The following is a 144,179-nucleotide window of genomic DNA, read 5'->3' as shown; positions in this document are numbered from 1 at the left end:
GCGATCGTCATGTAAAAACACAAACTTGACTACCATTGATGGATCCTTTCATGCACAATAATGAATGGAAAGATTGGGGAATATTTGGATGGTTAATTGATTCTTGATTATAAAATCATGAAGAGTATCCTCGGTCCAATCTAGAGCAATGTCACAATCGGCCTCACAAGCTTCTTCTTCCATGTAGTGGATTGCAGTAGTTGGTTTTTTTGGAGGTGGTAACTTGGAGTAGCAATTCACCACGATGTGGCTCGGTTTTAAACAACGGTAACAAATAACACCAGGTCTAGGGGATTTTGGTGAAGCATTGACAAGAAATGATTAGGCTTGAACTTTGCAAGGTGGGGAAAAAAAGGTTAAATGGCCAGCTAGGTGAGCAAAAGGAATTATGGGTGCACGTGAATTTTGAAAATTACTAGTGCAATTTGACGTGAAATAATTGGGTTGAAAAGATCGCCTGAATGGATTATTATTATCCACAAAAGATAATTGATGATTGTATGGGAGAGGGTCTTGCATAGGTTGAATAAATTTACCGATAGAGCGAAGCTTTTTCTCTGCGTTGTGAGCTAGAGAAATAGCTTCATAGAGAGAAGGAGGTTGAACATACTCACCTCTACTTGTATACCTTCTTCGAGACCATCTTCGTAATTTTTTCATGGACATCCTCAAGTGTGCAAAGATGCAGTAAAGTCTACCAAAAACGCTATGTATATTGAGATACAATGTCACTTGAAGAAGGATTCATTGTGAATTTTGTTGATAAAGTTGGAGATTTGTTACCTCGTTTACACTATGCAAATCACGATCGGGTTAATCAAAATGATGCTATATGTTGAATGCAGGTAGAGATTCACCTTGCTTTATATAAGCAAAAGAAGAAAGATAATACCACCACAACTAAGTTGCTTTGGTGTGTTGTTTGACCCATAAAATAAAGATTTGTAGACGTTGTAGAGGATGCAGAAGGGTTCACAGGATGCAGAAATTGATACGGAGAGGTCAACACTCACACAAGAACACTGATGTGAGCCTTACAAATAAATGTGCACATGAACTGAGCAGCTTTTGATATGTCTGAGCAGATTTGAAGCCTCCTCAGCTTGAAAAACACATCTATGGTGCGTAAGAAGAGGATTAGTGTAGAGAAAGATGGTTTTGAATTTTTGAGTGGATTTATGAAACTATAAATGGTTTTCCATTTCCTATGGACCTTTGGACAATAACCAATGTATGAAATTACCTCTAGCTTTCAAGGTTTGATTAAAATCTTTGATTTGGCCTTTCTCCCTCCAATTTCTTCACCTCCTTATCCAATAGTTCTTCATCGCTTCAAGATTTGGACTTGTCCTTGGCTTTGATGTCATTGTCCCATTCTCTCAATTGCGTTTAAGTCTTCTTGATCTTGTGATTGAATTTGCTCATATACTTTTTCTTCTTCTTGGTTGCATGTATGTGTAGGGATTGTGTGGGTGAGTGATGATGTTGATGTATGTTCTCTTCTCCCTCTCTCCTCTTGTCTATTGTCTTATGCTCTCACTCACCGTGGCATCAAAGTAGAGGTTGAGTTTTTCATAGTTGTCTCTCTCCACCCATTTGCAAAGCTCGTTTGTGGTAACGAAGGAGGCAAGGTTAAGGATCCTAGCTCTCTATAAGAGAGCTAGGGTACCTAACCCGTTTGAAAAACTCCTTTGTGGTGTGACAACAAAGGAGGTAAGGACCCTAACTCTCCACAAGAGAGATTTATTCTACTAGGAGTGGCTTGAGGTGCAAACTGGTAAGACCCTTGTATTCTCCTCACCTTGTCTCTATCTTGCAAGGATCAAGTGTTCTCAATTATGGAAATAGTGTGGACCCTTTAATATGAGGGAGTTTTATTAATTGCAGAATGGGTAGTAGGACAACCATGGAATGATTTGCATGGGTAGATGGCAGTTTGAATCTTCATGGCATGATATGAGATTATGTCTTAATTGCATGGTATGATGCTAAAAGATGAGACTTCGTTGTGGTAATACGTTGTGTGATGGCCTCTACTACACCACCAATAGACACACAAGAAGAAAAGTATAAGGGATCAAAAATTGGGGACACTAAAATCCCAACTCTAAGGGCACCAATCATCACTCCACCTACCCTCAGCCCTCCAGCTAGCTTAATCGGACACCTCAACACACTCCAAACCCCCCATTCTGACCTAGCTGACACCTCTAGTTGTCCTCCTAGGTCAATTCTCACCTCCAACACCTCTGATCTTCAACCTAAATAGCCCAGTTGACCTTAGTTGACATCCAACTGACCAAAATAGCTCCCTACTGAAACTAAACTGATCATATTCTGACTGTTATCTAATTCGAAATACTGATTCCAGTCAGAAACCTATCCACCACTAGACTCCCAAAATGTCCTCCAATATCAGCAAACTTCACAACCTTGCTTTAGAGCTTCACTAAACCCAACAACACTTCTTTGCTAACTCCCTAGCGACCTTCTGAATCAGTTGGACACCTTATCCACCACAAGCTGACTCAACTGATTCCTCTAAATATCCTCCCAAGTGAGACTAGGTCTCCTACCACCCTGATCTTTACTTCTCACAACACAGTTGACCTTCCTCTGATCATCAACTGACTTGAATAGCTCAAGCTGACCTTCAACTAACTGAAGTTTGAGTCAGAATGCTAATGTTGATCCCCATAGAGATAAATGTCCTCCATGCTCTCCAACCTTCCTCCAACATCATCTAACCTCAAGGTCTAACTCTAGCATCTCAGCTAACACTGAGTAACTCAGTTCTGACATAGCAGCTTATAGACTTTCTCTCACGTGTTCCTCTCCCATAATCTCAATCAAAACAACACAAGTAAGACACCATAGCACAAAAGCTCATCAAATCACATAGAACTCAAGCTCCACACACTTTATTCTTCATTGAAACATAAACACATAGTCTCAACATCCCTAAGACTTGGGACTTAAAGAGAAAAGAAGAAAAATACAAAAAACTTTCAAAGGTCCTTCACTGATAGACCTCGATGACAACTCTTCATGGCAACATCTTCATCTACAACTTAAAATTTCATTGAAAATAGCATTCAGTTGACACTCAGCAGCTATAGTTGAGGAGTTTTGGTTTGAACCAAGTCTCTAACAAAGGTGTGGCTCAGAGAACCCAGGGACATACCTCCTAGCCAATTCTCCCATCTTTAGCTTAACCTTTTCTCTAATCCAACCAAACCTGTCACACTAAGCTGTTCCCTATGACCTTCAACATCTACAAGGTCTCCAGCCTACAACCTTCGACGAAAACAAATTGACGTACAGGAGTCCACTCTATTGTAGTCTCTCTTGTGATCTCTCTAGCCACCGCTCTTACATCTCTCTTAAAAAAACACAAAATTGTTCTTCTTGAACTTGCATCGTCGCCTTTTTTTCTTCTAAAACGTTGCAAGCCCACTTCCTTGATCACCCATGCTCTTTCTTTTCTCATCCTTGCACCTGCGCAAATTCTCTTGGCCACGCCATTTTTTGCCACCTAGGACCCGCTTCACACTACCATATACACATACCATCTTCCCATACACCATGTTTGGAGTGGGTTTGGGATTTCCCTCACAAAGTTACATTGGTTGAGACATGCTAGCAAACTTGCACATGGTTATGCTTACAGTAGTTGCAATGGACCTGGGTGGCTTCTGTGGCTCGAGGGTTTTTAGTGTTGTCGAGCATGTGGGATGGAGGTAGTGTGGAGTGGTGTGGTCAAAGATGAGGCAATATATTGTTCCTATTGATTGTAGCAAGATCTAGGCCATAGGTCATACCATCGTGAGCCAAGCTTGCACCCACCATGGTCTCCTCATCCAAAAATCTACCTGGATGGCTATGGATATGAGGCTCACTGTAGGTTGATGAAAGAAAAATGCCTATATGCCTTATTGCTTCATCAATCGATTTATGATCACTCTCAAGAGAAAGAGGCTTCCTGACCATCTCTGCAAGTCTAGACACTACATGAGTGTTACCTTATGTGAGGCAATAGACCCATTAGATAATCTCCCTAACACAAGGATGTAAAAAGAGATAGGAGATGTATCATATAAAGACTTAATGATGAAAAGGGTGCCCCATTAGCACCAACTAGAGTAGTCAAGGACATGAGGATGGATGAGATGGCAGAAAATCTCTTCAACCGCTTAGGCCTCCCCAGTGGTGGCAGGGCTAGCCCTAAGGGAAACCTTAAGCCCATCCCCCCCAGCCATTACCTCAAGCAGTACACCCACACCTATCCCCACAAAGAGATATGGTTTGGTGTCCCAAATCTTGCAAGCACAAAGTGTTCAATGCCGAGGCCTAGAAAAAATAATTTTATGCTTATTGTGCTAGTGCCACAGGAACCATGATACAACCCCTTGTTAGTACGAGGGAAATCTGGTAGCACCACAACCTATGTTCCTAGTGCCAAAAGCAAACACTAGCCCTATTGTGTTGACAATCATGGATCAAGCTCTCCTAAAGACAAAACATCTAGCTAATGATAAATTAATCCTACACTAATCAGAAAACTAATCTAAGGTGGATAGATTAATCCTACACTAATCTAAGGTGGTGGATAAGATGCACTCAAGTACAATTAGACACCAAGAAAACTCATATGAGTGTATGCTACTTAAGATGCACTCAAGTACAATTAGACACCAAGATGAATTAGCTTGGATACATAAAGAGACTTGAGATAAGTGTGTTTCATTGCTTGAAATGGCCCCCTTTAAAAGAGAAGGTACACCCTTGGGCTTGTACATCAATGTTAACCCATTTCTAGGGTTAACAAGAGCTATTGCCATTATCTCCCATTGGAACCAGCTAACCATGTGGGATTCAGGCATGCTTCCCATCGATACCCCCTTGGACGATCCTCGTCGGCCCACTAGGCTCAATCCTCATGCCTCACTTGCCTCTATATTTTCAGCAAACTGTGCATGATGAGCCAACATCGCGGAAAGAGGCAATCAAACAATCCGACTACTGGAAATAGGCTATGGAACAAAAACTCGTATGGCTCACTAACCCGACCTAACATTTCCTATTGCACATCCAGTATTTCAATGCTCCAAAGGAGTCACATAGGAGTATAGTGATGAGGGTTACATAAATCATAATGAAAAGGACATAACCCTACATGGCTTAACACGCACACATACATTTGGCACCATATTTTCAATAAGCATAGGAGGTTAATAATAGTAGTCCTAAATCAACATTGATCTAACAACCTATGGAAGCAAAACACACATCATAGAAGCTATCCCCAACACAATCTACTTCAAGAAACTAGCATTCAGCCCATTACTCCCACCATATATTCAAGTCTATTGTTTAATATATATAGCGGTTTACAACCCTCAAGAGATTTGGGGATTTCATAGATTGAATGAGAAATTAGCATTTTGCAACTTGAGAAATTTGGGGGTTTTCTCCAATATGGAAAAATTCATCAAATTCAAGATCTGGTGTGCCCGCAAGGATTTGGTGTTTTTTTTTTATATTAAGCCTCCACCATCAAATTGGAGCTTTTTCATCAATACAAAATTGGGGTTTTTCCTTCAGGGCTCCCGATTTGTGCATACACAAGGTTCTCTACCTTGGTCCTTAAGCCTAAAAAGAAAGTTTCCACATAACTTGGCAAAAACTGCGTCGAAAGAAGTTCTTCATCGACATTGCACCAGCATGGAGAGTTTTTCAAAACTTTTTCCATTGCACCAGCATGGAGATTTTTTCTAAACTTTTAAAAGTTCTTTTAATTCCTAGTATGTAATTAGTCATAGGATCTCTACCCAGGGTGTTTCTCAAAATCTGAATATTTTGGGTTTATTTTTGTAATGCTCCTTCATTCCTTCTTTACTCTCTTAGAGCAAGGGAAGCTGGTTATATAGGTTATTGGTATAGCTTTCTAGGGTTATTGGTATAGCTTGATACCATGCTTGACGGGTGCATGATGTTGAAGTGTAACCGAGTAGTGCTATCCCTTGACGACTATGTGGGGTCAAAGTGAAACCAGTGGACTATGCTAGACAACTGCACACAATTGAAGCGTAACAAGTGGTTTATGCAAATGATGTGCGATGCTAAATGATGTGTATAGTGATATGCTCATTGAAGTGTAACAAGTGGTAATACACACCATGCTAGATGCTGTGTAAAATGATACTCTCATCAAAGTGTAACAAGTGGTGAGTGTATGTTGTGTTTGTACCTATCACAACGTTCCATATTGGGATTAATTATAGAGATAGCTATATGAATTGGAACAACTAATGTGTTTATGTTTGTGAGATAGGTGATGAGAAGTGCACATATTGCACATGGAGGATCTTGTCAATATCATCTCGGATTATTATTATTTCGAGTTATTTTGTTGGCCATGTGCCAAATGATTATATAAATTATTTATGTGCGCTTGTACGTAGCATTACTATATTACTAGCACATATGTTAGAAGAGTTTTGGTTATTTCACACTTGGTGTGTGAACAAGCTCTAGTGCTTAAGTTATTTTTCTAAAAGTGGAAAAGTAAGCCCTATTTTGTACGCACAACTATTATTAGCTCCTTGGGCTATATTTTGAATACAATTCTCAAAATGCTCATGTCGTGAAAGGAGGAGTTGTACGCATGAGAGGGGAGATTGCACCCAATAGTGTGTTGATGGTGATGTTTACTTCATCTCTTGTTTTATTTTATACTCAATCTTGTCAATTTGATTCAAGTCTATGCTTTATTCCTTGATGTATAAGTGAGTTTGATTAATTCTTCAAGGAGTACATGAGGTCTCGTGGACAGTGGTATTAGAGCTATGGGTACTTACACTTTGAAGAAAAGGAAGAAGCTCACAAAAATCCAAAGGATAAAGAAGACAAAATCTTCAAGACTCTTAGACAAAGCCTGGAAGGTTTATGGGAATTTTTTGAGATGAAGAACTAGATCAAAGACTAGGAATTCATATCACCTTTAATCCTAAAACCACTTCTGAGAAGCCAAAAACCACCCTTCTTGATGAAAAATGGTTTTCCTCATCTCTTAGCCTCTTGTTGATTCGTCTATACGGATGAAATCAGCATACAAGAGAGGAATTAGCTCCATTGTCAAATTTCTAAACCCCTGCTCATGGAAAAAAACTATAATGGAAGGTTGATAGTTGCTCATAAATCAATTTGAAAAAAATCATTTTATTGGTTAGTTGCAGTATAATTAAACTTGGATTAAGAAAGCTTAATTAAATTTTATTATTAAATTTGGATTAAGAAAGCTTAACCAAGAGAGAAGCCCAAGAATTTAAAAGCACAATCAATTTAATTCTTTTTTTAAATCTTTCTCCATCCATTGACAATGGTGATGGCAGCAAAATTTGGAGCGTTGGTGGGTTTTATTTTTTCTCTCACATTAGCGTGCAATGTGGGTCTCTATAGCCATGAAGAAGCTTTATAAATAAAAAAAAGCTTACCTACTAAGCTTTATAAGCTCTAAAGCTTATAAGTATTATAAGTTTCAAAAGCTTATGTTTACCAAATATAAGCTTTTAAGCTTATATTTATTTAAGCTTCAAATTCCATTTTCTTTGCCTCGCCTTTAAGTCTCAGCAAGTGATAAAAAAAAACTTGATGGTGGATTCTTCTACAAAATTTTACGACTCTTCTGAAGACTTCTTCTCTTCATGTATTTATTTGGATTATTTGGGCATCAAGGAGTTATTTTGCTAAATACCTTCTACGTCAGACATGTCTCTTGCAATATTCTCAAGCTTTTGAAGACTTCCAAAACCATGGCTTTTTGTTAACTATTCAACATCATCAACAAAATTATTTCTACCACTTATCTTTCCAAATACAAATTCTACTTCGAATATTCTATCAAATTCTCAAATTCAACCACATCGATGACATTTTACTACTCAACCGTACATCAGATGAGCTAAGTATTTTCATTAATACACTTTAAATCCGCACCCTTTATTTTTCCCACATCTCTCTTTCATCATGAACCCTCTACCCCCAACCATTCAAGAGTAAATTTAGTCCCTTCAAAACTAGATTCTAGTTGAGAAAGAGTTAAGAATAGATTTAAAGGATAAGTTATCCCATAAGAAGAAGACATGCTAGTGATGCATCTTCAGACTCTAATGGTAACCAAATTCAGAGAACCGTGCAAGCTACTCTTAGAGCTCATGAGTTTAGGAAAGAAAATAAAATTAGTTGCAAAGATTTTACCTTTTAAAATTTTGATGGCACCAAAGATACTCGCACAATATTTGCTTGGCCTAGTCAACTTGATGATTACTTTTCAGGGGGGAAATTCTCTGAGAAGGACAAAATCAAGTGTGTTACCAATCATTTGGTGGACAATGCAACATTGTGGTGGAACATGATTAGAACCAACAAGCATAAATTGAAATTTTGGAAGAGAATTCAGAAGCTCATCAAGAAAGATTTCTTACCCTCACAATAATACAAAGCTAGGACCACACAACAATGAATCTTCAAACAGCTTGAGAAAGAGAATATATCTGCTTATGTGGATAGATTTTGGCAAACCTTGTTACAAATACAGGTAATTGAGAAAGTTTACAACAAAGATCAAAGAAGGAAGTTCATAGTATGTTTGAAACCCATAATTCGATCAGAAGTGAACATGTTTCAACGCACTCTCTTAGTTCGGCTATTTCCTTAGCCTTGAATTGTAAAAAGAAAAATGGCATTCCCAAGGAAGCAATGTCACCTCAAACCTCAACATCAAAATTCTTTAAGCTTAAAATGTTTTCAAAATCATTTGATAAACCCCTCAATGCCAAGAACACAAGTATTGATACCAAGGTTCATGATTCTCAACAAGCTAATAAAGATGATTCAAAGAAGTGTTATAGGTGCAACAAGATAGGACATATTGCATCGAATTGTGTACGTAAGTCAAAGTATATTTCACTTAGAATAAATATGATCGATGATGATAAAGAAGAATACCCCCACTATGACAAGTATTCCAACTTCGAAGGTAATGTACCTAGCTCATTTGATTATTTTACAATAAATTTTATTTAAGACTTTTTCTAAATTTCAAGGATATGCATCAAAAGTAGAACTTCGTGGAGCAACTGGCCCTTCCATCTTGAACTATGCTTTATGAAGTTTTCACTACGTATTGGTGTTGTGGCATGGAACACAAAGATTAATCCTGTGTGAAGGATTTTGATGCATACTTATCTCTAGATTTATATGGGATAATTTCTAGTTGTATGGAACACTAGAATTTATTACACATAGAATTTGATATAGTGTCTATCTGTCATAATTAAAGAAGATACTAGAAGTTGTATACTATAAGACATTGATCTCCTTTGCTCGTAATAAGCAAACACATAAGTGAGATAAGTTGCTTATTTAGAGGCAGGAGGGATGTTTCATAATGTCCACCCTTTAGCTGAACGGGGATGCCTAGATGTTAGTGTGCCATGCTAGTGAATTGGTATCGTGGGTGACCCCGCATTAAATACTAGTTATCTAGTGTTATTGGCATAGCTTAATACCATGCTTGACGGGTGTATGATGTTGAAGTGTAACAAGTAGTGTCATCCTTGATGACTGTGTGGGGTCGAAGTGAAACCAATGGACTATGCTAGACAACTGCACATGGTTCAAGCATAACAAGTGGTTTATGCAAATGATGTGCGATGCTAAATGATGTGTATAGCAATATGCTCATTGCAGTGGTAGTACACACCATGTTAGATGATGTGTAAAATGATACTCTCATCAAAGTGTAACAAGTGGTGAGTGTATGTTGTGTTTGTGCCTATCGCAACGTTTCATATTGGGACTAATTATAGAGATACCTATTAATTGGAATAACTAATGTGTTTATGTTTGTGAGATAGGTGATGAGCAGTGCACGTGTTGCACATGGAGGATCTTGTCAATATCATCTCGAATTATTATTATTTCAAGTTATTTTGTTGGCCATGTGCCAAATGATTATATAAATTATTTATGCACACTTGTGCGTGGCGTTGCTATATTATTAGCATATATGTTAGAAGAGTTTTGGTTATTTTACACTTAGTGTGTGAACAAGCTCTAGTGCTTAAGTTATTTTTCTAAAAGTGAAAAGTAAGACCTATTTTGTACGCACAATTATTATTAGCTTCTTGGGCTATATTTTGAATACAATTCTCAAAATGCTCATGTCGTGAAAGGAGGAGTTGTACGCATGAGGGGGGAGATTGCACCCAATAGTGTGTTGATGGTGATGTTTACTTCATCTCTTATTTTATTTTATGCTCAATCTTGTCAATTTGATTCAAGTCTATGCTTTATTCCTTGATGTATAAGTGAGTTTGATTAATTCTTCAAGAAATATATGAGGTCCTATGACACATTTCTTTACCATCTATCGTGGCCTCTCTTGCTCCCCCCGCCTCTAGAGTGCCCTCTTTATCTTGTTTGTACATTAGATTTCTATATCCATGGTTTCTATTTCCAAAACAACTTGCACCTCACCCTCTAGATGATAATCTACCTCTACCTCTTTATGTGTCCATATAGCAGGCATGCTCCTACATATTTCTAGAAGATGATTTACTCATGACGGTCATCTCCTCAGTCAGATAAGAAAGGCTCCAATCCTTCCTCCCCACATGGTTCACGATACTCAATCTACATTTGAGATTTGACTATACTAGATAAATTCTCACTTTTTGGGAGGCAACTACATTAGCCAAGATTTGACTTGCTAGTATTGTTGCTAGACTTTGAGAAAGCATACCATTGGGTGGATTGGGATTTCTTGGTGGACACTATGGTGTGCTTGGGTTGCTTTGCCTCATAGTGCTCATGGGCATGTGGCATGGGCAACTATACGGCCAACCAGTTAGGCTTCCATATAAGAAGCCATGGGCTTTGTGGAAAGTGTCTCACAATTGTATGTTTGCCAACTCACAAATTTTGGAGAAACTTTCCTATTTTGAATGAGATCCCTGGGCAAGCATGTGTGTAAACCTCTTGCACCCTATGACAACTGATTGCCTAATTTTATCGTGCTTGTGCTTAGAATTCTCAAGGTGAGCCCACGAGCGCGTAGGCGAGTTGGTAGAACGGTTGGGTTCCATTGCGAGGACTCGGGTTCGATGCAATCAAGCAGCGCGATGGGGGTACTGTGTTGTGAGCCGATGGATATACTCCACCTTCCGCAAACACAGAATTCTAAGGGTGAGTTTGTGTGAAAAATAAAAAGTTGATATGTGGACCTCTCATTCAAAGCCTTATTAGGATGTAATGATAAATACGATGAGTGTGTGTATATAATTGCTACATGATAAGCCTGATACCAAATAGACAAAATATCTGAAGGAGTGAGCAATGGTGGGGGTTGTGCAGGGCAGCAACAGCCGGATACTCATCCATGGAGCCTTTCGACCCCCTCTTCCTTCACTACAACAGCATGTACTCCACAGAACGCGAAGCCTGCGGAGAACCGTGGTGCTTGCGCTGAAGAGCCCAAAGGGCTTCGGGCCCCCTTCTCCGTCGCCATCTTCATCATCAAAAAGCAGCAGTGCGCCATCCAAGACCTTATCTGCAGAGCAGCAGAAGCAGAAGGACCCTAATGAAGAGGACGATGAGATACCGGAGCTCGTGACAGACCGGATGCTGAAGCGGATCGGCGTCGCGGTGGGCATCCCGCTGTCGCTGGGCGTGCTCTTCTTTCCTTTCTTCTGGTACTTGAAGGTGGTTCTCAAGGTGGATGTGCCGGAGTGGCTGCCGTTGCTCGTGTCCGGCCTCTTCTTCGGAACGTCCGGCCTCGGCATCACGTACGGCATCGTCTCCACTAGCTGGGATCCCCTCCGCGAAGGCTCCGTTTTGGGCTGGAAAGAGGCCCAGGCCAACTGGCCTGTCTTCTTCGAGAACCTGCAGGGCAAGCAACAAAGAAAATGAGAGCCTTTCCATTGCAAGCAGCATAGAAAGTGAAAGCATATCCATGGTCCCCTCCAGCTCGCATGGAGGCATCACCGAGCATGATTGTACGGACTAACGCCCCTTGTACGGACAACCAATCCTTGTATGGACTCACACCCTTCATTACTTGTATGTGTGATGAACTCTTCCATCCTTGTTATATCTGGCATTTTGTCTTCTTTTTTTCTTGTGTTGGATGCCATCACAGAGTCATCATTGAACCATCGAGCGTACTTGTAGAGACTCCGCCGCCCTTTCTTGGTTGACCAATTCATGTGTGGATTCTCTGGCCCTTGTATGGATGACCCATGTGCATGCAGACTCCCTATAATTGTACAGACTCCTTTGTCCTTGGTAAATCTGGCATATTGTTTCGCCCTCAAGTCCTTTCCCCCCCTCTTTCTGGGCTGGATGCCACCGACATGGGATACACCCAGAATTATCTTGGAATGGGTACCCCCAGGACAGCACCACCACTCAATACTTTTGCAGACTACCCCATCCTGGTATGGATGACCATTTCCTCTCGCCCTTGTACATACACTCCATGATTGTACAGACGGGTGATCTCGCACCTTGCTTTTCTTTATTGAGTCCATTTTATCCCTGCTTTCAGAACAGTGCTTGACCTAAATGCCATGTTCAAGACTTTGGCATCTCTAGAGCTGTGAGAATGGCCTCTTTGGCATCCCATTCTGACTTTTTGTCTTGATTATGGCTGTTATATAACCAGCGATTTTGTTAAAGTTGTCATAAAATGGTTTCATAAGAAAAGGTGGTGTGATAATATGCTATTTGATGTTTGATAGTGAATTTTTTTAATCAAAACAATGGAAGTTGCAATGTGAAGCTTGAAGTTATCTCAAAATGAAAATGTAAGTTTGTCATGAAAATTTCCAACATAGGACATTAGGACCTCTGCAACGTGGTGGGTGTTGGTGCTAGTGATGTTTTTTTGTGCACACATACAGACACTGGTACACGATTTTTTGAAGTGCTGTAGTTATGTGGGGGGGAATTGTGGGTTTGGGGTTTGGTTGTAGCTATTTTATGCTATTATTCTCATTGCACACTAGTGGTAGTCATGCTGAAGTGTTATGTTCATATTCTCATTGCACGCTAGTGGTAATTATGCCTACATTGAGCCTTCTTGTTGCTGCGTGAGCCTGCACCAGTTGATGGCATGGGAATCTGCAGGCATGCTAGTGGAAGTGTCTTGTGTATTCTGGTTGCACACTTCAGATAGTCGCTCTTATTTTGAGGCCCAATATCATTTGATGACGTTGATGTAGTTGTATTGGTCTTCTTATGCTTCCACTTGTGTGACGGTCGCGGCCCGGAGGGCACCTCAATGGGGAACGTTTCACCTTGCCAACGTGCCAAACGGCACGACACCCAGCGGGACCGGCTGATATCCCCTACGGCTCATAGAGAGCCAATGGCAACGAGGGACTCACGATAGCTTGCTGAGAAGAGGGACGATTGCATGCGAGAAAGACCCACGGCAGAGTTGTGATTTTATTAATTAGAATGAGATTACAAGAGAGCGCGTAGCGCTTTTGAGAGGGGACGTGAGCCGCGGTCGTCGGGGGGGTGGGGGAGCCCCAACTACGACTCGAGGGAGAGGGAGAAAGAGGGCGCTTGCTTGAGAGTTTGATTTCCTCCTCTATCCGAAGGGCTTTCACTTTGGACAAGGGTGTGTCGCTACTGTTGTAGCCGGCCTCTTGCCAAACTTGTTTTTGGACCTCGTCGCGCCTCTTAGGCATGGGACGTTTGCTCAGTTGTAGCTCTGATACCAAGTGTGACGGTCGCGGCCCGGAGGGCACCCAGATGAGGCGCGTTTCACCTTGTCGACGTGCCAAACGGGACTAGCCGATATCCCCCGCGGCTCGTGGAGAGCCAACGGCAATGGGGGACTCACGATAGCTTGTCGAGAAGTGTAACAAAGTGTCCTAGTGGTGCACATGCACATGGGGATGGGCCTAGGCACATGGGGTTAGAGTCCATTTACACATGTGGGGCACATGGGGCCCTAGGGGTATAAATAGGAGATTACTATCATGTACTAGGATCTTTTACTCACTTTATGATCTTCTCATGATCTTTTACTCACTTTATGACTTTTGGTCATCTATTCTCCTTGGAACATGTGTTCTCTTGGATATGGTGCAAACTCCCATGAGTGCTCTAGGTATTGCTTCCTATGATGAGCTTTCTCTAGGTGAGAGGTTAACACACCACACTTCCATAGTTGCTTGCATTGGTATCAGAGCTCTCTCAAGCTTTCATGGTGGCTTCTCCCTTGAGAATGCATGTGAGTCCTCCATTCTAAGTGCTAAACCCTAACAGTTGCTTGCATTGGTATCAGAGCAACACACCAGACTTCCTAGTTGCTTGCATTGGTATCAGAGTCCTTGGCTTAGGTCTTTGCTTAGGGAGTGATTAGTATTAATCATTTTCAGAATTGATTTTCACACAATTTTCAGATTTGTTAATTTCTTGTTTGACAAGATTAGTTAAGAAATTTCTGTTAATCATTTTCGAATTTGCATTATACACTGTTTTCAGAACCCTAATCTAGTTTATTGTTTGATTCTTGAACTTCTTGATCGTGATTTTCGAATTAGGGTTTACAGAGATTTTAGCAACTAAAATTGAGAGATTTTCTTGCATTATCTTGCTTAGAGAGCTTACATTTCTAATTATTAATCCATTAAGTCTCTATTTTTGTCCTATTTTTTAAAATCTTTGGAGTTCTTGGAGCAGATTTACAAGAAGCTTGGTTTCTTAAGCAATTTTGTAGAAATTTCATTGCAATTTCAAAGATTGGTGTAGATTGTGCAGAATATTCAAATTACAAAGTTTATGCAGAGTACAATTGTTGTGCAGACATCAAGGTTGATGTGCAGTTTTTAGATTTTTGTGCAAATTATTGTGCAGGGTGTGCAGAACAGAGTTCTAGTGCAAATTATTATAACAGTTGCAGATTCTGTCTAGAAAATTGAAGATTACTCCAATTCATTGAAGTCTGTGCAGTTTCTTGAAGTTTATGCAAAGTTTATTGTGTTGAAATCAAATCTTGACACAAAAACCAAACAATAAGTAATTCTTGATCAAATCTTTTTGATCTTGATACTTTCATGCAAAGAAGATAGACAGAGATTACAAATCTATTGGAATCTACACAGATTAGCATAAATCTTGATGTATTAGAAGTAAAGGAAGTAAGAAAAGTGTTGAGAAAACATTGTTTACAACATTTTAGCACATTGCCATCAAGAAGATGTACAATATGTTGTTCTATTACAGATCTGAGCATTACCTTAGGTGCTTCATTGACATCCAATTGCTGATTCCCATCATTTCCATCTTGCAAATCATTCATTGGAAAAGGACTTTGGAGAGATGTATATGCTTTCGTCTCAAGATGTTTGAAATGTCAAATGGATAAGGATCCAACTCATAAGATGGGTGGTTTTCTTCAACCCTTACCCATTCCAAAGGGAAAATGGACACACATAAGCAAGTTTGAAATGCCAAATGGATAAGGACCCAACTCATAAGATGGGTGGTTTGCTTCAACCCTTACTCATTCTAGAGGGAAAATGGACGCACATAAGATGGGTGGTTTACTTTAACCCTTACCCATTCCAGAGGGAAAATGGATGCACATAATCATGGATTTCATCACGGGACACTCCCTCATATAAAGAGGGGAAGGGATCGCATGTATACATGAAGTTTTTGGCTTCCATATAGCAGCATGAGAATTCATGGGATAATGTGTTCAAGTTGCATGGAATGCAAGGTCCTCCTCATCTACTTGATCTCAATCTATGCCTTAGTAGGCTGGAATACCTCTGCCACACGTGTGATGGGGAGAACTTCACTTTCTTGCCAGATGGCAATTTTATCATGCTCGATTTTTGTAACTTGGCTTGCTTCCTTATAGCATGAAGATTAAGTTGTAGTTCCTCCCAGGGAAACTAAATGAACTCTTTGAGACCCGCTTTCCGTAGGCCATTCTAGATGTTTTTTTGCTTCTTTGGGGAGAGCAGGGCACAAGTCTTTGAATTCCACTACCTTGCTAGGAAGGTTGATGGAGTTGATTGATGATAGAGAGCAAGGGTAGAGAGCACATTTTCAGAGAGCAATAGTGCTCAATAGACTTACGGTCACAATGAAGGGCACATGAAGTAGTGCCAGAAGCAAGTAGTCTGATTAAAGCAGTTATACACTATTTATAGCTCAAGTAGTGAGAGTTCTCACCTTCCCCAAGCTAACTTTTCACTTTACCCATGTAAAAAGTTTTGCCATATTTTTTATATACTTTTCTTTTGTCTATGCAAATATTCTACTATTCTTTATTTTTTACTAGCACCTGAGCTACTTTTTGCATTCCTAATATAAACATGAATTCTATCCATACAAACTTTTTTGCTTTCTCGATAAAAAATGCTTTTTTAACTTTACATTATAATGTTTTACCTACGCTTTTTAAAAATTATAAATTTGAAATGGTAGATTACATGTAATAGTTGTATACAAAGCTTATTTCATTTGAAAGTTTACTATAGATCACATGGTTTGATGGCTTTTTTATTCCAAAGTAAAGAAAATGAGAAATTTAAGAAAGATCAAAATAATTAGCATTAGTAAATTATTAATTACATAATCCACAATCTCTAAGTTGTGGGGTGTAATACACTGTACAAGTGAAGAAGTGCTCAAATGTGCTCCTCAACTTCTTACCATCTAACTTAAATAAAAATTAGTAGGAGGGTCACTCAACATCAAGGAAATCTCTTATATAAGAAAGGCTGATGGCCAATGGCCTTTCACCGTTCTATAATTATTTCAAGCTCTCCCCAAAGAATGTTTAGTTCCACCATTATAGAAACAACACATATATCTTGGTCGATGCTGAGCCATTCCCCTTTCAAAACCTCCAGCTCCTGTAGACAAATTGCATACATAATGTTTGTCGAGTAATAAAGTACCTATTCATCACAAAATAAAAAGTTAAAAAAATATGCTTACTCAAAATAGAGGTTATAATCACACTAACCAAGTTATTACCGGAATGTAATATAAGATTTGAAACTCGACAATCAATGATGTCATCGTGATTATAAGTTGTCTTTGTATCCCATTGCTCACTTAAGAGATGTTTCATCCAATCTTCAATTAGACTCTTACAACTATACGTAATCTTTGTTTTCTTCAATTCTTTACAAGTTATAAATAAGTAAACAAGATAGCTAAAGGGAATAAACCAACTAAGGTGAATGTCTTTTGAGGTTCTATTTGGTTTCATTGAAGTTTACGCATCATTTGCAAGTTTTACCTTGCAAGCTACAATCACATCTATAGTAGTAGGTTGTGGCCATTGGAGACTTGTTGGCAGTGATGGGAGTGACATTCATGGGCTATAAGGAACCATGCTTAATATTCCTTGATGGCACAATGTACAAGAAATCATAGAAAAATGTACGTTATGATGCTAAGAAGCTAGCATTCCCTCCCTCATATAACAAAGTTCTAATTTTAGCATGAAAATTTCCACTTAAGCACTTTACAGATTGCCATTATTCAACCGTTGTGATGGATATAATGTTGCAAGACATACCAGACATAGCATATCTTTATCTCAAAAATTCAAATATAAAAACAATGTACTAATTAATTAGAAAGTCAACAATTAGGCTTGTGTTTTGCAATTCAATTATTTGGAGGCGGGAGATTTCTTTGTGCATATACATATGTTGGATTAATACCTCCATTGTTGTACTCCCGCTAATATTTCTACTTCTAAAGTTTATTATTCTACCTTTCCAATGCCTTGTCTGATTCCCTTTGTCCTTTGTCTTGACTTTGAAAAAACCTTGGCTGCTACTAGGGTACATTAATACCCATTCAAACTTGTTTTATGTGTCATTTATCCATCTTTCCTCATCATCTCTTTTGTTTTGGACCTCAATACTATGTATAAAACTTATAACCTTTTGTCTTTTTGGCATCTGCACATACAAAAGGAAAATATTTTAGATCTTGTTTCCCATCTAAAAATGTTATGTATATAATGGACATTACAGTAAAATAAGACTAAGAATCAAAGAGAATAAGTAGAATGTAAAATGTGTTGGATTAAGAAAATCCTTAAACATGTAGCAACAACCATTAGAGTGGCTAGTCGGCCTAGTACCAGATAATCATGCATCTTGTGGTCTCTAACTCCTCTTCGGAAACAAGACAATATGCAAAGACATAAAAAAGTACAACTTGTAGAGACAAAAAAAAAACCTAAAGACTACTTTATTACAAACATCATGGAAGATTAACCTCCAAATTGAAATTCTAAACTTAATTAAAATAAAGAGTGATTTATTATCTTCTCTTTTTTTTTTAAATCCTACAAACATCATGAAAGTTTAATCTCCAAATCTAAAGTCTAAACTTAATTAAAAACTTAAAGAATGAGTATTACCTACTTCAAAAAAATTTAAGTTCAAAAACTTTTGAGCACCAAGGCTTCAAAATAGAAAGCTTAAACCTACAACATAAAAAGCATTATCAGTAACTTGGATCCTAAAAAACTAATCAAATAATGACATAAACATCAACTAAGTAAATAAAAATTTAGAATCATAAAGACTTGAAGGCTAGTAGACTAAGCAACATATCTGTAAATGTTTTCTTGATAAAAGAAGGAGAAAAGAAAAAGCTTTGGTAGAGTTGAATTAGGAGTAGGAAATAAGGAGGGGGAAGGAAAAAAGAGGAAATGTGGAAAGGGGGGAAACAAAAAGTAGGAAGGCATATATTTTCTGAATTACGATCAAATCACCTTGTTGAGAGAGTACAAGGTACATCTGCCACTTCCAATATTTTAATATAAACCTCTCAATATTTCGCCTTGTTGTTAAGAGTACAAGGTACATCTGCCACTTCCAATATTTTAATATAAACCTCTCAATATTTTATTTGAGAAACTTTATGTTATTAGAGTTGGTGGGCAGAAGATTCAAAAAGATTCATGTTACATGGATCTTGAATCCTAGCTCTGTCATTGTCTGGACCATTATTTTTTAAAATACTTTCTTATACAGCTCTTTTTGAGTCCAAATTTCACCTAATGAATGAATCTCAATGTGTTTCGTGGGGGTGAGCATAAAATAGAGGATTTTGAGCAATGGCCATACAACTCTGATTGTCACATTGCAATGTTTTTAAGCTACTTTTGTACCACTTCCATATCCTATAGAATCCTCCTAAGCCACAATACCTCACATGATGCAAAGCTGCGGCTTTGTACTTAGCCTATGGTACCATGCTCATGGGGCCTATTTCAACCTAGTTCCTTCGATAACTTGTAAACTTTGCTGTCAAAATCAGGAACCACGAACCCAAGTGATTGCTCCACGTATACCTCCTCCTTAAGGTTCGTGTTGTGGAAAGTAGATTTTACATCCATTTAGAGAACATGCCATCCCCCTTGCATTGCCAAATGAAAGAATAGTGCGGATGTCGTTAACTTGGCTGTAAGAGCAAAAACTTTCGGAAAGTCAAAACCTTAAACTTCTGCAATGCCTTGTACTTTTCCAAAGTACCATCAAATCTATATTTTGCTTTGTAAACCTACTTATTAGTGCCAATTACCGTACACCTTGGAGGACGATCTATAAGGTCCCATTGTGATTTTTTAGGATGGAGTCATATTCTACTTACATGGTTGCCATCCACTATGGATCCCCTTTTGCTTCAAAAAAGGTGGTTGGCTCTTGAACCTTGAGTACCCTTGTCACATAAGAGCGAAATTCACAAGATTCTACTAAGCCCTATTTTTCTCCTCTAACCTTTTGGATATGCGAGCATCTTGAGGCGCATTCTCGATGTGACAGGAGGTTTTGCTCCATCCTCGATGTGGGAAGAGACTCTGCTCCATACAAAAGTTATCTGTACCACGTACGTGTTAAGAAGTGTGGTGCCATAAAGGACGTAGAGGCAGGGAGTGAGTAGGTGATCATGAAGCCATATGGCAAAACTAGATTATCCCACATGCATAGAATAAGCAAAGATGTACTCTACCCATATAAAAGGGGTCATTTTCAAGCAATGGAAGTACAAGCACATATCTCAAGTCTCTCTATGTGAGTCCAAGCTAATCTATCTTGGAATCTAATTGATTTGAGTCTATTGCACATACACATCATCATGGGTGTAATTAGACACACCATCCACCTTAGCTTAGTGTAATCACTCATCATTAACATGTGATTAGCTTAATCCACTTGCATTAGTGAAGGTACCATGGATTTTAATATGGTATTAGAGCTTCCCCTCACCCCATGAGCTTCTCTAACCTTCCATTGCATTAATCTCACATAATACCCCATTGGCTCCATTAGTCCCATCTTATCCTCGTCTCACCTCTTGTGGCCCAAAATTTCAAAGTTGATTTCTCTCTATTCTCTCTACCATTTGCCAAACCCTTTTAGGAGCAAATTGTTCATGCTATTGCTGAGCCACACCTCCAAGGATTCAACCCGAATCGATAACAATCAAGCGTAGCAATCAAAAATGGCAATTTTCTTCTCCTTGTCCATTCTCCCTCTCTACTCACAATTGGTCTAATTCCTCTTAGGGGATGTTTAGCACTACTATGAGCTATCCACAGCCAAAGCCTCATGTTAAATGATCCACCGATTGAGCCGCAGCCAAGCACATTATCAGTCAAGGCCTTTCTGCTAAATCTCAGTGATTTTTGCATGTTTTGAGCTGATTCTTGGGATTTATCCCTTGCTCCTCAAATAGAGAAATAAGGCTATACAAAAATCCCCATAAAATTTCACTTCAATTAGCTCAATTGAAGACTCCAAGTTTTTAGTTCTCTAATCATTATATTATGTACTAATCATGTAATTAGCAAGTAATTAGCATTAATTGGGTGTAATTGGGAGATACGGTTGAGAAATTAGAGTTGTATTTAGTGTTTTTATACATAAAAAGCCCTAACTTTGCATTGGGGCTATCCTCATGAAGCTCTAGAAACAAAAATAAATAAAAATTGGAAGCACACGCACTACTTGCATTTCATCTTGTTTAAATCACCCACATTTGCCAAGTTGTACGAGAATAGACACTACCAATTGAAGCATCATAAGCTCATGGTAAGACCTTATTATGGCAACATCACCAAGCATCACTTCACATCATGGAGAGAAGTTCAATGGGAAGGGTTCCACACCTAGGCTACACAAATGAAATACTTTCTAATGCATAAGAAATTGTGGAAAAATATTAAGGAAAATGTGGTGAGACAGATGAACCAAGTGAAGAGTGGGTTAAAAAAGATGAGCAATCATTGTCACTTATTGGTTTACACTTGGGCACTAGTCTTATTTATCACATTGACTCAAGGAACATGCAAAGGATGCATAAAGAGATCCCTAGTGATCAGCTCTTTTACAAAGCAAACACCACCACTACCCTAGCCATTTGTTATAAAAGAGGGGTCACCATATGAGTAGACACCTATCTTATCATTTTATCTTGTTTGTTGTGTGTATCCACCTGACCACTTGAGGGTAGCCAGTTGAGCACCCAGGGGGGTAATGTTTGTTGTGTGTATACACCTAACCACCTAAGGGTAGCCAGTTGAGCACCTAGGGAGGTAATGTTTATTGTAGCTCACATCCAACCACCTTGATTAGCCTAGAGATACGGCACCAAGGGGGGGGTGTTTAGAAGTGTGGTGCCATAGAGCATATATAGAGGTAGGGAGTGAGCAGGTGAGAGCATGAAGCCATATGGCAAAAATGGATTATCCCACATGCATGAAACAAGCAAAGATGTACTCTACCCATATAAAAGGGGTCATTTTCAAGCAATGAAAGTACAAGAACTTGCACACATCTCAAGTCTAATCTATCTTGGAATCTAATTGATTTGAATCTATTGCACATACACATCATCATGGGTGTAATTAGACACCATCCACCTTAGCTTGGTGTAATCACTTATCATTAGTATGTGATTAGCTTAATCCACTTGCATTAATGAAGGTATCATGGATTTTAATATTAGGGAATGGCTCACCTTTTTGTGTCACATCATGCTTTTATTCTTCATCTTCAAAATCCATGTCCATAGAAAATGGAGCGCGCTGCTCTCCATCATAATGTGAGAAATCGTGTGCTACATGTAGAGGGTGTGTTGCTTTGGTGATTTCCTTGTTGTATAAGGAAGCTTCTTCTCTATCCAATGTGGTTGTTCTTGGGATACCACATCACAGCGGCTCAACATGATCTTCTTTACTAGAGGTGTGCGCTTTTGCCGCACGTGTCGGAGCTAGGGACTTGCTAAGCACCATGTGCGAGCCACGGATGGCTGCAAGCACACAACCAGGAAACCAGCAAGCTCAAACAGGGAGCAATGGTGTGTCACTCACCGCTTAGACCGCCGTCGTAAAGGATTCTCACACCGTGAAGAAGGAGCCGTCGCCGCCACTCTACTGCCTCGTCGTCGCCGTGCCGCCACATAATGCTCGATTGCTACACTCTCTCTCTCTCTCTCTCTCTCTCTCTCTCTCTCTCACACACACACACACACACGCGCGCGCGCGCGCGCGCTGGAGAAGGAGATGGAGAAGATGAAGCAAGAGCACTCCTTGTATTCAACACTCAGAGAATGAGAGGTTTTAGGTTACATTTGACTTTTATGTGACCTGGCCGTTCACACATGGGCGCCCACACATGGCCGACCGATCCTAACCCTTATCTTGATGAAATTCGAGGTGCACCTCTCATCGGTGATCACCCAATCCCCTTACCCTTTACATGTGGGCCGACAAGCCTGGCCCATGACTCAGAATACGTAAAATAATTATATGACGTAAAAAGTAATACGTCTCAATGTTCGCCATAGGTTTCCGTCCTCGGAAGCTATGGTATGGTAAGCTCGACAGGGTTTGTTGTGGTAGAGTGTATCTGCAAAACAGGGAAGTAGAGTGAAAGCATGCTTGGTATTCTAAAGATATAGAGTGTATCAAAAATAAAATCAAGCATGTTAGACCACAATGGAAGTATGACATGAGAACCTAGTTTAAGAGGTCACGTGAAGGAGCTAGCGTAGCAAATTAACAGGAGTTTAAAATTATTGAAAGTTATTCAAGAGTTAGCAAGGTGTCGAAGGTTAATCAAGGTCTACAGCTGGCCTGAGTCAAGGAAAATTACCAAGCTTAATAAATAAACAGATGACCACAATGTTTCTATTCTAAGAACAAGCTAATCCCAAGAGCCTAAGGACACAAGAAATATCAGTCATAGGAGTCTTTTGCCTTTATTTCTTTTATGCTGTGATAATTTTTATAAACAATGGCGACCTCCCTAAAGCAAATCTAGCAAGAGCCTAAGGACACAAGAAATATCAGAGTCATAGGAGTCTTTTGCCTTTATTTCTTTTATGCTGTGATAATTTTTACAAACAATGGCGACCTCCCTAAAGCGACCCTGGTGCCATGTTTACCACAAGGCCTTCTCCAGGAATCTACTAGCTCACCTTAGGCAAGGCTACCCCCTACCAACCCATGGCATCGGTCTCTGGGGAGTGGAATACTCCTCGCCTACCAAGTGTCAATAGGGCGATAGGCCAACATGAAAGCACATAACAGACATACATTGCCATTTTTTGTAGGCCTTTCTTTTTTATTTTTTATTTATCTCTTTGGATTTTTGCTCATGCGTTCTTACATCCTTTCGACAAAGGGGTAGAAGCTATGTCTTAGAGGTCAACACACACGGCCAGGTTGTTCAAGCATTAAGATGGTTTTAACCCTAGACCTAAGACAACCATATTCCAAGGTTAACTAAAGACATCATGCATTCCCAAGAATTTCAAAAATAAGCTTAAACTCAATTAATGATTTACACTAACTCCTTAGACAACTTCAAAAACTAAGTAGTGCTTGACAAATTCCATGTGGTCATGCATTAAAGTTCATGCAATTAATTGAATAGTAAAAATGAAAGAGAGTGGGCATGGAAGAATTACACCTGTATTTTGGAGATCTCCTTGATTCGATGAGAAATGCCCATAATTTGATGTAGATATTCATGTATGAACATTGCGGCGGCAGTCCCAGGACTATGAAAGCGAACCCACCTCAAACTTTTCAACCTGTACAATTAACTAACAAGAACTATACCTCGAGAGGCACATCAGTGGGAAAAAATAAGGACTCGTTTAAGGACGCAAAACTAGAAACAACTTGAAAACACTAACCTACCTACCAGTTCACCACACTAATACTGAGGATCAAGGTAAGAGGATGTTGTAGAGTCCTGGCTGTAGCCCTAAGGCTAAGCCTCTATCCACATCATCCAAATAAATAAAATCAGCCTCGGTAGTGCCATGAGTCTCATCCGTCCATTCATCGTCAGATATATCTTCTTCGTCCTCCCATCCACATAGACTCGTCAAGAATGTAACTATGCGAGGATAGTCATCCTATGGAAAAGTAAAGACTTGGGCTATCGGGGATACGTCCTCTACGGAGTAGGGGTCAGTCATGTGGTCAATAGGCGAATTAGCCATTCTAATTCCTCAACATTTCCCTCGCTAGCTAGTACATCTATATGACCCAATTCGGTTTTAATTACAGGATAGCACATGTGAAATATCTAAGAAAGGTACAGATGATACCTCTCACCAAAGGTGGGAGTGGATGAAGTGTGTGATGCTCGTGCATCTGCCATATCTACTGCAAACACAGATATAGCATCAGTAGGTTCATGAGAAGATAGGTCAATCTTGTTTCTAATTGTGTGCAGATAACTCTCCTCTTAATGTGCTCTTGCTCTTTTTACTTTTTACTTTTTTTTTGATGAAGCTATATATATACATTCCCTCGAATTTGGAAGTTACATGGTCAGGGGAGAAGGTTAGGGAGGAAGCAATAGAATGTCGAACGACGTGAGTACATGCTCCCCCTTCCTTGGGTAGATCATATTTTTTTGCAATGATGTTGTAGCCCCTTGGAACCAATTTGTCCAATGGGTTATAGGTGGTGATGTGGGAAGATAGCTTTTTATGACCCTTGTGGCACATCAAGTTGCAGAGATGGTAGTGTACACTCCCATGAACGAACGGAGGATATGGCTTCTGACGATACATTTACAAGGGGAGACGTAGACTCATTGGTTTCTTGGTGGGTATTGACAAGGGTAGGTGTAGAGCGTGCAGAAACTTCTATATCAATGTGTGAATGGCATGAGGAGCTAGAAGCTTCCTGTGACTCCCCCCTTCCTGAGCAGGTGATATCGATCGATATCGTTTGGGAATCCAAACTAGCTCTGGAAGAAGTGGTGTGGAGTACTCCGTTACCTTTCCCTTACCACGATCTTGAATTGTCGTTGGGGTGGCAACACTTGGCTTACAAGATTTTATGGGCGATGCAGAGGAATTCAGCTTATGTTTAGGGATCCAAATCTGGTCATTCCCTTCGTAGTAGTACCCTTGGTCTGCTAATAATATTTTAGGAATCCAACGTGATGTTACCTTACCCTTTCTAGGGCGGGTAGCTGCTTTCCTACTACGAGGCTTCTTGTCTTAACGAGATTGAGCAGTAGAGGTAGCTGTTAACGAAGCTTTTGGGACCCATTTGTATGTACTCTTTGGTAAAGTAAGCGGAGCCTTGGGGACCACACTGCCTATCTCCACTCTTGGTGTTGAAGCGTTAGAGGGGTGGCAAACAATCAAAGATGGTGTAGCCACTTGACTTTGTGATTTTTCCTTATCTAGCGTTTTGTCCAGAGTTGATGGCTTACGTGTGCGGGACCCTGAGTGGTCAGGCTGAGAGCTGGTTCTTGCGTTGTAACTCGCCTGGTTGCCCAATCAATATTGCACTTAGAAGCTAACATCCATTTGCACCCTAAGTTTACGGTTTCCTTCATGGTACCAACAGGCATAACCAAAAAGCTTTGAACCACAATCCCCTTGTCATAGGCAACAGGAGTGTGCCGAATTTGCGAGATAGTGGTTTTCTTCTTATTGATATCCTTAACTTGTATGGTACTCTTGGATAAGGGTGGTTTTCCAAGTTGACACCACACTCCATATGTCAGCAAATTATGTTGAGCTCCCGTATCCAATAATGCATTATATAGCACCTTCCCATAAGGACTCTGTAGTAGCTCAATTGGGTATCATAGAGGCGGGTCAGATTCTAGTGAATCCTCCTCTGCCTCCTCAAAAAATTCTTGCATAATCCCCAAGTTGGCCTCTCGTTGCGCGCCTAACACGCTGCTGTGCTGGCGTTCTTAGCTTCAACTCTCGTTGTATCTTCTTAAGCTCAGCCTGTTCTTTAGCTACCTTCTTCTGATGGATTGCATGTAATTCCTCTTGGCTTAGGGGGTCATAGTATCTTTTGAATTTACTCCCATTAAGGAATCCAACGGTTTCAACTCCGTCGAGAGTCTCCACTCCGATGGTACCTTGCGGGGTAATTTTACATACTCTGTATGGTCCCTTACCAGCATATTTTAGCTTTTTCTTCTTTTTGTTATGCACTCCATACATCAGGACTTTATCCCCAACTTTGATGTCCTTGTTTTTCAGGTGGCGATCAAACCATTTCTTCCTTCTATCCTTCTCTACAAGGGCATTGTACACCGCCAATTGTCTTTCTTCGTCTAACCGCTCAAGGATATACAAACGCTCTACTAAGGAATTACCATCCCAACCCTCTTGAGTAGCAACACGAAGACTAGGAATGATAAATTCCCACGGCATGACTGCTTCTTGGCCATATACCATCTTGAATGGTGTGCAATTAATAGCCACTTTGTACGCACTATGATAGGCCCATAAAGCTGACATAAGCTTTAGATCCCAATCCGTGCGATGAACCTCAACTGTCTTTGTCAGAATAGAGATTAAGGTCTTGTTGGTACTCTCGCCTTGGCCATTCGCTTGCGGATAATAAGGAGTAGATTTATAATGGGATATCATGAAATTTGTTGTGAGCTCCTTAATCACTTCATTTATAAAATGCATACCATTGTCGCTCACAAGTTCAAAAGGACAACCAAAGCATGTGATTATATTTTCAAAGGGGAACTTGGCTGTTGTCCTCGCATCTACCTTACGTGTCGCTTTCGCTTCAGCCCATTTGGTCACATAGTCAGTGGCCACAATAATATAGCGAGATTGTGTGTTACGGGCCGCTAGGCTAATTGGACCTACAAAGTCTAAACCCCACTTTTCAAATGGTTGGTTTACTTTAATTGGATGTAGGGGCATCTGATCTTTTCGCTGGGGTTTCTTGTAGCATTGGCATTCATCATAACCCTTCACAAAAAGTGATGCATCTTGGAACATGGTGGGCCACCAATACCCTGATTGCAATATCTTTCACGCAGTTAAGTCTCCTCAAAAGTGACCACCGGATACGGCCATATGTGCCTCTTGCAAAATATATAGATACTCATCCTCTCGGGCACAATGCCTAAGAACGTCATCCTTTCCTCTTTTATAAAGAGTCCCGGCCATTAGGCAATAGGGTTCGCATTCCTTGATCAGCTTTCGAGCTAGATCTTTATGAAGCTCTTTGGGTGGAAAACCATTAACCAAGAAGTTAACAATCTTCTCACTCCATTTAGGCATTGTCTCCACCATGAACAAGGAAGTGTCAGGTAAGTTATCTCATCAACTCCCGTAGGATCTTCAACATTAGGTATGCGAGACAAATGATCAGCCATGACATGTTTTTTGCCAAGTCTCACAACAATAGTGAAATCAAACGCAAGAAAAATCAACAACCATCATGTGATTCTTCCTGTGGTGGAGCATGATTTGTTCACCAGATACAACAATGCTTGATGATCCACATAAAAAACAAACTTGGTGGCAAGAAGGTAATAACAAAATTTCTTTACTGCATATATCACTGCCAACCCTTCTCGCTCCGTAGTGGTGTAGTTCATTTCAGCATCGTTCAACTGGCGACTGGCAAAGCTAATGGGGTAGTCTAGTTTATGTTCTCCAGGTTGAGTTAGTACACACCCAATAGCAAAGTTTGATGCATCAATATGCACATGGAAGATTAAATCCCAGTTAGGCATTCGCAAGATTGGAGCACTCGCCAGGGCCTTCTTTAATAACTCATATGCATGGTCACAATCTTTGGTCCAAATAAACTCGATGAGAAGCTTGTACAATGGTCGAGCTATCTCGGCGAAAGAATAAAATAAACCTTCGATAATAGCCAACATGGCCCATAAAGCGCTGGACTCCCTTATAGTTGGTGGGTGGGGGCACATTTTATAAGCTTTTCAATTTCCTCTTGTACAATATTTGCATACTTAGGATTCATTGGGTAGGGACGTTGCTGGACTGGTTTAGCAGTGCTAATCATTGGAATTGTGTGTTGTACCACATTGGGTGTGTGGAATACCCTTCATATCATGGTATGTCCAAGTAAATATTTCCTTGAATTCTTTAAGAAGCACCTTAAGTGTAGCTTCTTTCGTCTTGGTGAGGTCTTGAGCAATAAAAACTGGTTTAGACTCCTCACCTAGATCTGCTAGTTCTATCTCCTTAACTACTGCCAGGCCATCGTAGACACCATACTCCCATTGGTAGGCGTTCGTTGGGCTTTTGTGTAGATGACTTTACGTTCCCCCATGGTAAAATATTTGAAATGCTCGAGTGCAGGGTGTAAGTCTACCGGTTCTTGTTGTGCAATGCTTTTTTCTTTAATTTTCGCTTCCTTTTGTTATTGAGCCAACTCTCGGTTTTGACGCCTTCTCGCAATACGACTTAGTTTCGGCTTCTCTTCGATTTCTAATTGGGCGATGTCATGAGGTTGCGGACTACACCACACACATGACACTTTGGAGGTATTCTCTCCAATTATCCACTAACTTCCGATGAGCGTCATATGCTCCTACATAACTAAGCCACTTTGCAGTGGATCTCTCTTTGTTTATTCTAGCTCGTACATTAGCTCGATAGCGTTGTCGCTTATGTCTCGTCTTCTTCTTACCTAGTTTCTGATTTTTGTTTATATCAGATTCAGACTCACTTGATCGATCTTCACTTGTGCACCCCTCACTCTCGGATGAACTACAAGAGGTTACGATCCTAGGCCTTGAGCACGTGGCTTCCACACTTGGGTGAATACTTTCAGTGTCAAGGGAGTTTGCCACTTTCTTGCCATCAAAAGTCAAGTGCATAACACCTATCATGTTTACTGGCACTAATGGTGGCATATCTTGCCCCTCAGGTGTTACCCAACTTGTGCCTCTATTTTCGCATGTGTCTACGGTTGCTGCTAGGTGTACCCAATCTATGTTATCTAACTCAGTCATGCCCGGTAGGACATCCATATAAGGAGAATCTTCCCCATCATCGGTCTCTTTTTTGCATGTATAGCAATACTTTAATGGGGCTGAGTGAATAGTGGTATCCGATCGATTATCAATGATAACCTTGCTTTCTAAAGGATGTGCGCGACCATTCTCAAGATCAACTCGAATGACAGAGTCCCAAGATTGTAAGTAGACATGGTTTTTCGACCAATCATGTGCTTCCCTCATGAAAGGACGTCCTAAGATCATTTGATATGACATAGGATGCTTAGAGAAATCCATTACAATGAAGGTATGCCTTACCTTGTATCCCAGAACCTTGATCTTAAGGTCCCTTAGCATTCCAATAGGTTTAGCTATAGTTCCGTTTGCCATTTAACCACTATGTTTGTGACTTCTAGGTGAGGTCTTCCCATAGATTCCCAGCAGTTTTTAGTCATAATGCTCACTCCAGCACCACCATCAAGGATTCCCTTTAGAGTTAATCCCTTGGTAGTAATGGTGAGGGTTGCATTAGATTCGTCACCTTCAAAGTACTGTCCCAACTTGTTAACAGGTATTTCAATGACCGAATCTTCATCTAGGTTGGGCTGTAGATCCAAATGTTCCTCCACATCTTGAAGCGTGTTGGGTCTATCCATATTTGCAAATTGTGGTATATGTGTATGTACATATTTTGACAAGGCTAAGGTAAGCTCTTGAACATATTTGGTTTTTATCATTCCTGTGTATATGTGTATGTATAATTAACATGAGGTGCTACGTTATAAATGTATAACGGGTATATGTGTATGTACAATTAACATGAAGTGCTACGTTATATATGTACAACGGGTATATGTGTATGTTGTTAAAATTATAGCAATGTGATGAGCTATAGTGGATCAAATGCTAGAATCAACATCATTAACACAAAGAGATTAGACGATAGACGTTATTAGTGAGCAATTAACAGATAGCTTACTGTAGGCATGGATAATAAAAAACTAGCAAATTCTCATTAGGCCAATGCCTCAATTTATAGAGTTTACATCAAAGCATCTAATCCCACTGATTTCTTCTTGATTCACTCCACCTCTTTTGCTTGATTCTCTCCACCTCTCCCAGAATATCTCCACACCTCCTAAATCTCCTCATGCTACCCTTTATTCTCTCCCAGTAGATTCTTCTCACCTTTTCATAGGTTCTTTCACATTTACAGATTCTCTTTTACAGCCTCTAGCCAAGGGCTTGTTCCCGCACACACCCTATTCACTTGTATATTTCAAAATATGTATTATAGAAAGTTCTATGTTACATATGTACAATGGGGTTTTAAGGTTATCAATATAGTGACACCAACATGAAATACACTGAAATCTTAATGACATGATTTTTAAAGTCAATCTCAATTTCTTTTTATAAGTCATTATGGAAGCATGAATGACATTTTTACTAAAAATTTCACACTATATTAACCCAATATGATGACAAATTACTTGGAAGGATGACACTCGATGATCAATGTTGAGTCATTAACTTGACCAATCATGGCATGAAACATCATGAAAAATGGAATAGATGAGAATATATCCCAACATGGATGTGGGTACATCCGAGTAAGGATGGGGGTTCCATAAGGTATGTGATTAAAGACACTGTCACGTAGGCTGTAACGCCTGTGATCGACGGTAGACCGGATGGCTGAGGACGTGGCCATCCGGGGTTCAGAGTGGGAGAGGACGCTCATGCGGAGTCATGGGCGGCAAGGCTAGTGTGGACGGCAGGCCACACACTATATAGCCTGGGGGATGAGGGGCAATCCTCATTCTTCCTCTATGGGTGGTGAGCCAGAGGCCGTCCCCTCCTGTGGTAATGCCCGTAGTGGCGTTACAACGATCTAACACTGGTATCAGAGCATCGGTTGGGTCGTCAAGGTCTATGCGCATGTGACCGGGGAACCGGAGCCCACTCAATGGTTTTCAACCATTCAAAATCTCATCCTTATCTCGACAATGGATTGTGTGGAGGGAGGCGGCCAGAATTGAAGGGAAGAATTCTCTCTCTCTCTCTCTCTCTCTCTCTCTCTCTCTCTCTCTCTCTCTCTCTCTCTCTCTCTCTCTCTCTCTCTCTCTCTCTCTCTCTCTCTCCCCGTCGCACACACCAAAGCGAATTGCAGGTAAGCAATGTCGTTTTTTTTTTGCTTTTGAACTTGTCTGCGAAAGAGAAGCTTTCGTCTAGTGTAAAGAGTGGTGTCGACTACTACGGCTGAGAAAACAGCTGTGAAGAGAGAGCCACTGGAGCTTGTCGATTGTGTGACCTCCACGCTAAAAATGTCACTGTCTCGCTGTGCCTGGGGTTGTGAAGTACACCGACGGCGGCCAGAGCATATCCGACCAGCCAAGCGACGGCGGGCCAGCGCATATCCGGCCAGCCAAGCCAGCCAGGCCAGCCAGGCGACGGTGGCCAGCCAAACCAGCGCAGCAGGCGGCCACCAAAGCCAGCGCTAGCCACCACAGGCGGCCAGAAATTTTTTTATTTATTATTATTTTTTCTTCATATTTTTAATTATTCAAAAAAAAGTAAATTCAAACGAACACCTTTCTCCCGACAGTGGAGGGATAATCTCGGCGGTGACGAGGGATAATCCAGGGTGTTTCGGGCACGGATTTTGCACGGAAATTAATTTTTGTTATGAGTTGTAGGCACTTTTCTCTCGGATCGGAGCATCCCGGGAGTAGCGACGCTTGTAGAGGCTCGCAGCGCAACACAAATCGACAGTCGACGACAGTCGCGCAGGCAACCGTAAGGGGGGTGACTATTCTCTCTCCACCACTGCTCATTTTATTAGCGTTTTTCTTTTGTAATTTTCGAGTTCTCGCATTGTCTTTTGTGCAAGAATTAAAGATGTCTGCTAGGCATAGTGTGTCCCCACCGCCTTCTACTTCTCTAGGGTTTTCAGGTCTCTTGTCCTCGGTCACGGGTTTGACCCCGACCAAATTGTCAGGCAGTGTCGGGTCCGGAGTGCGCTCGTCGATCACGCGTGATCTGCCAGCACTCTCCTCGTCTGTTGACCCCGCCTTAGGACCCAGCGAGCCCGCAGCGGCCGCATTAGCAGATGACCCCTTTCTGGCCGATGAGCCAGATGACATGAACACCGACGTCGCCGAGGGGACCGAGGAGGACCTCTTGGAGTATGACGATGATGATTATGACCTATTGGACCCTGCCGACGTCCTGACAGAGATGGAGCTCTCTAGTGGACTTTTTAAATATCTTAATGCCAAACTAAACAATATGGGTAAAGTCCAGGCTGACTTAGTCACGATGCTATAGAGCATCTCCACACGGTTCGATGCACTGACAGCCGGCTCGGCTAGTACTCCGACTCCTCGTGGTAGCCGAGCTCCTGTGGCACGGGGGCAACGAGCCCAAAAAAGATGGTAAATCCTCTAGGCACTTGCATACAGTGCAGAAACTCCCTCTCAGTTTTGCAGAGTTCAGAGAGGTGACAGTGTGTCATTGTGATGAGCATCATGCTTGTTCAGTGACACCAGCGATGTGGTAGCCTACTGTAGGTCCGCATGACATGGTGCGCATGTATGGCACCATAGGTGGCCGCAGAGTCACAGTTTTTATCGATGATGGTGCTAGCCACAACTTCTTGAACTACTCGTTAGTCAAGAAGTTGGGGTTGATTGAGACCCAGAGCGATCATGAGTATACTGTTGGCCTAGCCCCAACAACGGGTATGACAAAACGGTATGGAATACCGTAGTATTGGGGGTCCCATTATCTATGCAGGACTACGAGGCTCCGCTTGAATTTCAGGTCATGCACTTAGCCAGAGCAGACGTATATCTAGGCAGGGAGTGGCTGTATGGCTTGGGCCCTAGTCTAGCTCGGAATTACTTACATAATACGCTATGTTTTGAGCACGGAGGTAGAGTCATTACCCTGCAGGGCGACCGTACTGTCCCCCCCACACCACTTATTTTCTCCATGGAGCTGTGTACAGTGGTCCGCAGAGACCAGATAGCAGAGGTATGTGCTTGTTACCCTCTTTTAAATTCTGTTTCCGTAGATGAAACTGTAAATGATGTTTGCGTAGATAAAAAAGGAAAACAAAATAGCCTTGGACGAGACCCACTGTTTGAAACCCTGTTTGGTATGCATGCGATTCAAACAAGAAAAAATCCAAGGTGAAAGAGACATTAAAGAAAAAGTACGTAGATACTTTAATGAATTTATTAGAGGAATTTTAGGATGTTTTTCCTGATGATTTGCCAGATGGCTTACCACCATCTAGAGAAGTAGACCATGGCATCGAAGTTATGCCAGGATCAAAACCTATAAGCAAACCTGCTTATAGATTAAGCCACTCCGAGGCACAGGAAGTGGAAAAACAATTGACGGAATATTTGAACAAAGGCTTTATTCGGCCTAGTTCAAGTCCGTGGGCATGGCCTATTCTTCTGGTAAAGAAGAAAGACGGATCTATGCGGATGTGCATAGACTTTAGGGCTCTTAATCAGATAACGATTAAGAACAAGTATCCGATGCCACGCAAGGATGAGTTGTTTGATCAACTCTATGGATCGAGATACTTCACAAAAATAGATCTGAGATCTGGGTATCATCAGGTTAGAATTAAAGCAGAAGATGTTGCGAAGACAGCATTTAGGATCCGTTTCGGGCATTTTGAGTTTTTGGTTATGCCATTTGGGCTAACCAATGCTCCAGCGACGTTTATGATGCTGATGGACAGCATTTTACGTGCATATCTGGGAAAATTCGTAGTAGTTTTCCTAGATGATATTCTTGTGTACATTAAGACACAGAAAGAACACATAGAGCATTTGCGTCTAGTGTTCGAGTTGTTGCGAGAGCACAAACTATTTGCAAAGAAGAGCAAATTTGAATTTTTTGAAACAGAAATTCACTACCTTGGCCATATTATATCCGTCGATATGGTATGCGGATGGAGCCAAAAAAAGTAGAGACTATTCTTAAATGGCCAGCGCCGAAGAATCTCGAGGAACTGCAGATTTTTCTTGGCATGTCGGGGTTCTACCGACTAAAGGACTACGCGAAGATCGCAGTCCCGTTGACTGACCAGTTTACGGTCAAAAACCAAAAACATTAGTTGGGGAGGGGAAGCCCAACAGAAGAGCTTTGATAAGCTCAAGGTGATCGTAGCAGCTGCACCTGTTTTGAATATTGTCGATCCGAATGAGCCGTTTGTCTTGGAAACAGACGCTAGTAATGAGGCCATTGGAGCCGTACTTATGCAAAGGGGACGCCCAATTGCATTTGAGAGTAAAAAGTTAGATCGTGCGCAACGTAACTACTCGGCTTACGAGCGAGAGTTACTAGCGATAGTTCATGCACTGAAAAAGTGGAGACACTATTTATATGTGCTACTTTTGAGGTCCGGACGGACCATGAAAGTCTGAAATGGCTTTCAAGTCAAAATGAGCTGAAGGGTAGAAACGCTCGGTGGGCGGAGATTCTACAGGAGTTTGACCTTCAGATACGTTACCAGAAAGGTAAGTATAACGTGGTGGCAGATGCACTTAGTCGCATGCCACAGATTAATGAACTTAGTTTCACAGTCTTCAAGAATGATTTCTTGGAATCACTACGTGGTTTATGTGACCACGATCCATCTTTTATAGAGGTCTGGCGCACTGTACGCGTACGCACTTCTTCACAGACGCGACCACCTCCCTCGTTGGCACATATTGCTAGTCCAGAGAGACTGGTCGAAGGTGCAACGGGAAGTGAAGCGAGAGTTATTCTGGAGAGACTAGCCATGTCTTCTGGGTATAGTTTGGAGCCGGAGAGCTTTGACGTAGGCCCTTCATCACCTTTGACTGCCACGGCTTCAAAGGGGAGTGATAAACTTCGTCGGGGGGAGAAATATGCTGATTACTCCATTGACGACGAGTACTTACTCTACAAGGGTAGAGTATGTGTGCCAACTATTGGTGACTTTCGGGCCCAAATTCTTAAAGAAAGTCATGATAGTCCAAGTGCGGGTCATCCCGGGATTCAGAAGACCTATGCACTAGTAAAAAGATAGTTTTATTGGCCTAGTTTGTTTAAGGACGTCCAGACTTATGTGCTGAAATGCAATAAGTGCCAGGTTAATAAACATGAACGTCTTAAGGTTGGAGGACTACTCCATCCCCACTGGAGATTCCTCAAGGGAAATGGGAAAGCATTTCCATGGATTTCATTACCGGTTTACCCAAGACGAGTCGAGGGAATGACTTGGTGTGGGTGGTAGTGGACAAGTTAACTAAAATGGCAAAGTTTATCGCCACGAAGAAAACTGTTAAAATGCTAGAGTTGGCAAAACTCTTTATTGAACATCTCTACAAGCTATATGGCCTGCCCGTAGATATAGTGTCGGATAGAGATAGAAAGTTCAACAGTCATTTTTGGAGGGAAGTCTTCAAAAAGTTGGATACTACTCTGAGTATGAGTACGGCAGATCATCCGCCGATGTCTGATGGTCAAACTGAAAGAGTTAACCAAATTCTACAGGATACGTTGCGTTCTTATGTTAGTAAGAAGCAATCTAATTGGGAAGAGTACTTGCCCTTATTGGAGTTTGCCTATAACAGCTCCAAACACTCAACGAGACGACGACTGGATTTACACCATTCATATTAATGTATGGATTCCAGCCGAGATCTCCGATGGCTGTAGGCCTAGAAAAGGAGAAGATTCAATCTGTCAAGGATTTCCTTGAAGATATGAATGATATGCTCAGAGCCGCACGAGAGAGCATTTGTAGCGCTCAAGATCACGCTAAAACTTATGCGGATAAAGGACGTAGAAAGGTGACCTTTGCAGAAGGTGAATTTGTATTCCTCAAGGTTCCTGCGCAGTCATAAACCATGAAAACGGGAAAGTGTGATAAACTTTCTCCGAGATATTGTGGTCCTTTTAAAATCCTTAAGAAGATTGGGGACGTAGCATATAAACTTGAGTTACCAGAGAGTTCTCAAGTCCATCCTGTCTTCCATGTCAGTAAACTGAAGAAATCAGTTCACGGGTTAGAGAACGCAGTTTCTCCAGAGATTTTGGTGGACTTGTTAGAGCCACCAAAGATACCACATGAACCTGAAAAGATTCTAGGGTATCGTGAGATAGACAAACCCGACATAAAGTGTACCAGGAGATACTTGTTAAATGGACAGACAGGGATGAGGAGGCAGCTACTTGGGAACGCCGTAGTGTAATTTCCAAGAGGTTTCCCCAGTTTGTTTTCGAGGACGAAAACTCTTCTTAAGGGCGGAGTAATGTCACGTAGGCTGTAACGCCTATGACCGACGGCAGACCGGATGGCCGAGGACGTGGCCATCCGGGGTTCAGTGGGAGAGGACGCCCATGCGGAGTCATGGACGGCAAGGCTAGTGTGGACGGCAGGCCACACACTATATAGCCTGGGGGATGAGGGGCAATCCTCATTCTTCCTCTATGGCTGGGTGGTGAGTGAGCCAGAGGCCGTCCCCTCCTGTGGTAACGCCCGTAGTGGCGTTACAGCGATCTAACAGACACCAACCTCTCTCCAAAAAAGGATGTGATTAGATTTGCCACCGTTTTGACAGGGGTCATGCTATTGGCTCCCTCTGCTTCATATGATCAATGCGAAGATGCACTCACCAAAGAACAAGCCGCCCTATGGTCTACCACACAGGATGTCACATATGATATCACTTACTTGAAATATTTCAAGAGTTGTTGGCAAGTCTTGAAATATTACAAGTGATTCATATGATATGTGACATACGGTAGTGGGACTTGTTGGCAAGTCCCACCACCTTGACACCTATTTCAAAGCATTCCATGAACTTAAATCTTTTCCTAATTTGCTACAACCTATGAGTACACATCCTCCACTTTTTTAGTATCCAATTTTTAGGACATAAAATTTTCAAGTCAAAAGCTTACCTTAGCCTTACTGAAGTATGTGAGCGATGGGTCGTACCATGGGCCTACCTTGCATCCTGCCATCTAGAAATATACATAGAGGATTATCAATGCTAAGGCTCAATGCAAGTTCATTAAAGAAGAGTGCCTATGTGTCTATTACATGTAGAGCCAGTATATATATTGTAGGTGGTGTACATGGGCATTGGGCAAAAGGTGGGCCCGTGTAGAAGCTTCTTTTGGTGAGAATGCCAACACACCTCTTTCTTTGACTCTTACACATGGTTTGAGATTGGGAATTAAGTGTTGATGTGTAGTGAGGATGGTCGATAAGGTGGGTGAATGAGCTTGGGTTGCCCATGAGAATGGAAGAATTTAGGACATCGAGCATGGCATGTACATTGGTGAACTGTGACCCATGGGTGGCTTGTTAGAGAATGCTGAGACTGTGACATATGGCTTTGCGGCGATGACTTGGGTATCTCTACCTTAATGATTTACACTAGCATGCAAGCAACTTCAAAAACTAAGTAGTACATTGACAATTTCCATGTGGTCATGCATTATAGTTCATGCAATTAATTGAACAGAAAAAACGAAAGAGAGAGGGCATGGAAGAATTACACCTGAAATTGGAGATCTCCTTGATTCGATGAGAGAAATGCCCGCAATTTGATGAGATATTTATGTATGAGCGTTGCGGCTATCTCAGAACTTGAAAGCGAACCCACCTCAAACTTTTCAACCTATACAATCAACTAACAAGCACTATACCTCGAGAGGCACATCAGTGTAAAAAATTAAAGACTCGTTTAAGGAATCTAAACTAGAAAAAACTTGAAAACACTAACCTACCTACCAGTCACCACACTACTACTGAGGATACGGTAAGAGGATGTTGTAGAGTCCTGGCTCTAGCCCTAAGGCTAAGCCTCTATCCACATCATCCAAATAAATAAAGTCAACCTCAGTAGTGCCATGAGTTTCATCCGTCCATTCATCTTTGTCAGATATTTCCTTTTCATTTTCCCATCCACATAAACTCATCAAGAATGTAACCATGCGAGGATAGTCATCTTGTGGAAAAGGAAAGCATTGGGCTATCGGGGATATTTCCTCCTACGGAGTAGGGGTCAGTCATGGTCAATAGGCGAATTAGCCATTCTAATTCCTCAACATTTTCCTCTCTGGCTAGTACATCTATATGATCCCATTCAGTTTCAATAACAGGATAGCACATGTGAAATATCTGAGAAAGGTATAGATGATACCTCTCACCAAAGGTGGATGAAGTGTGTGATGCCCTCGCATTTGCCATATCTGCAAACACAGATATAGCATCAGTAGGTTTATGACATGTCAATCTAGTTCTTGATTGTATATACGGATATTTCTGCTCTTATCGTGCTCTTGCTCTTTTTACTATTTTTTGCTTTTCTTTTCTTTTCTTTTCTGTGTATGAAGCTATATATATACATCCCCTTGAATTTGGCAATTACATGGTCAGGGGAGAAGGTTAAGGAGGAAGCATTAGAATGTCGAGTGTGAGTACATGCTCCCCCTTTCCTTGGGTAGATCATATTATTTGCAATGATGCTGCAGCCTCTTGGAACCAATTTGTCCAGCGGGTCATAGGTTGTGATGTGGGCAGATAGCTTTTTATGACCCTTGTGGCCACATCCAATTGCAGAGATGGAAGTGTACGTTCCCATTGACGAATGGAGGAAATGGTTTCTGACGATACTATTACAAGGGGAGACGTAGACTCATCGGTTTTTTGTTGGGTGTTGACAAGAGTAGGTGTAGAGCATGTAGAAACTTCTATATCAATGTGTGTTTGGCATGAAGAGCTAGAAGCTTCATGTGACTCCCCCCTTCCTGAGCTAGGTGGTATTGATCGATATCATTTGGGAATCCAAACTAACTCTGGAAGAAGTGGTGCGGAGCACTCTGTTACCTTTCCCTTACCACGGTCTTGAATTGTCATTGGGGTGGCAACAATCGCTTTGCAAGGTTTTACAAGTGATGTAGAGGGATTCAGCTTATGTTTAGGGACCCAAATCTGGTCATTCCCCTCGTAGTACCCTTGGGCTACTAGTATTTTTTAGGGATCCATCGCGATGTTACATTGCCCTTTCTCGGGTGGTTAGCTGCTTTCCTTTTACGAGGCTTCTTGGTGGCTGAACGAGATTGAGCAGGGGAAGTAGCTGTTAACGAAGCTTTTGGGACCCATTTGTATGTATTTTTTGGCATAGTAAGCGGAGCTTTAGAGACCACCCTACATGTTTCCACTCTTGGCGTTGAAGTGTTAGAGGGGTGGCAAACAATCCAAGATGGTTTTGCCACTGGACTTTGTGATTTTTCATGATCTAGCATTTGAGTTGATTACTTAGGTGTGGGATTTTGAGCGGTCATACTGAGTGTTGGTTCTTGTGTTGTGACTTGTCTGGTTGCCCAATCGATATTGCACTTGGTGGCCAACATCCATTTGCACCCCAAGTTTATAGTCCCTTCCATGGTACCCGTAGGCATAACCAAAAAGCTTTGAATTACGGTCCCCTTGTCATAGGCAACCGGAGTGTGCAGAATTCCTGAGACAGGGGTTTTCTTCTTGTTGATAACTTGAACTTGGATAGCACTCTTGGATAAAGGTGGTTTTCCAAGTTGACACCACACGCCATATGATAACAAATTGTGTTGAGCTCCTGTATCCAATAATGCATTATACAGCACCTCCCCGTAAGGACTCTGTAACTCAATTGGGTATCTTAGAGGTGGGTCGGATTCCAGTGAATCCTCCTCTGCCTCCTCAAAAAATACTTACGTAATTCCCAAGTTGGCTTCTCGTTGTCGCCTAGCATGCTGTTGACGTTCTTTGGCTTCGACTCTCGCTTGTATCTTTTTAAGCTCAGCTTGTTCTTTAGCTGCCTTCTTTTGATGGATTGCATGTAACTCCTCTTGGCTCAGGGGGTCATAGTATCTTTTGAATTTACTCCCATTAAGGAATCCAATGGTTTCAACTCCGTCGAGAGTCTCCACTCTGATGGTACCTTGCGGGGTAATTTCACATACTCTATACGGTCCCTTACCATCATATTTGAGCTTCTTCTTTTCGTTTCGCACTCCATACATCAGGACTTTATCCCCAACCTTGATGTCCTTGTCCTTGAGGTGGCGATCAAACCATTTTTTCCTTCTATCCTTCTCCACAAGGGCATTGTATACAGCCAATTGTCTTTCTTCGTTTAGCTGCTCAAGGATATATAGACGCTCTACTAAGGGATTACCATCCCAACCCTCTTGAGTAGCAATACGAAGACTAGGAATGACAAATTCCCACGGCATGACTGCTTCTTGGCCATATACCATTTTGAATGGTGTGCAATTAATAGCCACTTTGTACGCAGTACGATAGGCCCATAAAGCTGTCGTAAGCTTTAGATCCCAATCCGTGCGATGAGCTTCAACTGTCTTTGTCAAAACAAAGATTAAGGTCTTGTTGGTACTCTCGGCTTGGCCATTCGCTTGCGGATAGTAAGGAGTAGATTTATGATGGGATATCATGAAATTTGTTGTGAGCTCCTTAATCACTTCATTTATAAAATGCGTACCATTGTCGCTCACAAGTTCAAAAGGACAACCGAAGTGTGTGATTATATTTTCAAAGAGGAACTTGGCTGTTGTCCTCGCATCTGCCTTACGTGTCGCTTTCGCTTCAGCCCATTTGGTCATATAGTCAGTGGCCATAATAATATAGCGAGATTGTGTGTTTCGGGCCGCTGGGCTAATTGGACCTACAAAGTCTAAACCCCACTTTTCAAATGGTTGGTTTACTTTGATTGGATGTAGGGGCATCTGATCTTTCCGTTGGGGTTTCTTGTATCGTTGGCATTCATCGCAACCCTTCACAAAGAGTGACGCATCTTGGAACATAGTGGGCCACCAATACCGCGATTGTAAGATCTTTCGTGCAGTTAAGTCTCCTGAGAAGTGCCACCGGCTACGCCCATATGTGCCTCTTGCAAAATGTATAGATACTCATCCTCTCGGGCACAACGCCTAAGAACGTCATCCTTTCCTCTTTTATAAAGAGTCCCGGCTATCAGGCAATAGGGTTCGCATTCTTTGATCAGCTTTCGAGCTAGATCTTTACGAAGCTCCTTGGGTGGAAAGCCATTAACCAAAAAGTTAACAATCTTCTCACTCCATTCAGGCATTGTCTCCACCATGAATAGGGAAGTGTCAGGTAAGTCATCATCAACCCCCGTAGAAGCCTCACTATTAGGTATGCGAGACAAATGATCAGCCATAACATGTTTTTTGCCAGGTCTCACAACAACAGCGAAATCAAACTCAAGAAGAATCAATAGCCATCGTGTGATTCTTCCTGTGGAGCATGGTTTGTTTACCAGATACAACAATGCTTGATGATCCACATAGAAAACAAACTTGGTGGCAAGGAGGTAATAACGAAATTTCCTTATTGCATATATCATTGCCAACCCTTCTTGCTCCGTAGTGGTGTAGTTCATCTCAGCATCGTTCAACTGGCGACTGGCAAAGCTAATGGGGTAGTCTAGCTTGTGTTCTCCAGGTTGAGTCAACACACACCCAATAGCAAAGTTTGATGCATCAATATGCACATGGAAGAGTAAATCCCAATTAGGCATTCTCAAGATTGGACCACTCACCAAGGCCTTCTTTAATAGCTCATAGGCACGGTCACATTCTTCGGTCCAAATAAACTCGATGAGAAGCTTATACAATGGTCGAGCTATCTCGGCGAAGAAAAGAATAAACCTTCGATAATAACCAACGTGGCCCATAAAGCGTTGGACTCCCTTGTAGTTGGTGGGTGGTGGCAATTCCAGAATGACCTTGATTTTACTCTCGTCCGTGGAAATCCCATTTTTGGACACTATATGCCCTAAGATAACTCCGTGTTTAACCCAGAATTGGCATTTGAAAGGATTCAAGGAGATGCGATATAATCTACACCTTTCAAATATTTTTCGTAAACACATCAAGTGCTCGTCCCAAGAGGAATGAACACAAAGATCATCTAAGAAAGCTTCACAGAAGTCCCTTAGATATTCCTTAAAAGCTGTGTTTATCAATCGTTGGAATGTTGCAGGCGCATTGGTCAAGCCAAAAGCCATGACACGAAAGGCAAACACTCCAAACTCCGTGATAAATGCTGTTTTAGCTTGGTCCTCGACTGCAATTGTGATCTGATTGTAACCCGAGTACCCATCTAAAAAGCTATATGCCTCCTTGCCTGCCACTCTTTCAAGCACATGTTCAGAATATGGCAAGGGGTAATGATCCCTTCTGGTGGCTGCATTAACCTTTTTGAGATCAACGCACACTCTGAGTTTCCCATTCTTCTTTGGTACGATGACTATCGGAGAAACCCATTCTGAGTGCTCAATAGGGTATATGAATCCACATTTTACAAGCTTTTCAATTTCCTCTTGTACAATCTTTGCATACTTAGGATTCACTGGGTAGGGACGTTGCTGGACTGGTTTAGCAGTGCTAATCATTGGAATCGTGTGTTGCACCACCGAGGTGGAACACCCTTCATATCATGATATGTCCAGGTAAATATGTCCTTGAATTCCTTAAGAAGCTTTGTAAGTGCAGCTTCTTCCGCCTTGGTGAGGTCTTGAGCAATAAAAACTGGTTTAGACTCCTCACCCGGATCTGCTAAGTCTATCTCCTTGACTACCGCCGGGCCATCGTAGACACCGCTACTCCCATTGGTAGGCGTTCGTTGTGCTTTTGTGTAGACCACTTTACGTTCCCCTGTGGTAAATGATTTGAAATGCTCGGGTGCAGGGTGTAAGTCTACTGGTTCTTGTTGTGCCAGGCTTTTTTTTCCTTTTGTTGCTGAGCCAACTCTTGGTTTTGTCGCCTTCTTGCAGTACGACTTAGTTTCGGCTTCTCTTCGATTTCTAATTGGGCGACGTCATGAGGTTGCGGAATACACCACATGACACTTTGGAGGTATTGTCCCCAATTATCCGCTAAATTCCGATGATCATCAATGGCTCCTACATAACTAAGCCATTCTGCAGTGGATCTTTCCGTGCGTACATTAGCTCGATAGCGTTGGCGCTTATGTCTTGTTTTCTTCTTACCAAGTTTTTGATTTTTGTTTTGTCAGATTCGAACTCACTTGGTCGATCTTCACTTGTGTCCCCCTCACTTTCGGATGAACTGCAGGAGGTCACCGTCCTAGGCCTTGAGCACCTTGCTTCCACATTTGGGTGAATATTTGATTCATCCCCCCCATCAGGCTCAGGGTCAGTTTCTTCTTGAGATTCATACTCAGAGTTGCATTGGTCAGAGTCTTCGCTACTGTCAGTTGAGTTTGCCACTTTCTTGCCATCAGGAGTCAAGTGCATAACACCTATCATGTTTATTGGCACTAACGGTGGCATATCTTGCCCCTCAGGTGTTACCCAACTTGTGCCTCTATTTTCCCATGTGTATGGTTGCTGCTAGGTGTACCCAATCCACGTTATCCCCGACTCAGTCATACCCGGTAAGACATCCATATAAGGAGAATCTTTCCCATCATCAGTCTCTTTTTTGCATGTATAGCAATACCTTAATTAGCATATTTTGTAGGCATGGTTTGTGCCTTAGAGGGAGATGCGAAGCCTGATTGAGTTATGGGTTGTTGTCGTCTTCGATTACATTGCCAATTCTTCTTCCCATTTAGGTTCTGTTCCCAGCTCTCTTCTCGAGGGAGGTCCTGATTCTCTTCTCTCTCGCCCTCTTTCTCTTGCTCTCTTCTTCCCTTGCCCATCCATTACAAAAATCTTAATGTCACTACCGCCGCTAGCTTTGGTGGCGTGCTTGACTGAGCTTTGTCTTTTCAGCTCATAATTCGAGTCGGTGTTGCTGCATGGCGACAATGTGTTGTGGGGTCGTGGTGATATTTTTGAGTCTTGGGGTTACTCTGTGGTGCCACGAAAGTGTGTGCATGTCACTCTTTGGGGTTGCTTAACAGTGCCATGAAAGTGTGTGCACAACATTCTTTGAGGTTTGGCACCATGTGTGGGTAAGGCCACTACATGGGCAAGGTATTTCCTCTTGCTCCACGGACTCCTTGGACTTCTCTCTGAAGGTGGTGTCAATACATAAGTCGAGGTGGAACCCATGCTCTCCATTCATGCGCTTAAGATTTGGAGTTAGCAGTCTCAATATCGACGGGAGCCAAGATACCCATCACGGTGTCAGTGCTAGAGCTTCATGAACATCGCCAACGACATACATCATCTCAGAGCATATTAGGAAACCTTTGGACATATTTTGGGCCCTTTGCTAATGACCTTCATTAGCAATGGACAAATAGGAAGAGAGGAGTGTGCACTAGGTCAAAACAGGGTAAAACAGAATCTTTCTTTTATTTCAAAGAGGGGAATAATTACAAGATTAGAAGGGGAGGTTCTTACACCTGTACACCTCAAAAGATGGAGGGAGGAATCTTACATAGAAGATCTAGCTTTAATTAGGCTCAAAACAGGGTAAAACAGAATCTTTCTTCGTCTTCATCGTCTAGGTTTTGGATCTCCATAATAGTTTGAGGGGATGGTCGACACGGCGAAGCAAGAGTGTTAGGGATTACCTAAGGTGATGTCTTGTAAATGGAGGACGATTCTTGGGATGTTGATAGATGCGGGGTGCCCTCATCCACTAAGGGTACAATATAACCATTCCATGGGAAAGTCGAGTGTTGCGATTCTTTTCCACCGATTGACTACACAATCATTGGGGCTGTGATCCATCCCCTCCCAAGAATAATGCCTTGTAGCTACGCGCACGCCGCGCCGGGGGGGGGGGGGGGGGGGGGGGTCACATAAAACTTGCAAGATGGAGGTTTAACTCCAATGTAAAATTTATCTTTAAAACAAATCGATTTGGAATTGTTTACCACAGTAATGGTTACTAAAGATGGTGCAAGGGGTGGGTGGGCCTAATGAGATTCATGTCTCCCAAGATAACACATTGTGGCTAGCCTCGATGTCAACTAAGGCGGGCCATGCAACTAGGTGGTCTTTCTTGGAAATCTCTAGCTCAAGGGGCGAGCGAGTTCCATTCCATTGTTGCTTCTATTTCAAATGTGTCAAGCACAAACATGGATGTGATTTTGGCACTATCTAATCGTGCAAACCTCATCCCAAGCTTCTGGGAGGTGCTCATATTCTTGGTCCTTAGCTTTATCATTCCACATCTTGCTACAAGCTCCACAAATATCAATTGATGTGGTTTGAGCTATTGTGTTTTACTCATTGGCAAGAATGCCTCGATCCATGGGATGAGTCTTCCTTGTTTTTAACTTTATTTTTGAGGACTAATTAAATTTGTGTATGTAAGGGTGATTGGTTTCCCAATCATGAACCAACCTTGCGTCTCTTATGTAAGGCCTTCTGAGGATCATGGTGTGTATGACCCTCTTCTTTGAAAATCCATCACCACAAATGAGTTGTGGAAGCTTAGCTTGAATCTCTTAATCTTTGTATCCCGAAGGATGCCCAAAGGTTTAGTTGTCTTCCCATCGGCAAGCTTGACCATGAAGATGTGCCTATGAGTGGTGGACTTCCCTAGGTCTCGCAAAAATCCCTAGTTGGGCTTCCCTAGGTCTCCCAGCAATCCCTAGTTGGGCTTGTGCCTATGAGTGGCTTCCCTAGGTCTCCCAACAATCCCTATTTGTGTTCCCATCAGTAAGCTTGACCATGAGGCTTGTGCCTATGAGTGCTGGGCTTCCCTAGGTCTCCCAACAATCGTTGGTGATTATGCTAACACCACCAACACCACTATCTAAGATTACGAAGACCGTAGTTCCTTATAAACGATAAGTAACACGATATCCTTTCATCGCTTTTGAAATAGTGTCCTAGCTTATTCATGGGAAATTTTGGTTGTCTTTTTGTCTTGCGTATGGAGGGAGAGGGCTCAGTGTGACACAACTCTTACTCCTCCTCTTCTTTAGGTTGTTCAGGTATGAGGGCTCTTAGATTCTCAGACATCCAGCCTGATAAGTCAAGAATTCCCTTGTAAAAGAGAACTTACTGGGACTCAACTTTTGAGGATAAGAAGGCTATGGGACCTGCTATGTCCCTCATGTGATATTAACACTCACTTGTACAATGGAAACATTGAAGAGGTGGCATGCATGACATGTGATTAAAGTCTCTCGCCCTTTGTTGCACAATAGATTTGAACAAGCAGACATAGTTAATGGATGGGAGTTGTTATGGATATCATGAATTGTATGCTCATATGACTCATAGTTCTCTGTGCTGGACTCTCAGAGTTCGCTGGCAATGTCACCGAGTACTACTGTACTAGTGTGGTTCCAAGAGATGAACTGATTGGGTGGTAAAATAAAGGTGGGCATGGCGTTGATGGCAATCAGTACATATCTCTCGATACAGGAGGGTTCTGCTAAATGGGCACTTAGATTATGTGCCAGTTGAGAAGCATTTGGTATGGGCAATAGAGCTAGTGGTTTTTTTGGCACTGGGTAGTTGGTGTTGGTGGGCCACCCTTAGCTATTGAGGCTTTGGATGATGCGTCCCCTATCTCTTGGTTTGGCTGGATGACTTCTATGTCCTTGTCTTGGAGATTATTTACTAGGTCTATTGCTCGGGGCAACCCTTATCGAAGATATAGTGTCTAGACTTGTAGAGATGGTCATGAAGCCTCTTGCTCTTGAGATCGATCGACAAGCGATAAGTCATCTAGTCTCTTGCGGGGTTGCATCTCATATGAAAATACTTGCTTGAGGTTATAGATCTGTGCAATAGGGCTCCATCTGGCTCTACTCTGAATGTGTCTCGAGACCTCGTAGAGCTGGCCTTTTCCAGCGGGTTTAGGGATCTAAACTAATGGCATGCATTGCCTTCAAGGAGGCAAAGTTTGAATGAATAAATCTTGGTGGGATCATCAATCCATCCCATGGCCTCGCAAATTTGATCAAACTTCTCTAGATAATACTGAATGGTATCTCCAGTTTCGTCAAATTTGATCATCCTCCTTGAGATATGGATTGGCTTTGTTTTGCGCAACTTTGAGCCTCTTAAGTATTATGTTTGTGGCAACTCCCCTACCCATTTCAAACACCATCCTAAGCATGTCTTGATGGAAATGGAACGTAAGGGAGTGATTGCATAAAATCCTATGTTTCATGGTTTGGGATTTCTTGCTCCATGGGGTTGGGTTGTGTGGTTTCCAACAACATTTGTCCTATGCTGATGGCGTGCCTTTGAGGCTATTAGCTCGTTTTGTGGCTGAGGACACATTATGTAAATGCCCTTGTGGATCACTTTAGTTTGAGGTAGTCCTAGACATTGGCTCTTTACCCTTCCTCGTGTTCCTTGTTCCTTGTCGGATAGAACTTGGTTCTGTGTTGAAAAAGCTTCTATAATGAGCTCTTGTGGAAAGTGGGACACCAGCTTGCATTGTGTGTGCTTGTTGTTGTGTGTTTTGAGGAAAACTTATCCCTAACAATATATAAAAAGAGACATGTTTTCATTACCGCGTAACTGCGATTGTTGGGCTGCTAGTTGGTCGTGGTCAACTGGGGATAAACCTAGCTGAGGATTGACACCAAATGTATGAAACATTGTGGCATCGAACATGGTTTTACCACTTCTTGAGGGAGCGAAGCTTCAAGTTCATGGTCATGCTCTCGCGGCTTCCGCCAAAAATAGAACAGTTTAATGCCCTTTTCATGAAGTTTATGGCATTGCTTACAGAGCCAATTGGTGAATCTTGGACTCGGAGGACCATGGCGGGTCTTGTTTCCACGTGTTTCACTGCTCCTCCGCTCATGTCTATGTTCCATTGACTCATTTCTTCCTAAAGCTCCTCCCTAGAGAGGTGGATCCAAAGAAGTTTTGCCTTCTTAACAAGGGAGCACTCTATTGAGTGTCAGCTGTTTGCTGGGACTGAAGGCTAGGTCTTCTTTATGGGTTTTCTAATTTCTAAATTACCCAATGGTATGCAATTATTAAGGTACATCCAATTGAAAATTACAAAGTGGGTTTTCAAAGGTTCCATGCTTATGCATGTGAGGGCAAAAAAACCAAAGGACCAGATATACGAGAGATCACAGCAAATCAACACAACATGAAATGGATGAATGAGTGTATGTATACTGATGAATGTAATCCAATACAAGAGGCCCTCTGATGTGTGGTGACTCCGAGTAGTAGACCGCCAAAGAAGTAAAGAGGAGGTCGGAGTTGAAGCATGGTCAGTGATGAAGACTCGGGTCAATGTGAGGAGAAGGCACTGCGTAAGGTGCATACAAACGTAGATCTACAGAGCAGAGAGGGATGGGCAAATGATGTGCTGTCGTCACGAAGTAAGGTAGCTGTCAAATAAGATGAGCAAAGATGGGCTGTTGTCCCGAATGGTAGATGTCGTCAGAGTGATGGCAGAGAGTGGGTTGCTGTCTCGAATAGGTAGCTATCGGACTGAGCATAGAGGGCTGCTGTCCCGCGGTATGAGGCTGACAGGTGTAGGTCTGCAAGTAAAGAAGATCTCGATGCTGCAGATCAGGTCACAGGGCTACAGGTGCACAGACCTCGGCGCTACTCTGCAAGGATCAGGCTGGGCAATGGAGGGTGCTACACCAAGCTTCAGGTACACGTGGGCGTGCTGCCTGAAGATGAAGCCGACGGGTGCTACTGATGAAGAATGAAGATGATAATTCTGCCTGATGCAAAGGAAGAGTCAGCAACAACAATAGATGTATGTTGATTATATATGGTGTTTGTGCTGAATATGAAACGATTTCTTATATACGTGGTTGGGTTGCTGGGGGGCTGTCGGCCAGCAGCACAAGACCAAAAAATCAAATAAAAACCCCTTTTTGGGCTGGGTAAAATACCATTTTCACACAACACAACCAATAGTGTTCTTACTGTTAGCTGCATATAGAAAGGCATGTGCCCCAATTCATCATAGAGGTGAAACTTCTTCAAGTGGAGGTCAGTCAATTGATCCCTCAAAGGTCAAACTTGTACGAGTCAAATCTCAAGTATAGTTAGTATTTAGGCTCACAAAGGTCGAACGGAATCCTATTTTCTCAAGGGAAGCGGAAGAGCGTGGGTAGTAAGCATCATTGAAAACAGAGATATGGTGTCATCATTTGAATCGCCACCATGCAAATGTTCAAGTGTTTGTGGTGATCCCTTCAAGCCCTCAACATAAGGATGTCTTTACTTTCTAGCATTTGCTTGAGTTCATGTGTGTCTTTATTCTTTGCAATTTCTTGAGTATATGAAGGTTGTGCACCTATTTGAGTATGACACGAGGTTGCTTTTCAAAAACACCACAATTTTTCACCTATTGGCATATCTAAAAGCATGTGAAGTTCGTATGCATGCTCTTCATGGATAGAAGTTGCTTTGCCACCACCTAGCATGTGTAACACACATGAGTTTGAAAGCGAAGTTCCACATTTAAGAACCTTTTTCAAGCTGGAGTCAACCATCTAACTTCATTCTATTTAGCCACTTCTTGAAGTCAAACAAGACACTATACAATTAGCATATGATAAAGCGCCATGCTAACATTGGACCTAGATTGTCTATTTGAAACCTTTTTTCTAACTTTCAATCTACATGGGCAGATTGCTTGTCCTCTTGTTGACTGATTCATGTAGAGGATTAGTACACAGTTTTACTAACTTATGCTCTGATGATGAAGAAATCCACCCGATTCCAGCACGGCCATTATTGCTCATCCCTTGCAAAGGTTCCACTAATCCATCTTTCCTTTTCCCTAAGCTCTCCCCCTGTAGACATAGGAAGACAACCACTGAACCTTATCAGCCAACCAGCCATCTTTTACAGTTGAAAGTTTTTGAAAAAATCTAACAATACTTGTGAAGCAATACCCAGCTTTAGTGGCAACAATCAAGTAGATTCCCTTTGCACTCATAGAATGAGAGAAAACACATAGCTTGCAAAATGCCATTCTGAAGATTAAAAGGTTTAAAACATTACGTTATTCATTGCAAAATTTCACACACTCTGGATCTTTCAAATAGGCATGCACACACACACACACACACAAAAGAGAGAAAATAATTGAAAGATGTTCTGGTCCTAGAGATGGGCTCTGCTGTTGTGAGAGGGGAGTGCAGCGCTCCATCAAGTAAAGCCCTAAGCAGCCCTGGTCAAGGAAGTTGATGATACTGGGCACTAGGTAAAATCCCCCTCTGAAGAGACAGTGAAATCTCCCCCACATTTCATGATACACTGGGTATCTACAAGTGTAATTCTACTTGGTCTCAGCCTCGGCAGCGAAAAGTCTACAGATCCTATTCTCCCTGTCAATACCCTCTTCTGCTCTCCCTCTCTCCATGATGAGATGAGACTCGGATATACCCAATCGCAATCCGCATGGCATGTGACATATGCCTCTGTACATATCGAGGCCTCTAGATGAAACCAACCACTGTGGTCCACGGAGATGTCTTGGTAGAACATCATCTTTGAGTATAGCTCCAGAGGAGCTAACCAAGTAGTGTGAGTATGTAGGCTAAGGAATCAAAGCAGATAACACTGTTAACATCCTGATGATTAAGGTGGTTTAGCATACCATGCCCTATCATGCCATTTCTCAAGATGATGACCCCAACGCAAGCCTCGGTAATCTATGCGAGGAGGCTTCTTGACTTGTAGAACATTGCAGTCACTTTCCGATACATCTATTTGCGTGTTTTTTGGTTATCTTGCTTATGCTCTTGTGCCTCAGCAACAACGCAATAAGCTGGATGATAAGGCAGGTAAAATGCATTTTTGTGGATACAGCTCAGAAAGCAAGGGATATAGACTCTACCATCCCAAATTTTGGTGAGTAGAGATGATGTCTTTGTTGAGAACTTAGTTCAACTCATGCTTTTATGCAAAATACAACAAAATGTATGCTCTCAGGACACCTTTGATGCACTCCTACCTTTGTACACAAAGGTGCAAGGTAGCCAGATGTGGAGCAAATGAATGCTCAACAAGGTGTTGTAAATCAACCCATACCAGCTGAAAATTAGGTCAAATTTCAATCTATTGAAGGCCGAGATGGAAATTTTTCGTGGCTTTTCAACATTATTGGGGATTTCACCCAAATCTGTCTGTTTTTGGAAGTAATTTATGTAACTCATTGGTGTTTATGTAACTCATTTATGTTTTCCAGCCCCTTCGGAAATTAAATTTGGAGTGTTTCTCCTTATCGCAACTATGTGTGAGATTGGTGGTGTGAGGAAAAAATGACGTGTTGAAGTGACGTGAACCTGCGCTGCTACCCCCACCTGCCCTTTGTTGCCTCCGCCTGCTCCTTTGTTGCTCCCACCTGCCTCTGCTGCCTTCGCCTGCCCTTTTGCAACCCCCCGCCTGTCCCTCTGCAGCCTTCGCTAGCCTTTCCTCAATCCCTGCCTGCCCTTCGCTAGCCTTTCTTCAGTCCCCGCCTACCCTTCAGCTGCCCCCGCCAGCCCCTCTGCTGCACCCCGCCTGCCCTCGCTTGCCCCTTTTGCTGCCCCCGCCAGCCCCTTTTGCTGCCCCCGCCAGCCCCTTTTGCTACCCGCCCCCTGCCTTCTTCAGTCCCCGCCTGCCCCTCTGCTGCCCCCGCCTACCCTTTTGCCCTTGCTTCCCCAGCTGCTCCCCGCCTTTGCCCCCCTTCCTCTGCTCCCGTTTTCCCAATAGCTATTTTATTTGGATTCAAGTCGGCCGCCCACTTTTCTTGATTGGTCTTAAGGCTTTTTCTGCCGGCCAATCTCTCATCACCCCCACTGGCCGGGAGAATCATCAATTTTTCACAAGACGAGCTCACCTCTCTTCAGCACGACATTGACCTTGGGGTCCAGACTACCCTTGTTGCGAGAGTTTATGGTTCCCACCCCTCTCGTTCGCAGGCCCGTGAATGGCTTCTAGCAACTCTCTCTTTGGAGCTGATTGTGCACTTTCAGGATACTCGTTTACTTGGTCAAGGCTTCTTCCAGGTGGACTTTCATTCTTCAGAAGCTACTTCTCAGGCTTTGGCTAGCAGCCCCTTTCCTCTTGGTCCTAGGAAGATTTTCTTCTTTCAGTACCAGGTGGGCTTTGATCCAGTGGTGGAGGATCAGCGCCTTACCCCGGTCTCACTACGGTTCCCTGCTCTTCCTCGGTCCTATTGGAAGCTTTTAGCTTCCATAGGGGCATCCTTTGGCCAGGTTCTAGAGGTACCAATCCTCCCGAGCTCTCCCGCCTCAGCTTCCGCAGCCGTTACCGCCACTCTTGATGTACCTCGGGTCCTTGTGCTTGTTCCTGATCCATCGATTACTTTGGTGATCATGTCATGCTTCAGAGACCTGACGGATCTCATTTCCGCCAGAGGATGGAGATTGCAGGCAGACCTGACCAATGTCGAATTTGTCGTCGACAGGGTCACATTGTTAGAGATTGTCCCAGATCGAGGGGCCATGCTAGGAGGCGGTGTGGTCCTGCCCATCAGAGGCCTTCTGCAGATGTCGAGACTCCAGCGGCTCCTTTGCCACAGCAGACCACACAGCGTTGGGTTGTGGTTAGGGATGGCAGGCACCCTCAGACCCCCGTACCTACCCCTTCACCCACACCCCCTGTGGAGCACCCTAACCCCTATGCAGCTCTTGCCTCACAAGATGTTGATCCTTTTTTGGAGGATAAGGCCTTGTAGGCACATGATCTGGATCCCTCACAGGAGGATGCTGCATTACAGTTACAGGATGATTGTACCCTTGAGGATGACGTTGCACATTCGCATTGTCATGGTACCTCTCCAATTCTGAGGACTGGCCTTGGCTTTTCCCCGGAGTGGGAGAGAGAGGTAAGGTTTACATCATCAGATTTTCCCTCCCTTACCTATGTGAGACGTACTTCCGCCTCTAAAGGGGGTCCTTCGTCGACCACGACATTTGTCGTTCCTACTCGGAGTCTTTATGAGGATTGTCTCTTGGAACATTCAGGGTCTTGGGGGTTTTGTTCCGCGTCGACGGAAACAAATTGTAAAAACACAGCTTCATTGTGTAGTCACAGGTGGACCTATGGATATATTGCTCTTGCAAGAGCATAATCTGGATGCTAGTTAGTGTGGGAGATCAGGCAAGCTTCTCTCAGGACACCTTTTGGTCACCGGCTGTTGGTACCAAGGGTGGTGTTTGTATCTCTGTTTCAGCTTTGATCTTGCTTTGCATCATTGGACATGGTGTCATTTTGCCTGCAAGAACGCAGTGGATCCTTCTTATGCAGGGTACTACACGCATTGGTATTCTCAACCTCTATGCTCCTAACCATAGAGGTGAGAGGATTGCCTTTTGGAAATCTCTCACTACATTGATGCCTCTTGCCGACCATTGGATTATTGGTGGGAATTTTAACATGGTTGAGATGCCAACGGATAAAAGAGGTGGACATGAGGGCTTGGTGCATCCTCTTGAAAGAGCGTCTTGGGAGAGGTTTATACTCTCCATTCATGGTAGAGATTGTTGGCATGAGGATGACATTTTGAGGAGTCCATCCACTCTTCTTTATTCATGGTCTAACAAGAGAAGAGATGTAGGATGTATCTATGCACGGTTAGACAGATTTTATGTGGATGATTGGGTGCTTGACAGAGGTGAACATACTTTGATTGCTACAAGCACCTCCAAATCGGATCATTGCCCAGTGGTTTTATGTATTAGAGATCTGAATTGCCATGGATCAGCACCCCATGTACGCATCCCTGATCATTTGTTTTCAGATGCAGAGCTATCACGTCATATGCTTGATATTTGGAGTTCTCATGACTTCTTACGGGCCTCTCAAAGCCTGGCCTCTGCTCTCTATGATATTAGTGACTTTATCACACATGTGCCCTGTCTAAGAGGTAAGAGGCCTTGGACTTAGAAAGGGCTATTAGACGTAGATTGGCTGCCTTGCAGAAAGAGCACGAGAAACATCCTCATACTCAATGGGTTGCAGATTCTTTATGTATTGTTAGCGCAGAAGTTCATCACTCTCTTGAGCAGCGCGCGGAGTACCGTTAGGGCTGCCCATTAGCCCCTTTATTATATATCATAGTTGCAGAGGCCATGAGCATCTTTCTCCGCTCCACTGCTGGTATTTCAAGATTGAGGTTGCCTCTTCGTAGTCAAGAGGAGTTGGTTGACTCTGAGTTAGCTGATGACACAGCCCTGTTTTTGGAGGCTTCACATATATGCTTATGTTCCTTCCGGGTAGCACTAGAGGAATTCTGTTTGGCAGCAGGGGCACTCATTAATTAGCACAAATCTGTTGGTTTTTGGGTTAGTGATTCACCGAGAAATGATTGGGGTGCAGAGCTTGGTTTTACTTGGATCAGCACAGGATGCACTGCTAGATATTTGGGATGCCAAGTTTGATATTTCTCCTGCACAGCAGTTTGCTCCGGTACTTATGAGTATCCAGAAGAAGCTCCTCCATTGGAGCTCCAGGAGATTAGATTTAGCCTCCAGAGCTATGGTGGCTAATCACGTTTTGCTTGCCTCAGCTTGGTTTATTGCCTTTTGTTGGTGCTTCTCTTGTGCGTGCATTGGCCAATTGCGGAGATTGATCCGCAATTTTCTCTGGTCGGGCTTGGATGGCACCTCAGACACCCGTGCCAGGGTAGCTTGGCTCACAGTTATTCAGCCCAAAAGAGAGGGGGGCTTGAATATTATCGATCCAGATGTTCAGTGCAGGGCATTGCTTTGCAAACTTGTGGTCAGAGGTTTCCTACCATGCACTGAGCCTTGGAAGGATTTTTTCTTGTCTCAGATTTCCAGATGTACACCAAAGATCGGGAGAGACTGGATGCCGAGCACACAATTTTTGTTCACAGAGGCTGATATTAGGGCACCATCTTCCCCTATTATTGCAGCCATTGTCAGAGCATGGAGAAGCATGAGATAATTTTTTGCGACACTGGATCAGCCGTAGGACTCGCTTCGATCCGGCCCGGTGTTGGTCAAGGCACTGCCGCAAGGCTTCCTAGGTCTTTGGACGAGGCTGACCGACAACCTATTATGTGGAACGAGTTCATCAGGGATGAGGCTGGTCGGCCACTTGGTGCATCTCGTTATATGCAATGGTCAGGATGGGAGAGATGTGCATACACAGTTCTTGCTTGGAAGACCTTTAAGAGTCTTCTGGAGGATCGGAGAGTTGCATCCACTCAGCATCTTAGGGGCTCTCACATTTGTATTGATCAGATTGATGCAGCTATTCCGCATGAGTGGCTTTCTGGGACCTTTCACAGAGACTATCACCCGAGTTGGTTGGGAGTTTTTTTGAGGATAGGCATACCTCTGCATGTCATTGCTCTCCCGGGCCAAGAGGATACAAATTGCCTCATTTATTCTATCATGCCTGGAGGGAGATTGAGGAGATGTAGTATGGAGGAGATCATCCCAAATACTAGGCTTAGTCCAGTGAGGATTGTTGGTCGCTCGGGGAAGCACTGGTTCATTGACCGACTCATAGCTCTTGGTGTTTGTGGCTATATGGTGGCAGTCCTATCAAATATCTTCAGTGGGATCCAGGAGAGTGGGAGTGGATTGATGCCTTCGATCCTTTGAAAAGCCTTCCTTTTTTCAATTTCACTGTTCGGAATGCCAGGCTTCTCCTCACTCGACAGATGCATAGGATCCCTACTCTCAGGCCTCATTGGGAGAGCTATGATATTTCTCGAGTGATACAGCGCAAATATTGGCATAGACTTTGGCACTCATACAGAAGGAGACAGATCTCTCATTTCTTTTGGTTGTTCTTACATGGTGGTCTCCCCACCAATCAGTGGAGATCTGTTTTCGGTGTAGCACCTTCCTGTCCTAGATGTGCGGCATATTCTGAGTCCGTACAACATTGTCTATGGGGATGCAGCATTGCACAGTAGATTTGGGGTCCTATAGCCCAACTTATGGGCAAATTGAGTGGCCGAGCCATGCATGTGACTTGGGGGGCAGTTACTTGGCTCTCCCAGTCCGGTCCGCAGCTTTTTTATGAGGGCAGTGGTACAGATTCTGCTTTTTTCATTCGTAGAGGTATTGTCCAGCATGGTTTATTGCAAGATGTTCCTCACTCTGATTATACACCCCCTAGACAGAGGATTGACACCAATTGGGAGATTATTGCCAGTATTACAGCATGGCAGATCTGGAGAGCTAGATGCACGGAGGCTATTCAGGGTGCCCAGATTTTTGGGTCTCAATGCATTAGTACTATATGGGGTGATATCATCCACACTCTTATGGCTACTTGGGCTCGCATTCAAGGGCCCTCTCGTTCTGCGCAGGTGAAGCGTGTGATATTTATGCGGGAATGGGACCATGGCATCTTCTTTTCCTCTAGTACCACGGGTCTTACATGGCATCATGATGCTCCTCAGTGGTTGAAATCACCTTACATATTGGTGGGGTGATTCTATTCTTTTCCGGCTTATAGCTGTGATTGTTGTATGTTTTTCTCATACTTAATAGAAGTCTCTTTCTGAAAAAATAAAAATAAAAGAATTTTGGAGTGTTTTCTATGCCTAAAGGCACCCAGGGTAGGGATAGTTAGGGGGTAGGCGTTAATCCATTGGATTTACTAGAAAGTGTTTGTACCACGTCTACATCTTCCATAGATGACTACATATCCCCCCATAGGCTTAAGCAAACTTTTTCATACATATCATTCTTCCAAAGGTGTGGTGCTTCCAGACAAATGATTGAAACTATGATCAGCATCTCTGCAAAGCACAACTGCCGTGCCAAATAATGTGAGGCAATTGACAGATCCAATGCTCCCTTGACAGAAACCATCCGTGTCACCATTTGGTCCATCTCCATTTCTGGAGCCACTTCTATGGGACTGTCACTCCATAGAGCGGCCAGATTTGTACCATGTTCACATGTGGTCAGGCCAGTGCCCCATGTGAAAGGGTCAATCATCTTGTGTCACATGGACGGGAACCAGTTTTGTGCCACCCGTGTGACCAGTATTGTGCCATATGGACAGGAGCCTGTTTGCTGCCACCCGTGTATGACCAGGATTGCGTCTTATCCATGGGACTGTCATTCCATGGTAGGATTGATATTTGCGCCGACCTTGTCTATGGGATTGTCACTCCATAGGAAGGCATGTGCTAGGATGTGTGTTTTGTCTATGGGACTGTCACTCCATAGGAAAACCAGGACTTCACATTTCTGTCGCGCCAGTTTTGTGCCCGACAAGAAATCCTTGTACAAGTTTCATGAAAGGGAGATTTCGTTCATTACATGTGCACAGGCATTTATTTTTGCATGCATAAACTTATTCTCGCATGACTTGTTTTCGTGTGTTTGCCTACTTGACGTGCCAGTACACTAGATGGGGACGCCCCTAGTGTACCGTGGGTGTGCTATCTACTGACGAGTTGTTGTGGCGTGTGAACAGGTGGTAAGTATTGCTCTTTTTGGCCTTTTCAAACGTAAAATCCATGAAGTAATGTAAACCTTAATGTTTATAAGGTTGGATATTCACACATTTAAAATATTAACCGGACACTTGTTCTAATGTGAGTGCCCAATTTAATTAAAGTTTAATAATATTTAAATTAAGGACTGCATGAGAAACTTTTCCTTCCCCACATGTGGATGGTAAGTGGGGGGGAGGGGGGGGGGGTTTGATGGAAGGAGGCGACTGCTGTATGGAGAAGGGAAAGTGGATTTCTGTACCCGCCTCCAACCCGCCTGGTTGCTACCCTGTAATCCATCTCCTCCAATCCGCCTCCTCATCTCAACAGGCTGGCTGTCCTTTAGACCCACCAGCTGCTGTCTACTGTACCCGCCTGCTGCAAGTATTGTACCTACTGCAGAATTGTACCTGCCTTTGTACCAGCACTGTACCCGCCTGCTCTGCAAGTATTGTACCTGCTATAGAATTGTACCCGCCTGCAAGTATTGTACCTGCTACAACACCTGTACCCGCCTGCAAGTATTGTACCTGCTACAACACCTGTACCCGCCTATTGCCCTGTACCAGCTGTTGCAGAATTGTACCCGATGCTGCCCAGTACCTACAGTACAGTATCCACCTGCAGCTTTGTACCTGCTGTGTACTTGCCAGTTGCTACTGTACCCGCCTATTGAACCTGTGTGGCTGTTGTCTTGTACCTGATTATTGTAACTGCTGGCTGTCACATCAGTAGCTATTAATTGCCATACTTGTGCCTGCTGTTTGCATTGACCGGGATCACATTAAAAAAGGGGGAATAGTCTCTTCACTTGACAATCCCAAATTGAATCTTTGTCAGGTACTTATTTCTGTATTTTCAGATTCATATATTATTAAAATTAAATGTTGTTTTTACAAGTCTTGTCAGGCAAAGCATCACCACCAGTTTCCTTCACCATGGAAGGCCACTGGGGTGGTGACTTTTCCCATGATTACCCTGACCGTACCCTCACATTTAGAGGAGCCAATGAAGGTCATGTGGATATGAGAAAAACTGGGAGCAAAGCTGACTTGGGAGCACCAGGTATTACTCCCTCCATGGTACTTCACCTTGCCAGGCGTTAGTACGGGCGTGCCTGTTGGTGCACGGTCCCGGAAGACCAGTAAGGGCAGGTGTTCACCCCAGTGAAGGTGGGAGACTGCCTGTGATTTGGTCTATTCCGACAATTGATTCTTCATCAACAAAATCTTATTGTTTTTTCAGTTGTACTCGCTCCTTGTTATGGAGAAATCTGGCCTTGAGGCCCGTGAACACTTGTACATATAAATACTCCAAGAAATACAAACTAAATTGAGGGGGGAGCCGGCCCTTTCCGGCCCCAGTGATGGTGTCAAGTGTTTTTTGTCATTTTCAATTTCAATGTTGCTAAAAATGTCCATTGTTTGTATTAGTCAAGTGAACTAAAAATGTGTATTTTATCTTCCGATTTGTAGGCCTCCCGTAGAGAGTGGTTACATTGGTATCAGGGCCCAGCCGTCTCTTTCTCAAGAGGAGACGGTGTTTTGAGATCGGAAGCATACAGAGACACTTGACTCAATGGACAACCAAGGCAACCCTTTGGAAGTTCCAAATTCAAGAGGTCAATCAAGTGCCTCTCGCGATTCCGATGCATTGCATGGAAGGCACAAGCCTCTTGAGAGAGTCTATGACAGTGCTTTGATGGGACAGCCATCCCGTGGAAAAGAGCCTATGCATGAGAATGAGCCCAATGCATTGAGGGCTGAATTGGAGCACATGAAGAAGCTTTTGCAGGCAAAGGAGAGCTGAAATTTGCATGAAGATCCCCATGTACAAAGTGTCATTGAAGCAAGGAAAGCTGATGCTATGGTGGATATGACCTTTGAGTCCATGGCTCGTGAAGTGGGCAAGAAACCAAGGGAGTTGGCACTCTCCTATCTCATCCGAAAGGGTGATCTCAAAGAAGGAGAGGATGGAGAGTTAGTATTCAAGAATCCACCTCGTTTGAAGCAGGGAGACCCAGCATCTCAACGCTTGAGGTCTTTTATACACAAGGAAGAGGTATCACTCACTTCTCACCATGCATCTACTCCTCACGGGACAGGAGGCAACAAGTATGTGCATGTTGGAGCTAGTGGGCGACATGATGGCCTTGTGGATTCAAAGGATGTATATCATGGAGAGAGTGGTCAGCATGCAAGCCGAAAGACTTTGCCCATTGAGTTGTCTCGTGGTGAGACATTGCATCATTTGGGGAGATCACATGCATCTGGGCCACAGATTCATAATGCACATGCCACCATGCCTCTTGAAACATCTTTGGTTGCCCATGATGAAGCCCATGCAAAGAGGGCTGCCCAATTGGATAAGGGTAAGAGAAAGAGAGAAGAACATGTATCACATCCCAAAAAGCTCAAGGAGTTCATGGCAAGGGACAAGTCCGTGAAATTTGATGCCTTTCATGGAGAGTATGATGCCTCCAAGGTGCTTGCTTTTGTGGCACAGTTTGACATTGCTTTTAGTGATAAGGACTTCACTGAGAAGTCTAAAATTCATCATGCAAGCATGTTCTTGAAGGAGACAGCTGCCCATTGGTGGATCACTGAAAAGACCACCAAAGATCCCATTTGCACTTGAAAAGAGTTCAAGGATAGATTTTATGCACAATTTTTGCCTCCTAATATGGAGCAAACTCTCACCCAGAAGTGGGATAGACTTGAGCAAAAAGACAATGAAAGTGTGCAGTAGTATGTTAACAAGTTTTGGAAAGTGTTGCTTGAGGTAACTCCCTTTATGCAACTCTCCGAAGATGAAAGGAAGAGAAAGTTTCGCTCCGGATTGCAACCAGCTTATCGTTTAGGCATCGAATTGCACCCGAAACACACTCTTCAGCAGCTCATAGCATCTGCTCTTGCTATGAAACAATTGGTGCTTAAAATTAAGTAAGAACAGGGAAGTTGTAAGGGCAAAGAGAGGGCTTTTCCAAACTTGCAAAAAGGTGGACAGTCACTTAAAAAGAGCTTTCAGGAAGCCTAAAAGGGAGGTAAAGCTGAAAATACCCCATCCAAGGACATTGGACCAAAGAACAAGTTTGGCTTGACCCCCGAGCAAAGGGAGCAATATGCCAAAGAGGGAAAATGCTTTTCTTGTGGTAGTAAAGAGCACATGTTTAGGCAATGCCATACCCGCAATCAAAAGAATGAAGACAAGCCACCAAAGGCAAATGTGCATGCCATACCCGATGTGCAGGGTACCACTGAGCATGATGGCAAAGAGAGATGAAGTTATCTATTGCACAATCCTTCATGTTTGATGATTGTGCAACAGATAACTTCATCTCTACACAGATAGCAGCCACCTTGGACATAGAGATTGGGGACATGGGACCCCAAATTGAAGCAGAGGCAGCTTTTGTTGGCAAAGAGGTATAGGTCACTCCTCTTATGGGAAAGTTGCGCATTCATATACAAGGTTATTTGGATCATGAGCATTTCTTGATTGCCTCACTCAATGGATGTGATGTATTACGTGGCAAGTCTTGGCATCATAGGCTTGAGCCCCGCAAAGAATATAAAACCAACAGGATCACCTTTATGCTAGAGGCCGCATGCATGTCATTGATGCTGGCAAGGAAGGGGATTCTATCCTAGTTGTCTCTCACATCCAAATTAATAAGGCAATGAAAAAGAGTCTTTCTACGTACTTGGTTTTTGTTCGTGACAACATTGAACAAAGTAATGTGAATGTGGATGTATTGACTCAAGATAGGCTGAATTTTCTTAATGCATATAAAGATTGTTTTGCTGATGCATTGCCAGGAGAACTACCACCTGAGAGGCCCGAAGATCATTGCATAGATCTTGTGCCAGGTAGTTCCCTACCTAACAAACCCGCATATCATGTGAGTGCTGCACAACAAGAGGAGATCATGAAGCAGGTTAATGAGCTTTTAGAAAAGGGTTTGGTTCAACCCAGCTCCTCACCCTTTTGTTCTCTCGTACTTCTTGTGCAAAAGAAGGATGGATCTTTCCGCATGCGCGTGGATTATCGAGCTCTAAACAAGCTCACCATCAAGAACAGGTTCCCAATTCCACGTATAGATGACATCTTGGATAAGCTTGATATTTCAGCTTGTTTCAGCCGTATAGATTTGAAGAGTGGTTACCACCAGATTCGTGTGGTATCCCAAGATGTCCATAAAACTGCATTCACGACAGCCTTTGGATTGTATGAATTCTTGGTAATGCCTTTTGGCCTTACCAATGCCCCGGCAACATTTAACCGTATGATGGACGACAAGATATTTCGACCCCATCGTAAGTTTATAGGTGTATTCTTTGATGATATCTTGGTTTTCTTCAAGAATGAGGAGGAGCATAAAACTCATTTGGCTACATTGTTTGAAGAGTTGCGAAACCATAAACTCTTCATAAATGCTAAGAAAAGTGAGTTCTTCCTCTCAGAGATACACTATTTGGGGCACATCATATCCAAAGAGGGTGTAAGAATGGATCTTACTAAAATTGAAACCATTCGGAATTGGCCAGAGTTGCAAAATGTACATCAAGTGCATAGCTTTCTTGGGTTGTGTTCATACTATAGGCGATTCATAAGGCATTTCGCCAAGATTGCCTCGCCATTACATGATCTTACAAAGAAGAAAGCCACCTTTAAATGGGCTTCCAATGAGCAAGATGCCTTTTTGCAACTCAAAAATAATATCATTTGCGGGCCCGTGTTGATTGTTCCCGACATGCAAAAGCCATTCACGGTGGAATGTGATGCATGTGGGAATTGTTCAGGGGCTGTCCTAAATCAAGAGGGTCATGCAGTTGCTTATGAAAGCCGTCGATTGCAGATCCATATGGACATTTATGAAAAAGAGCTCTTGGCTATAATTCATGCCTTAAAAATATGGAAGCATTATCTTCTTGGGGCTGAATTTGTAGTCAAGACAGATCACCAAAGCTTGAGATATTTTCTATCTCAAACAAAGCTTTCGGAGAAGCAAATGAGAATGGCAAACTTTCTTTCCATGTTTCATTTTCAGATTGTACACACTCCGAGAAAGAAGAATTTGGTGGCAGATGCTTTGTCCAGGAAGCCTTAAATACCTGCAGTTTCAGTGGCCTCTCATGGGGACTTATTTGCCATGCGTGATTTGCATCATTTGGATGCTGATTTTTCCCATATATGGACTGATTTGATGGCTGGTCACTCGCATGCCTCTTATGTGATCAAAGAGGGTTATCTTATGAAGGATAACTGCTAATGTGTGGCAGAAAGATATTTCTTTTGGCCAAGCATGCGTAAAGACATTGAGGCATATGCACGCGCATGTATTACTTGCCAAAAGGTGAAATTTGATAGACAAAAGCCTCCCGGTTTGCTTCAACCATTGCCTATTCCCTCGCAGCCATGGGAAAGCATTGCTATGGACTTCATTATGGATTTGCCTACATCCCAGTATGGGAATGATTCTATTTGGACCATAGTTGACAGGTTTAGCAAGCACGCTCACTTCTTGCCAGTCAAGAAAACCATTAAAGTTGATCATATGGTGAAGCTTTTCCTTGCTCACATATTCAAGCATCATGGCATGCCTAAGTCCATTGTTGGGGATAGAGATCCCAGGACTACGGGCCTCTTTTGGAGGGCTTTATTTGATACCATGGGCACTAAGCTTGAGTTCTCATCTACTTATCACCCCCAAACAGATGGTCACTAAGATTGTATTTCACAAGGAGAGAAAGCTACCACATGGAAGCTTTCCAAGAGATACCTTGTGAAATTTAAGAACTACTTACCCATTGATGCAAAGTGGGTAGATGAGGATTATTTCATTGATTACCCGCAGCTTTTACAAGCATATCTTGAGGCTTTTCAGTTGAGGTCAACTGTTTAGAAGCCAGGGGGGATGTCACCATTTGGTCCATCTCCATTTTTGGAGCCACTTCATCCAGATTTGTACCATGTTCACGTGGCCAGGCCAGTGCCCCATGTGAAAGGGTCAATCATCTTGTGTCACATGGACGGGAACCAGTTTTGTGCCACCCGTGTGTGACCAGTATTGTGCCATATGGACAGGAGCCTACTTTTTGCCACCTGTCTATGACCAGGATTGTGTCTTATCCATGGGACTGTCACTCCATGGTAGGATTGATATTTGTGCCGAGCTTGTCTATGGGATTGTCACTCCATAGGAAGGCCCGTGCCAGGATGTGTGTTTTGCCTATGGGACTCTCACTCCATAGGAAAACCAGGACTTCAGATTTCTGTCGCGCCAGTTTTGTGCTCGACAAGAAATCCTTGTACAAGTTTCATGAAAGGGAGATTTCGTTCATTACATGTGCACAAGCATTTATATTTACATGCATAAACTTGTTTTCGCATGACTTGTTTGCCTGCTTGACGTGCCAATACACTGGACGGAGACGCCCCCAGTGTACCATGGGTGTGCTATTTGCTGACAAGTTGTTGTGGCGTGTGAACAGATGGTAAGTATTGCCCTTTTTGGCCTTTTCAAACGTAAAATCCATGAAGTAATGTAAACCTTAATGTTTATAAGGTTGGATGTTCACACACATTTAAAATTATTGACCGGACACTTGTTCTAATGTGAGTGCCCAATTTAATTAAAGTTTAATAATATTTAAATTAAGGATTACATGGGAAACTTTTCCTTCCCCACACATGGATGGTAAGTGTCGGGAGGGGGGGGGGGGGGGGGGGCGGGGGAGGGAGGGAAGGGGTGGTTGATGGAAGGAGGCTTCTGTATGGAGAAGGGAGAGTGGTTTTCTGTACCTGCCTCCTCCAACCCGCTTGGCTGCTATCCTGTAATCCATCTCCTCCAACCCACCTGCTGATCTGAACCGGCTGGCTGTCCTTTAGACCCACCAACTTCTGTCTACTGTACCTGCTACAGAATTGTACCCGCCTGCTGCTATACTATACCTGCCTCTGTACCAGCACTGTACCCGCCTGCTGCAAGTAATGTACCTGCTATACCCGCTTGCAAGTACTGTACCTGCTGCAGCACCTATACCCACCTGATGTCCTGTACCAGCTGCTGCAAAATTGTACCCGCTTGTTGCCCAATACCTGCAGTACAATATCCGCCTGCAGATTTGTACTTGCTGTGTACTTGCCAGTTGCTACTATACCCGCCTATCGAACCTGTGGGTGCTGTCTTGTACCTGATTATTGTACCTACTGGCTGTCACATCAGTAGCTATTAATTGCCATACTTGTGCCTGTTGTTTGCATTGACCGGGATCACATTAAAAAAGGGGAAATAGCCTCTTCACTTGCCAACCCCAAATTGAATCTTTGTCAAGTACTTATTTCTGTATTTTTAGATTCAGATATTATTAAAATTAAATGTTGTTTTTACAATTCTTGTCAGGCAAAGCATCACCACCAGTTTCCTTCACCATGGAAGGCCACTGGGATGTTGACTTTTCCCATGATTACCCTGACCGCGCCCTCACATTTGAAGGAGCCAATGAAGGTCATGTGGGTATCAGGAAAACTGGGAGCAAAGACGACTTGGGAGCACCAGGTATTACTCCCTCCGCGGTGCTTCACCTTGCCAGGCGTTAGTACGGGCGTGCCTGTTGGTGCACAATCCCAGAAGACCAGTAAGGGCAGGTGTTCACCCAGTGAAGGTGGGAGACTGCCTGTGATTTGGTCTACTCCAACAAAATTGATTCTTCATCGACAAAATCTTATTGTTTTTTCAGTTGTACTCACTCCTTGTTATGGAGAACCTTGAGGCCCGTGAACACTTGTACATATAAATAATCCAAGAAATACAAACTGTATTGAGGGGGGGGCCGGCCCTTTCCGGCCCCAGTGATGGTGTCAAGTGTTCTTTGTCATTTTCAGTTTTAATGTTGCTAAAAATGTACATTGTTTGTATTAGTTAAGTGAACTAAAAATGTGTATTTTATCTTCCGATTTGTAGGCCTCCTGTAGGGAGCGGTTACAGTCCGGCACTCTTGACTCGTACACGACTCCAATAGGGTGCAGCGTTTCTACTCACGTGGAGCCGGGACCATTCCTCACTATGGGATCAGGCCACACGACATAACACTACAGGCCCCCACTCTGACTTTTCCCTCCTCCCCTGATGTAGCCTCCCTCCGAGAGTTGCCAGCCAGAGAGGGAGCCCCCCTATACCTCACTGGAGGGATGTACATGTTGGTCCACTTGAGGGCTGCTTTGTAGTTCACTTTTACAAATGTTTTCTTTCACTACTAGTGAAGGATCTTTTCTTGGGAGTAGAAATGCTGTTTGACAATCATATCCTACGAATAACAAAGTTACAAGGTGGGTCCCTTTAGGATGCCTCACCATGACCAAAAGCTAGAATATTGTTTTGAACAACCTTTAGCATATTGCTTCACAATGCTCACATAGTACTGACCTCATGCCAGCCCATTCTCTCCAGCATGTGTTTTGCTGTCGAGTGCCTTACTGATGCCTTTTCGCATTCATTGTCCATGTCCTTGGCTGAGGAATATAGCTCCTGGTCATTACTATGCAGACCATGTCTCACGCCTACTCCATACTCGCCACGAAGCTCCCTGCGCTCTTTTGCTCGATCTCGGTACTTCTGTCTTCTCTGCAACCAACAAAAGTTGTCAGAATGTGAAGCTAAATACCTGAGAAACTATCAGAAGACACTGTGTGGCATGTGATATAACCAACCTCTTCAACTGAAGCAATTTCTTTGTCTGTCAGAGCTCGTATGCCTTCTGGTACTGAAGGTGTTGCTGCCTGCATGAAGAAAAAGAAGCATTGGTTTGTTGAAGTTTCCACAAAAAAACCTAGTTGGTTGCAAGAGGACCCCTCAAAATATTGTGGATTCTGAAATCACAACCACCTTTCTTCTGTTAAGATGCTGGTATCTTTGATGATTCAAATTTGGCACGAATGGCTTTGCAACACGAGAATCATGTGATGGCTTCAAAGCAGCATTTGATACATCCTCAGTGTGGCTTTTAACATCTTCAAGGACACACAAACGGATACATGGGAAGTCCCAATCTTTGGTTGGATTGGATGAGTCATACATAGAGACAGAAGTTAAGTATTTGGAGCTTGGTTGCCTTAGCCTATAGAGCTCACCTGCAAAACACAAGGCAGTTGATCGTGGTCTCAATGTTAGAAGTCATTTCAAGGTGCTTGTATACTTGGAGAAAACTGCTAGATGGCAGCATTTGCACCTGATGAGACCTTTACTAGATCCAGATTGACCTCACAAATACAGCTGGTTTTAATAAAACCATTACAACGTTGGAGGGAAGGGTGGAGTCTGCTTGGGATTGCAGCAAGCTGACCAACCAAAGATATAGAGCTTTTCTTTCTACTCTTCACTTTCTGCACAGCTGTTGTCCAGTTCCACAAATTGATTGCCCTTGGACACGATTGTGCTTCGGCATCGTTTCTCACAACTTGCCCATACTGAGCTTTCCATAAATCCATCTCTCTTTTATCCTCTTCAGTTTGGGCACCTTCAGTATTGTCGACATTGTACAATCCTAGATAAAAGTTGGTAGTAAAATCAGCCTTTGAATAATATGAAATTCTCACAAGCTTTCCTCATATGTGAGAATAGAAATGGCTTCAATGTCAAACATACGATTGCTTTCATTTTCTTGTTGTGCTGCTTCTGAGTATAAAACATCTTGATAGCCAGCAAAACTTTCAGAGCCTTCTCTTGTTTCTATGTCTACAGCATAACTTTCAAAAAAAGGATGTTCTGCACTGAACTCATTTTCTTGACAAACCATCTCATCATTTTCTGTCTTAGATGGTGTATCATGGAATGGCAATGAAGGAGAATCACCAGCAGAGAGTGCACCTGACGACCCCCCTAAATACCATTCAATGAGGAAATCTTCCACCCTGTAGGACAGAAGCCAGCAAAGTGCAGACAATCAAAAATCTTACCCCAAAAACACAACTAACTTGGCCTATATTACAATTAAATTTACCATGATTGTGTCCTGATAAACCAAAGTGTTTTCATTTGATCAAAAAATAAAGGTAGAGGGGCCAATTGTACTTGAAAAGAGTGCTCGCCCCCTTCTAAAGACAAAAAAGCTTTAAGCGTATCACAACAAAAAAGGGGCGCCGGTTCCGGGAACCCCAGCCCAATCCATCTTCTTCCAGTTCGATTCACTCGCAAACATCTCTCTCTACAACTCCCCATCATCAATCAACTCAACATTCATTTCTAATGACCATGGCTCTAATTCGTCTGTGGTAGCTACGGTGTATGCATCTATGAGCCGGAACCCACTTGCGTTTGCCCACCAGGCTTCTCAGCCATCAATTCCAAGGATCTGTCTGCTGGATGCCGTCCGAATAACCAGATCATCAACTGCAGTAGCATCAAGTATGTAGAGATGGAAGTCACGAATTTCCCATCCAATGATTTGGCTTATTTGCAAGGTTTGTCGGAGGAAGAATGCAAGCAGCAGTGCTTCGACCAGTGCTCTTGTCTGGCTTCTGTGTACAGGCAACCGGAGACGGCAACTGCTGGCTGAAGAATGCAGTGCAAAATGGCAACAACGAAGCGCCACAGGAACTCCGTGCCTTCCTGAAAATCCCTGATTCTGACCCCCTTGTACCCAGCACTATTGTGGACACTCCAACCAATTGGAGCTCCCATGAGGTCCTCTGGCGAGGGTGTCAAAAAGCCAACCCTTCGTCCTGGGCTCTTGGAAATGCGCCTGGCACTTACGCTCAAGTAAGCTCAAGGCTGCATATCCCCGTGTCACTGTGGCATGTGATGCGGGAAGCATGGTGAAGCGTGGACCACTAAAAGTGACACCAAGGTAAACATAGGATGAGACAATCTCCATAGGATCCCCTCTATATGTGAAGCTCAATCTGGATGTGAAGAGGTGAGACGTATTGAAGACCATTACCTTGGTTTTACCAAGGTTAACACAGAGGTCTCGTTGAGTGCAGAAGTCCTGTAAGGCATCCAACTGTCTCTGAAGCCCCTCGGCTGAATCTGAGAGGACAACGATGTCATCTATATAAAGTAGTATGGGGATCGATATGCCTGCCACTGTGGGACCAGCCCCGCCTAATCCATCAATGAAGATCTAGAGGCCAAAAAGAGTGGGTGATAGAGGGCAGCCCTGTTTCACCCCAATAGTGCTGGAAATCTCTTGTGATGTACCTCTTGGGGCTCTCACTCATCCAGTGACGGACTCATAGAGGGCGATGATGCTCCAAACCATGTCAAACGAAACTCCTATCTTCTGTAGACGGTGTAGGAGGCGGGCTCGGGGTACAGTATCAAAAGCTTTGCGGAAATCCACAAAGCAGCAGTAAATCCTCTGATGTGCTCTACCCTCCTCGATGATGGCACGGAGGGTGAAGATGTGGTCAAGGGTAGAGTAGCTCCTCCAAAAGCTTGCCTGTCCTGAGGCTCTGCATCCTTGGCTCTCTGCAAATGAACAGAGCTCCGCCTCTAGCACCGATCCATAGAGTTTGGCCAACGTGTGGCCAATCATGATCGTCCTGTAATTATTAGGATCAAGTGGATCTCCGGCTTTGAGGATGGGGGTGATGGTGTTGGTGGACCAAGAGGATGGAAAACCTTCACAAAGGGCCCTATTGAACATGTAGGCTAGTAGGGGCGCCAAGGTATCATCGGCATGCGAGATGTACTCGGCCTCATGATCTTGGGCTCACCCATTACGTAGTCTACGAATGGCCTTGAGGACCATGCCCTTTGTGAAGAAGGTGGAGTTGGTGGGGCGGGGATCTGGTGGTGGGGGTAGGGGTGGCTAATGGGGGATATGATAAGAGGGAGCATGCATAGGAGTGCCATGTGTCAGGGCAGGTGATAGGTGTGGGGGGGCGATGTTCTCGGAGTTTCCTCCATGCCTCTTTGCAATTCGGCCCTAAGAAAAGTCGGTATAACTCATCCTCTTTCCAAGCGTAGAACTCCCGTTTCTTGCATTGGGTGAGCCATTGAGAAATCCGTTGCGCTTGGCGCTTCATGATTTGCCCAAGCCGTACCTCATGCTTAAGACGGGAGCATGTGGCTCCCAAAATTTCATATTGTACCAAAAATTTCCATACGGTATCATATTTTCATACCATGACAACTATGGATGAGCTTTGCTTGGATCTTTTCCTTTTATGGAAGGACACTTTATACGGACACCGTGCAACTGAGTACAGTTGCAATGCAAGTAAGGGAGAATGTGACACACCTACGAGTATGTAGGGTAGAGCTAGACGTCGGATAGCAGCCAACAGGCAGAGTCAACATAGATGCCACGTGGCAGACTGGCAATGATGATGTGGTAGTGGTGACATGGCAGTCGGGTACAGTTGGCCAACAGCAATTACTACTAGCCGATTAGGAGCATTGGTGCATATATATACGTGGGTAGCCAAATCGTCATATTCATCTGCAGACTGCTTTCCTCAGTGTTGGACTTCACAAAGCATTTCCCTATAGGCGAAGTGCTAGCCAAGAGTGTAGAGTAGATCACAGGGCTGTGATTTGGCATCTTCATTCTCATCCACATCTTGTACTTGAATTTCAGTTGTATTACTTCTTTCTTGTACATAATACAAAGCAGTACTTTAGGACTCTTGTGTGTGTTGTATGTGTGATTCTGCCGCACACTTCTTTCTATCTCTGGAAAACCCTAGCACCTAGGCACAAGTGTTCTACAGACATACATACATACATACATACATATATATATACATACATATATATATACATACATATATATATACATACATATATATATATATATATATATATATATACACATACATATACATACATATGTATACATATACATATATACATTTTCCAGTATTTTCTACTCAGTATCATCTAGGAGTCTTACTTACGGTTCTTATAACTGTAAGACAGTCAGTTTATTGTACTTTTCAGTTTCATTTGGTTGTTCTCTTTGATGAGACACCTGTTGGTCATGTCCACTCCCGGCTAGTTCAAGTGTGAACCCAACTTACTCATGGGCACTTTTTCCCTATGACTAGACACAGGGTTTTTTCCCCGTGTGAACACACTTATGTGTGTTGGGCACTTTGCCCTAGGCTTTTTAGTACTCACTTGTACTTTCATTTCATATCATTATTGAGTACATCTTTTCCAGCACTCTCACGTTTCTCTGTGCTTGAGGTTGTGTGTGTGTGTGTGTGTGTGCGCGCGCGCGCAAGCTAGCTTCCCTCCTACCCAACATTGGTGCCCTTCAGAGCTTGAGCCTATTGCACACATCAGGGCATTAGGATTTTGCTGCATTAGGTTAGGGTTAGGGTTTTGCCTTCAGCCGCCCTACAACCACCCTGCCGCCGCCCTCAGCCGCCTCTGCACACCGCCGCCGCCCCTGTGTGCCATAGCTATCCGCGGCCGCCCCAGATCTGCTTCACGCCGCCCGCTTCGCGCCACCTGTGCCGCTCCAGATCTGGCGCTGCCCGTCCTCTGCGCCGCCTTGCGCCTCAGATCTGGGCGCCCTGCGCCACCTGCAACAACAGCCGTCTGTGCCTGCCTCGACGCACCGCTGCCTGTGCGCCGCCGCCTCTGCCGTCGCCGCTGTCAACATTGTGGGCAGCAGGCGAGTACAAAAAACGTAGAATACCAGGCGATGGAGAGAGCAGAGCAGGTGATGGAGAGAAAAAATTCAGCCACCACCCACGTGGGGCATAAAATATTAATATTTCATGCAATACTTTTTTTGAAGGTTATAAAGCCTTAAAACCAATTTAATACTATGGGCACCATCAAAAGAAAATGTCTAGCCCCTTTTTAAAATGTGTGTGAACACATTAGCTTATAAACATTAAAGTTAACCATAGTTTATGTATTTTACCTTTTAAAAAGGCCAAAATGAAAATACATACCACCTGTTCACACGCCACACCACCAAGTCAGCAAACAGCATTCCACGGTACACTAGGGGCGTCCCCATCCAGTGTACTGGCACGGCATAACAGGCAGACACACGCAAACAAGTCATGCGATGTATTGCTTGGCAAGCCATGGCATCATAGGCTCGAGCCCCGCAAAGATAACAAGACAAACCGGATTTCCTTTATGCATAGAGGCCGCATGCATGTTATTGATGCTGGCAAGGAAGGGGATTCTATCCCAGTTGTATCTCACATCCAGATTAATAAAGCAATGAAAAAGAGTCTTTCTACGTACTTGGTTTTTGTTTGTGATAGCATTGAACCAAGTCATGAAAATGTGGATGTTTTGACTCAGGATAGGCTGAATTTTCTTCATGCATACAAAGATTATTTTACTGATGCATTGCCAGGAGCATTACCTCCTCAAAGGCTCGAGGATCATCGCATAGATCTTGTGCCAGGTAGTTCTCCACCTAACAAACCTGCATATCGTGTGAGTGCCGCACAACAAGAAGAGATCATGAAGCAAGTTAATGAGCTTTTGGAGAAAGGTTTGATTCAGCCAAGTTCCTCACCTTATTGCTCTCCCGTGCTTCTTGTTCAAAAGAGAGATGGGTCATTCCGCACGTGTGTGGATTATAGAGCTCTAAATAAGCTCACCATCAAGAATAGATTTCCAATCCCGCGTATTGATGACATTTTGGATAAGCTTGATGGCTCAGCTTGTTTCAGCCGTATTGATTTGAAGAGTGGTTATGACCAGATACGAGTGGTTATGACCAAATTCGAGTGGTGCCACAGGATGTCCACAAAACTGCATTCAGGACAGCTTTTGGATTGTATGAATTTTGGTGATGCCTTTTGGTCTCACCAATGCCCCAGCCACATTCAATCGTATGATGGATAGGATATTCCGGCCCCATCGTGGCGGAAGCATAAACTCTTCATTAATGCCAAGAAAAGTGAATTCTTTCTTTCAGAGATACACTATTTTGGGTCACATTGTATCCAAGGATGGTGTAAGAATGGATCGTGCCAAGATTGAAACCATTCGGAATTGGCCAGAGTTGCAAAATGTACATCAAGTATGTAGTTTTCTAGGTTAATGTTCATATTATAGGCGCTTCATAAGGCATTTTGCCATGATTGCCACGCCTCTACATGATCTCACGAAGAAGAAAGCCACTTTTAAATGGACCCCAAAGGAGCACGATGCCTTCTTGCAACTCAAGAATGCTATCATATGTAGACCCGTATTGATTGTTCCGGACTTGCAAAGGTCATTCATAGTGGAATGTGATGCTTGTGGCGATTGTATAGAGGCTGTCCTAAATGAAGAAGGTCATGCAGTTACATATAAGAGCCGTCGATTGCATGATGCCAAGCTTCATATGGATATCTATGAGAAAGAGCTCTTGGCTGTAATTCATGCCTTAAAGATATAGAAACATTATCTTCTTGGGACTGAATTTGTAGTCAAGACAGATCATCAAAGCTTGAGATACTTTCTATCTCAAACAAACAAAGCTTTCGGAGAAGCAGATGAGAATGGCAAACTTTCTTTCCATGTTTCATTTTCAGATTGTACATACTCCGGGAAAGAAGAATGTAGTGGCAGATGCATTGTCCAGGAGGCCTTATGTGGCTGCAGTTTCAGTGGCCTCTCATGGGGACTTATCTACCATGCGAGATTTGTATCATTTGGATGCTGATTTTTGCCATATATGGACTGATTTGATGGTTGGTCACTCACATGCATCTTATGTGATTAAAGAGGATTATCTTATGAAGGATAACTGCGTATGTGTAGTGAAGGATATGCGTCCAAAGGTTATGGAAGAATGTCACACTCCACCTTATGCTGGTCATCGAGGTATCATGCCTACGACACGCATGATTGAGAGAGATTTCTTTTGGCCAAGCATGAGTAAAGACATTGAGGCATATATACATGCATGTCTTACTTGCCAAAAGGTGAAATTTTGACAGGCAAAAGCCTCCAGGTTTGCTTCAACAATTGCCTATTCCCTCACAGCCATTGGAAAGTATTACTATGGACTTTATTATGGACTTGCCTAGATCCCAGCATGGGATGATGCTATTTAGACCATTGTGGACAGGTTTAGCAAGCAAGCTCACTTCTTGCCCGTCAAGAAAACCATTAAAGTTGATCATATGGTGGTGAAGCTTTTTCTTGCTAACATCTTCAAGCATCATGGTATGCCTAAGTCCATTGTTAAAGATAGAGATCCCAAGACTACGAGCCTCTTCTGGAGGGGTTCATTTGATAACATGGGCACTAAACTTGAGTTTTCATCAGCTTATCATTCCCAAACGGATGGCCAAAGTGAAGCTGCAAATTCAGCCGTGTTGGATTTGTTGAAGTGTTATGTGGCAGATCAAAAGACTGCATGGGAGAAGTATCTTCCACTTGTAGAGTTTGCCTACAACAACACAGTTCATGCCTCCACAGGAAAGGCCCCGTTTGAGATTATTTATGGCAGAGTGATCTTGCCATCCATCCTTTGTACAAAGGATGAGATTTTTGCAGCTGATGAGTATGTGCGTGACTTGGATGTAGCCTTTGCTCAGGTGCGGACAGCCATTGCAAGGTCACAAGATAAGCATAAAAGGGCTGCTGACAAGCATAGAAGAGACATGCAAGTCAAGGAAGGTGATTGGATATTGCTAAAATTTGAGAAAGCTAGGCTTCGGAAGAGGCCAGGACAAGAGGGATCATATCCAAAGCTTTCTACTTGATATTATGGACCCTTCCAAGTGATTGACAAGATCAATGAAGTGTCCTTCAGGCTTGCTTTACCCAGCCATTGGAAGATTCACAATGCTTTTTATGTGAGTCTTTTGCAGAAGTATGTGGGGCCAGATCCAGAGGAGCCTGTTTCACAGAAGATCCGCCAGAAGTTGATGAGCTTGAGGAGATCCTTCAGCCAGGGCAGATTGTATTTCACAAGGAGAAAAAGTTACCACATGGGAAGCTTTCCAGGAGATACCTTGTGAAATTTAAAAATTATTTACCAATTGATGCAAAGTGGGTAGATGAGGATTATTTTGCTGACTACCCTCAGCTTCTACAGGCATATCTTGAGGCTTTCAGTTGAGGTCAACTGTTTAGAAGCCCGGGGGGATGTCACCATTTGGTCCATCTCCATTTTTGGAGCCACTTCTATGGGACTGTCACTCCATAGAGCGGCCAGATTTGTGCCATGTTCACATGGAGCCAAGCCAGTGTCCCATGTGAAAGGGCCAGTTTTATGGTGTCACATGGACGGGAGCCAGGTCAGTGACACCCGTGTGTGACCAGTGCTGCGTCACATGGACGAGGACCAGTTTTCATGTCATCCGTGTGTGATTTGCTTCATGCAGTATGGACGGAAGCCTGTTGGTGCCACCCGTGTATGGCCAGGATGGTGTCTTACCTATGGGACTGTCACTCCATAGGAAGACCAGGACATATTTATTTATATTTGTCACGCCAGTTTTGTGCCCGACAGGAACCTCTTGTACAAGTTTCATGGAAGGGAGATTTCGTCCATTATTTGTATACATGCATTTATGACTGCATGCATAAATTTGTTTTTGCATGACTTGTTTGCGTGTCTACCTGTTATGCCGTGCCAGTACACTGGACGGGGACGCCCCCAGTGTACCGTGGAATGCTGTTTGTTGACTTGGTGGTGTGGCGTGTGAACAGGTGTTTCATTTTGGCCTTTTTAAAATGTAAAATACATAAACTATGGCTAACTTTAATGTTTATAAGCTAATGTGTTCACGCACATTTTAAAAAGGGGCTGGACATTTTCTTTTGATGGTGCCCATAGTATTAAATTGGTTTTAAGGCTTTGTAACCTTCAAAAAAAGTATTGCATGAAATATTAATATTTTATGCCCCACGTGGGTGGTGGCTGAATTTTTTCTCTCCATCACCTGCTCTGCTCTCTCCATCGCCTGGTATTCTACTCCATTTTTTGTACTCGCCTGCTGCCCACCTGAATGGAACAGGCTGCCTGTGTGCTGTACAGCTGAAGTACCTGCTGTACCTGCCTCCCACCTGCACACGTGTGCTGTAAGGCTGCTGAAAACTGTACCTGCCTGCTCTGAACCAGCCTATACTTGCTGCCCATGTACTGAATCTGCAAGTACAGCACCTGATGTACCTGCTGCAAAATCTGAATAGCACTTGGCTGGTTGTACCTGCACACGTGTGGAGCATCTAATATACCTACTGTACCTGCGTAGTACCTGGCTGGTTGTACCTGCACACATGTGAAGCATTTAATGTATCTGTTGTACCTACTGCAAGTACAGTACCTGCATAGTACTTGGCTGGTTGTACCTGCACACGTGTGAAGCATTTAATGTACCTGCTGAACCTGCTGCAAGTACAGAACCTGAATACTATCTGGCTGTACCTGATGTGCCTGATTGTACCCGCTACAAATTGTACCTGTTGTACCTAGATTGTACTCACCGTACCAGGTGCCCTCATGTTTTCTCATTTGTGTAATTCTGAAATTTGTTAATTTAAATTCAGAGAATTCTTTAAGTTGTGTAGTGCAAGAGCAAAGCATGTATATGCTGACCATGCTCAGGAATGTTCTTCCTGGTGTGGTCAGTATATTTCCCTGTGTGGTGTTATTAACCGCGCTCTCAGAGCTTCTGAGAGCCAGTGAAGGTTTGACTCACCAGGGAATTTGGGAGCAAAGCTCATTGGGGAGAACCAGGCCATGCTCCCTCCGCGGTGTACCCCTTGGCCTACGTTAGTACGGGCGTGCCTGTTGGTGCACGGTCCCGGAACACCAGTGAAAGGCAGTGTCCACCCAGTGAAGGTGGGAATGAGCCTGTGATTTGGGGCTACTCTGACCAGCACCTCTTCATCGACTTGAACCAGTTTTATTTGGTTGTTTTCACTCCCTTGTGGAGAAATCTGGCCTGTCAGGCCCGTGACACTTGTACAAATATAAATACTCCAAGAAATACAAAAAGTATTGAGGGTTGTATGAGTTTGTGATAGGCAGAGTCCGAGCTCCAGGCGGACCATCTGAAAGGGTGACCAGCACGATAGGGGTGAAACAGGGATGCCCGCTATCGCCCACCCTCTTTGGAATGTACATTGATGCGGTCTCTGATTATGTAGACAGATTGGGAGGCCTAGGGGCATGCCTGGCAGGGGTGTTGATACCCATCTTGTTATATGCTGATGATATTGTTCTAATCTTAGACTCTCCAGAGGGATTTCACAGACACCTGGATGCATTACAGGCTTTCTGTGCGGATAAAGATCTGACAGTAAACCTTGGGAAAACCAAGGTTATGGTGTTTAACACCACAGGCATGGGTGACGAGATCAGAGCCTCAGTTCACTTTCCGAGGGGAGCCGATAGAGTACGTCAGGTCATATGTCTACTTGGGAGTTACTTTCACAGGACCGCGTTTCTCCCTGAAGGAGGCAGCAGCAGCTAGATTAGCTCGAGGGCATGCAGCCTTGGGGGCACTTGAGAGGCAGTGTGCACACATACAGTTTCAGGAGCCACGCACCAAATTGTGGCTATTTGATACACTTGTCACACCGACCCTCCTGTACGGAGCTCCAATTTGGGGACCCAGTATACATCACAGATCTCAGAGAGGGACAGATGAGGGATGGAGGCAAATGGAGAGACCACTGATTATGATGATTGCCCGCATGATTCGGAGCAAATCGTTAGTACCATATGAGATTGTTCGGGCTGAGCTGGGTGCCCCACCAGTAGTAGCCGAGGCCCTATTCCAGGCAGTTACCTTTTTACAGCGGCTATGGGAGCTCCCTCAGCAGAGGTACTCCCGATTGGCATTGACCTCATCCATACAGTTGGCAGAGGATGGAGATACTCATTGTTGGTACGCTCAGATGAGATCATGGTTTGACCTACATGGTTTGCGGATAGAGGCACTACCACCCTTTCAGTACAGTCTGGATTGTCCATTTTTGGATCTCACCCGCTCAGAGCAAAACCGCGTGATCAGGATGGATATCATCAGAGTGGACACAGAGAGGACATGGACTAGCCCCCTTGAGCCCTTGGGCACGAAAATGGCTCATTACAAGAGCCATTTTCTACACCTCTCACCGGATGTCCGGCGTACATGGATGTACACCTATCACATGGGATACGTTGTACCATTGGACAGATCCGGACCTCATCACACCAGCTGCGGATTGAGACAAGGCGATGTGTGCATCAGATCTTGGATGACCGCATTTGTCAGCTATGCTGCCAGGAGGTAGAGACAGAGGAACACTACATTTGCCGATGTACGGTCTATTATGAGAGATATCACTGCCTCTTCCGAGAGGGTTTTGGGCCGTTACGCAAGGTCATGGAGTTTGAGGATCAAAGATGCCTGGGATTGTTTCTACTTGAGCTCAGGAGATGCAGAGAGAGACTCTTGGCAGACAGGAGGCCGAGCCATGATGTACCTAGACAAAGGACCCTGACAGATTTCTTCCGCACCAGCACCAGCAACCCAACCCACACACCTCCTGATACCTCCTCCATTGGGCCATCAGGGCACTGACCACGCTCCCAGGGAGTCACCACTGATAGAGTAGTTATCTTATGTCGTGCTCGTCGGCCACGCCCACCAAGATCCCGACCACGGCATCCTCACCATCGCCAGATCAGAGCCATTATTGCTCAGCATCGGAGGCGCCTACCTCACTTCTACGACCTCTCCATTCTAGACAGCCCCATGGCAGAGATACTTGATCTAAGGAGAGGGCAGCACTTCAATTGATCAGCATACATGGATCTACCTGATATACATTTTTCAGTATTTTCCCGTATTTTCTACTCGTATTTTCTACTCGGTATCATCTCGGAGTCTTACAGTTCTGTTCTTATAACCGTAAGACAATCAGTTTATTGTACTTTTTAGTCTCATTTAGTTGTTCTCTTTGATGAGACACCAACTTCAGATGTACTCTCAGTTTTGGTCTCATAGGCCACTATGGCCTCTTAGAGACGTTAATATATCATTTCATTTCTCTCTCTCGGGCAAAAGAAAAGCTAAGCACTCGGGCAGAAGAGGAGAAAAAGAGAGCTCACGGCCAAGCTAGTTTTGGACCTGAACATAGCTAGCACTATAGACCATCCTGTTGCTCTACGGGTTATGATGGAGGAGAGTCGCTTAAAAGGCAAAACCCTCTACTGTTGTTTCATAGACTTTAAGAAGGCCCTTGATACTATGCCAGGGGATAGCCTATGGGAACGGATGAAGCATCTAGAAGTGCCACAAGAGCTAAGAATGAATGTGTGTAGGCTTTATGAAAGGGTAATATGCCAATTGAAATGCACAAATGGTATGTCCGAGAAATTTTATAGCAATATGGGCGTCAAACAAGGCTGTCCGCTCTCACCCACTCTGTTTGGTTTATGCATTGATAGACTGGAAGAGATGGTCAAGGAAATTGCATGCAAAGAGAGTTTGTATGGGCCTACCATTGGCCACTTTGCTGTCTCGATGTTATTATATGCAGATAACGTGGTTTTTTTTGCACATGATGAAGTTACCTTGCAAAAGCTGCTTGTACTACATACTTTCTACATGAAAAGCGGCCTGACTGTAAATGTGAGCAAAACTAAGCTAATGGTGGTCAAAACACAGCAACCAAACACTCTCCCATGCATTGTGTACAATGGGCAGCCAATAGAGGCGGTGTCATCTTTCTGTTAGCAGTCATCTCCTGTCTGTACAGTACACACCAAGGCCATTGTTGTGGGTGTGCCCGCCCATTTAGGTGTTTCTCCATTTTTCCCTATTTTTCCATGTATTTTTCCCCTATTTTTGTGGTCGTGGGGCAGTAGTGTGCTGGCCGACTGGTTTATGCAGGCTGACTTGCTTTTTTACTGGTCGTGGACATCCAGTGTGCTGTCGAGTGCCTTTATGTCACGATTGTGACGTATGTATGTATCAGATTCTCTCTTCATTGCTGATTCTTGTTGCAGATGCAAAGAGTAACCAGCCAAAGGGAGCCCCTACCCTCGACTGGTTGCGACTCTTCGCCAAAGGATGTACCTCTTCATCGAATAGCCACATCCCTTCGACGAATGGTTGTATCCCTTGATGAATGGTTGTGCCTCTACATCGAATAGACACATCCCTTAGCCTAAAGTTGTATCCTTTCGTCTAAGGTCATGTCCTTTCATCAAAGGACATGCCTCTTCAAATGTGTCTCTTCATCTCCTATATGAGAGACCTATTGTACTCAGTTTAATACAACAAGTCAATTCAATCTTCTCTCAAGTGTTCTCCTGAAGTCTCTTGTTCTTTAAGTTAAGTACTTAAGTAGTAATTAGTACACAATATGAGGGATTAACAACATAATCCTCACAGTGGTATCAGAGCAAATTTTTTCCTACCCGTGGGTTGTGAAGCCCTCACCCTCTCCGCGGCACTCCCTCATCCACCGGTGTTGAATGGAAGAAGCGGAGCGATGGTGGACTTGGCATAAATCCTTGCTCATAGTGATGTAAACCAAAACAAAAAGGTTTCACACCCATACACACGCATCGTGTGTATTGCAGAGAGGGAACCCTTGCTGAATATCCGGACTACCCTCCCTCCCTGCTGACCAGTGGTGTTAAGGGTTCGCAACATGGCGGGAACTTCCCCTCTCGCTGCCGAATATGGAATTCCCCCCTCTCTTCACCTCGTTCGCTACCAGCGTGAGCCCTTGCTTGCTGGGAGCAGCTACCGGTCCTGAGCCCTCGCCGGCGAACAGCACCCTTCGAAGCGGCGCACCCTCCCGTTGGCGACGCGATCCAGGCCTTTGAAGCAGCGCACCGGCGACGCGTCACCTTTGCACCTTCAAAAACAATACAAAAAAAATTTTAATACGTGCATTGCCACGTGGGTCTCTCTTTTTTTAAAAAAAAACAAACAAAACCAACGGGCGTGCGCTGGTGTGAACCGCCACCCCTTGGCAATTCGGCAACCACCACCCGCCCCCCCCCCCCCAAGCTGTCAGGATGTCGCTTTCTTCTTGTTCGCCTCCCTCTTCCCAGCGATTTGGCGACCACCCTCCTGGCTGTTCGTGGGTTCTCCTGGCTTTGCCCACACCACATAATCTATGTGCTCTCGCCCTCTCTTCATGGACAACTTTCCGGAGGTACCCGACATGCACATCTCTTACCTGAGTTACATCGATGAGATTCCCGAGGCTTTTCTTCCCGAACACAGCCCTCCTCGTGCCCCCACTCTGGAACCACCAGTGCCACTTCCCGCCGATGCTGGGTGGATTCCAAGTCTCTCGGCCTCTCCTACCCCAGTAACCTCGGCCTCTCAGGTGTACCGCATACATGTCAGCAGCCCGCATGTAACCGAACCCGACACTTGGGCGATTTGGACTATTTTCCTCACCTGCGAGCCACTGCATCTTACTCATTTCGAGTATTTTCTATCACGGTACCCGCAATTGGCACACATTCTTCCAGAGTGCAGTGTGGATGGCCTCCGCAATATCTCCTCCATGCGCCCTCCTGTGACATTCTCCTGCGAGATCTTCGTCCCCGACTATACTCCATTATCTCCGGTGCCCAGTTCTTTGGCGGAACCAAACGAAGAAGTGGAAGCAGACGCAGTAACCTCCGAGGATGATCTCGAGGAGGTGGAAGACACCGACTTCGAGTACGAGGATCCTGTTACTGCCTCTCCAGCAGCTGTTTCTTCCATCCTACATTTCGGGTGGACCTTTCCTGCTTCACCTCAGTACTCTCTCTGAGTTCTCCAGATGTCGACTTCGCACGACAACGTGCCACCCGCCGATCCTCAGATGGAGGCCTTGCAGATGACCACTCTTCAACAACAGATGGAGGACTTGCAAACGGCCCTTTTCGACGGTATGGCATCAATGAGATCACAAATGGAGGACATGCAACAACGGCACCAACATCAGCGCGAGGGATCCAGGAAGTCACAGCGAGCGCGTCGTTCGCGTTCTCCAACATCATCATCATCATCCTCGGTGGGCCAACAGGACGATCCCTTAACTCCTCCCGATCCGACTGCCGAGGTAGACAATGTTGAACTTAAACTTTTGTATAAATTAATGACCACAGCACAAACACGAAAGATGGATATCAAGTTACCTGAGCCCTACAATGGCCGCCACGATAAGCGGTTAATCGATCACTGGCTCTACAAGATGGAGGTTTATTTCTCAAATACCGAATTGCCCGAAAACAAAAAAGTGGCATTGGCCAGTACCCTCTTGAAAGATACCGCCTTCCTTTGGTGGCGACACAAGATTTCAGATGGCAAGTCTACTCCAACGTGGGATAAATTTCGGCGTGCTCTTCGCAAGGCTTTTGAGCCTGCAAATGCGAACTTTCATGCCAGGTCTTCTCTCCGCCGCCTGAGTCAAACTGGCTCCGTGGCCACGTACATCTCAGAGTTTCAAAAACTGGCTCTCGAGATAGAGACACTCAGCCCCTCTGACTAGCTTCACAGCTTCATTGACGGGCTTGAACCCACGATCCAAGACGAAGTCCATAAGTACAATCCTGCCACCCTGGATGAAGCAATCTCGTATGTCGAGCGCATTAGTGATTACCGGCGTCCTCCCAAGAACTTTTCCTCCAACGCCCGTTCTTACCAGCGGAATCGACCCAATGGGACTAGCCAACCCCAGCATCCCAATTCTGGACAACCCAACTCTCGGCGACCATATTCTGGACAACAATCCTTCCGGCCGCGCTTTTCCGGGCAAGCTCCCGCGTCAAATGCAGGATCCTCTCAGTCCGAATCCTCTGGCAGCAGAAACCGAGATCGGTCTCGACAGGACCGTCGCAGCAATGATCGATGCAACTTCAAGCGAGAAACCTCTTCAGGACAGCAAACCTCTTCATCAACTGCCACTTCATCCCAACCTAGTCGCCCAGGCCTCTGTACAATTTGTTCTGGCGATCACCGGTGGTATGAATGTCCTCAACGCCCTAAACCCTCCAATATTGGCCCAATTCTCAGGTGGATAGTTGCCACCATGCTGATCATGACCCGCCTCCAGTGAAAGACAAGAACAAACAGATAGCTTGTTCTGTTCGTGTTTCTGAGTTTGTCAGTACCGTGATGCTTAATGGCCAAAGTACCAACCCTGTTCCGGTGAATCTTTCCAAACAGGTCCTTAGTCTTCTGGGTTTCATTGTCGACCATCCCATCAATGTGCTGGTGGACAGTGGCTGTTCCACTAATTTTGTGGGCACTTCTTTGGTTCACAAGCTTCGCCTACAGACTCGACATTTTGTGGATGCTTTTCAAGTTGAGCTTGCTGATGGTTCCTTCCTTAATTGTAACAAAAAGGTGCAACAACTTCAGTTCCAGATTCAAGATTACCAAGATCACCTTAATTTTTCAGTGATGCCGTTGTCACATTATAACATGATATTGGGACAATCTTGGCTGTATCGATATGATCCCGTGATCAGCTTTCGTTCCCATTCAATCCAGTTATATCATGATGGTCGAGAGCTGGAACTTCATGGCCTTTTCAGTGCCAAACCTATCACTGTTGTTTCTGCCCTGCAAGTCAAATGCCTCGTCCGCAAACGTGACTGTACAACATCCCTGGTCATGTTACGGGAGATTGAAGCAAAAACTAGTGAGCAGTCTCAAGCCTCGTCATCAACAACTGCTTACTTGGAGCAACCCTTCTTCAGGCCTTTTCAGGATTTGTTTCCGAATGATCTTCCGACGACATTGCCTCCTCGTCGCCCTGTGGATCACCCGGTTGATCTTATCCCAGGTCAACCTCCTCCAACCCGAGCTCCATACCGTGTTTCTTACTCTGAATCTCAGGAGATACAAAAGCAATTGCAGGAGTTGCTGGACAAAGGTCACATCCGTCCCAGCAAAAGTCCCTTCGGAGCCCCGGTTTTGCTTGTCAAAAAGAAGGATGGATCAATGCGGCTTTGCATTGATTACCGTGCTCTCAACAAGCTGACAATCAAGAACAAATTCCCTTTGCCTCGCATCGATGAGTTGTTCGACCAACTGCTTGGTGCTAAGGTGTTTTCCAAGATTGATTTGAAGTCCGGCTATCATCAAATTCGTATCCGTAATGGTGAGGAATACAAGACAGCCTTTCGGACAAAATATGGACATTATGAATTCTTGGTCATACCTTTTGGGTTAACCAATGCCCCGGCCACTTTCATGACCCTGATGAATGAAATTTTTGGGCCATACTTGGACAAGTTTGTGATCGTTTATCTCGATGATATTCTGGTTTTTAGCCGATCTATGGTCGATCACAAAGAGCATTTACAAATTGTCTTTGAAGTACTACGCACCAATGTGATGTACATCAACAAAAAGAAGAACGAATTTTTCAAGAACCATGTGGAATATCTTGGTCACATCATTTCTGCTAATGGGATTGCAGTAGATCCTAAGAAGATTCAGGCGATTGTGGATTGGCCTTTGCCTCTCACCATTTCAGATGTTCGATCTTTCTTGGGACTTGCTAACTTCTATCACAACAAGGTGCATAAATTTTCAGAGATTGCTGCCCCTTTGATAGAATTGACAAAGTTGGACAAACTTCAGTGGTCTTCCGAAGCTGAGCAATCCTTCAATGTTCTCAAGCATGCCTTGACGACAACCCCGGTCTTGGCCATTGCAGATCCCACCCAGCCCTTCGATGTAATGACAGATGCCTCAGATCGTGCTTCTGGTGGAGTTTTGATGCAGAATGATCGTGTCATTGCTTTTGACAGCAGGAAGTTTTCAGCCATTCAAAGCAGGTATCTTGTGTATGATAAGGAGTTTTTGGCAATCGTGCATGCTTATCGAACTTGGAGACATTATCTTCTTGGAGCAGACTCAGTTGTACGTACAGATCATCAATCTCTGACGTACATTTTCACTCAGCCTGTTATGAACTCTCAACAAGGCCGATGGATGGCCCTCAAGTGCATCTGGGTGATTAAAAAAAATCATCCTGCACGATAAGGCCACACCGTCACGTGAAAGTGACAAACAACTCTTGCTTGTTCCTTCAGGAACAAGCAGCAAAAGTCTAAAACCAAGTGGAAACACGTAACCTGTGTTAGCCAAAAACAAAACCATGCATCATTCTACATATGACACACACATGCATGACATATATATGCATTCGCAAACAATATGCTTCTCAATATGCTCTACCTACTCTAAAGTCACAGTCTAAGGGCTGCTCACAAGCCTTACGCCCATGGGCATCCTGCAGGACTGGTGTTACAACATGAGCATATGAAAGCACTCAATGCATCCAAACAATACATCCACTAAGTACTTCCCACATATGTCTCATGGCCATCCCGCAGGAGTCACACCCAGTGGTGCATCCATGAACATAATAAAGTACTTGATGTATCATACCAATATACATGCCTCACACGACACAATCCAGAGTATTACCCAATGTATTCTCAAGGGTATCAGGATCCAATGGCACTAGAATACAATAATACCTCAAAAAGTGTATGCATACATGCACAGATAGAGTTCGATCCATATATCCATGAACCAAACCAACTCTAGGACTGCTCGCAAGACTTATGCCCTTCATATAGTCTCGAAGTGTTAGCTCAGGTTGCCGCACACTTTGAGCTCAACCAAACCATGCCATTCCAAAGGAGACCAACTCCACAAATAGCATCATCTCAATATCCAATTGACCAATCCTGTGGTCAAGAACAGCAAGAACCATATGACAAACATCAATGTCCCAATCTTCCTCAATCATACCTTAGTTCCAAAGGCAAAAACCATCTTTGTTAACCATAGATGTAGACAGAGTTATCCATAGTTGCAGTTATAGCTCATGGTGCGGCCGACTGTGAACCATACCCAACTGTACCATCTCATGTGACTAGTACACAATATCATAGAAGTCCCATAAGCAGATGTATTGTCAGCTATCAATATCTTCGGGTGAATACAAAGATGTCACCAAGTGACTCCTAGATGACAACTGAGCCTGTCTGTAACAAGGGAGCGGAGGTGCTACCCCCCTCTTGAGCATCAAGTAATGCTCCAAACCCCAGCTCTGCTGAACCTGAATGAATCGTAGCAAGAGTCGGCTCCAACTCAAAGGCATCAAGATAAAGCTGCAATACCTTAGGTGAATCTGCTAAGTCACCCTCCTCCATCCACTTCGCATCCATCAGTGAACAGTTCTTGAACTTCACAAGATAGCGACGCGAAACTTTACCTTGTACCTTTCTTTCCTTATGTGCCAGTATCTGCTCGGGAATAAGAACCTCATCAAGTTCCTCCACTTCTAGTCTGAGCCTCATCTGATATATCCTCAAGCACCCAAAACCTGCTTGCACTCCACCCAAGTGGTAAGCACAAGTCCCTAATGAAGCATAGTAGATCACCATTGCTAAACATAGAAAGAAGCTGCCTTCCGAACCCATGAAGCCTTCGTGAAGATACCACCGACGACAAACTCTCGAAAGCCATAGCCTTCAACCCAAGTTTTGTACCATAACACTTCAATTGCTTCTTGTTCCTGGCCGACTACTGCTTGTCCTTGGTGTCTTTTCTCCTAAGCTTCATCATTGCTCTTCACCTCATATAGGCAAAGACACCCAATCCTGCACTGCCTCCTACACTTCCTTTTCACTTTCCACATGTTGAAGCTTTTGATGCGACTCTCATGAGACAACCACAAGCTCACCCCCTTAGGAAAGTTGGCGATTGTCCCGACCAGAGCAACCATGGACTCGCCTACTTGAGAAAGCCGACGATGTATCGGCAACGGAACCTTGTAAACCGGCCTCGGTCTTCAGACGAAACCAAAGGGCGGTGCAAAAACAAACTTACACACAAAACACTTCAACACCTTTAAGGACCAAGAAAAGGAAAACAAACAGGGGAAGCTAGAGTGCTCCTGCAAACAGTACACGGACACCGATTGGCCCCAAAACGCAGTGGTGCCCCTTGCAGTATTTCTTTAATTGATTATAAGAGCTTTGATTACAACAAGACTGGAAACTCAGCCGTCACAATAGAACTCCTAAAGCCTGCAAAGACCCTGCATCATGGCTTCATATCCACTTGGCATCCACAAATAAGTCCAACCATTGTTCACATCAAAAGGCTCTCACACATTGAGTCTGCATACAAAAGCTTTCTCCCATGATCAGGGCTGCCACAACCATCCATAGCCTCTCACCCTAAACAGCATTACACCCTGACACATCCAGTGCTTCTGCATCACAAGACAAACTCCCAAACTGTCTCCCAAAAGAGAACTCGCATCATAGCACGGCATACCATACAATCAACACACCTGTACCAACCCTCTCTACCTTCCAAGGGTACTATCCATCTCTATCATGGATTCCCTGTCCCCTGTCCAATCAGTAGCAAGGTTGTACCAAATATGTGTCCATTCCTGTACATTTTGCCTGCACGTGACCTATCTCCTGGAGAACCCCGAAACATGTTTCCTCGAGAAACCTACGACCTGTTTCCACATGAAACCCTTAGGCATGTTTCCCTTTGAAACCTTTGTCCTGTTTTCATACAGAACCATTCACAGCACCATTCAACAACAGTGCCAACAACGGCATACATCTAGTTACCTATTCCCTCATGAAACATCTGGAAACTTAGAGATGCCCATAACTGTAGGTCCCTCTGTTCCTTTCCAACAGGAAGAAAACAATCTGCTCCATGAGCATGCAGCCAAGCGAGCTTGCATCACTCCCATGCCAAGGAACACATTCAAGTGACCTGTACTTGCAGCCGGAAACCCAAACACATAGCTGAATTTGCTGCCAAACAAAAACAGTCCATAAAAAGTCTCTCGAATCCACTCTCCAAGCTGCCAAACCCCTCCTCCCAAAAGAGAGAGAGAGAGAGAGAGAAATGATAAAATGAAATGAAATGTTATATTAACGTCTTCAAAAGGCCATAATGACCTATGAGACCAAAAAGTTACATCATGGTGGATTTGATACAATGTCTGGATAAAAAACCAGAAAATGAAAAATAAAGATGATACTACTGGCACCTAGAAAAAGAAACTGGAACTGGAAGGTAAACAGAAACCCTTATAGGGTGTGAATATAGTGAAGGGGGGGGTACACTATGGAGGTGAGTGGAGTACAGTGAGGGGATACAATATCATGTGGGACGGGGGGGGGGTACACTATGGAGGTGCCTCCATCTCATAATATGTGCCGCATCGGACGCTGGCGGATCTCCTCAATATCCTCTGTGGTCAGCACCCTGACTGGGTGTCCCGCATGTCTCGCAAGAATAATCCGAATCCGCCGCTGCAACCTCCGTCTATGCTGGGATGCCCTCCTCCGTAGTAGTCGTGGGCGTCTGGACCACCCAAGCTCAATCGCACGATCAATTAGTGTACCGCTGGTGTGGGCGGTATCCATGTCCTGCTGCTGCTGTGGTGGCTGGACTAAAGAAGTCTGTAATGTGCCTCTGAGTCTGGCTCTCTGTGCGCCTAAGCAGGCTATCTCTATATCTCCGCAGCTCAAGCAAGAACAATCCCAAACACCTCTGGTCCTGGTACCCCATGACTGAAAGTGGTCCAAAACCCTCTCTGAATAAACAGTGGAAACGACCACGTATCTCATAGTATGCAGTACAATGGCATATATAATGCAGCTCTGTCTCTGGCTCCCCATGGCATACTCGGCATATCCTGGCCTCAGCTGGTATACCTCTATATCGGCCAATCTCAATCTCAAGCTGGTGTGAGGATGTGCGAATCTGACCAATAGCACATCGTACTGCATGAGACAAGTGTACATCCATGTAACTGGGTCTGATCACAAAACCATCTCCTGTGAGCTGAAGAAAATGCTCTCTGTAGAAAGCCATCTTCGTTTCCAGCTCCTCAGTCGGCTGTATCCATGTCCTCCTAATGTCCAGCTGAACTAAATCCTGACGGATGAGTCTAGTAATCTCTGTCCGTGTGAGAGTGAGAGAGGGTGCATCCAGAGAATACTGGAAGGGAGGCAATCTGTCCATGCTAAAACCATGTGCCTAGAACCAAGATGTCATCTGTGTATACCAACAAGCCGTGTCTCCCTGTAAAGCTAACTGTCGGGAGGACTCAAGGGCGAGGCGTGCATATCTGTCTCGGGGGAGATCCCACAAGCCATGTATGTAGGAAACTGATCTCGTAAGAGCCTCAATCACCAGAGGAGCAGCCGCCAACTCTGCTCGAATAATCTCATGAGGTACCACGGCCTTGGCTCTAATAATCCTAGCAATCATAGATACCAAAGGCCTCTCCATACCTCTCCACCCGCCTGCGCTGTGATGGCCCACTGAAGGTCCCCATATCTGCACTCCGTAAAGCATAGCTGATGTCACTAGAGTGTCAAAAAGCCAAAGTTTCGTTCGAGGTTCCTAAAACTGAACCTGCGAACACATCCTCTCCAAACCACCCAGGGCTGCATGTGCTCTAGTCAATCTAGTCTCTGCTGCTCTCCTCATCGAAAACACTGGCCCACTGAATACTACCCCAAGATATGTATATGCATCTGTATACTCCACAATCTCCTGCCCATATGTAAATGTGGGAGCTGATCGCCTAACCCACTGTGGCGTGGTGTTAAACACCATAACCTTGGTTTTGCCAAGGTTGACAGACAATCCACTATCATGTGCAAACTCATGTAAAGCATCCAGATGACGCTGCATACCCTCAGGGGAGTCAGAGATCAACACAATATCATCAGCATGACAGCATATAACAATAGTGGGATCCATGTACCTGCTAGCTGGGCTCCTCTGTCCCCCAATCTCTCAATGTAGTCAAAAGCCTCATCCACATACATACCAAACAATGAAGGAGATAACGGGCAACCTTGCTTCACTCCTATAGTGGAGTGAACCAAAGTAGAGACCCCCTCTGGGGTGCGTACCTGTCCTGCAACTGATCTATATAAAGCCATAATCCCCCTATGAGCTCTGTGGGTACCCCCATCTCCTGTAATCGCCTCATCAATCTGGCTCTGGGCACTGTATCAAATGCTTTGTGGAAGTCCACAAAGCTACAATAAATCCGTCGCCCATGTGACCTGCCCTCCTCAATAATGGCCCGCAGAGTCAAGATGTGGTCAAGAGTAGAGAAACCTCTCCTGAACCCTGCCTGTCCCACTGCTCGAATGCCCTCTTTCTCTGCCCATCTACTCAACTGCTGCTCAAGAATGGATGCATACAATCGTGCTAGTGTGTGACCAATCATAATAGTGCGATAATTCCCTGGCTCCATAGGGTCCCCTGACTTGAAGATAGGCACGATGGTGGACCTACTCCAAGTCTCGGGTAAGCCTTCACACATAGCACAATTGAACATCACTGCTAGAAGCTCTGCCAGCATGTCTCTCGCATGAATAAAGTGCTCAGCAACCAATCCATCATGATCATATGCTCTCCCAGTCTTCATCCTATCAATGGCCTTCCTTACCATCTCTGCGGTAAAGAAAGTACATGTCTGTGGGCATGGTGCTGGCGGGTCAGGAAAAGGTGTCTGTCCAGGAACTGTATATAGAGATGCTGCATAGCTACCCCAGACCTCTGTAGAAATGATGGCCAAAGCAGAGGAGGACTCATGAAACAAACGCCAAGCCTCCCTCGAATCCTGGCTCAAGAACAGCTGGTATAATTCCTGCTCTAGCTCAGCAAGGAAGGCCCGCTTCTTCCTTCGCACAAGGCGCCGGAAGGCAATACGTGACTGTCGGTGAGTAGTGACTCCCAAAGCAATCTCCTGCTGCAGTCGGGCTCTTGTCTCTCTGCACTCCTCATCATACCAGCTGTTTTGGGGCATACACCGAGAACGCTGTCTCTGGCCAGGCTGAGTATGTGGATATGCCTCTCTTGCTGCATCCTATAAAGTCTCTGTCAGTATATGGGTCAGCTCCTCCAAAGGTCTCCCTGGCTCCTCTGTGTACAGACGTCTATAAATCCCATCTCTGTAGACAGCATCAGTATCTGAAGTAAAAGTATATCGAGTGTGATCTGCCCCTCGTGTCCTCTAAGCTGTGGTAAAGTGAAAAGAGATGGTCAATGTCAACAATGCATGATCCACTACTACCCCAATGGGCCGAGATCCAACTGTGAAGTTCTCAATGCATGAAACAAAGCTCGGCATAGCCATAACATAATCCACTGTGCTAGCACCATGTCTATGTGGAAAGCAAATAAATCCAGCTGCTGACGGAAACCTCTGCAAGCCATTAAGTATGGCCAACCCATGTGCAGTCCCCATATCTACCAAATATCTCCCATACTCTGTGCACTCCACATCCTGTGAGCGTCTGTCTAATCCCATATCCAAAGTGTCCAGCTCTCTCAGCATCTCCTCTGAGGTATCATAAAAGGCTGTCGGGCGGTTGCCCATCCGGGCATTAAAGTCCCCTAACAGGATGATGTCTCCATCCCTAGAGAACTCCCATATGTCATCATCTAGCATAGAGAAAGGAGACTGCCCTCTAGGTGCTGCATATGTCGATATACTAGGAGCAAAATAGCATATGGCAATATACAGGAATCTGCCTTTGTCGGCCCTCAGTCTCACCCACATATATCTGGCGGCCTGATCATCTCTCCGAACGATGTGTAGAAGCGGTTGCAGCTCCTCCCTGAAAAGAACTGCCACCCCCCCTAATCCTCTACTACTGTGTACCGATCTCATCCCTACTCTACAAGCTGTCTCCCATCTGTATCCTGTCACCTGTGGCATCATCTGACCAGGGGCCTGGTGAGTCTCCGAGTAGAAGACTATATCTCTATCTCTAAAGCTGTCCTCAAAGGCACCTACATCAAGTCTGAGGGATCCATTGCAGTTCCAAGCTCCAGCTTTAATTTGGTCCCATAGGTCTCGCACCGTCATGTAGAGCATCGCTCCACGATGACCACCCTCCCTTCTCTATAAAATGCTATCTTTTCCTTTTTTCTTGCCGCCCTTATCTCTGGCATGACTTCCTTCATATGTGCAAGCTATGAAAGAGTAAGATCGTCACCAAGAAAAATGCCTGTATTCTTTAAAGTGGGTCGCCTCTTCAAGAACTCCTTCTTCGCCTCAATAGAGGGGAAGCGAAGTATGAGAGCTCTTTCCTTTGATGTTTCCCCGTTGCCTCCGCTTTTTTTGCCCACTCTCCAGGCTTTGCGTGTGCCGGACTGTCAATCCCCATCAACACCATAAGCTCTTTCACCTCCACTTTTTTTGCCCACTCTCCAGGCTTTGCGTGTGCCGGACTGTCAATCCCCATCAACACCATAAGCTCTTTCACCTCCTCTTCAACTTTATTCCCGTCTTTAAGGCCGGTAATCCTCACATGCAAAGCACATGTACGTCTTCGTTGTTCCTCTTCCAAAGTCATGTTAATGATTGTAGGTGTAGGGGTTGTTATCTCCTTACCTTTACCCTTCTTGGTGACCTCTATCCACTTCTCCGCTTCATCCATCTTACTTTGAGTCTTGGTGATGACTTCCACCCATGAGGAAGTCTTTGCTTCGTGTTGCTTCTCTTCTTCCTTAATTGCCCGTACTTGTTCCTTGATAACCTTGAGCTCTTCTATCATGGATGGCTGAATTTCACCTTCTTCAAGTCCACCATTTGCCTTAGCCTCTGCAAGCTCCCTCTGAAGAGTTGAAATTATGCCTTTGAGCGTGTTGACTTCCCCGTGAAGGTCTTTGACTTCTGCTATGAGGTCCTCCTTCTCCTCTTTCCACCGCTTACCCTCATTGAATACCATTTGGAGAAAGCTGGCTTTCTCCTTCCACCATCCCTCCATCTCCGCCTTCCATTCATTCATCTCCTTTTCCACATTTGTTATCCTCTTGTTTGTGACCATAAAGGTCGCCTTCGTCGGGTTGCGCAAGGGGGAAGCCATGGAAGAAGCGAGAGAGAGAGAGTTATGTTGCTGCCTTGGGGGCCTGAGCAAGGGTGGGTGTGGAAAGGGGGCGCAAACCCTAGCGGAGAGAGAGGCGGGCCAGCATATTTGAGAAAGGGTGCCAGCAGTACTGTGCGGCGAACAGCGAGGACGGCTACGAGAGAGAAAGCGGCGAACAGGGAGGACGGCGGGAGGGAGGGCAGCAGGTTCGAAGAGAGAGAAAGTTGGGAGGGAGGCGACAGGTTCGAAGAGACGGAGGCGACAGGTCAGCAGGCGAGCAGTGAGGGGGCGGCGAGCAGGGCGAACACCAGACAGGAGGCGACAGGTCAGCAGGCGAGCAATGAGAGGGCGGCGAGCAGGGCGGTCAGCAGGCGAGCAGTGAGGGGGCGAGAGAGAGAGAGAGAGAGAGAGAGAGAGAGAGAGAGAGAGAGAGAGAGGTGGGCAACGGGCAGGCGAGCAGTGAGAGGGGGCGGCGAGCAGGGCGAACAGCAGACAGGAGGCGACAGGTCAGCAGGCGAGCAATGAGAGGGCGGCAAGCAGGGCGGTTGGCAGGCGAGCAGTCAGCAGGCGAGAGCGAGAGAGAGAGAGAGAGAGAGAGAGAGAGAGAGAGAGAAACGCATGGGCAAAGCTGCTGTCCAACCCGACGCTCCCTGCTGTCCAGCCCTGCCAGTCCTCAAAGAGAGAAAACATGCTCAATCCAGCCCCGCCTCCTAGCAAGAGAGAGAGAGAGAGAGAGAAACTTGGCAGTTCAGCCCGCCGGTATGTTGCACAAAAGGAAGGGCCCTGCTGAACTGTTCGCTGCCTGCAGTCTGCCCGCCACCCTCCAAGAGAGAGATAGAGAGAGAGAGCGCTTCAGTCCTGTGCGCCCTGCTGATCACTTCCCTATGCGGCAGCCCAACCAGCCCGCCAGTCTCCTCTCGAAAAAGCATACCCTTCAGATCCAACAGGCGCCTCCCAAAAAGCATGAGATGGGAAGAGGCGTGTCTCCCAAATTAGCTTTTGGCCCTTGGGCCACCAAAGGTTATAAAACCTTTTAAATTAAAATCTCTTTGTCCCCTTCACACTTGGGGTTGTCCACACATGGGTTTCCTTTTCAACTCCAAACTGATGCCATTCACACTGTCCACCATGTCCACGTGCACACCTGCATACTGTCCAGAGAAAAACACAGGGTCGTGACACCTGCAAAGTCTTCGACGATGTGGGAGCACATCAACAAGTTGCAGTCTCTTCAGCAAGAGGTTCCTCAAGCTGGGAAGGAGATATCTTCAAAGGACATGGCCATCATTGTGCTATCTCATCTGACCTCTCAGTACTCAGCTTTCTACTCCTCTTTGATCACCAGCGGTGGCAGGCTCAGCACCATCACATGGGAGGAGCTTGTGCCTATGGTCTTGGACCAGGAAGAGCGTTTTATGAACCCCCATAGGGCAGGGGTTCTGAGGCCTTGACTGGCCAGCGGTCGTAAGGGCAAAGGGAAGTAAGGGCAAAGGGAAGTCTTCACAGGAGAAGTCTTCCGAGCAGGAGCCCGACTTGGATCACGACGCCTTGAAGGCAAAGAGGACCTGTAACAATTGTGGCGAGAAAGGCCACTATTGGAGGAAATGTCCTAAGCGGAGCACCAAGAAGGGTGCAGAGTCCTCAGCAGCAACCATGAAGACTCCAGCTTTTGTGCACTTGGAGATTATGGACACCGGCGTTTCTTCTTCTTCGAGCAGGGAGGTAGTTGGGCTCACCACTAGGGACACTCGGGACTAGATTCTCGACAATGATGCTTCCAAGCACGACTCCTTCCAGAGAGTTATTATAGGATTTTCGAAGGCACGCAGATCACATCCTGATTGGTGACGAGTCCACTATCCCTATTCATAGTGAGGGCAGGTTAGAGATCGTTCCCGATGTGGCAGAGGGGGGAAGCATTCCTCCCAGGTTCTTTTTGTCCCATCTCTTGGTTTTCATCTGTTGTCAGTGCATGAGGTTTGCAAGACTGGTGTACGGATGGAGTTTGATGAGCATTTTGTTGCTCTCCGAGACAAAGCGACAGGCCACGTTGTATGGGAAGGCGGAGTGGAGAATGGGATCTCTTACAGGTTCTCAATTAGGTGATGTGGCAGTTTCATCATGACCACTTGAATGTGGATATGCTGCAGCAGGCTTTCCGGGACCAGATGGTGGATGGCTTGCCAGATGTTGGCAACAGTAGGCAGGGACATTCCAGTTCTTGCGTTCGTCAGTCAGAGGAGCCTTAACACGTGAACTATGCTCCGATGTCTCGTATCATTCGGGACAAAGAGCCTCCTACAGTTGAGGAAGCTCTTTCCTAGGGGACTTGTAAGAAAGCCATGCAAGTGGCAAATGTTGACTTGCAGGACGAGGTGTATGTTGAGCGGCCTCCAGGCTTTGAAGTTCCAGGTTCAGAGGGGGTGGTTTACAAGTTCCGGAAGGCCTTCAATGGTCTTCGGCAAGTTCCCAGGACTTGGCATACCAAAGTTACAGTTCATGATCCTTGTGAGCAGGTTGATGCCTCCTTGTATCGAAAGTGGTTTGGTTCATTGATTTGGTTGCTGAACACCAGATTGGACTTGAACTTCCCAGTGGGGGTGTTGAGCTCATTCATGCAGACGCCTTTGAAGACTCATTGGGATGCAGGATTGCGGATCTTGCGGTATCTAAAGGTACGAAGGATCTTCAACTCTTCTATGACACTAGAGGGGGAACGACGGATGGAGTCAACCTCCACGATTGGAGTGACTCGGATTGGGGAGGAGATCCAGACACGACGAGATCTACATCAGGCTACAGATTTACCCTTGGCTCAAGACCTATTTCATGGAGCAGCAAGAGGCAATCAACTTTTGCCTTGTAGTCTACAGAGGCAGAGTACCAGGCTGCTTGTGGTGCTGCTTGCGAGGTGGTGCAATTGCAGAGGTTACTTGGAGAGATTGGGTTTCCACTGGCGGAACCCACGATCGTCCAGAGTCACTTTGTTCGTGAGAAGTTTTTTGCTGATGACATCTTGCTAGAGTTTTGTTCAACGGAGGACAATGCGGTGGACCTCTTCACGAAGTCTCTACCTCAGGCTATGCTCCGGCAGCACTCCAACTCACTGGGTTGGTTCCACATCCAGGAGCTGAGTGTTAGCAGTCATCCTGTCTGTACAGTACATACCAGGGCCATTGTTGTGGGTGTGCCCGCCCATTCAGGTGTCTCTCCATTTTTCCCTATTTTTCCATGTATTTTTCCCCTATTTTGTGGTCGTGGGGCAGTAGTGTGCGGGCCGACTGGATTTTGTCTTGGCCAACTGGTTTATGCAGGCCGACTTGCTTTTTTATTGGTCGTGGACATCCAGTGTGCTTTCGGCTGCCTTTAGGCTTGCCGACCAGCACTAGAGGGTGGTATAAATACCACCCTGTTGGTCATGTCCACTCCCGGCTAGTTCAAGTGTGAACCCAGCTTACTCACGGGCACTTTTTCCCTATGACTGGACACATGTGTGAACACACTTATGTGTGTTGGGCACTTTGCCCTAGGCCTTTTAGTACTCACTTGTACTTTCATTTCATATCATTATTGAGTACATCTTTTCCAGGACTCTCACGTTTCTCTGTGCTTGAGGTTGTGTGTGTGTGCACGCTAGCTTCCCTCCTACCCAACATTGGTATCAGAGCTTGGTTAGGGTTAGCATTAGGGTTTGCCCCCTGCTGCCCGTCAGAGCTTGAGCCTATTGCACACATCAAGGCATTAGGGTTTTGCTGCATTAGGGTTAGGGTTTTGCCTTCAACCACCCTGCCGCCGCCCTCAGCTGCACCACGCCGCCACCACCAGATCTGCCCTCATCTGCACCATGCCGACGCCGCCCCTGTGCGCTGCCAGATCTGCCCTCAGCTGTCCGTCACCGACGCCGCCATTCCTGATTTGCTTCGCGATGCCCAGCCGCCCGGATCTGCTTCGCGCCGCCTTGATTTGCTTCGCGCCTCCTGCGCCGCTCCAGATCTGGGATTTCAGCTGATTTGGTGCATAATTGCACTAGAAATTTGGGGATTTTGCAGAAATTGACTCGATTTTGCAGAAATTGACTCGATTTTGCACAAATTGGCACTATTTTGCAGAAATTGGCACTATTTGCAGGCAATTTTGGGTATTGCAGACACATTTGGTTGACATTGGAGCATTTCCCCCAAATTTTTGGGTATTACAGGCACATTTGGTTGGCATTGGAGCATTTCCCCCAAATTTTTGGGTGTTACAGGCACATTTGGTTGGCATTGGGACCTTTACCCCAATTTTTGGGTGTTACAGGCACATTTGGTTGGCATTGGGGCATTTCCCCCAATTTTTGGACATTGCAACACTTGGTACAGGTGACAAACACATTAGCAGATTTACAGGTGCACATCCGGTTCAGATTTGGTCTAATTGGTTGCCTAAAAGTTAGGGCTTTTCTACATTGAGCCCATTTTTGGAGCATTCGACCAATTTACATTTAATCTGCCAGGATTTGAGCACTTGCAGCTCTTACAAGTGTCAGCTGATTGTGTTTTTCACAGCACATGTATACATTTGTGGTTTGTTGCAATATATGTATGCCATTGTGGACACTTTGACAGATTTGCATCATCGTGCAGTACACTTGCAGATTTGGGACATGCATATGTATTTCTCGTTTGGTGAAGGAGTTCCCTTTCAGTCCATTGGTTATCCTGCTATTTATCTCCCGCATTCTTACGGTTTTGCTGGACATTGCATACTCGTGGTGACTTGTGACTGATTTGCTGTCCTATCATGGCCAACAATAATAATGACCTCCTTGGAATGCTATCTCAAGAGGACAAGCTCAATGGGGACAGTTACCCTATGTAGGCTTATATGATGCGTCATGTTTTGGTCGCCAAAATGTATGGCTGTATGTGGATGGCACTGAGGAGCGTCCTCTTGCACCTGCTCCAGTGGAAGGTGAAGTGATTCCCGCTCATCCTCCTGCAAGTCCACCTCCTCGTCTTCCTCCTACTTAATACTCAGCAGCAGCGTACTTGGGATGCTAGGGATGCTCAAGCCCATGCATTGATTGCTCTCTCGTGCCACAGGCATATCATTCCGTACATTCGTTCTTGCACCACTGCAAAGGGTGCTTGGGATACCTTGGTGGCATTGTATTAAGGTCGCAATGAGGCTCGTGTAGCTTACCTTCGGGGCAAGCTTCAGATTGACCGCATGCTTGAAGGTGACTCTATCGATCAGTACCTTACGCATGTGAAGGACCTACGAAAGCAGCTCATTAACATTGCTGAGGTTTTAACAGATAGCTATCTTGTTCAGATAGTTTTGCGCAACTTGCCTGACTCTTATCAGACATTTGGCACCACTTTGCAGTTGTTGGCTGGCAATGCACCTAATGCAGTCATTGTTGACAACCTGTGATATGCAGCGGAAGTCTTTGTATTGGGAGATCCTGTCACACAAATGCTCACACCGTCTTCTGTATCCTGAGTTTCGTGAGTTTAGCAATCCATTTCAATACTTCAAACCTTAAAGAGATGAGAGAGAGAGATATGAGAACTGTACACCAGATTGGGTCCCAAATTACCCACTGAAGGGCCCCCTATCCCGATAACGAGATAGTATTTGCTTTATTTCTTTAGAGAGAATGACTGTGGACTGTAGATAAGCCAAACGCAAGATCTCGGAGGATCGGAGAGTGGCTGATCTGTACATTGCTGTAGAAACACCTCGATGACCTGATCTCGAGCCTATGCACTCTTCCCAAGGGCATGAGGAAGGGCTGGACACCTGAGGCTGAGAGAAGAAGAAGGTGGACTAGTCTACACTATGTTAGAATGCTGAAAACACTTATGAATGCTGTGTTACCTTCACCAGATGACTGATGCATGTGTGGATGATGCATAGAAGGCTGGACACTGATGCAAACAGCAGATTCAGGGCTGGAAACTGCTGTAGACTGAATCTTCAGGGCTGGAAACTGCTGTGGACAGAAACGCTGAAGTGTAGGGATGCTGTGGACTGAAACGCATGAGAAACAGGGGCTGCAGGGCTGCTGCTGTACGGCTGGAACAGAAACGCAGAGAACTGCTGTACGGCTGTGCAAAAACGCAGGGCTGCAAACTGCTGAATCTGGCGTTGAACTGGGCTGAATGGTATGCTGAATCTGGGCCTGAACTGAGGCTGAATCAGGGCTGAATGCAAGCGCCTAGGGCTGACTGAAGCTATGGTTCTCAAGGGGCTGGAGAAGAAAGCTTATGGGCTCTAGGGCTGGATTAGTCTTGGGCTGAAAGCAAGGGTGAGGAGAGCTCTTAGCACAACGAAGACTGAATGAGAAAATAGGCTCTATGCAAGCCTATTTATACTAACTGGAGGTTGGTCATTTAATAAAGTTTTATATTTATAAATGCCCAATAATGCTAAATAAATACTATTAAATATGGGAAAAATACCAGATAAATCCCAGTAAATTCCCTAAGGCTTCGGGGATGTTCTAAATGATGCACATGCATATGAATGCATATTATGCAGGATGCAGAGTGCTTTCTGATGCAAACCCCAAGGCTTCTACTGACTCTACATGCATGAATGATTCTCTCCAAGTGGGTTAAGGGACTTGACTGACTGACCGACCCGCTAAGGCTGAGGAATGACCTACGTAGCTCGTGCCTGACTTATCCTGGACTGAGGATGTACAATGGGGTCACAGCGTACAACAATTATCATCCTATTGGGTTCTAAAACTGTACAACTGATGTACTTCTGATGATGAGCCATCTTGTCACCATGCACTGAGTGCAGAGTGCATGTGACATTCCCTCCTGATTAGCTTGGCGGCAGGTTCATGGCTTCCAAGTAGTCCGCCAATAACTGGGGGTACTCCTGGAAGAACTCCTCGTCGAGCCATACGGCTTCGTGGGTGCCTCGATCTCGGAATTTCGTATAGAACTGACGAATCCGTCGACCGGAACCATGCTTCCATCGATGAAGAAGGATCTGCGCAGGCTCAATCACTTCTGCCTCGTCTACCACGTCTGGCTGCTGTTCATCTGAAACATCAAACACTTCTGGACCAACATATGGTTTTAGCCAAGAAACATGGAAAACATCATGCATTGTCCAACTGGCAGGCAATTTTAACTTCATGGAGACATCACTTAACTTTTTGACTGTTGGAAAAGGGCCAAAACTACGGAATGAAAGCTTGGGACAACGTTTGCCCACTTGTTTCAATCTTTGTTTCATCATGCACTGAGAGACCCAATCCCCTTCCTTGAAGTGGATATCTCGTCTAAACTTACATGCCTGTCTGTGAACTGAATGATGGCCAGGCTCAAAATTGAGGGCCAACCTGGGTTGAGTACCAAACTCTGTGGAATCGACATACTGATCTTCTAAGTCTTTTCCAGAGATGTTGAGAATGGTAGACTCCTGACTGGTCCGGATGCTGGTCTTTCTACTAAGAACATCTGCTACTACTGGGTTATGTTGACCAGGGATGTACTTGATCATTCCTCCAACCTGGTGGAAGAGCTGACCCTGTCTAGTGTGCTGAGCACTCCACTGGGCACTTGGCATAGTCTGAAGCCACTTAAGTGCTTGGTGGTCTGTTTTCACTGTGAAAGCCTGTCCATAAAGAAAAGGCTTCCAATGTTTGAGCGCTATGATCACACCCAAAAGCTCTTTGTCATATACCGAATAATTCTTTTCGGCGACATCCAACTTTCTGCTATAATATGCCACGGGTCTATTGTCCTGCTGGAGGACTGCACCTATGGCTACATTGCTGGCATCGGTGATGACCTCGAAAGGTTCGTCACATGATGCTAACTTTAATACAAGTGCTTCTGAGGCAGCTTTCTGGAGTGCACGGAACGCATCAAGTGCCTTACCTGTAACTGAGACTTTCTGCTTGCGAGTCTTCACCTCCTTGAGCAAGTCGGTAAGAGGTGCTGCAAGGTTGGAAAACTGATGGACATGGGTACTATAGGCCTGACAAAGACCTACGAATGAACGGATTTCTTGGGCGGTCTTAGGAATGTCCCAATCTAAGATCTCCTGAACCTTTGATGGGTCCAGTCGAATCCCATCGGAACCGATGATGTAGCCCAAATACTGAACTTCCTTAACACCAAAGATAGACTTTTTGGCGTTTATGTAGAGCTGATTATCTCGCAAAAGTTGCAAGACTTTCTCCACATCTTTCTCATGCTGCTCCGCAGTGGCTGAGAAGACTAGTATGTCATCAAGGAATATGAAAACACACTTCCCAATATGGACTGCGAAAATCCTAGACATCATCTTATTGAACGTTGCGCGTGCATTTGTAAGCCCAAAAGGCATGACTACGAACTCGTAGTGACCACGCTCTGTTCGGAAAGCTGTTTTTGGAATGTCAGCTTCAAAAATGCGGACCTGATGGTAACCACTCTTGATGTCGATCTTAGTGAAAAATTTAGCACTGTCTAAACGCTCCAAAATGTACTCTATCCTGGGCATAGGAAACTTATTCTTGATAGTGAGTTTGTTTAATGCCCTGTAGTCTACACAAAGGCGTGCAGACTTGTCCTTCTTTTGGACAAATAGGATAGGTGCAGCAAACGGGAAGGAAGAAGGCCGAATGAATCGGGCTCGGAGAAGCTCAGATAACTGCTTTTCTAACTCGCCCTCTAAAGTCTTGGAAAGACGATAGGGAAACCTGCTAGGAGGATCTGATCCAGGGACCAAATCAATGTGATGGTCCTCAAGGCGAGAGGGTGGGAGATTGGGCGGGAGATCGTCCCTAAGCATAATGTACTGGTGTCTGGATAGGAGGTCTGCTAACTGAGGGACTGAAGATGTAAGGGATGCTACTAATGAGGGAGGGGCTGTTTGAGCACAAACATAAAGGAGTGCTCCTTCTGCTCCCTTGCGGATAGCTCGTCTGGCCTGGAGATGTGAAATCAATGGGATGCCAAGAATGCTTCTATCCCCCCGAATCATGACAGGCTCAGGAAAACCTTTACAAATAGTAAAAGTATCCTGCCCCCAATTGGGAATAGGCTCATACTGACGGAACCACTGAATTCCTAAGATCATGTCACACCCTAACAGAGGGGAGACGATGAAATCTCGTTGAAATGAGGCCTTCTGAACTTCAAAGGCAAATTGCTGTGCCTTCTGGGAAATGTGGGTGCAATTTATTAGCCAACTGGGGAGAGATGGCGTCTTCAGAACTACCCATATCGAAAAGGACTACAAACTGTCGGCCCTGGGCAGAGCCATAAGCTCGGATGAGGCTCTTCTGAGCAGCATCGCTCTCACCATCCTGCTTAGCATCAAATACCACGGATGGCATAGGATGCATGGAAGGTAAAAGTTGACCTGCATTTGAGGTAGTAGGCGGGGCTGGAGGAGCTGGGGAGGCTGTAGCAACTGTGGCAGAAGGAGCTTTGGCGGCTTGTGCCGCTTGCCATTTGTGGCAATCCTTCTTACCATGCCCTATAATATGACAGAAAAAACATTTATTTTCTGACTGGTATTTCCTTTGCTCCTCTAGAGGAAGATAACCTCCAGTAATGCCTGCTTTAGCCTTTTCATCAGGGGTTTTCTTAGGTTCTTTATCCTTCTTACCCCCTGAACTGGAGCTATTACTGCTGTCCTTCTTAGCATCTTTAGAAGATGCGTTACCTTTCCCTGTCTGTGTAGCTGATTGCTGCTGCTGGGGTTTGGTACTGGACTGAGATGCCTGCTTGGGCTCGCCCCCGTTGAGCTTCATTTCTTCATTCTGAGCGAGAGTCAAAGCCCGGTCATAAGTACTTGGTTCAAAGTTACGAACTGTGAACCGAATGTTGGAGTCCAATCCACGAATGAATTGCTCCATCTTGGCCTGCTCAGATAACCCTAACTGTTGTGCTAAAGTAATAACCTTACCGGAAAACTGAAGCACTGGGGATCCATTCTGTCTGAGTCCATAGAACTCGTCTTTCAGACCGGTCATGTACTGGGGCGGGAGAAATCTGGTCTTCAGGTCATGGACAAAGATGTCCCAGTCAAAGGCTGTGACACCTGTGGCCTGGTCTGTATGAATACTAGACCAATGTTGCCACCAAGTGACTGCCTCACCAGTGAGATGGGGAGCCGCTAAGTGGACTTTGTCTTGTGGGTCTGTGATCCTAGCTAATGGAAAATGAGCATTAAACTGATGAACAAATTGACTAACTGATGAATGATCACACTTACCATCATACTTACTGAAGTTTGGTTGACTGCGAATGATGGTGGTTGATGCTGCTGCGGGCTGCTGTGGCTGGTGTCACCTATGACTGGGGAGACTGAGGAGAGCTGCTGATACCTCAAGTGTATGGCCTCCTTTTCCCGTTGGTGTTCGAGTAACATACGTTCTCGATCAAGCTCACGTTGGTGTTCCCAAGCGGCGAGTTCAGCCTGACGCCGGTCTTCATCGATCCTGCGTTGGGCTTCCTCACAGTCCCGTCTTTCTTCTTTTTCTTTTCTCCTTCCGGCCTCGTCCTCTCTCCTTTGTTGTTCCATCTGAAAGAAGAGGGAGATGTAGTCGGGTGCTGCTGGAGGTGTAGAAGGACGTGCTGCTGCTGCCTCCAAGAGTTGGAGACGCTCCATGAGCAGCTGGTTCTGAGCTCTAAGAAGAGCTATGGTGTCTCCTGTAGGCGGAAGAACGAGGTCTCCTTCGGGGGAGACGTCTTCCGGCTGATGAGTACTCTCTCCTGTAGACATGATGCTGAAGTCGGTGGTCGTGCCGGAACGCAATCTAACCATCCAAGCATGCCCCCACGCTAGGATACGGTGTGTGTGGACAATCTGAATCTGATACCAATGTGATATGCAGCGGAAGTCTTTGTATTGGGAGATCCTATCACACAAATGCTCACACCGTCTTCTGTATCCTGAGTTTCGTGAGTTTAGCAATCCATTTCAATACTTCAAACCTTAAAGAGATGAGAGAGAGAGATATGAGAACTGTACACCAGATTGGGTCCCGAATTACCCACTGAAGGGCCCCCTATCCCGATAACGAGATAGTATTTGCTTTATTTCTTTAGAGAGAATGACTGTGGACTGTAGATAAGCCAAACGCAAGATCTCGGAGGATCGGAGAGTGGCTGATCTGTACATTGCTGTAGAAACACCTCGATGACCTGATCTCGAGCCTATGCACTCTTCCCAAGGGCATGAGGAAGGGCTGGACACCTGAGGCTGAGAGAAGAAGAAGGTGGACTATTCTACACTATGTTAGAATGCTGAAAACACTTATGAATGCTGTGTTACCTTCACCAGATGACTGCTGCATGTGTGGATGATGCATAGAAGGCTGGACACTGATGCAAACAGCAGATTCAGGGCTGGAAACTGCTGTAGACTGAATCTTCAGGGCTGGAAACTGCTGTGGACAGAAACGCTGAAGTGTAGGGATGCTGTGGACTGAAACGCATGAGAAACAGGGGCTGCAGGGCTGCTGCTGTACGGCTGGAACAGAAACGGCTGTACGGCTGTGCAAAAACGCAGGGCTGCAAACTGCTGAATCTGGCGTTGAACTGGGCTGAATGGTATGCTGAATCTGGGCCTGAACTGAGGCTGAATCAGGGCTGAATGCAGGCGCCTAGGGCTGACTGAAGCTATGGTTCTCAAGGGGCTGGAGAAGAAAGCTTATGGGCTCTAGGGCTGGATTAGTCTTGGGCTGAAAGCAAGGGTGAGGAGAGCTCTTAGCACAACGAAGACTAAATGAGAAAATAGGCTCTATGCAAGCCTATTTATACTAACTGGAGGTTGGTCATTTAATAAAGTTTTATATTTATAAATGCCCAATAATGCTAAATAAATACTATTAAATATGGGAAAAATACCAGATAAATCCCAGTAAATTCCCTAAGGCTTCGGGGATGTTCTAAATGATGCACAGGCATATGAATGCATATTATGCAAGATGCAGAGTGCTTTCTGATGCAAACCCCAAGGCTTCTACTGACTCTACATGCATGAATGATTCTCTCCAAGTGGGTTAAGGGACTTGACTGACTGACTGACCCGCTAAGGCTGAGGAATGACCTACGTAGCTCGTGCCTGACTTATCCTGGACTGAGGATGTACAATGGGGTCACGGCGTACGACAATTATCATCCTATTGGGTTCTAAAACTATACAACTGATGCACTTCTGATGATGAGCCATCTTGTCACCATGCACTGAGTGCAGAGTGCATGTGACACAACCTTGTGACTCTCTTGCTCAGTGAAGAGCAATCTCATTCCAACAAGATGTCTACTGGAGATGCCTTTTATGCTGTTTTCCCTTGCAGTGGGATTGTTTCTACAGTGTTGAAATTGTCACTTTCTCACATGTGATGTTTACTGGGAGTGCCTTTTACACACTTGGCCAGTGTTGGCTTGCTCTCATGGTTTTGACATGTCACATGTATATTATTCATTGTGGGATTATGCATCTTTACACTTGCCATACATGCCATTGATCATGGCATCACTGAGGGTTTTCCTATCCTCTCATAGCATTGGCTGACATGTGACATGTCAAAACCATGTGACATGTCACATGTATATTATTCATTGTGGGATTATGCATCTTTACACTTGCCATATATGCCATTGATCATGGCATCACTAAGGGTTTTCCTATCCTCTCATAGCATTGGCTGATGCCCACCTCAAGCCCCCACTTTCTCTCCCCATTTTCAGCTTTTCCCATTGCTGAATTTTTACTTATATCAGCCCTACCATTGCTGACTTTTCCTCATCGGATCCTCCATTGATGAGTATCACTTCTGCAGCTTACACTGCATGTCTCACAAGCATGACTTCTGGATCTTGTTGCCTTTACACATGCGTATATCTGCTACCTCTTCTTATGCTCATCACTGGAGCAATTACAAAGCATTGATGTGGATTACATGCAGATCAGCTTGGCATTTGGTACTTGCCTTCAGAGGGGTATTATGCGATGCCTCTTGATTTGATGCAGTTGATGTCCACATGATCTTTGCCATGCATTTCTGGTGATGCATTTATGTACTACTGTGCTCTAGCATTAGCACTAGGACATTAGGGATTCTCCTTTTCCCCGTCATATAGTGCTTGCTTTTTTCATTGGCAGTGCAGTTTACTCTTACTGTGGAGCATAGTGCAGGGCAGCATTCACAGCTTTATCACCCTGCTGCTACCCGTTCACACCATTCACTTGAGGGGGGTTTGTTGGTCGTGTCCACTCCCGGCTAGTTCAGGTGTGAACCCAGCTTACTGGGCACTTTTTCCCTGTGATTGGACACAGGTTTTTTCCCCGTGTGAACACACTTATGTGTGTTGGGCACTTTGCCCTAGGCCTTTTAGTACTCACTTGTACTTTCATTTCATATCATTATTGAGTACATCTTTTCCAACACTCACGTTTCTCTGTGCTTGAGGTTGTGTGTGTGTGTGTGTGTGTGTGTGTGTGTGTGTGTGTGTGCAGGCTAGCTTCCCTCCTACCCAACACACCCATGGTCCCCCACCTTTTCTATTGTACCGGATCTTGTGTATAGAGCAGAGTTTATACAACTTCTGTCTCCCTCTCTCTTCTGCGTTTTGTTCTCTACAGCAATTATCTCTTATTTCTGTTGTGCATTCTAACACTTTCAAATACCTTGTCATCGACATACCTGCCAACTATAGATGGAGCCAATGCATACAGCGGAGAATTGATACAGGGTGGAGCAAATATTACCAATTTGAAAATGAGTGCAGCCATAGTGATACAAGAAGATGGCACGTACGCCGAGTGTTATTTGATGCATGTGTGCTGTGCAAACAGTATTGTACGGAGCCGAAGTATGGGGCGGAAGCATCTCACAATCAACTTGGGATGATATTGAGAAAATGCAAAAGTCCTTCCTAAGAAGACATCTAGGTGTCAAAGCTACGCCTAATTCAATACTACTCCTAGAGACAGGCTGTCAACCAATTGAATGTCACGCAATGAAGAGGGTTTTCCGATACATAATCAAGATCAAGCGTATGAATGATGATAGATTACCCAAGAAGGCTTGGGAGACGAGCAAGAGGCCACAAAAGAATCATAAAAGTAAGATGCTATCTTCCGGATGGATGCAAGATTTGCAAAGCTGGTTCAAACGATGGAAGGTAGACAAATACCTAGAACTGCCACATGAAAATATGGATTTAATCCTAATTTTTGGTCATCCTACACACAAGGAGAGGACAACACTCAAGCATACATAAGCACACCAATGCCACCCCATGCACGCAAGAATATAGCACAAGATCACTCAAGCTTGGCCAATGAGGTGATAGTTCAAGTGGTGAAGGTGTTTGCCTAGTGTGTGAGAGAAACAGGAATTAGGGTTAGGTTAGAGTATTCATGTAGGAGACATACACAGAGAAGAAGAACAAGGGAGAGAGAGAGAGAGAGTTATGGGGATAAGTCAACTCATCAAGGCATGAGTGTGTGACTCCCCTATCACACATGTATATTGCACTAGTACACATAGTGCACTTAGTACATTAAAAGTACTAAGTGTACTATGTACTATAACTTATGGGCTTGTACACACTATAAGGGTGGGCATTATGCCTTTACCCCAACAACCTCCCACTTAAAGGCAAAGTGCCCTTAAGTAAAGGAAAAGAAAAATCAGCATGTACATGATAATATACAAGGCCAAATCAAGGCTGAAACTGGCCTCATCCAATGCCCATCAAGTGTCTGCAATGAGCAAACCGCTCCGGAGGCAAACTCTTTGTCAACAGATCAGCCGGGTTGTCATCCGTATGAATCTTAACAAGCTGAATTTGCTTGTTCTCTATCACCTCTCTGATGAAGTGATACTTCACATCCACATGCTTCGTCTTTGCATGAAAAACAGGGTTCTTTGCCAACTGGATGGCACTCTGACTGTCACAATGCAACAATGGAATATCCCCTGTATAGCCCAAATCAACCACTAACCGAGATAGCCATAATGCCTCCTTGCAAGCCTCTGTGGCTGCAATATACTCGGCCTCTGTAGTAGATAAGGCAGTGCACTTCTGCATCTTGGATATCCATGACACAGCACCTCCTGTGAATGTAAACACATAACCGGTAGTAGACTTCCGGTTATCTGGATGACCGGCATAATCCGAATCCGTGTAACCATGCACTAATGCATCCTGTTTACCAAAGCAAATGCACATATCCTGTGTGCCCTTCAGGTATCTCATGACACCTTTCACTGCTTCCCAATGCTTCTTGCCAGGGTTGGCCATGTATCTAGAAACCACTCCCACTGCAAATGCAATGTCCGGCCTAGTAGCAACCATGGCATACATGAGACTGCCACAAGCTGAAGCATACGGAATCTTGGCCATATCAGCCCTGTCTCTATCTGACTGTGGGCTGTCCATAGCACTGAGTTTCACATATGGAGGCAAAGGAGTACTAGTCTTCTTCCCCCCGTCCATATTGAACCTCTGCAAGACTTTGCCAATGTATTCCTTCTGAGACAAATACAACACATGCTGATTTCTGTCCCGAAGTATCCGCATACCCAAGATGTGATTTGCATCACCCAAATCCTTCATATCAAAGGTTTGATGCAGCCTCTGCTTCAAGGTATCCATCTCCTTACGAGATTTCCCGGCAATCAACATATCATCAACATACAAGATGAGGATCAATAGACTGCCATCCAAAGCTTTCTTGGTGTACAAGCAGTGATCTATGTCACTTCTCCTGAATTTCTGGGATTTCATGAATGTATCAAATTTATGATACCATTCCCTTGGTGCCTGTTTGAGCCCATAAAGACTCTTTTTCAGCTTGCATACAAGCTTCTCCTTTCCACTTACTGCATAACCCTCTGGCTGCTGCATATATATCTCCTCATGGAGATCACCGTGAAGAAAAGCAGTCTTCACATCCATCTGAATCAAGTCCAGATCATCATGTGCAACCAAGGCTAACACAGCTCTAAGTGTGGTCATTTTGACCACTGGAGAGAAGATCTCATCAAAGTCCACACCATATTCCTGCTTGAAGCCCTTAGCCACTAACCTGGCTTTGTATCTTGGCTTTGCATCTGGTGCAACTTTGAGCCTGTAAACCCACTTGCATGGCAAAACCTTCTTGCCTGCAGGCAAATGCACCAACTTCCATGTTCCATTTTTGTGCAGAGAATCCATCTCTGACTTCATGGCACGCTCCCAAAGAGCCTTGTCTGCCCTCTGTAAAGCCTCCTTATAACATGAGGGCTCCCCACAGTCAGTGAGCATCAAGTAGTCAACCCCTGGAACAAACCTGTCAGGGGCTCTGGAGGGTCTAGTGGACCTCCGTACCCAATGACCATCATTTGCAGGTTGCTGTCCAGCCTGCATATCACCCATTGGTGGCTCCTGTTCCATGCCATAAGGCTGAAATATCATGCCCGGTATCTCCTCTAACTGTGGTATATCCATAGGGATATCTTCTGCCATCTCTGGCTGTCCATTTGGACCATTTTCAGCACCATTTAAGGGCTGGTTTTCCTGCTGTAATGGCTGATTTACAGCCCTTTGTTGTTGTCCATGATGTCCATCATCATCAAAGATGACTCTGCCAGGCTCCTGTTGCCTTGCAGGCTCCTTATACATGCATGTTTCATCAAAAATGACATCATTGCTGCGTATGATCTTTCTATTCACGAGATCCCAAAGTCTATACCCCATTTCACCTCTGTCACCATATCCTAGGAATATGCATTTGTGAGACTTAGGATCAAGTTTGGTGCGCATTTCCCTGCGTATGTGCACGTACGCAACGCAACCAAACACTCTCAAGTGCTTGTATGACGGAGGCTTCCCTGTCCATACTTCTTCTGGCACTTTCCCACCAAGCCTCGTGTTAGGTGACCTGTTTATAAGGGCTGTCATAACAGCTTCAGCCCAAAAACCATGAGGTAACGCAGCATGTGACAACATAGAACGGACCTTCTCCTGAATGGTCCTGTTCATCCTCTCTGTTGTCCCGTTTTGTGGAGGATCATAAGGAGTAGAGAGCTCCCTCTTGATGCCTTTAGCATCACAAAAGTCCTGAAACTGTTTGGACATATACTCTCCACCATTGTCGGAACGCAAAGCCTTCAGTGTTTTGCCAGTTTGATTCTCAACATGAGCAACAAACTTCTGAAACACTGAGAATGTATCACTCTTCAAATGAAGAGGATAAACCCACACCTTGCGTGTGGCATCATCTATAAAAGACACAAAATATTTTGCCCCTCCCAAAGAAAGCTGAGGCATCTCACATACATCTGTATGCACAAGCTCTAACTGAGCATCTTTTTGTCCAAGAGCTTTCTTGTGGGGGCACTGTAGTTGCCTACCATATATACAATGCTCACAAAACTGAAAACTTGAAAACTTTAGAGAAGGCAAGTAACCCAAACGAGACAATTGCTCCATTCCCTTGACACTCATGTGTCCCAACCGGCTATGCCACACAGAAATTTCTGGCACCTCGGTTGCATTTACATTAGCATGGTGACAAACACCTACATGCATAAAGTAAAGAGTGTCCACCTTAGAGCCTCTGGCAACAACCAGTGAGCCCTTACTAATTTTCCACTTTCCACTACCAAATGTGGTAACATAATCAGCATCATCAAGCTGTCCAGTAGAAAGCAGATTCTTCTTGATCTCGGGCACATGCCTGACATCATGGAGCATAAGCTGTGAGCCATCTGAAAACACAAGCCTCACATCACCTCTGCCAAGAATCTTGCATGCATGGTTATCACCCAAATAAACCACTCCTTCATTGCCAGCAGTATACCTAACAAACAAGTCTCTGCAACCTGTGACATGAAAGGAGGCACCTGAATCAATGATCCATGAGTGCATACCATGACCACCTGTAAGAAGTGAATGGGCATCAAGTGAAGACGTAAATAGGACCTCATCCTCACTGCCACCTGCATGTGACACATTGATTTCTTCAATCTTGACTCCACTTTTGCCCTTTGGCTTTACATCTTTGGCTTCATCTTTCTCTTTGTCTTTGCCTTTTCCCTTTTCCTTTTGATCATTTTTCCATTTGTAGCATTGCTTTTTAATGTGTCCCTTCTTGCCACAATAATGGCATTCCAAATCCTTTTTGGAGCGAGACTTGCTCCTTCCCCTTTCTTGGCTTTTTCCCCTTTGTTGGGATCTCCCACGTGCATTCATTGCATTGGACTTTCCAACAGAGTTGTTTTTCCTGTTCATCTCTTCTTGTAGAAGAGCACCCTCAACATCTGCATATGACAGCATAGCATGCGAATTGCTAGTGGCTGTCCTGAATGTGTCCCAACTCTCCGGCAAAGTGCATAACAGAAAAGTGGCTTTGAACTCATCGTCCATTGCCAACTTTTGATTAATGACCTGGCTGACAATACCATTAAACTCATTTAGATGGGCTGTCATAGACGCCCCTTCCTTCATCTGAAGACCTATGAGTTTCTTCAACCAATACACTTTGCTTGAGGCACTTTGTTGGGCATACAAGTCCTGCAATCTCTGCCACATTCCCCAAGCTGTCTTCTCTTCACGAATGCTGAAAAGTAATGAGTCTGACACAGACAACATGATAGTAGATCTTGCCAGCTCATCCATATCTTCCCACTCTTCAGCAGTAAGAGAAGCGGGCATTACACCCCTTTCTTTGATAGGCTTGTGCTGCTTTTTCTGGAGCAACACATTGTAGCACTGGGTTTGCCAAATATCATAATTATGCGAGCCTTCAAGCTTCTTGATATGAAGCAATGAAGAGCTCTCACCTGTGGTTGCCATAGCAAAATGCAACCTGTCAATGCCTGACTCCCTGCAAAATGTGCAAACACTGCACCAAAAGCACACAAAGTGCTCACAGTTGTTCTCCCAAGCTTTATCTCCCACTGCGGAAGCAAGAATGCAACTTTTCTCCCACTTTATGTGATGAAATCACCAAAATCTGGTTGCTGCAAATTTTGGACAGCACCTTAAATGTGCTCTGTTGCCCTTCCAAAGTACTGTACAGCAGTACCAAGTGCTCACCAATGATGTACCAAACCTGTACCGGCAAGTACAGCAGCTGAAATTGAACCTTTTGGTCACTCAAAACAGTGTACAGCCATGCCAAAACTTGCACAAAGCTGTGCCAAATCTGTACCAGCAGGTACAATAGCAATAAATGCTCTCCTAGCTGTCCAAATGAGTGAAAATCAGACTTTTACAGTCTCGAACATTGCATACAACAGTTCCGAACAGAAATTGGGCAAAAGCCCCTTGACTGCAAGCTGATTTTTGAGGATTCAAGGCATAAATGTCTTGCCTGCTGCTTTGCCAAGCTCAATAAGCATACGAACTTGAAAAAGCCCCTTGAATTAAGATCAAATCCAGAGTGTTCACGATGCTTCCCCCTGGCCACATATACATCAAATACATGAAACCCCCTTGATTTACAGGCACATTGAGTGCTTGTAAGGCATCAACACATTATCCACAGCATCAAATGCGATTGCCTGCATGCAAATCAACCAAATCGGCACAAAAGCCCCTTGATTTGCACTGCAATTTGCTGCAATTTTGCCCAAATGTGCGATTTCTCACATCATACAGCATGTATGAGTGCTTAATTGCACAATTACATCAAAAGCCCCAAATTTCGACATCCAATTTCCTGCAAATTGATCCTGATTGTGACCAATTTCACCCAATTTTGCCAATTTTGCTCAAAATTGAGCAATTCGACACCTGTATCTGCTCAATTGTTGATTGTACTTTCTCAAGTATGTGGACAGGTCGTGGACCTTCTTGGTGCTAGCCGACACCCCTATGAGCTGGCCGACTGGTGTATACAGTCATGGGCACTTCTGGACTCTTGTCGGCTGTCCTACAGCAGGCCGACTGCTGTTTGGGGGCCATATAAAATGGCCCCACAGCCCCTTGCCATTGTTGTATCGTATTCGGGATCTTGTTGTGTATATAGAGTTGAGTTACACACCTCTCTCTCGATTGCTATCTATTTTCTGCACTGTGTTTGCTCTCGTGTTTCCAGATTTTGTCATCATCTCCGCTGCGTATTCTGACATGGTATCAGAGCCCTAGGCTCTTGATAGTTCTTGGGAGTTGTGTGAGCAAGAGGGGGACTTGTGTTGCTGATTGGTGGACTGTTCGGGATTGTTCGGGAAGAGGAGAAACAAGAGGACGGCGGGCTGATTTGCTGGACAGCCACTTGCAGGTGTAAGTTCTTCTTTGTTCCCACCCACCCACCCTTTTTTCAGAGTACATCCCCGCAATGGTAGATTTGTTAGAGATGGCCGAGAGGTATGTGAAGATCCCTACACTCCCCACATTCCCGGTGGACCGTCAGTTGGACGGGAACAACTACAGCATATGGAAAGGTTATGATGGAATCTGTTCTGGAGTCTTACAACCTTGCTGATTTCATCGTTGTTGGGGTTCCACGGCCGGAAGTAGAGGAAGGGGAGTTACCGTCGACCCGTAAGGACCGGGAGGCACAGTTGTGGGATCGTGTCAACACCAGGGTCCGTTCATTTATCTTCCTCAACTGCACACCGCAGGTAATCAATCATGTAAAGCATATGACGCTAGCAAGAGGCATATGGCAGCATTTGGCTTCTCTTTACAACAGGGTATCGCCCATGAAGAGGATTTCCTTGGAAGTACAGATGCGGGTTATGAGCCCTGCAAAGTCGCCGACGATGCAGGAGCATATTAACAAGCTGCAGGCTCTTCAACAGGAAGTTCTTCAGGCTGGGAAGGAGATATCATCGGAGGACATGGCCATAACCTTGCTGTCGCATTTGCCCTCTCAGTACTCAACATTTTACTCGTCTTTGATTACCAGTGGCAGGCTCAGCACCATCACGTGGGAGGAGCTTGTGCCCATGGTCTTGGACCAGGAGGAACAATTCACGAACCCTCCTCAGGGTGGAGGTTCGGAGGCCTTAACTGGCCAACGGTCGAAAGTCCTTAACACGGGCAAAGGGAAGTCTTCATTGGAGAAGTCTTCTCAAAAGAAGTCCGACGCTGACCGTGAGAAACTAAAGGCAGAGAGGACTTGTAATGATTGTGGTGAGAAAGGCCACTATTGGAGGCAGTGTCCCAAGCGGAAGACTGAGAAGGGTGAAGATTCCTCAGCAGCAATCATGAAGACTCCGACTTTTGTGCACTTGGAGGTGATGGACACCGATGTTTCATTTTCTTCAGGTAGGGAGGAGGTTGGAGGACTCTCCGCAAAACGGATACTCGGGAGTGGATTCTAGACAGTGGTGCTTCCAGGCACACGACTCCTTCCCGTTCAGATTTACAGGTTGGAGATAGTTCCCGATGGCAGAGGGGGAAGCATTCCTCCCAGGTGTTGTATGTTCCGTCACTTGGTTTTCATCTGTTGTCAGTGCATCAGGTTTGCAAGACTAGAGTACGAGTGGAGTTTGATGAGCATTTTGTTGCTCTCCGGGATAAGGCGACAGGCCAGGTAGTTTGGGAAGGCGAAGTGGAGAATGGAGTTTACAAGCTTTCAGCACTCTCTCTCCCAAGTCCTCCGGTTTGTGATGAGTGGCAGTCTGGTAATGGCCACTTAAGTGTGGATACGCTGCAGGTGCAGGCTTTCCCGGACCAGATGGAGGATAGCTTGCCAGTTGATGGTAGCAGTTGGCAGGAACTTTCCAGTACTGATGTTGGTGGTTCTTGTGTTCATCAATCAGAGGAAACTGAACACGTAACTTATGCTCTGATGTCTTGTAGTATTCGGGACAAAGAAACTCCTGTAGATGAGGATGTTCTTTCCACAGGGACCTCTCGGAAAGCCAGGCAAGTGGCAGTTGATTACTTGCAGAAGGAGGTGGATTCTCCAGGCTTTGTGGTTCCGGATTCAAAGGGGGTGGTTGACAGGTTTCAAACGGCCTTGCGTGGTCTTCAGCAGGTTTCCAGGATTTGGCTTTCCACCGTAACAGGTGTTGATCCTTGTGAGCAGTGTGATGCCTCTTTGACTCGGAAGCAGAATGGTTCATTGATTTGGTTGATGGATACCAGATTGGATGGGAGCTTCCTGATGAGGCAGTTGAGCTCATGGTTACAGATGACTCTTTGGGAGGCAGGATTGCATATCTTGTGGTTTTTGCGGCATGCGAAGGATCATGGACTCTTTTACACATGAGGGGGATTGATGGATGGAGTCTGACTCCACGATTGGAGTGACTCAGATTGGGGAGGAGATCGAGACACGAGGAGATCTACTTCAGGCCCAGGAGCAGTTTTATGGAGCAGTAAGAGGCAGTCATCTTTTGCCTTGTCGTCAACAGAGGCAGAGTACCGGGCTGCTTGTGATGCTGCTTGTGAGGTGGTGAGGTTGCAGAGGTTGCATTGCAGGATTGGGCTTCCACCGGAAGAACCCACAGTCATCCAGAGGCACTTTGTCTGTGAACAGATCGTTGCTGCTGATGACATCTTGCTAGAGTTCTATTCGACGGAGGACAGTACGCTGGACCTCTTCACGAAGTCGCTATCTCAGGATTTGCTCAGGCGGCACCCCAGCTCCCTAGGGTTGGTTTCTCAGCCAGGAGCTGAGAGGGGGTGTTAGAAGTCATCTCCTGTCTTTATGTAGACACCAGGGCTTTTGTTGTGGGTGTGCCCGCCCTTGTAGGTGTTATTCTCATTTTTCCTCACTCCCCGTATTTTTTCCCATTTTTTCTGTGGCTTGGGTGGCAGCCCTGAGGTGGCAGGATGTCCTTTTTGGTAGCCGACTGCATCAGTCTTCTTAGTGGTGCTGGCCGACTGTATGTGGACAGGACGTGGATTTTCTTGGTGCTAGCCGACAACCCTATGAGCTGGCCGACTGGTGTACGTGGGCACTTCTGAACTCTTGTCGGCTGTCCTATAGCAGGCCGGCTGCTGTTTCGGGGCCATATAAAATGGCCCCACAACCCCTTGCCATTGTTGTATCGTATTCGGGATCTTCTTGTGTATATAGAGTTGAGTTACACGCCTCTCTCTCTCCATTGCTGTCTATTTTCTGCACTGTGTTTGCTCTTGTGTTTCGAGATTTTGTCATCATCTCCGCTGCGTATTCTGACACGCCCACCCCACAATAGTTAACCAGAGCCCTGTATGTGATTTATCTCCACATTATAGAGTACTTTTGCTTTTTTTTCTTTTGTATCCATTTGATGTCCATTGAGACATGATGATGATGTACACACGTTTTGTCTCAAAAGATGTTAATAAAATCTCTCTCTCTCTCTCTCTCTCTCTCTCTCTCTCTCTCTCTCTCTCTCTCTCTCTCTCTCTCTCCACTTTCTTTCGGACCCAGGAGGTGGACACCCATATAGTGGATCTTGTGGACCCTCCTCAAGCTACTCCGGACCGACCTTACCCGAGTGGAGTTACCTCGGACCTGTCAGAATGCGTAGCGGAAGACTAACGCACGTAGGAGATGCATCACCATCGAGCTCCACAAACACCCACATCCCTCCACCGGGCTCCCATCTCCCGGTGAGCTGCCTCCCAAAACACCGGCCGGAGGAGATGATTATGACAAGGTGCCACTCTAGCCTATATATGGCTCTTCAACTTCCCATGCTTCCACCTTCTAGCCATAGATCACAAGCTCGAAATCGCCAACCTTCCAACACGACTGGGTCTCCGCACTCAAGCGTGCCCAACGCCCTCGATCCCCCGGCCATTGGCCACAATCCCCTCATCAGCTCCAGATCCAGGATATGCTCCACCACCATCAAGCTACCTTTCCACGTGACATAACTAAGGGAGACCTCTCGGCCATACTCATTAGCCCCATGTTTGATATTTTGGAGAGTGGTATACCATCTACTGGGAGCTGATGCTGCTCTCATGTTTCTATGTTCTTAGTATTCCATGATGAGTTTCCATGGACAATATCACCCCAGTGAGATAGCTATGTTTATGTTTTGTTTCTGTTTTATTTTCCATTCCATGATGAGATATGCCATGGACATTATTGTATCACTTTGGTCTCATAGGCCCATTGGGGTCTTTAGTAGACCGCCTTGCGGAAATCCACAAAGCAACATTAAATCTTCTTATTGGACGCCTTTCCTTCCTCGAGGATGGCTCTGAGTGTGTAGATGCGAGAGAGAGACAGAGAGATGACTTTGTTGAAAATGGGTCGTTTCGCCGCTTGCTCCTTTTGTTGTGTTACCATCCTGTTTTCCGTTGTTTGTATAAAGGTTGCCCTTTCCCAAGTCTGGCTAATCTTTGCTTGCTACCTTCGCTCATTTTGTATTATGTCCACATTATCATAGGCCAATGCATTGTACCACTACCCTTGTGCATTTCCACTCACTCTTAATTTCTTCACTTCCTTCGTCGTGATTGTGGGTCATCGGTCATGCAATGTTGAACCAAAAGTTCTTTGTGCACCATATCCAATGTATGAGAATGTCCATAGACATTGTAGCAAGTTCTTGTGGCTCCATCCCTTAGTTCAAAATGGGTTCTTGTGTTTCTGCTACCTTTACCTGTCCTTAAAACAGGTATTACCTATTTTACTCCAATCTTTGATTCTCGATTAGTGTTATTTCTGCAAGAAGATTCTTGCGGCTTTTGTCCCCATAACTGTGGAAATTCTTGTGACCACTCTTCTTTTCTTCTTGGTCTCCCTTCCTTGGTTTTAACTTTGCTATAGGGGACTCTAACACTACTCCTTTTCTAATCTTCCTTCTGCTTCAATGTCATTTGTTCTAAAGAAACTTGTTCAATCTTGTCTTGTATTGTAAGGTCATTGCTTGTATATAGCCCAATGTATTAGGATGAGATCTGTTATCCCTACTCTAGGATTTCAAGATCAAGAGGGGGTGTTGAAAATGTGTGATCTTGAATCCTATTTTATTTATTGGGTTAAGCATAAGCCTTAGATGAAGAAGTGTTTGATAAATTTTCTAAGGTCAAATGTACTTTAGTACATTGGTTGAAGTAGAAATGTCAAAAGGCATGTGGAATGTGTCACATATGAGAAAGGTAGCAAGTGGCACAAGGAAAGGATGCAAGCAAAGCATTGAGGTGTCGTGCACCTTGTTGGGTGCATTATAGTCAATAGGCACTTTATATAAGGCCTATACATATGTATGCAAGTTTGAAAAATAAAGTGGCTTTCCTCTTTGGATGTAGTCGGGTACTCTCCTATTAGTCTCACTTTACATCAGCAATTAAACTTGATTAACTTTACTTAATCACGTGCCAAAATGTCTTCATTCCTTAATCACGTGCTAAAATGTCTTCATTCTTACACATAGATCCTGGTTAAAATACCAATTTCAAGTTCAAGCCCACTCCCCACACCCATGACAATAGATAATCACCACAAGTCAACCATTCCTATCACGAAAATGGGTCACGGCTGATGCAGCTCCCCATTTTCGTGACAGGACTGGCCTCCCTGTGGCCACTCCCTAATTCTTCCTATTCTACCCCATGGTCCTGGAACATCCACATCGACCTTTGTTAGTGATGGAAGGAGGAGTGCATGAGATTCATGTATCATCAATATATACAAGGTTACATGATAGGACTGGTTAAAAGACATGCTAGGCTTTCTTTTCCTTTGAGTGCATGTGGGACCCATGCATCAAAACATGGCACCATAAACTAGAATTGCAGCAGGAGCTTCCCATATAAATGCCGTTAGAACTTTCAGGCTTTTAACTTCATGAGAGCCTATTGCCAAAGTGTCAAAGCATTAACTCCATCATACATTATACCTAGCATAGATTCGGTGGTATGAGATGCGCCACACAAGGACACGTGCACACACACACACACACTGCTTTGGATAGAAAGGCTTAGTTGAAAATTGAGCAAAGGTTTAATGTATCCACATGACTAGAGCTTACCATCCTGATGGTAGTGTGGGCCCGTGTTCTGCTGCTGGACAGGATGATGATGACACATCTGCCGTACTCAGATTTTGCTCATAACTATCAACACAATAACGCCTATTGTGTGTGATGTATTGGGCATGCGGGTCCAACTGCCACTCATGACTAGCCCCATCATCAACGCCTTGTGGATGAGCAACAGCATCCACAAGGCAATCAAGCTTGCCTGCAACAATAAATGCTAGCATGAGCTGTCTGTATCCCACCAGGAAACAGAACACATGCAGACTAGTCTTCTTTTTACGAATTCTCCCCTTGCCTTGATCATCATTGGGTGGGTGAGTATCCTGGCTAGAGCCCATGTGAGATATGGTCTCTCGGTACATGTGGTAGGCGTTTTGCTGTCTGCACAAGTACCAGTACACAGAGCGCCCCTCGTCATAATGCCACAACGGCCATGCCTCTTCCTCCCCTTTAGGCGATGCCGACAGTGTGGGCGCGTAAAGATAATACGCATTGGAACCCTTGTCGTAGTACCAGTAAGCTGACTTCTTTGGATCAAAATACCACTCTGCGTACTCGGAATGATCTGCATATTCCTCTTCTTGCATTTCTGCCATGCTTCCACTCGCATTATAGCATCAATTAAAATAAGTACTACAATGTGTTTTTTTTTGCTATTAATTAATTAGCAAAGAAATATGGGACCAAAATATTTCTTTGCTATTTTGCTATTAATTAATTAATTAGTTGAGGGCGCCCAACTGTTTGGGAATTAATGTGGCCATACTCATTCTTTTCAAAGGTTTTGAGAAGTTTGCCCCTTACAAACTTTAAAATAGCAAGTTTGCTTTTTTAAGAAAGAAATGGAATTGCATGATTCTCTCTCCCTAATCTAGTGATATCCTGAGTGGAGCCATGCATCCTCTTCCTCTGCCTGGCTATGGTGGATGTGTGTGAGAGAGAGAGAGAGAGAAAGTCATCCTATGTGGAACCATGCGTTTTGCTAGGTGAAAAAAAATCAAGAGAGAGATTAATGGAAAAAATGAGAGTTGATGTGCATGCAAACTTTTTTTTTTTCTATCATATAAGATGTCAAGTTTTTATTAAAGAAAAGGGTAATGTGTGAAAAATCCATGCATAATTTCACATTAGCATCATGACATGAATCTACCAAATCTTGTGTGTCAAAGGGCTAAAACCTTAAAGAACCTAAGGTCCACCAATTTCTTTTTTTAAATATCCTGATTAATTAATAGCAAAAGTAGACTTTGGGAACTCTCTCTCTCTCTCTCTCTCTCTCTCTCTCTCTCTCTCTCTCAGGCTCCACATGAACTATGCATATTGTAGTGCCTTTACATAAGGCTGGGGACCATATGGACCCAACCAACTACAGGACTATCATGGTTGGTCATATGATATGGACCAATTACCACCTACCCATTATGATCTACATGTCCCACACCTCTCCCTATCATGGTTGGTCATATGATATGGACCGATTACCACCTACCCAATATGATCTACATGTCCCACACCTCTCCCTCTCACACACTGAGAGAAATATAGTCATCAAGCAGGAGTTGATTCAGAGAAATATCATGCGCACATGGGTGACACCATCACAGCCTCTCCGTACGAAGATGGCATACTACAAAGATCATTTATTGATGCTGACTTATGATGGTTTCATTCAGAGACCGCACTACATGGATCTATATCTTCCACATGCTCTGAGAGTAGTGATTGGATAGCTCCGAGTTTCATCACACCCCCTGGAGATTGAGGCTCAACGAGTAGCCCGCATCCCGCAATAGGAGGAGAGATTATGCAGAGAGGATGTGGAGAGCAACTCACACTTTGTATGCAGATGTCCATAATATGATGGGATCAGAGCCACCTACCCTACTCTCTTCAGAGGAGCAGACACATCTTTTCAGTCCATCCTGCAGATATCAGACCAACGAGTACTTGGGCGCTTCTTACTAGAGATATACCGACACAGAGAGCAGTTACTCCAGTCAAGAGAGGGGAGAGCCCAGATCCAACAGACTCAGCTGTGTAAGATTCCTCCCTCCGACTTTTGAGGTGTGCAGGTGTAAAAACCTCTCTGATCTTATAATTATTCCCCTCTCTGAAATAAAAGAAAGATCATGTTTTACCCTGTTTTGGCTTAGAGAGAGAAAATGTCTAGAGGGAGGTAATTCAAAATTGAGATATTTTTTGATATAAAAATCCTCCTAGTGTCTAAAATGGTTTTCCCTGAAACAGATATTCAAAAAGAAATTTCCAATGTGCAATTGGAATAAATTGAAATCAGGTAAAAAGAACCTTAGCCTAAGGGTCCAGATTTTTTGAAATTTTTGAATTAAGGTTCCTATGGACCAATTAGATTAATCCAAATGTAAGGAGGAGATAAATTGAAGAATAAAAGGAAATCCTCCCAAAAATGAGTAAATACTCACATAAGATAAAGAGTTGACTAAGGACAAGGTTATTAGTTAAAAAAGAAGAGATATTTAGAAGAAATAATGCATTTTTGACACCTCAATGTGGAGGAATTCCCCTCATGAAGGAGGCGCCTATTTCACATGTGTGGCTGAGTTTTAAACTCACAAATAATGAGATATTTTCATCTCTCCTCTCTCCTGCTTCAACTAGATCCAAAAAGTAAGCTAAACTGGCCTAAAAATGGTCAAAATTTGACCAAACTGATCTGGAAAATTCTAGAATCAGTTTGCTTGGTTAGAGGCTCACTTTTTCCTATAAATGAAGCCTCCCCCTTTGTAAATGGTTAATAGTGTTTTATGCATTGTTACTCTACTCCTCCCCAGAGCCAAAAACAGTGAATTTATTGATAATTCATTAGTTTTTGACCATTTCCTCTTCAAAAGAATTGGTGGCCACTCTTGTTGCAAACAAGAGTAGATCCCTCACACCATCAAGCCAAAGAAAAGCTCACAAAAATTCATGTAAGCTAGAAATCCTACTTTTTCTTTATTCCATTTAATGGTTTTCTAATTTTTGTTTTCTTTAAAATGAAAAATGATGCTATGCCTTGTTAGAAAGGCTTTCCCCCTCTCTTCATTCTTAAATTCAGCCTTTCTGTGAGATCCCTATTCCCACCGAGCAACGGATTCGGGGTACTAGCAGCGGAAGTAGCACTTCTCGCGCGGGACAGGGGTCCCACACTCAGGGCCTCACCCACGGATATCCGGACAAGAGACTAATCCGACGGTTGTTCCAAAACTGAACCTGGAAAAACTTCCTTTACCCGGAAAGCACGGGCGATTCCACCAGGATAACTTTTTCACTCTAACGTAGTCAAGACCATTACTGATCAAGCTGATCCGACTGCATCTATAAAGATACTCGGTTAGATCAAGGAAGAAACTAGAACTTGGATCATTGGGATCAACGCTTTTTTCCCCATTCAAGAGGCACAGCCGTTGATTCCTATCCATAGAACAATTACTGTCCGGGATTTACTTTATCTATCGTAATAACAAAAATTGAGTCTCGATTTACGGATCCATCCGTCCAGCCTAACCCCATCCGATCCCATGGATTAGCCAACCGCCCAACCACTGTAGTGATGAGATCCAATTTGGAATTTGGTTAGGTTTTGTCCCGGGTACCAAGGAAAAGAGTTCCAAGGCCCCCTAGCCGGAAGTTCATGCAAACATAAAACTAGCCACACCACTTACACACCCAATATGAAATTGCCTTTTTACAGATTCAACCAAAAATAATCCTTTAATAAAACCATAGTATCACTGATCACAATCTTCCAATTTATCCGATTGATTCAATTTCCCATCATTCCTTCATCAGAGTATCTATGGCATCATTGACAACTAGAACGCTCACCACCTGTCCACACAGGGGCCTTTTCAATAGTTCCTAGCCCATAATACTCGGTAATATAATCACTTATCAAGATGGACTCTCGTTGAAGATCAGCAAGATCAACCAACAGATCCATATAAAGAGCCATGGACTCATCCGTTGTTGAGGACCAGCAAGGTCAGTCAACCAGATCCATGTCCGGTTTCAGAAAACAACTCTTACTCCTTGTTTCAATATCTTCCTCGACGCATGCGTGGGTATCCTAGGCGACCCAGAGCCCGAGCACCGTATGGTCAGCACCCTCTAGGATCCTTCGCAGGTGACCTAGCGCTTCACTCATAGGCCGCTTCCTTGGCCCCTCATCCACCGTACCGGAAGCTCACTATTTTAATCGCACCGAGGCTGGTCAAGACCTCGGCCGACCTTGCTGCGCGAGACGTTGACTCTCCGTCAGCAGTTGCAACTTTATCAGTTAGGTCTCCACGACCTTAATCACAAGATGGTCAAAATGCTTTCCCAGCATTCTTGACATAAAACAGTCATTTACAAACAGCATTTGCAAACAGTCACAAATATACAGTTTCTATATCGAATTCCGTCTTTCCACATTATCCCTCCTCAATCCACATTACTTATTCCACATTCCCTTCATATGTACTCATTCTCATCCATTCATTCATATCAACGACACATTATTTCCCATACACATTCACCTTCATTATTCTTCATACACATCCATGCATACATCCATTTTCACATCCTTATTTATACATCCACATAAACATACATACATCCATACATACACATCCACATGCATACATTCACATCTACATGCATACATCCATACATCCATACATCCATTTCCTCATTCCCATTCATATAACCCCATACGCCTTCTCATCTATTCTTTTTCATCACATCCATTCTCACCCTATCATCACAACCCATATTCATCTTATCTCATCACATACACTTCTTATCTCATCCCATACACATCTTAACTCATCTTTTATGCATACCTCTATGCAAGAATTCCAATTGTGATAAAAGTAACACTTTTATAATAAAATAATTATTTTTTTCTGTAATATTTTTATAATAAAATAATAATTTATTTATTTTTTTCATTTCTATGCACGAAATTCAATATGATGAAAATAACATTTTTATAATAAAATAATCATTTTTTAATAATATTTTTATAATAAAATAATAATTTATTTATTTTTTTCATTTCTATGCACGAAATTCAATATGATGAAAATAATATTTTTATAATAAAATAATCATCATTTTTTTTCTTTACAGTTTTATAATAAAATAATAAAATATTCATCTTTTATGCATACCTCTATGCATGAATTTCAATTATGCTAAACGTAACACTTTTATAATAAAATATTTATCTTTTATGCATACTTCTATGCATGAAATTCAATTATGCTAAAAGTAATACTTTTATAATAAAATATTTATCTTTTATGCATGCCTCTATGCACAAAATTCAATTATGCTAAAAGTAACACTTTTATACTAAAATATTCATCTTTTATGTATACCTCTTATGCATAAAATTCAATTATGCTAAAAGTAACACTTTTATAATAAAATATTTATCTTTTATGCATACCTCTATGCATAAAATTCAATTATATTAAAAGTAACACTTTTATAATAATATATTTATCTTTTATGCATAATATAAAAATTCAATTTTTCCATGATTACTATGAAATTCTTTCAATTAATCTAGGATGATAATTCCTAGAATATGATAGAAAATCCTCTTTTCATGCTTTGAATGAAATTATTTTATGTTTAAATTTTTATAAAATTTTGCCATAGCTCCGCTACTATAACTAATAAATCTCAATTATTTTAAAAGATAGGTTATCTTTAAGGGAATGATTAGAATGATCCCTAATTGGATCATTAACCCTTAATAATCATAAACTAAAAGCATAGATAAAAAAAACTATTAATTTATTCTCAAGCATAGATTAATCTTGGATTAAGAAAAAGCTTTATGAAAAGCTTCGTTTGGATTGAGAATGGGTCATGAGTATGACCATTTCTTAAGTGAGAGAGAGAAAAAACCATTAGAATTAAACATAAATAAAAATTTATGTAATTCTTTACTATCATTAATCAATTAACTTCAATAGCATTCAAAAACCATACCAATTAAGCTTCTCAAGCTTGAGAGGGGTTGAGAAGAGAGAAACATTGAGAAAAGATCAAAATTCACCATACTTACCTTACAATTTGCTTGATTCTTTATTCACGGTAGAGGGCCCCAACCAATCAATTGGTTTAGTATGTTGATGGAGCCACCAATGGGAATTGAAGAGAGAGAGAGGAGTGTCAAAAACTAGTGAATTATTAAAGAATTCACAGTTCTTGGCTTAGGTGGAGTAGAGTAACAATGTGTAAACACTATATATTTTCAACAAGGGGAGGCTTCTATTTATAGGAAAATTTGAGCTCCTAACCAAACAAACTGATTCTAGAATTTTCCAAGTCAGTTTGGTTACTTTTTGACCATTTTTAGGTCAGTTAAGCTAACTTTTTGGAACTAGACTTGAATGAGGAGAGAGGAGAGATGAAATATCTCAATTTTTATGAGTTTAAAACTCATTCAAGCATGTGAAATATGCACCTCCTTTAAAGAATTCCCCTTCCTTACATATGTGTCAAAATGGAATCATTATACCCAAAATATCTCATATTTTTAATATTGCTCATAGTTTTTTACTAATAAACCTTGTACATTTTCAACTCTTCATCTTGTGTGAGCATTTACTCATTTTTGGATACCCAAAATATCTCATATTTTTAATATTGCTCATAGTTCTTTACTAATAAACCTTGTACATTTTCAACTCTCCATCTTATGTGAGCATTTACTCCTTTTTGGATACCCAAAATATCTCATATTTTTAATATTGCTCATAGTTTTTTACTAATAAACCTTGTACATTTTCAACTCTTCATCTTCTGTGAGCATTTACTCATTTTTGGGTATCTTCTTTTACAAATTGGATTTATCTCCTCCCTACACATGGATTGATGCTATTGGCCCATAGAAACCTTAATTGGACCATAATCCAAAGATTTCTGAAAATCTAGACCCTTAGACTAAGGTTCTTTATACCTATTTCCAATTAATTTCAATTGCACATTGGAAAATTCTTTTTGAATTTCTGTTTCAGGGAAACTTATTTTAATAAGATGAGATAATTTTCTATCCAAAAATATTCAAAATCTGAATATTCTCTCTCTAGAATATTTTCTCTCTCTAGGTTAAAATAGTTAGAAATAAGATCTTTATATTTCAGAAGAGGGATAGATTACAGGGGAATATGCTGGACATTTTGAGAGGCTGGGGAGGAATCTTACATTCTCTCCCACTTGAAAAACGTGAGATGTCCTCATCTCGCAAACTAAGGTAATTTCGCAAGATGCACGAATATGAGACTTAGAGAAAAAATTTTAATCAAGATTAACCACCAAGAAAAGTTTCAAAGAGAGCAAGATTCAAGATAAGAACAAGATTTCAACTTTATTCATTCTTGGAACATAAACAGTAAAGATAGAAGAACTCTTTATACTTCCATAAGCCCGTCCATCATATGATCACAAAAGCAGCACTCACAAGCTGCTCACGTATAAGGTAACTCATCTATGGGAATAATTCTGTTGGTTATTGCCGCACCTATCTCAGTGGTATGAGGTGATCTAACAAAAGGACCTCTGAGAGGCAAGCCAAAAACGGGGTAAAGGCATATCTTCTGATGAGGAAGAAAACACGCCAGTAAGAAGACCCGTTCAGAAAACCCAAGATGCCTTGATCTCATGACGCAGTAGTATCGGGGACCCAAACCCAAAGCTTCAATAACCATGGCCAAGCGGACATTGTTACGAAAGTGCTGTTGACCCCAGGGTGTTATCCTAGTTATGTTTTGATAGGTCCGTCATTTGGTCTGAGCTATAGAAGTTCCTAGGTGAGGAAAAAGTGAGCGCTCATACTGTTCTATAAAATCTTTCTTCACAGACTCGCTTGCGTCTTGAAGGTGAGAAATCATCATGGATAAAACTAATTCCTGTTGCCAAGCCATGAAGGAGATTAAGAAGAAGGGAGATCGATGGAAGTAAGATTACTGTGAGCGACAGGTAAAAGTTACGACATATAAAGGAAGGAGCTAGCGTAACTTAGAAGCCGACGGTATCTTGCCACTGAAGTTTTACCGTCTTTCCTTAATTTGGATTTGGCACATATTTCTATGAAATACATTAAGAACTTTGAGATGAGGAGGTAAAAGAAGCTTATAGGCTAAGTCAGCTACTTTCATTGAATTCAGATATAAGGCCCACAATATCTGTGGGGGATAACTTCTTATACTCCCCAAGAGATAAAGAACTTCTTTTGGGTCGTACAATGAAAACCAAAACCTTGGTATCCAAAACACCGATTTTTACTTCTGAACTCATTGTTCTGAATCCTTAAAACAGGCGTGACTCCTAAGAAGTATTCTAGGGAGAGGGTCTTCCTTTTTTAAACAGAATCTTTCTTTTATTTTAGAGAGGGAATAATTATAAGGTCAGAAAGAGAGGTTCTTACTCCTGTATGCCTCAAAGGCTGGGGGAAGAATCTTACATTCTACCCCACTTGAAAAGTGCGAGATGTCCTCATCTCGCAAGGTAGAGGACAACTCTTTTTCTTAAGATCCAATTTTATTCTAGGGTTCCTTATATTCTGGTCAACCCAACAGAATACTGGGATAAATATCCCTTATAAAGAACTCATCATTAAATAACAATTCATTCAGATCATATCATTCATATCTTTAACATGATAATGGTCAATTAGACCGAAAAATTTCCTTCTGAACATTCCTCCACAGGAATTTCAGTCAAGCAAGTTCTCAATTTGTCATCCCTTAACTTGATCTACCGGTCAAGTGTTAACAGTAGTAATCTGACAGCACAATCCACTAACCTTATAGTGATTTGTTGAATTCATTATCATCATTCCAGTTATGAATATCATCACAGGGATTTGTCCCATTCATCCTCATGGTGGTTTCACTCAGGTTATTATATTCTAACTAAATTTCAGAAATCATCATTTTTCAATTAGAATCCAAATCAATTCATCAATTCTCAAACAGAATTAAAAATCATATCAATCACATTCAAATTCATCATCTGGATAGCATTAACGCTTATAATTTCAAGTCTTAGATTTACTCATATATATTGCCAGTAAAGAGCTGCAGTTATACCCTCGGTATATACAGGTAGTCATGGTACTTGGAACTATAAGGTAAATACCATCATGTCTAGGCCTCAAGCAAGTCAGGGTTCCATACAATTGCGGTACTCCCATCTGAAGACCCAATTACTAATTTACGAATTATCAGTTTGAATATCGAATTGTATGAATCATATCACACGTTTACAACCTTTTTGTGCTTCTTGATAAATTTTTGACATAATTAGCTTCTCAATTGATCTTTATTAGCCAAATGCTCTGATACCAACTGTGAGATCCCTGTTCCCACCGAGCAACGGATTCGGGGTACTAGCAGCGGAAGTAGCACTTCTCGCGCGGGACAGGGGTCCCACACTCGGGGCCTCACCCCCACGGATATCCGGACAAGAGACTAATCCGACGGTTGTTCCAAAACCGAACCCGGAAAAACTTCCTTTACCCGGAAAGCACGGGCGATTCCACCAGGATAACTTTTTTACTCTAACGTAGTCAAGACCATTACTGATCAAGCTGATCCGACTGCATCTATAAAGATACTCGGTTAGATCAAGGAAGAAACTAGAACTTGGATCATTGGGATCAACGCTTTTTTTCCCATTCAAGAGGCACAGCCATTGATTCCTATCCATAGAAAAATTACTGTTCAAGATTTACTTTATCTATCGTAATAACAAAAATTGAGTCTCGATTTACGGATCCATCAGTCCAGCCTAACCTCAGCCGATCCCATGGGTTAGCCAACCGCCCAACCACTGTAGTGATGAGATCCAATTTGGAATTTGGTTAGGTTTTGTCCCGGGTACCAAGGAAAAGAGTTCCAAGGCCCCCTAGCCGGAAGTTCATGCAAACATAAAACTAGCCACACCACTTACACACCCAATATCAAATTGCCTTTTTACAGATTCAACCAAAAATAATCTTTTAATAAAACCATAGTATCACTGATCACAATCTTCCAATTTATCCGGTTCATTCAATTTATCCGGTTCATTCAATTTCCCATCATTCCTTCATCAGAGTATCTATGGCATCATTGACAACTAGAACGCTCACCACTTGTCCACACAGGGGCCTTTTCAATAGTTCCTAGCCCATAATACTCGCGGTAATATAATCACTTATCAAGATGGACTCTCGTTGAAGATCAGCAAGATCAACCAACAGATCCATATAAAGAGCCATGGACTCATCCGTTTTGAGGACCAGCAAGGTCAGTCAACCAGATCCATGCCCGGTTTCAGAAAACAACTATTACTCCTTGTTCCAATATCTTCCTCGACGCACGCATGGGTATCTTGGGCGACCCAGAGCCCGAGCACCGTATGGTCAGCACCCTCTAGGATCCTTCGCAGGTGACCTAGCGCTTCACTCATAGGCCGCTTCCTTGGCCTCTCATCCACCGTACCGGAAGCTCACCATTTTAATCGCACCGAGGCCGACCTTGCTGCCCGAGACGTCCTCCATTGACTCTCCGTCAGCAGTTGCAACTTTATCAGTTAGGTCTCTACGACCTTAATCACAAGATGGTCAAAATGCTTTCCCAGTATTCTTGACATAAAACAGTCATTTACAAACAGCATTTGCAAACAGTCACAAATATACAGTTTCTATATTGAATTCCGTCTTTCCACATTATCCCTCCTCAATCCACATTACTTATTCCACATTCCCTTCATATGTACTCATTCTCATCCATTCATTCATATCAACAACACATTATTTCCCATACACATTCACCTTCATTATTCTTCATACACATCCATGCATACATCCATTTTCACATCCTTATTTATACATCCACATACATACATCCATACATACACATCCACATGCATACATTCACATCTACATGCATACATCCATTTCCTCATTCCCATTCATATAACCCCATACGCCTTCTCATCTATTCTTTTTCATCACATCCATTCTCACCCTATCACAACCCATATTCATCTTATCTCATCACATACACTTCTTATCTCATCCCATACACATCTTAACTCATCTTTTATGCATACCTCTATGCAAGAATTTTAATTGTGATAAAAGTAACACTTTTATAATACAATAATCATTTTTTTGGGTAATATTTTTATAATAAAATAATAATATATTTATTTTTTTCATTTTTATGCACGAAATTCAATATGATAAAAATAACATTTTTGTAATAAAATAATTATTTTTTAATAATATTTTTATAATAAAATAATAATTTATTTATTTTTTTCATTTCTATGCACGAAATTTAATATGATGAAAATAATATTTTTATAATAAAATAATCATGATTTTTTTTTCTTTACAGTTTTATAATAAAATAATAAAATATTCATCTTTTATGCATACCTCTATGCATGAATTTCAATTATGCTAAAAGTAACACTTTTATAATAAAATATTTATCTTTTATGCATACTTCTATGCATGAAATTCAATTATGCTAAAAGTAATACTTTTATAATAAAATATTTATCTTTTATGCATGCCTCTATGCACAAAATTCAATTATGCTAAAAGTAACACTTTTATACTAAAATATTCATCTTTTATGTATACCTCTTATGCATAAAATTCAATTATGCTAAAAGTAACACTTTTATAATAAAATATTCATCTTTTATGCATACCTCTATGCATAAAGTTCAATTATGTTAAAAGTAACACTTTTATAATAATATATTTATCTTTTATGCATAATATAAAAATTTAATTTTTCCATGATTACTATGAAATTCTTTCAATTAATCTAGGATGATAATTCCTAGAATATGATAGAAAATCCTCTTTTCATGCTTTGAATGAAATTATTTTATGTGTAAATTTTTATAAAATTTTGCCATAGCTCCGCTACTATAACTAATAAATCTCAATTATTTTAAAAGATAGGTTATCTTTAACGGAATGATTAGAATGATCCCTAATTGGATCATTAACCCTTAATAATCATAAACTAAAAGCATAGATAAAAACAACTATTAATTTATTCTCAAGCATAGATTAATCTTGGATTAAGAAAAAGCTTCATTTGGATTGAGAATGGGTCATGAGTATGACCATTTCTTAAGTGAGAGAGAGAAAAAACCATTAGAATTAAACATAAATAAAAATTTATGTAATTCTTTACTATCATTAATCAATTAACTTCAATAGCATTCAAAAACCATACCAATTAAGCTTCTCAAGCTTGAGAGGGGTTGAGAAGAGAGAAACATTGAGAAAAGATCAAAATTCACCATACTTACCTTACAATTTACTTGATTCTTTATTCACGGTAGAGGCCCCCAACCAATCAATTGGTTTAGTATGTTGATGGAGTCACCAATGGGAATTGAAGAGAGAGAGAGAAGTCCATCTTTCCTTGATTTGGGTTTGGCATATATTTCTATGAAATACATTAAGAACTTTGAGATGAGGAGGTAAAAGAAGCTTGTAGGCTAAGTCACCTACTTTCATTGAATTCAGATATAAGGCCCACAATATCTGGGGGATTTCTTATACTCCCCAAGAGATAAAGAACTTCTTTTGGGTCGTACTCGAATGAAAACCAAAACCTTGGTATCCAAAACACCGATTTTTACTTCTGAACTCATTGTTTTGAATCCTTAAAACAGGCGTGACTCCTAAGAAGTATTCTAGGGAGAGGGTCTTCCTTTTTTAAACAGAATCTTTCTTTTATTTTAGAGAGGGAATAATTATAAGGTCAGAAAGAGAGGTTCTTACACCTGTATACCTCAAAGGCTGGGGGAAGAATCTTACATTCTACCCCACTTGAAAAGTGCGAGATGTCCTCATCGGTCGGCCGAGGTCTTGATCAGCGTCGGTGCGATTAAAATGGTGAGCTTCCGGTTGTACGGTGGATGAGAGGCCAAGGAAGCGGCCTATGAGTGAAGCGCTAGGTCACCTGCGAAGGATCCTAGAGGGTGCTGACCATACGGTGCTCGGGCTCTGGGTCGCCCAGGATACCCACGCGTGCGTCGAGGAAGATATTGGAACAAGGAGTAAGAGTTGTTTTCTGAAACCAGGCATGGATCTGGTTGACTGACCTTGCTGGTCCTCAACGGATGAGTCCATGGCTCTTTATATGGATCTGTTGGTTGATCTTGCTGATCTTCAACGAGAGTCCATCTTGATAAGTGATTATATTACCGCGAGTATTATGGGCTAGGAACTATTGAAAAGGCCCCTGTGTGGACAGGTGGTGAGCGTTCTAGTTGTCAATGATGCCATAGATACTCTGATGAGAATGATGGGAAATTGAATCAACCGGATATATTTGAAGATTGTGATCAGTGATACTATGGTTTTATCAAAAGATTATTTTTGGTTGAATCTGTAAAAAGGCAATTTCATATTGGGTGTGTAAGTGGTGTGGCTAGTTTTATGTTTGCATGAACTTCCGGCTAGGGGGCCTAGGAACTCTTTTCCTTGGTACCCGAGACAAAACCTAACCAAATTCCAAATTGGATCTCATCACTACAGTGGTTGGGTGGTTGGCTAATCCATGGGATCGGATGGGGTTAGGCTGGACTGATGGATCCGTAAATCGAGACTCAATTTTTGTTATTACGATAGATAAAGTAAATCTCAGACAGTAATTGTTCTATGGATAGGAATCAATGGCTGTGCCTCTTGAATGGGGAAAAAAGCGTTGATCCCAATGATCCAAGTTCTAGTTTCTTCCTTGATCTAACCGAGTATCTTTATAGATGCAGTCGGATCAGCTTGATCAGTAATGGTCTTGACTACGTTAGAGTAAAAAAGTTATCCTGGTGGAATCGCCCGTGCTTTCCGGGTAAAGGAAGTTTTTCCGGGTTCGGTTTTGGAACAACCGTCGGATTAGTCTCTTGTCCGGATATCCGTGGGTGAGGCCCCGAGTGTGGGACCCCTGTCCCGCGCGAGAAGTGCTACTTCCGCTGCTAGTACCCCGAATCCGTTGCTCGGTGGGAACAGGGATCTCACAGTTGGTATCAGAGCATTTGGCTAATAAAGATCAACTGAGAAGCTAATTATGTCAAAAATTTATCAAGAAGCACAAAAAGGTTGTAAATGTGTGATATGATTCATACAATTCGATATTCAAACTGATAATTCGTAAATTAGTAATTGGGTCTTCAGATGGGAGTACCGCAATTGTATGGAACCCTGACTTGCTTGAGGCCTAGACATGATGGTATTTACCTTATAGTTCCAAGTACCATGACTACCTGTATATACCGAGGGTATAACTGCAGCTCTTTACCAACAGTATATACGAGTAAATCTAAGACTTGAAATTATAAGCGTTAATGCTATCCAGATGATGAATTCGAATGTGATTGATATGATTTTTAATTCTGTTTGAGAATTGATGAATTGATTTGGGGATTCTAATTGAAAAATGATGATTTCTGAAATTTAGTTGGAATATAATAACCTGAGTGAAACCACAATGAGGATGAATGGGACAAATCCCTGTGATGATATTCATAACTGGAATGATGATAATGAATTCAACAAATCACTATGAGGTTAGTGGATTGTGCTGTCAGATTGCTACTGTTAACACTTGACCGGTAGATCAAGTTAAGGGATGACAAATTGAGAACTTGCTTGACTGAAATTCCCATGGAGGAATGTTCAGAAGGAAATTTTTCGGTCTAATTGACCATTATCATGTTAAAGATATGAATGATATGATCTGAATGAATTGTTATTTAATGATGAGTTCTATATAAGGGATATTTATCCCAGTATTCTGTTGGGTTGACCAGAATATAAGGAACCCCAGAATAAAATTGGATCTTAAGAAAAAGAGTTGTCCTCTACCTTGCTGCGCGAGACGTCCTCCATTGACTCTCCGTCAGCAGTTGCAACTTTATCAGTTAGGTCTCCACGACCTTAATCACAAGATGGTCAAAATGCTTTCCCAGCATTCTTGACATAAAACAGTCATTTACAAACAGCATTTGCAAACAGTCACAAATATACAGTTTCTATATCGAATTCCGTCTTTCCACATTATCCCTCCTCAATCCACATTACTTATTCCACATTCCCTTCATATGTACTCATTCTCATCCATTCATTCATATCAACGACACATTATTTCCCATACATATTCACCTTCATTATTCTTCATACACATCCATGCATACATCCATTTTCACATCCTTATTTATACATCCACATCCACATACATACATCCATACATACACATCCACATGCATACATTCACATCTACATGCATACATGCATACGTCCATACATCCATTTCCTCATTCCCATTCATATAACTCCATACGCCTTCTCATCTATTCTTTTTCATCACATCCATTCTCACCCTATCACAACCCATATTCATCTTATCTCATCACATGCACTTCTTATCTCATCCCATACACATCTTATCTCATCACATACACTTCTTATCTCATCCCATACACATCTTAACTCATCTTTTATGCATACCTCTATGTAAGAATTTCAATTACGTGAGCATTTACTCATTTTTGGATACCCAAAATATCTCATATTTTTAATATTGCTCATAGTTTTTTACTAATAAACCTTGTACATTTTCAACTCTTCATCTTATGTGAGCATCTACTCATTTTTGGGTATCTTCTTTTACAAATTGGATTTATCTCCTCCCTACACATGGATTGATGCTATTGGCCCATAGGAACCTTAATTGGACCATAATCCAAAGATTTCTGAAAATCTAGACCCTTAGACTAAGGTTCTTTATACCTATTTCCAATTAATTCCAATTGCACATTGGAAAATTCTTTTGAATTTCTGTTTCAGGGAAACTTATTTTAATAAGATGAGATAATTTTCTATCCAAAAATATTCAAAATCTGAATATTCTCTCTCTAGAATATTTTCTCTCTCTAGGTTAAAACAGTTAGAAACAAGGTCTTTATATTTCAGAAGAGGGATAGATTACAGGGGAATATGCTGGACATTTTGAGAGGCTGGGGAGGAATCTTACATTCTCTCCCACTTGAAAAACGTGAGATGTCCTCATCTCGCAAACTGGGGTAATTTCGCAAGATGCACGAATATGAGACTTAGAGAAAATTTTTTAATCAAGATTAACCACTAAGAAAAGTTTCAAAGAGAGCAAGATTCAAGATAAGAACAAGATTTCAACTTTATTCATTCTTGGAACATAAACAGTAAAGATAGAAGAACTCTTTATACTTCCATAAGCCCGTCCATCATATGATCACAAAAGGAGCACTCACAAGTGTGCGCTTTTGTCGCACACGTCATAGCTGGGGACTTGCCAGACACCGTATGCGAGCCACGAATGGCTACAAGCATACAACCAGGGAAGGGAGCTCAAACAGAATGCCAAAGGGTGTGTCACTCACCGCTCAACCGCCGCCTTGAAGGATTCCCGCGTCGCAGCCGTGAAGGAGGAGCCGCCGTCGCCGCTCTACCGCCTCACCGCCACCGCCGTGCCGCTACACAGTGCGCTCGATCACTCTCTCACGCTCTCTCTCTCTCCCTCTCACACACACGCAGGAGAAGGAAACCAAAGAGATAAGGCAAGAGCACTCTTCTATTCACAACACATGAGAATAAGGATTTTAGGGTTACATTTGACTCTTATAGGTGACTTGGCCGTTCACACTTGGGCGCCCATACATGGCCGACCGACCCTAACCCTTATCCTACTGATATCCAAGGTGCGCCTCTCATCGGCGATCATCCAATCCCTTTATCCTTAACATATGGTGCCGACAAGCCCGGCCCATGACTCAAAATATTTAAATTAATGACGTAAAACATAGTGTGTCCGCCATGGGTTAACATGCCCCCCTTCCTGATGTAGATTCCGTCCTCGGAAGCTATGGTATGGTAAGCTCGAGAGGGTTGTTGTGGTAGACCGTCTGCAAAATAGGGAAGTAGAGTGAAAGTATGCTAGAATTCAAAAGATATAAAGTGTAGAAATTCAAGCATGTTAGACCACAATGGATGTTGCGATGAGAACTTAGTTTAAGGGTCACGTGAATGAGCTAGTGTAGTAAATTAACAGGAGTTTAAAATTATTGAAAGTAAATCAAGAGTTAGCAAGGTGTCAAAGGTTAATCAAGGTTTATAACTGGCCTAAGTCAAGGAAAAGAACCAAGCTTAATAAATAAACAGATGACCACACTGTGTCTACTCTAAGAACAAGTTTATACCACGAGCCTAGGGACACAAGAAACATTAGAGTTACAGGAGCCTTTTGCCTTTATTTCTTCACGCACGTGACAATTTTTATACACAATGGCGACCTTCCTAAGGCAAAACTAACATCGATCCTGGTACCATGTTTAACACAAGGCATTATCCAGGAATCTATTAGCTCACTTTAGGCAAGGCTACCCCCTACCAACCAAGGCATCGGTCTGGAGTAGAATACTCCTCGCCTACCAAGTATCAATAAGGCGATAGGCCAACATTAAAGCACATCATAGACTTGTATTGCCATTTATTGTAGGCTTTTTTTTTAAGTTTCTTTTGATCTTCGCTCCTGAACTAAAATGTGTTCTTACATCCTTTCGACAAGGGGTAAAAGCTATGTCCTAGAGGTCAACACACACACAGCCAGGTGTTCAAACATTAAGATGGTTTGACCCTAGACCTAAGACAATCGTATTCCAAGGTTAACTAAAGACGTCATGCTGTTCAGGAATATTTCCAATAAAGTTAAGCTCATTAATGATTTACACTAGCATGCAAGCAACTTCAAAAACTAAGTAGTACATTGACAATTTCCATGTGGTCATGCAATACAGTTTATGCAATTAATTGAACAGTAAAAACGAAAGAGAGTGGGTATGGAAGAATTACACCTGTAATTGGTTGATTTGACGAGACAGCTTGCAATTTGATGTAGATATATTTTGATGAACGTTGCGACAGTCTCAGGACTTGAAAGCGAACCCACCTCAAACCTTTTAACATGTACAATCAACTAACAAGCACTATACCTGGAGAGGCACATCAGTGTGGAAAATTTCAAGACTCGTTTAAGGAATCTAAACTAGAAAAAACTTGAAAACACTAACCTACCTACCAGTCACCACACTACTACTGAGGATACGGTAAGAGGATGTTGTAGAGTCTTGGCTCTAGCCCTAAGGCTAAGCCTCTATCCGCATCATCCAAATAAATAAAATCAACCTCAGTAGTGCCATGAGTTTCATCCGTCCATTCATCATTGTCAGATATTTCCTTTTCATTTTCCCATCCACATAGACTCATCAAGAATGTAACCATGCGAGGATAGTCATCTTGTGGAAAAGGAAAGCATTGGGCTATCGAGGATATGTCCTCTACGGAGTAGGGGTCGGTCATGGTCAATAGGCGAATTAGCCATTCTAATTCCTCAATATTTTCCTCTCTGGCTAGTACATCTATATGATCCCATTCAGTTTCAATTACAGGATAGCACATGTGGAATATCTGAGAAAGGTACAGATGATACCTCGCACCAAAGGTAGGAGTGGATGAAGTGTATGATGATCGTGCATCTGCCATATCTGCAAACACAGATATAGCATCAGTAGGTTTGTGTACAGGTCAATCTAGTTCTTGATTGTATACGGATATCTCTGCTCTTAACGTGCTCTTGCTCTTTTTACTATTTTTTTATTTTATTTTCTTTGTTTTGTTTTATGTATGAAGCTATATATATACATCCCCTTGAATTTGGCAATTACATGGTCAGGGGAGAAGGTTAAGGAGGAAGCATTAGAATGTCGAGCGTGAGTACATGCTCCCCCTTTCCTTGGGTAGATCATATTATTTGCAATGATGTTGCAGCCTCTTGGAACCAATTTGTCCAGCGGGTCATAGGTTGTGATGTGGGCAGATAGCTTTTTATGACCCTTGTGGCCACATCCAATTGTAGAGATGGTAGTGTACGCTCCCATTGACAAATGGAGGAAATGGTTTCCGACGATACTATTACAAGGGGAGACGTAGACTCATCGGTTTTTTGTTGGGTGTTGACAAGAGTAGGTGTAGAGCATGTAGAAACTTCTATATGATTGTGTGCCTGGCATGAGGAGCTAGAAGCTTCATGTGGCTCCCCCCTTCCTGAGCTATTAGGTGGTAATGATCGATATCGTTTGGGAATCCAAACTAACTCTGGAAGAAGTGGTGCGGAGCACTCTGTTACCTTTCCCTTACCACGGTCTTGAATTGTCATTGGGGTGGCAACAATTGGTTTGCCAGGTTTTACAGGTGATGTAGAGGGATTCACCTTATGTTTAGGGACCCAAATCTGGTCATTCCCCTCATAGTACCCTTGGGCTACTAATAATTTTTTAGGGATCCATCGCGATGTTACATTGCCCTTTCTCGGGTGGGTAGCTGCTTTCCTTTTACGAGGCTTCTTGGTGGCTGAACGAGATTGAGCAGGGGAAGTAGCTATTAACGAAGCTTTCGGGACCCATTTGTATGTGTTTTTTGGCATAGTAAGCGGAGCTTTAGAGATCATCCTGCATGTTTCCACTCTTGGCATTGAAGTGTTAGAGGGGTGGCAAACAATCAAAGATGGTTTTGCCATTGGACTTTGTGATTTTTCATTATCTAACATTTGAGTGGATGACTTAGGTGCGGGATTTTGAGCGGTCAGACCTAGTGTTGGTTCTTGCGTTGTGACTTGTCTGGTTGCCCAATCGATATTGCACTTGGTGGCCATCATCCATTTGCGCCCTAAGATTACAGTCCCTTCCATGGTACCAGCAGGCATAACCAAAAAGCTTTGAATTATGGTTCCCTTATCATAAGCAACCGGAGTGTGCAGAATTCCTGAGACATGGGTTTTCTTCTTGTTGATTCCTTGAACTTGGATAGAACTCTTGGATAAAGGTGGTTTTCCCAGTTGACACCACACGCCATATGATAGCAAATTGTGTTGAGCTCCTGTATCCAATAATGCATTATACAGCACCTCCCCGTAAGGACTCTGTAACTCAATTGGGTATCTTAGAGGTGGGTCAGATTCCAATGCATCCTCCTCTGCTTCCTCGAAAAATACTTGCGTAATTCCCAAGTTGGCTTCTCGTTGTCTCCTAGCACGCTGTTGACGTTCTTTGGCTTCGACTCTTGCTTGTATCTTTTTAAGCTCAGCCTGTTCTTTAGCTGCCTTCTTTTGATGGATTGCGTGTAACTCCTCCTGGCTCAGGGGGTCATAGTATCTTTTGAATTTACTCCCATTAAGGAATCCAATGGTTTCAACTCCGTCGAGAGTCTCCACTCTGATGGTACCTTGCGGTGTAATTTCATATACTCTATACGGTCCCTTACCAGCATATTTGAGCTTCTTCTTTTCGTTTCGCACTCCATACATCAAGACTTTATCCCCAACCTTGATGTCCTTGTCCTTTAGATGGCGATCAAACCATTTTTTCCTTCTATCCTTCTCCACAAGGGCATTGTATACAGCCAATTGTCTTTCTTCGTTTAGGCGCTCAAGGATATATAGACGCTCTACTAAGGGATTACCATCCCAACCCTCTTGAGTAGCAACACGAAGACTAGGAATGACAAATTCCCACGGCATGACTGCTTCTTGGCCATATACCATTTTGAATGGTGTGCAATTAATAGCCACTTTGTACGCAGTACGATAGGCCCATAAAGCTGTCGTGAGCTTTAGATCCCAATCCGTGTGATGAGCTTCAACTGTCTTTGTCAAAACAGAGATTAATGTCTTGTTTGTACTCTCGGCTTGGCCATTCGCTTGCGGATAATAAGGAGTAGATTTATGATGGGATATCATGAAATTTGTTGTGAGCTCCTTAATCACTTCATTTATAAAATGCGTACCATTGTCGCTCACAAGTTCAAAAGGACAACCGAAGCGTGTGATTATATTTTCAAAGAGGAACTTGGCTGTTGTCCTCGCATCTGCTTTATGTGTCGCTTTCGCTTCAGCCCATTTGGTCATATAGTCAGTGGCTACAATAATATAGCGAGATTGTGTGTTTCGGGCCGCTGGGCTAATTGGACCTACAAAGTCTAAACCCCACTTTTCAAATGGTTGGTTTACTTTGATTGGGTGTAGGGACATCTGATCTTTCCTCTGGGGTTTCTTATATCGTTGGCATTCATCGCAACCCTTCACAAAGAGTGATGCATCTTGGAACATAGTGGGCCACCAATACCATGATTGTAAGATCTTTCGCGCAGTTAAGTCTCCTGAGAAGTGACCACCGGCTACGCCCATATGTGCCTCTTGCAAAATGTATAGATACTCGTCCTCTCGGGCACAACGCCTAAGAACGTCATCCTTTCCTCTTTTATAAAGAGTCCCAGCTATCAGGCAATAGGGTTCGCATTCTTTGATTAGCTTTCGAGCTAGATCTTTACGAAGCTCCTTGGGTGGGAAGCCATTAACCAAAAAGTTAACAATCTTCTCACTCCATTCAGGCATTGTCTCCACCATGAACAGGGAAGTGTCCGGTAAGTCATCATCAACCCCCGTAGGAGCTTCACCATTAGGTATGCGAGACAAATGATCAGCCATAACATGTTTTTTGCCAGGTCTCACATCAACAGTGAAATCAAACTCAAGAAGAATCAATAACCATCGTGTGATTCTTCCTATGGAGCATGGTTTGTTTACCAGATACAACAATGCTTGATGATCCACATAGAAAACAAACTTGGTGGCAAGGAGGTAATAACGAAATTTCCTTACTGCATATATCATTGCCAACCCTTCTCGCTCCGTAGTGGTGTAGTTCATCTCAGCATCGTTCAACTGGCGACTGGCAAAGCTAATGGGGTAGTCTAGCTTGTGTTCTCCAGGTTGAGTTAACACACACCCAATAGCAAAGTTTGATGCATCAATATGCACATGGAAGAGTAAATCCCAGTTAGGCATTCTCAAGATTGGAGCACTTGCCAAGGCCTTCTTTAATAGCTCATAGGCACGATCACATTCTTCGGTCCAAATAAACTCGATGAGAAGCTTATACAATGGTCGAGCTATCTCGGCGAAGAATAGAATAAATCTTCGATAATAACCAACGTGGCCCATAAAGCGTTGGACTCCCTTGTAGTTGGTGGGTGGGGGTAATTCCAGAATGACCTTGATTTTACTCTCGTCAATGGAAATCCCATTTTTGGACACTATATGCCCTAAGATAACTCCGTGTTTAACCCAGAATTGGCATTTGAAAGGATTCAAGGAGATGCGATATAATCTACACCTTTCAAATATTTTTCGTAAACACATCAACAAGTGCTCATCCCAAGAGGAATGAACACAAAGATCGTCTAAGAAAGCTTCACAGAAGTCCCTTAGATATTCCTTAAAGGCCGTGTTTATCAATCGTTGGAATGTTGCAGGTGCATTGGTCAAGCCAAAGGCCATGACGCGAAAAGCAAACACTCCAAACTCCGTGATAAATGCTGTTTTAGCTTGGTCCTCGACTGCAATTGTGATCTGATTGTAACCCGAGTACCCATCTAAAAAGCTATATGCCTTCTTGCCTGCCACTCTTTCAAGCACATGTTCAGAATACGGCAAGGGGTAATGATCCCTTCTGGTGGCTGCATTAACCTTTTTGAGATCAACGCACACTCTGAGTTTCCCATTCTTCTTTGGTACGATGACTATCGGAGAAACCCATTCTGAGTGCTCAATAGGGTATATGAATCCACATTTTACAAGCTTTTCAATTTCCTCTTGTACAATCTTTGCGTACTTAGGATTCATTGGGTAGGGACGTTGCTGGACTGGTTTAGCAGTGCTAATTATTGGAATCGTGTGTTGCACCACCGAGGGTGGAACACCCTTCATATCATGATATGTCCAAGCAAATATGTCCTTGAATTCTTTAAGAAGCTTCGTAAGTACAGCTTCTTCCGCCTTGGTGAGGTCTTGAGCAATAAAAACTGGTTTAGACTCCTCACTCGGATCTGCTAAATCTATCTCCTTAACTACCGCAGGGCCATCGTAGACACCGCTACTCCCATTGGTAGGCGTTCGTTGGGCTTTTGTGTAGACTACTTTACGTTCCCCTATGGTGAATGATTTGAAATGCTCGGGTGCGGGGTGTAAGTCTACTGGTTCCTGTTGTGCCAGACTTTTTTCTTTCAATTCCGCTTCCTTTTGTTGTTGAGCCAACTCTTGGTTTTGCCGCCTTCTTGCAGTACGACTTAGTTTCGGCTTCTCTTCGATTTCTAATTGGGCGACGTCATGAGGTTGCGGAATACACCACATGACACTTTGGAGATATTGTCCCCAATTATTAGCTATCTTTCGATGAGCATCAATGGCTCCTACATAACTAAGCCAGTGGATCTTTCCTTGTTTATTGCAGTGCGTACATTAGCTCGATAGCGTTGGCGCTTATGTTTCGTTTTCTTCTTACCAAGTTTTTGATTTTTGTTTCTATCAGATTCGGACTCACTTGGTCGATCTTCACTTTCGGATGAACTGCAGGAGGCCACTGTCCTAGGCGTTGAGCACCTTGCTTCCACATTTGGGTGAATATTTGATTCATTTTTCCCATCAGGCTCAGGGTCAATTTCTTCTTGAGATTCATACTCAGAATTGCATTGGTCAGAGTCTTCGCTACTTTCAGTGTCGGTGGAGTTTGCCACTTTCTTGCCATCAGGGGTCAAGTGCATAACACTTATCATGTTTATTGGCACTAACGGTGGCATATCTTGCCCCTCAGGTGTTACCCAACTTGTGCCTCTATTTCCCCATGTGTCTATGGTTGCCGCTAGGTGTACCCAATCCACGTTATCTGACTCAGTCATACCCGGTAGGACATCCATATAAGGAGAATCTTTCCCATCATCAGTCTCTTTTTTGCATGTATAGCAATATCTTAATGGGGCAGAGTGAATAGTGGTATCCGATCGATTATCAATGATAACCTTGCTTCCTAAAGGATGCGCACGACCATTCTCAAGATCAACTCGAATGACAGAGTCCTGGAATTGTAGATAGACATGGTTTTTCGACCAGTCATGCACCATTTGTGCTTCCCTCATGAAAGGACGTCCTAAGATCATTTGATATGACATAGGATGCTTGGAGAAATCCATTACAATGAAGGTATGTTTTACCTTGTATCCCAGGACCTTGATCTTAAGATCCCTTAACATTCCAATAGGTTTAGCTATGGTTCCGTTTGCCATCTTAAGCACTATGTTTGTGACTTCGAGGTGAGGCCTTCCCATAGATTCCCAACAGGTTTTAGTCACAATGCTCACTCCAGCACCACCATCAAGGATTCCCTTTAGAGTTAATCCCTTGGTAGTAATGGGGAGGGTGGCATTAGATTCGTCACCTTCAAAGTACTGTCCCAACTTGTTCACAGGTATTTCCACGACCGAATCTTCATCAAAGTTGGGTTGTAGATCCCAATGTTCCCCTTCATCTTGAAGCGTGTCGGGTCTATCCATATTTGCAAATTGTGGTAACCCCGCCTTTAGTTCTCCATTGAGAAATGCCCGAAGAGCTAAGAATAGCTCAGGATCTCCGTATAATTTGGATATGATCGTGGTTCTGATCTCGGAGGACATGAAATCCATTAGCTTGGACACATTCAGCGGTACTTTTCGAGACATCGCCCCTTGACTAGGGACTGGTGAAGATGGAATCACTTCCTCTTCGATGGGGTCAGGCATTCCCTCACTAAACATTCTTTCCAGCAAGAAGGGTGTTTGCCCACTTCCGGATGTCCTATCCTCACTTTCTTCCCGAATGATACTAGGTATAGCTAACGGTTTATGGTTCCGGTGAGGCTGAACTTGCGTAGGAAACACTGTGTCAGGAATTTTGATTTTTCTCGGGTTTGGCTCCAGTTCTCTTTGTGTTTCTTCCACCAAACCCCTTAAGTGTTGCACTTGTTCAATCTCCTCAACTGGGTTTGGGTAAGTTCCAATCTTTTTCTTGAGGGTTTTTGGCCCACGTGGCTTGTCTTGGGGAGTCTCAGTCAGTTTGGGTGGTCGAGAGGACATTAACTGACTTGGTTGTGGGACCGAGGAAGTTTCCTTCTGTTTTTCCTTATTTATGTACTCGCTTGATTCTCCTTCATTGAGCTCCCAAGTGGGTTCCTCCTTTAAGGTAGTGGCTTTGGTCCCCATGGTTTCTATTGAATCAGAATCATCTTCAGGATCATTCATATACACGGGGTCGTCTCCTGTCCCTATGTTAGTCTTTGAACTGGGCTTGGAGCTCGTGGCATTAAGCGATCTCTTTCGTCGTGTTTTCTTTTTCTTTGCCTGAGCGATTGATGCAGTATTCCTCTCTTCAAGAATGTAGTTTTGATTTTGAAGCATTGACCGTGTAACTACATTCGCGGGTACAACGGGTGTGGTTCTTCGTGCTTGGTTGGTGACCTCAACCAAATTCAATGGCGTAATCTTGGGTGCATTAGGATTATGTGGACATTGAGCGATCAAATGATCTATGCCACAACGATTACGTGTAAGTACCGGCATTCCCGATGTGCTCCCTTGATTTGGCTGCATCTGAGTAGCGATCTTTTGTAACCTATTAGGGCACTCCGCTACACGATGCGGTCCACCACACTCGTAACATTGAAGAGGTGGTCTCCTCGCCATGGTATTAAGGTTTTGCC

At 43.6% G+C, this 144,179-nt stretch overlaps 2 protein-coding genes across 2 annotated transcripts; one reads left to right on the top strand and one right to left on the bottom strand.

Annotated features, from left to right (window-relative positions):
* The first annotated feature begins 11,329 nt into the window (after positions 1-11,329).
* On the top strand, positions 11,330-12,177 carry PAM68 (PAM68-like protein (DUF3464)). Its single transcript, XM_086783114.1, has one exon. The coding sequence runs from the start codon at positions 11,401-11,403 to the stop codon at positions 11,971-11,973; it is 573 nt and encodes a 190-aa protein (XP_086639240.1). The 5' UTR covers positions 11,330-11,400; the 3' UTR covers positions 11,974-12,177.
* Positions 12,178-49,622: 37,445 nt separating this feature from the next.
* On the bottom strand, positions 49,623-119,117 carry LOC147612486 (D111/G-patch domain-containing protein). Its single transcript, XM_086783115.1, has 8 exons — positions 118,777-119,117; positions 118,473-118,683; positions 67,399-67,664; positions 66,983-67,297; positions 66,640-66,884; positions 66,465-66,533; positions 66,181-66,378; positions 49,623-50,103 (listed from the first exon to the last, which is right to left on the bottom strand). The coding sequence occupies exons 1-8, from the start codon at positions 119,075-119,077 to the stop codon at positions 49,927-49,929; spliced, it is 1,782 nt and encodes a 593-aa protein (XP_086639241.1). The 5' UTR covers positions 119,078-119,117; the 3' UTR covers positions 49,623-49,926.
* Positions 119,118-144,179: the final 25,062 nt, after the last annotated feature.

This window comes from Cibotium barometz, chromosome 45, assembly GCF_041138505.1.
Source record: "Cibotium barometz isolate CiBa-2024 chromosome 45, ASM4113850v1, whole genome shotgun sequence".
In the NCBI taxonomy this organism is placed as follows: Eukaryota; Viridiplantae; Streptophyta; class Polypodiopsida; order Cyatheales; family Cibotiaceae; genus Cibotium; species Cibotium barometz.
Note: the sequence above shows the minus strand (reverse complement) of the source record. Positions and strands in the feature narration are given on the sequence as shown.

Coding starts and splice junctions, on each gene's coding strand:
- LOC147612486 (XM_086783115.1), bottom strand. CDS start 119,077: ATGGCAGAAATGCAAGAAGAGGAATATGCAGATCATTCCGAGTACGCA. Junction 66,379..66,464: donor AAATTGCTTCAGTTGAAGAG/GTTGGTTATATC, acceptor TGTTGGTTGCAG/AGAAGACAGAAGTACCGAGA. Junction 50,104..66,180: donor AGAGAATGGGCTGGCATGAG/GTCAGTACTATG, acceptor CTATGTCTACAG/GGGGAGAGCTTAGGGAAAAG.
- PAM68 (XM_086783114.1), top strand. CDS start 11,401: ATGGTGGGGGTTGTGCAGGGCAGCAACAGCCGGATACTCATCCATGGA.